The 121,199-nt window shown below is 39.3% G+C and overlaps 2 protein-coding genes across 3 annotated transcripts; one reads left to right on the top strand and one right to left on the bottom strand.

Moving 5' to 3' along the window:
• Positions 1-24,256: 24,256 nt before the first annotated feature.
• DROSHA (drosha ribonuclease III) lies at positions 24,257-93,526 on the bottom strand. Its single transcript, XM_082479094.1, has 31 exons — positions 92,670-93,526; positions 89,380-89,472; positions 88,187-88,418; positions 87,161-87,302; positions 83,938-84,092; positions 81,064-81,144; positions 78,885-78,971; positions 78,695-78,781; positions 76,142-76,213; positions 74,483-74,564; positions 73,107-73,181; positions 69,524-69,693; positions 64,831-64,955; positions 60,957-61,056; positions 57,855-57,962; positions 53,687-53,794; positions 51,174-51,312; positions 50,437-50,497; positions 48,708-48,767; positions 46,633-46,732; positions 43,745-43,847; positions 41,159-41,229; positions 40,016-40,060; positions 36,833-36,990; positions 35,890-35,995; positions 32,053-32,194; positions 30,994-31,076; positions 30,777-30,880; positions 28,661-28,753; positions 27,811-27,857; positions 24,257-24,850 (listed from the first exon to the last, which is right to left on the bottom strand). The coding sequence occupies exons 1-31, from the start codon at positions 93,521-93,523 to the stop codon at positions 24,720-24,722; spliced, it is 4,014 nt and encodes a 1,337-aa protein (XP_082335220.1). The 5' UTR covers positions 93,524-93,526; the 3' UTR covers positions 24,257-24,719.
• Positions 93,527-96,173: 2,647 nt separating this feature from the next.
• Positions 96,174-112,306, top strand: LOC309686887 (UPF0489 protein C5orf22 homolog). 2 transcript variants are annotated; one of them, XM_082499682.1, is made up of 9 exons: positions 96,174-96,326; positions 98,961-99,106; positions 100,296-100,445; positions 102,739-103,195; positions 105,664-105,726; positions 107,915-108,036; positions 108,985-109,051; positions 109,486-109,625; positions 111,008-112,306. In XM_082499682.1, exons 1-9 carry the CDS (start codon positions 96,228-96,230, stop codon positions 111,138-111,140), a joined length of 1,377 nt encoding a protein of 458 aa, XP_082355808.1. In that variant the 5' UTR covers positions 96,174-96,227; the 3' UTR covers positions 111,141-112,306. The 2 variants fall into 2 exon arrangements, with proteins under 2 accessions (XP_082355808.1, XP_082355809.1); XM_082499683.1 differs by lacking the exon at positions 96,174-96,326 and having other exon boundaries at positions 99,058-99,106; positions 100,252-100,445.
• The last annotated feature ends 8,893 nt before the right edge of the window (positions 112,307-121,199 follow it).

Raw genomic sequence — 121,199 nt, 5'->3', positions numbered from 1 at the left:
AAAAAAAAAAAAAAAAAAAAAAAAGGAGCTGCTAACTTCAAATTTCTCCTTCCACAAAGTTGATTTGACATATAAGGCATAAGGCCAGCATATAGAGAAATCCTTTCCACTCCCATGGGCTTTTGACCTTTCCTATGAGACTGCACTATTTATGTAAATATACCTGGAGACACTTTCTATAAGCTTTTAGTTTTCTACAATCTATTACTTTAGTGTTTATTAAAGAAACAAATGTATAGAATTATTAAGCATTCAGGTGAACACAACACAGAAACAACACTGCAAACACAAAATTGTTCTGGATTTTGACACATAAAAAACTCTTCAGAATCACTGTACTGTTTTAATTCTGTGATTACTTTCATTGCTTTGAAAAATTAAACTTAAAAGAAAGGCCTTATAATAAATGCTATGTGCATCTTAACTGTGTTACTGAGCGAAATCAATCTGGCAAACTCCTATTGCGATTTGTGATTTTTAAACCCTTAAAATAAATGCTTTTCAGTATTGATTTTATTTAATTAAAAATACTTCCAAGCATAAATCGAAACTGATGCCACCACCTGGGAAGATTTACTTGCTGGCATGCTCCAGCCACACAGTCTCTCGCAATGCCATCCCCTGGTTGTGCCGAGGGACCCTCAGCATCGGATGGATTTGGTCACTGCTCAGCAGAGAGGGACATTTGCGGGTGATAAGATTTTTGTCACCCAAGCTATTTATACCTAGAAGCTTCCCTGTGTTGCAAAAGGGCCCATGCTGGAATGATTCTCTCTTCTGCAGTGTGCATGGGCAATTTGTTATGGTCAGATGGCAAGCGTGCACTCCGTCCCTTATATTTCCTGTTCACTGTACTGGCTTCTCTTTTGGGGGTGGGGGGCAGGGGGAAATGAAATTTAAGGATTTAATGAGAAAGCAATTTGAACAACAATTTCTCACAGACAGAGTGAATTTGCCTTTTTGCAAATTGATTTTTGTAACAAGTTATTTATATGATACTACTTAATAAATTGTTTTTTCTAACCTGTTTTTTTTTTTTCTAATTCTCTCAATCTACAGTTTGTATTTACAAAGCTATCATAAAGATAAGCCTTCAAAAAGATTCTGCAATCACTTTCAGACACTAGTTTTCAGTTTTTCAAATGCCATTTTTAAATGTCTGGCTTGCAACGTGCTGTAAGAGCAGTAGGATCACCATGCTGTGGTCAGTGAGGCCTCCCAAAAGTGTGACATAATTTCAGAAGGCATCATTTAGTGATGCTTACTATGAGGAGAATATTAGTCTATGATCACAAATTTTGACTAGCCAAGCTGCTAGCAAGAAAGCCAACCCCATTCCAGCCAAAACCATGGCATTGTCCATCCCTTATTCCATACCATTTACATCATGCCCAGGTCCCACACCATCCAATACATCTTCATTAACCCCCCTTCCCATCCTTTAATATAGTACACAGATATCATTCCTTTAATCTATGGTCACCCTTGAGAAATATATGTAAAGTGTCCATAAATGTCCTCAAAATGTCAATCGAGTTCTTTTAGTCCATGACTTTGGACTCCATCTGTCGTAACAGTCTTTCAGGGCAGGAGAGATGGTGTGTGGTGTTGTGTGGAGTTACTGGGCACCAAAGCCAGCTCAGATTGGGTCACTGCTGCACTTGCACTGCTTCTTGTAAGGCTTGTCCTCCATTGGTTCAGGTAATTCCTGCTATAGGAATTCCTATAACATGCAACTCAAATCACAGGTTAGAACAATTTAAAGGTATATCCATTACAGTCTCCACCCCTGGTCTCTTTGGGCCAGGTTATAGGGTTTAACATTGTGAAGAACGCCTCCCTTTGCTCCTAGCCTGGCAAGGGTTTCCTGCCTTTGCATAGTAACTTTGTATAGTTACTACTATAGTAATTCCCATAACATGCAGCTCAAATCCCGGGTTTAACTTACAATTTCTCTACCTCCCAACCCCAGGGGGACGGAGAATGGGGGTTGCAGTCAGTTCATCACACATTGCTGCCACTCCTTCCTCCTTAGGGGGAGGAGTCCTCACACTCTGTCCCTGTTCCAGCGTGGGATCCCACCCATGGGCTGCAGTCCTCCACAAACTGCCCCAGTGTGGGACCCTTCCTTCAAGCATCCACCTGCTCCGGCGTTAACCTCCATGGGCTGCAGGGGACAGACTGCCTCACCGTGGTCTTCACCACTGGCTGCAGGGGAATCTCTGCTGTGGCGCCTAAAGCACCTCCTCCCCCTCCTTCTTCACTGACCTTAGTGTCTTCAGAGTTGTTTCAAGTTCACACTGGAGTTCCAACCTGTCCAGTACAACAGCACAGAAAACAGCAATGCCCTGGCCATCTGCCAGCCCAGGCACATCGCCACTGCTAAGGAGAGGAGGGCGATGGATCACCTCTCCTATGAAGAAAGGCTGAGAGAGTTGGGGTTGTTCAGCCTGGAAAGGAGACCTTATTGCAGCTTTTCAGTACTTAAAGGGGGCCTATAGGAAAAACGGGGACAAACTGTTTAGCGGGGCCTGTTGAGAAAGAACAAGGGATAATGGCTTTAAACTAAAAGAGGGAAGATTTAGACTAGATAGAAGGAAGAAATTTTTTACGATGGGGACGGTGAAACACTGGCACAGGTTGCCCAGAGAGGTGGTAGATGCCCCATCCCTGGAAACATTCAAGGTCAGGTTGGACGGGGCTCTGAGCAACCTGATCTGGTCAAAGATGTCCCTGCTCATTGCAGGGGACCTGGAACAGATGACCTTTAAAGGTCCCTTCCAACCCAAACTATTCTATCGTCAAAATGTTCTCAGGCATAGCAGAGTAAGGTGGTAAGCTGTACAGCAAGCACTGAAAGCAAAAAAGCTGTACAGCAAGCACTGAAAGCAAAAAGCAACCACTAACAAGCCCTAAACTCTAATATACAGTAAGGCAAGCAAGCCCCATGGCAAGCACAGGAGCCTGCCAATTAACAGCTAAACAGCAATAACAGCTATAAATTCAATCTAGCATGTCCCAACCAAATCTGTCATTATCTCGAACGCTTCAAGCCCCATGTTGGGTGCCAAAAAGGACTGTCGTGGTTTAAACCTAGCTGGTAACTAGGACCACACTCGCTCACTCCCCCCAGTTGGGATGGGAGAGAGAATCAGAGGAGTAAAAATGGATTGAGATAAAGACAGTTTAATGCGTAAAGCAAAAGCCACGCACACAAGCAAAGCAAAATAAGGAATTCATTCACTGCTTCCCATGGGAAGGCAGGTGTTCTGCCATCTCCAGGAAAGCAGGGCTCCATCACACGTAATGGTTACTTGGGAAGACAAACGCCATCACTCCAAAAGTCCCCCATCCTTCCATCTTCTTCTTCCCCCCTAGTTTATATGCTGAGCATGACTTCACATGGTATGGAATATCCCTTTGGTCAGCTGGGGTCAACTGTCCCAGCTGTGTCTCCTCCCAGATTTTTGTGCACTCACAGCCTGCTCGCTGGAGGGGTGGTATGAGGAGAAGAAAAGATCTTGAATGCTTAGCAACAACCAAAACCACTAGTGCACTACCAACACTATTGTCATCACAAATCCAAAACATAGCACTATACCAGCTGCTAGCAAGAAAGTCAACCCCATCCCAGCTGAAACCACAGCAACATCTTTCCCTGTTTTAAGTACAGCCAGCTGTCTAGCCAATACCCACCCTTTAAATATTCTTTTGTCCAAACTGACCACACAAACTAACAGGTTCTCAGCAACTGTCTGTCCCCACATCAGATCCCCAAGCATCTGTGACCCTCCAAGCAGAAAAGCTGATTCCATTTTCCTTATTCCCCACAAATTAGAAAGCAAACATCAGCATTGTCAGAATCCTCAGTCAATATTTCAGAATCACTCCAGTACTCATTATGCATTTTTTAACCTTGGCAAGCCACAGAGTGCATGAACCCACGTATGTTTTCACTAACTGTGGAGGTACTCATGGTCTGATAGGACCTCATCATGTATCTTACTTTATTCAAGTGAAAAAGAAGATACTTACTAGGACCAGGAGAACACAGTCAGGAAGACTGTATGCAAGGGGACATAATGACCTGCATCTTACAAAGAAACATTGGGGTAGTTCCTCCTTTATTTAAAAAAACAAACAAACAAAAAAAAACCCACCCCCAAACAAACAAACAAAAAAACGAATAAGAATCACCCATATACAGCTTTCTTTGTAGCCCCTGCTAGAACTTCGCCTTTCTTAACTCAGAGATTTGCTGGCTGTCTGCTCATGCATGCATCTTAATTAATAAACAAATGAATAAATCCCCTCCTGATTGCTTTTACATGTTTTTCTAAACATCTGCTTCTACCTACATCGTTAGACAAAGCTGCTCTCTCCTACAACTCAGCTGGGGAACTTATTTCTCTCTCTCTCTCAGGATGCAATTGGGTATTTCACGTCAATTATCTTAATTGGAAGCAAGCTTAACCCATTTCCCAATTACAGCTCCAGCTTATTAGAACAAACAAATTCTCAAACCTCCTTTTATAAAATAAAATAAAATAAAACCAAAAACACCCCCCAAAGAAAAACACTAAACTTTAGCAATGAGAAATTGAAAAGAGGGCTAAACAAAAGAGCTCTGGTAAGTGAAAGGCTGAGGATGCCGGTGTAGGGACGGAAGGAGAAAGCGGGGGTCTAACCGCCTGGCTTAGCCGCTCACACAGCGTTCCTATAAGTCTGCTTACTGTCGGCTTGCAGAGGGTGCACTCCACCCTGCTACCCGGTTCATCTACTTTCCCTCCGACGTATCAAGGTGTCCCTGTCAGAACTAAAAAACAGAGCTAGATACACCTTTGTTTTGCCACTGTTGGGCATTTTGATGGCCAAACTTTTTTACAGTTAGAATACAGAGCCAGGTTCTCTCTCTGCCTCCTTCTCACACCGGTCCCAGCCTTTGTCGCTCATGTTCAGAGGGACATGAACTTAATAACTATTATCAAAGGCAGAAAGACTAAAGGGATAAAAGGAATCCAGCGACAAGAGGGCCACGCCAGCTGTTAATGCTCCAAATAACAGCTGGGTTAACCGTGCCTCTTCTCATGGCCTTTGTTCTTTTGCTTATCCCTTTTTTGTCACAGTGTCAAATGCATCAAATCTGCAGTTTCCTGTATCAGACACACACCTTATTCAACATCTATGAAGACAACAGATTTCAACCTTTCTATTTGGCTTCCCACGGATGCCACCAGCTTTTTGAGATGCACCCACCTTTTACACACTCATTGGATGCTACGTCTAAGAAACTATCTGTAGAAATTATTAGACGTGTTCTACTGTCTATTTGCGCAGACCACAGGATAAACAGGCAAAATATTTAGCTCACAAAGTTATGATATTCTGCCCACCTACAGCATCTGCCAGGTACCGATCCAATGACGAGTGTTTTCCCCTTGCCAAGTTCATGCGTTCAGAAATAGTAACTATGATGCTATTTTGATTTTGTTGTTTTCTGGTATTGTCAACATTTCTCTAAATGATTTTTACAGTTGTTTTTTGAGTAACAAAGAAAAGTCAAAACTATACTTTGAGATTCACCGTTCTAATATCTTGGTATTTAATCAACCTGTAATATAATATTGATTACAAATGCCCTGGAGACAAGAGATTGGTACTTTTCTTTAGAGCTAATACTTCATATAGCTCTTTATTGCAGAAAGATCCTTTCAAATGTTTTGATACCAAATATCTTTCTGGCCCATGGGCTTGCTCACTTGCGCAGCCAGAATTTTATCATTGATTCTGGTGGGGGGTGAAATGGGACTACTGAAAGACAATACAGGTTAACTGTTTGATAACCAGAACAAAGTGCATCAGAGGACAAAGGAACTCAGATTATAGATGTTGCTTCTGAGGACCATGAAATAAAAGAACTAAGTGCAAACAAAGATCTCTGGCAGGAAGATCGTCGTATATAAAACATTGTGCCAAGACTTCAGCATTACATTTTATTGCCCGTTAACAACTCCCTTGCAAAAACCAAAACAACTCCCCGCTGTATGTCAGCTGAGACATCATCAAATCCTGTCAGCTGCCTCCCTTCCCTTCTCTCTCTCAATTTCTCTCCGCTGGAAGGTCATATCCCTGCTGCAGGCAGTACTTGCTTTGTGCCAGCTCTGGCCGCCCCTCCTGCACGCTCAGTCTCTAGACCAGCTGGACCAAAGCTGAACTGCACATTTGTATTTCATTCAGCTCTTGTTCTTGCATCTCCTTTCTTTTATGCTCTGGATAGCATACATACATTCGTAAGCACTTACACTATATACTAACTATGTATACATAAAGCTGTTACACTAATGATTATTCAGTCTTGTCATCTTACTCCATCTTGTCTTTTAAAGCCCTGCGGGGTACTTATCCCACGCTCTGGTTCACTCCTATAGGTGTGAATGGATAATTCGCACTTCGCTGATGCACACAGTTCTGGGCACTCACTAGGTACCTTTTAACCATCGGTAAGGTTCAGAAGACCTCTTCTGTACATGCAGTAATGCCAGCACACAAGTTATTCCTGTCACCCCTGGAGCTGGTATTGTGGTGAAGTGAGAAAATCCAAACTCCAGATGATATGTTGATTACTAAAGGGAAAACGCTTTCCACTGAGACTGCCTTCCCACGGCTTATTCTCTTTGGGACAGCAGGGAGATAGAGGCCACCAGAACTCTTTCTAGGCTCCTTAGCAAATAAGGCACATGTTTTATTTGGAGGGGGGGGGGGTTGAGTACAGGAAAGGGACACACAAGTATTATTTTTCCAACACTGAAAGGAAAGCCCAGAAAGTAGCTTTAGAAAGCTCTTTTTCCTATGAAAACAGTAGCCAGCTAGTGCTCTCTTCCTACCCATCCATCTCCTTAGTACCAGCCGTGGAAAAGGGAGACAAGAGTCTGTCTGTGTTTGCCTCACCTAAAGCAAAAGGGGTTGACAGTAAAGGAGTGCTGAGGGTCAGCTGGAGAAATGCTGTTCCTGACAGAAATATAACTTGGACTGTCATAAAGTGTTAGTGGACACGTTTACATTTCCCCCATAAACCTGAACCATTAATATTGCAGACACACAAGAGCTGAGCAAGGGGAACTCGGAAATCCAAAGACTGCTTCAAAAAACATTGAGTTGGTTTCTAGAACTTGATGAGGGCTCAGAAACTGACTTTGAATTTTTCCATATTTTATGTTTATTCAGTCTGTCAGTTCACTGAAACTAAGGCACTAGTCCTGGTGCATAAAATGAAAAATATGCATAAGTCTGGGCAAGATTTTCAGCTCTGGGACAAGGATTCAAACTCTCAGCAGTCTAAACTGTTATTTGAAAAAACCCTTCCACACTTGTGAAGACCAGAATAATCTTTTTAAAGAATGTGTTGTCTGTATTTTCCATCATCTCTTTGAGTCATTCTTTGTGCCTTTCTCTCTGAAACTTATGATAAAGTTGCACACAGCAAATATCTGGAACTAGGTACATACCAAAATCCCGTGTTGATATGCTGCAGGTATGAGAGCTTATACTCACGATAAAATTATCACATATACTGTTAGGCATTGTCCGTTCCAGTCCTCAAAAACCCTGCTGGTTTACTGCATTAGATTTCTCATCCGTTTGTTGTAACAACTTCAAGTCATTTACCATAAAGTCAGAATAAGAATACTCAGACGAAGAAGCTTTGGAGAGTAAATTCACAAACATGTGAACGTGTTCTAGGCCAGGAGTCAGTAACACAACTAATGCCACATCCACAAACTCGCCCCATTTGGGGGGGCTGCTACAGAGCTCACTTGCTCACTTCTTTGAAATTGGGTCTATACAAAGGTACTGGTGTATCCCTCTGCAATAAATGACAAAACAATGGCCTGATTAATTTCCTATTATGTCCTGGATTAACTCAAAACCCTCCTTTGTTGCCAATGGTTCTGCACCTGTAGGAGGATGTTTGTCTAATCATGTTGCTTGACCTGTCCTGGTTTTATGGAGTTAGCTTTGCTTGCTGTGCAGTAATTATATTTAAGTTGCACTGGGTTGCACAGTTAAAATGAGTAGATGACATAAGTAAATGACACTTTGGTATATATTGGTTGTAAAAGGTCTTGGCGTTGGATTGTTTAGAAGAAAAAAAGAGGAGAAAGAAATGAGGTCCCCAGTCTCCTATTGCAATGTGTGGACAGACAGCTGCATCTGTGCAGAGCAACAGAGCAAGCCAAGGAATAATTTACCAGGCTATTAAAGAGGAAAAAATAATAATGTTACCAACCATTTAGTGTTACTGAAACATTTATAGCCCCACCGTACCAGCTGTCCTGTACCTGAGCTACCTAAAACTAACACACGTGTATGTGTTTACACAAACAGGTTCTTTCTGTGTTACAGAAAAATCACACTTAATCATTAATTTTTTCCACAAAGTATTTTTGTCAGGGAAACAAAAAAGGTCAAACTTCTTGTGTTTTCTCGTATTTACTTCTATATATGCAAGAAGAAATGAGTCTGCCAGGCATAAAGACACTGTTTATGACTCAGACTTGTTGATAATTCTATGGATAATTAGTATGAATTTGTATTTTGTGCTTCCTTAGCTCTGGCTGAGTAGAAAAACTTGATTCTCAATTTAAAATATTTATTTATTTTCAAAATTATTTTAGTTACTCTAAAAGAAAAATTTCATCAGGGAAGCACTATCAGTTTTTTTTTTTAACTAGAGTGGCACAAATAGTATCTTTATAATGTGCTGCCTATTGTACTTAAGGCTTGAGCTACAATAAGTACAATGCTCCTTCAAATTGCCCCATTTAAGAGAAAGGTGATTTTCTTTATTCAAGCCTCTCGAACTAAGAAAGAAAGGGAGACGAGATAGATACAGCTCTTTGTAGTACTGCGTAGATGTGAAGGTTAATCATAAAGTGCAGCGCTGTTTTTAAATTTTTCAAAATGTAAAACAGATATGCAGTCAGACCTGCCTCATAAATGAACCATTCTAGTTGAAACTTCTCTGCTTCTTTTTACTGAGAAAGAAAACACAGTGGCCTTCTGGGGCAAGATCTTTAAAGATTTTCGATGAGATTTATGTGGCAGAAAGAGCTCTCAGAGACAAATCAATATAACTAAGTACAGAGCTCTCATACAATCACGCTGATCAGGAAAACTGGCTGCATCATCAGAGGGCTGTCATTTTCTCACTTGCATTGTGTGAGATTGCCCGAAGTTTCTCACAACATTGAAACCAAACCCTCTGGTTGACAGCAGCCAGTGACAACAGGGGGTTCAAGGTGACGGAGCTGCATCTTCTTGAGCTCGTGGGTTGCTAGACACATTTCATTTCTTGACAGACTCGAGATTTCCATTCCCTGGCATCGTATCGCCAGCGCAGGCACATTCTCAGATGGCAGCTGTCCCTCTACTAGATAATCTTTAGAAACAAATATGAGGCCAGAGACTGCAAAGGAAAGTACGTTCCTGCACTTTTAATACATCCAACCTATTTCTTTATTCGGCGTTATTTTTAATCAGTCTATTTGCAAAGAACGGAAAGACGATGCCTCATCCTGGATCGCTAAGGAAGATGTTTCTGCTCGTCAGTTATTCACTCTCTCGTTATCAGATGAGCTGATTGCATGGTGTCTTTTAGCTTGGCTCCTTTTACTTAATTAATTCCCACTGCGTGGCCCTTTGGCATCACTCTGGTTTTGTTTTGCTGCTGTTAGGCATTTTCAGGTTGGTACTGCTGAGGAACTGGTAAGGGCAGGGCTCCCCTGTTCTCAGCACTGCATGGAGAAAATGGCAGTTCCCACCCCAGCAAACTCCCCAGGAACAGGCAGCAGATGTCCGAATGAGTTCAGGTGTAAACCGCTAAAATCGAGAAATTAAGAATGAGGAACTCAACCTGCCTAACCACTTCTGAAAATGCTGTTAGACACCTACATGCAGGACAATGGGCTTAAATGCAGCTGTAAGCCTGCCCTGCTCTTTCCTAAATTGAAAAGCATCCAAAGCAGGGCATGGACACTGAATGCCATTCTTGCGTTTTAATTGCGGAGCGCAGACTCCGCCTGCTTGTTGAAATGCACGCGCCAGACTCAACGTATGTACCACAAGGTATGCAGAACCTATGTAATTCTGGGCAGCTTGCTAATAAAATTTGCACCAGTGAGAAATTAAAGCAACGGGAATATAAAGTTCCAACTTGAAAAAAAAGCAAGCTATAGGTTTGGGTTTGTTCAGGGTTTTTTTTGAGTAACCACAGCAGCTGATTTACCAATACAAGAAGTTTGCTGCTGATGGATATTAAAAGCACAAAACAGTGTGATAAAAGAGAGCGTTTTTGTGGAAATGTCCCTCACAGCATTTTAAGGCCAGCTCTGCTACTAAACTATTAGCCTTAAACATATGAGAAAAAGATCACGTGTAAAATTAGTCAAAATGCTTAGCTGTACTGGTGATAAAAAAAGATGAGGAGCATACAAATTAGGGAAAAAGAAAAAAGAAAGGAACTGAAAAGAGCAACACAGGGGAAAAGATAAACCTCAGGAGGAAAATGTACATAGCCTGTAAATATCTTCAAGGTAACAATGTAAATGAAGGAAAGAAATTACACCAAGGCTCAGAAGAAAATAGAAAAAGAAGTAATGGCCATAAGCAAAGGAAAGAAAAGTTTATGCTAAACATGAGCAAAAATCTAAGAGTAATTAATCTAGTGGAAAATTCAAAGGTAGCTGATGTGCAATTACTGCACATACTTAAGAACAGTGGACCAAGAATAAAATGATGAAGACAGCAGAACTGTAAAATTTAAGTTTTGAGAGGAAACAAAGAAGAAAGTTTTCCCTGGCACCCTGTCTATGATTTTCCTCCACAACGGTGTCATCAACTTCAGATGGGCACAGTGTTCAAATTCTGTTACTTGCAACATACCTATTTTCTCATTACACCTGCTTGTTCGTAATTTTTTTTCTCTTGTGACAGCTGACATCGGTGCTATTCTTTTTTTTTAATCTTATTTGACTTCTCATCAGTTATACTTCAGTTACCGCATCTCCTCAGCTCATCATTTTGTTCCCTCTCCATACAGCTCCTTCAATCAGTATATAGACACAGACGCTTCTTTTGCAGTGAGCACTGATTTGACTGTATGTTCCTTTGGTTGCATTTGCCTCAAGCATTTTGAATTCTGTCATGTTCCAAGAGACCCTGTAGCGGTTCAGGTGTAAGCGGCGACTGTTAAAAGCTGTGCAAATGGATGACCCCTGTTCAGCATGGGCCTGGTTTTCAATAGGTCTTTTCTTTCAAAGGGGATATTTGTGTTTCGCTAAGTACATTATGATTTAGTACACAGCATAGATGTTGTTTCATCAGCAGTATCTCCTTGATATTTTGACAAACTGTAAATTCATGCTTTTAAAGTCTCAGTTACTCACATGCCAAGGTTTCATTTCAAGGTTCAACTTTAAGCTCAATATAGATGCTTATTAAAGTCAAGGGAAGGACCCTATCAATTCAGATGAGTTTAGAATGAGACTTCATATTTCTATTCAAGCTTAAGTAACCCAGAACATAAATTTGCCATTTGGATCTTTTACCATTCAGTCAGTACAATAGCTTCCACTTCTGCTACCACAGACAGCAGCCTAATTCAATGGTCTGTCTTAAGTCCTCACACAACTCTGCATACCTTTGTATGCAAGTGCTCAAAAGCCCGTAACAGACTTACACTTCCAATACTGTAAGGTTAAGAAGTGCTATTTTCTGCTTTTGCAGATGGGCAATTGGTTCTCGGTTAAAAAGAAGTCAGGCACCTACATAACCTTGATGACCTATGCCAAAAGGACTTCTGTGGTGGTCCGGTAGCCCTTCAGCTTTTCCTGGGAAAAGCACTTGAATGCGAATTTCCAAGCGTGTGGCCGTAATGCAGGGAGAGCTGGATGGAGCCCCAGCACTGCTGTGGGTGCAAGGGCAGGTTGGTGTAGCAGTGAGGAGCTCACGCCAGCCCAGGGACACTGACGGGAGGCACAGGAGAGAGAAAGGGAAGACAAAGTTCATAGTCCCTTAACAATTTTCTCCTCATTTTGCCATTCTGAAGTTGCCCTTGCTGAGGTTAATTAACAGCCATGCATGCCAGTGCTAGAGGAACAAAGCAGACTGCAGTTTTTACCCCTCTCCCACGTTTTCCATAGCAGTGACCAGACCTCGGGATGTAACCTCTGTGAAGGGTCCCTCATTAACTTCCTACTAATTAGTCTCATTTCTGTTACGATGTATATTATCTGGGGAATTTGTATGGTTTAACACATTAAAAAATGAAGCTTCTTGACATTTGAAAATACTCTCACTTTGGGGAAACTGTCGCTCCTCCTCACATCCGCACATAAGGGGGTCGTTGTGTGAGTCACCTGGGGATAAAGAAGCGTTCTCCTCACAGCAACGGCTGTGCCGAGTGTTAAGGAGGCAATGCCATGCTGGCTCAATTTGAGCGCTTCTGCCTTATTACAGCTACACGCCACAAGTGTTTAAAGCCCAGACTCAACTCATCAGACTACTGGCATTGGACTAACCAGAAAGATAAAAGAGCTGTCACCCTTCGGTTCTCAGACAAGAATGGGTGATTCATCCTGCCCACGCCATGAGCCAGTCTCTGGAGGTGTCACTTTCTATCTCCACTTATCACAGCAGGGGCCTGGGGGGGTGGGCACAGCTGTGACTTCAGTGCCTACTATTTGGTAGGATGCATTTCAACCTTGAATTTTAGTACTGTAGATGGACTTGCTAGGAGTTCCTGAGTTTGGGCCATTTTCTTCTTCTCCAGATGCAACTCGCTGCAAGTCCTAACTTCAGACATGGTCCTCAAAAGCCTGTTGTGTCAGCCTATGCTTCCCTCCACCGCTCTGTGGGCTTATGTGCATGCAAGCTGAAGACAACTGCTACTGAAAATTCATCCTAGAGCAGCAGAAGCCAAATCAGCACACTTCTGTCACTATGTTGGCTAAGGTACTTAAAGTAACAGAGGCTATTCTACAGACCCAGGTATGTTCACAGGTCGTTGGTATTTATTTACCTTGAGCAAAATAACAGCCTCAGTCTTTTCTCCACTACCCGTTTCTTGGAGATGTGAGAGGGATCAATGAGGGTTAAAATTCTGAAAGCGCCACACCAGAAGTCAAAAGAGGAGCTTCCTATCTCTGTTGACTGGAACCTCTTCTGATGGGGTGTCTCCTCCAGATTTGCCTTCTCTATGTATGCCTCCTTGTACGGAAAAATTGCTGAACAAAAGAAACTGAGTTAAGGTGAACATCTTGAGTTGTATTACAAGTTTTAAGACAGAAGGATGTGATCTATTCTGAAAGTCCCTGATGATTTATTTAGTGGGCATATTTTTACATTGTTTCCTTTAACATCAGAGAAAAGGTGCCTTTGGAGAGGCACGGCTTTTATCTCATCTCCTTTAAAATCACACCGCAGATCTCAAAAGAAAGGCTATGCCATGTCAGAATTTAAAGCATTCACCTTATGGCTGTCACCCAAAGTAGACGAAATATGTGCCACCAAGTTTTAAATGATTGCTTATGCTGCCAATCATAGTCAGATTCTCAACCAAATGATGTAAATTCCCACCATTTCACTGAAAGTGATGAAGCTGAGTCGTCTTATACCAGAAAAGGATCTGGCCCTTAAGTTTCAGCGTTTTCTGAATCCAAAGTAGTTTTATCTAGTTGAATAATTTATTACTATAACCTGTTTTTCATTAATTTGACTCTGCTCTCGTTCCTCTCAGGCTCAGTACTTACAGTGTAGCTCTACTGCGAAAAACAACAATGTGAAATTAGCACTTTCTTACTCAGCAGATCCCTTTCCTGTGTGAAGTCAGGAAGAGTGCTGCTTAACTTATCATAAAAAGTACTAAAATTTCTTTTTTACCCCACCCCCGGCTTTCCACCCAGCAGAACCAGTACAGCTGAGGGGAGGCGAACAGGACAGGATTTTTGGACGGTAGTATTTCCAGGGCCGTTGACGGAACTGTCGGGCCGCTTGGGCAGCCCCCGGGGTCTCGGGGCTGTGACCGTCGTTACGCTCCCGCTGCGGACAGCGGAGGGCTGTGCGTAGGAGCAGAGCTTGCAGAGCCATTGCCACCGATGACACGCAAGGCAAAACATCGTGAGTTCCCAATCCCAGCTGGCGCGCTCAGATTAACAGGGGTGGACAGTCGTGTGCTTAAAATTAATCTTAGGCATAGGCATTGCAGGATCAGGGCCACTACAAATCTAGGGATTAAAAGCCAAACGAGGCTATTTGTCGATGTGCTGCAAAACATCGCAGGTGTGAACTCTTCTGTGCCAATCCTGAGGCATTCGCTCAGTTAAAAAAGGTTGTGGATTCAGATTGAGAGTCTCAAAAATCAAATAAGATTTGGGGACAATTTCTTACATTGTCAGAGAGAAACTGGTTGCTCTTTCAGAGACAGATAAAGTAACATCGGCGTAAGATCTATTGTGGAAGACTATACAGTTTGAGGCAATACACCCTCCAATGTATCTAAATTATTATTTTTTTCTACTTTTCAAGATATGTCCTTTCTAAAACTAGTAGTACAAATTCAGGATTAGCTTCCCCCAAGAAAGTACATGCAATACATAAGAAAAATAGGAATTTTCAAAACCACTTTCAATTTGTCCTTGCCATAAGACATCATTTATTACCAGAATGTTCTTCAAATTTAAACAGTCTCTAACATATGACTAAATCTGAAGTCACTTTGTCTGTCAAAAGGTAAAGGGCAAATGAGTTATAAGGGCAGCTCGGTCATCAGAAGTCGTTCTCTTTGGACCCGACGTAGTAAAAAATATCCTCGGTCTTCCAAGCAGCTAAAGTCCCAAAAGGCCACAAATCCTAGCTTTGCAACAGGCCAACCTATTCAACACAAAGGTCAGTATCATTAAACAGAATAAACAAACCAATCCTATAGCCAGAAATGACAGATCTGCCTGGGAGGCGGAGGAGTCATGCAGCTGTCTCTCTGGGCCTCCTTCACTCCCGCACTTGCACGGTCCCAAACTTCTTTATACACACACACACACACACACACACAGACACACTCTTGTCTGTTTAACTCCATACATGTGTACGCATACATATGTCTGTAGAACGCATGCATATGTGAGACCTGGCAAAAATCTCCCCAAAAAGTGGGAAGCTGTGAGATAAGTCATTACTAAACAGTATGGAAGCAACCGTTGGTCAAACAGCCCTTCTCCACGTGTACTATCCTCTGGACCCCTAGTCTTCCTCCTCACTGCCTCGCAGGAAATACTACTTCAGTCAGAGATTAATCCCATCTTGTAAAGAGAGAGATCCTGCTTCTACCTTCAGCTTTTATTCCCTTCTCACCAATTTCTGTCGGTCGAGGCTGGGCTAAACCCCATGCCTGGTCCTCCACCTGCCTTCTTACCAGCTGAAAATGCACTGGATGCGTTCCCTCTAGCCCACCTCTGCACTGGTGCCCGATGCTCCCAGCCCAGGGACGATGCTCAAGCACGTGGCGAGTGGTCTTGCCCCAACCTCCACCTCCCCTCACTGCTACGGATGGGGGTTGATGACCAGTAGTCCTCCTGCAAGAGCAAGTACGCATGGCAGCACAAGACTGAGAGAGGACGCTCTTCTCTTTTAATGATGTCGACCCACGGCCCTGCCTGTGGCCATTACTGGAAGGCAAACAGTTCTCAAACAATTTCTTTTCAAGGAAATGAGGAAATGGCTTAAGCACTTCGAAATCAAAAGTGCTTTGCAAAAAAGAGAGCACAGCTGTTTGCATGCTTATTTTCTGTTAAACACATACTTCCAGCATGGTTACAAGTTGCATGCTCTTAGTACTTGGGCTTAGAGCCATCCAAACCTCTAATGGGATTGGTGGGGATACGACCCGGCTTAAAAAAATAACAACTGTAACTCCTGGCCGTGAATCCAGACGAGAGACCTGCCTTGTCCTGCTTGCGCGCAACGGAGCCCGCGCGGGCTCTGCGGCAGCACAGCGACACTGCTCGTTACTACCCGAGCGACGCTTGTCACACGCCCCATCACAACAGGGACCTCGGAGGTAGGAGCCGGAGCTGCCACAGCGGGAGCTCAACAGCGCAGGCAGGGAAACGCCAACCTGCCGGCTGCGGAGAGAGACTCCTGCCAGGCCATGCCAGCCACTGGAATTTTCTCGCACTTTTTAAAATTGCTTTTATAAACTTTCAGTACAAAAGAGATTACGTAAAACTGCATTCTGGTCTGCTGTACCTGAAATTTAAAATGCCCACATTCCTGCAGAAATAAAACAACTACTATATCTAAAGCTAAATGCTGTAAATAAATAGCTATGCGGTATGAAAAGCGGACGACTCTCAGTTGGGACTTGGCAGACTCAGGTTTTGTTCTCGTTTCTACCCTTGACCTGTTTGGTGACTTTGAGTACGTCGCTGCTTTCTTTCCATTTCTTTCTGGGTCAAGGACTACCTGTCATTTTGTGTTCATACAGTGGCTGGCATGAAAAGCCCCAGTGCTAGTGAAGATCTCTGGATACTGCTGCAATACAAACAATATTTAAATAGCTGTTAAACAAACAATGAACAGAGAGGAGACTTTTTTCCTCAGTAAAAAAGTAAGTTGCAATGAATGAAAAATTCAGAAGTTTCGTAAATAAATAAATATATAAATCTATATCAGCATTTACCCCAAACACACATTCAAATATGTTCCTAATTAAACTCCAGATACCTATTACAGCTTTGCTAGATTATTTACCACCTCTGTATCTTAAGATATTAAAGTTTTATCACCTCACTTCTACTTCTAATAAAAGGTATTGATTTGCTGTATCTTATCTTTAAGATTTATACTCTGGCTTCGCATAAAACTCAACTCAATGTATTTTTTTAAAGCCATCATTATCCCAAGCACATGGCACAGAATTGTATTTACGTTATAATGAAACCCCGTATTTTTCAGTATGTATTTGAAAGTGGTTAACATATTTTTCTATCCAAATCAATCTGCTTCTCAGCAGTCAGTGTTGAAATAGGTATTTTTCTGGTGTTTTAGGTAACAGTTCTGCCTTTTCCTACCCTTTTCTCCCTGTTTTCCTGTATAAATGTCCATTTATAAGCTGTCAGCTGAGTAGACGTCAAATTTAATCCAATTGCATAAATTCGCAACATAAGCTGCAAAAAGTACATCACTACATGCCTTACAACTTCACAATCTCTCTTAAAATGCCCAGCAGAATCCCTCCAAAAATATGCCTATTATGCCAATATTATTACCTATATGTCAATTATGCCAATATTATTACCTATAAAGGTTCAGTATTTTATTTTCACGGGTGCGCAGTGAGGCTTTTGTTCTTGCTGTTGGCACTCGATTTCTGATATAAATGTTGAGGTATGACTTGCAAGGGCAAAGAGTTCAATTTCAGTTATTTTCTTTTCTCATGGTGGGCAAAGAATTGATGCTGTATCTGCTAACCAAAAGTAAGGATGAGGGAACTTTGAAAGAGGAGACAGTAGTTCTATGGACCACAATGAAAACCAAATAAACAATCAAAACACTGAAAAGTGAAAAAAAAACATTGATAGCAACGGGAGCAAAAGGAATGCGAAGTCTTGAAAACCAGTTGCTGGGTAAAGCCATTGGGTTCACTGAAAGTTTTGAAGGCTTACAAGGTTGGCAGTGTCCCACCATTTTAGATGTCTGGTCAAGCCCTGACTCAAAACCAGTAAGCAGTAACACCCAGATTGCTTTTGATTTTTAGCGTACAGACGCCTACTGAGCCAGGGTGGTGGTTGTAAAATCTGACACATTCTGGCAGGTGGAAAATGTATTTAAAATATTTGGCTTGGTTTTTGGAAGAAGGAAGAAGATGACAGTTTGAATGACAAATATCAAAGATTAAACATGTTTTTTTCTTATTTTTTCCTTTGGACGGCATGATATTTATTTTTTCTTAAAGATGACAAAGCTAAAAGATTCTCATGTATTTGGTAATGCTTATCATCACAAGGACAGAAGGTAAGAGCAGCAATTTTGGATGACTTGTCCAATGATGCCATTAAAAATTCTTATCTTAGAGAATTTTAATTGGATTTTTTCTTTTTTTTTTTTTTTTAAAAAAAAAGACTTTATAAATGGATATTGAAAAACATTAGCATTTTCAAGTGCTGCTGGATTGGGAGATGGCTGCTTTTTGTTTGCCAGTTCAGGCATCCCTCTGGAAACAAAGCTGCAACATTTGAATTGTAATTCTAGTTGGCAGCAAAAACTGGTCACCGTGTCAGAACTGTTCTGACACAATAAATGGCTGAAGTAATGACAGGAGGAAATCTGCAGGGAAGTAATTATTTTTTTTTTTTTTTATAGAAATGTTGACTTAGCTTGAATCAGTGGGGTCCCATGGGTTCCCCTGACCACCATCCCCATCTTTAAATAAAGTCACAAGCTACCTCAGTGACAAACACTCACCCATCACTGCTGCATCACTTCTGGACCACCGACGTATGAGCTGCTTCTGCCACCAGTAAAAGTTCACGATTTGTCAGCTCAAGAGTCTGTCCTTTGCTAATGGATTGCTTTTGAAATGTCTGCTCTAAATGGAAGTTTTTTATTTATTTATTTACTTTTTCTTAAAACGTGCAGAAACGCCACACTGTTTTGGCTCTGGCTTCGTGTAGTAGAGTCTCTAATTTTAGAGTCTCTACTCTTGTAGTAGAGTCTCTAATTTTTCCCCAAGAGTCTGCAGGAAAAAGGGATGAGGGCAACAGTGCCCAGCCTGCATGGCCAAGTTCTCTTTTTCTCCCTCAAAGATGCTCTCAGGCACATGAAGAGAAATGTAGCATGCTTTCAGAGAAAAGAAGATACTTAATCCACAGACTGGGGCATCCAGTGGGTGAGGTGTCATTGCCCTACCACACACCTCCTGAGGCCTGGACCCAAGTGGCAATTTTATCCTTGTTTTCATGTCTCAGCAACAGAATAAGTAGCCCCTTATTCCATCCGCACAGGAGGTGTGAAGAGCAACAGAATCACGGGCTTGAGGCATTCTGGTATGATTGTATCGTAAGTCACAGGTATATCGTTCACACCCTTATTCATTTTGGAATTCTTTTGAGGAATGCAGTGAGGATTTAGACAAAGGGAAATATACCTGGTTAGCAAGCCTTTGAGTGTAATTTGGTGCTTCCTTTGTTACCTGTAGCAAGGAGGTGAAGAAAAGGGCCTCTGAGGTAAACCTGGTCCCTGATGGACAGGGAAATCTGCGTGGCTGGAGCACATAACCTATTTCACCTTAGGACCCCAGAAGGAATCTATGAAATTTGAGGGTACCTGAAAAAACAGGCACGCAGACAAAAAAATCCAGGAAATTTGGTGAAGATAGTCAGTCTTTTCCTTGCCTTTGGGCAGTCCTTGTCTTTTGACTTTTCCAAAGCAGGGGAAATACTTCCTTTCATTTTTCTTCACAGACTCAGCCTACCTGTTCTGGCCGATGGACTCGGCTGGAGCTGTGGGCTCACAGACTCTCTGATGGCACGTCTTCCAGCGTGCTGATACCAGCCCAGGCACACCAGTCAGCAACACTCCCTTCCCTCGTCTTGTGACCTCCCAGGTCAAGAATGTGCCTACGAGCAGAAAGCACGGGCCCAAGAGCCTAGGATGGTCTTCTCTTCTGCGAGCTTTGGAGAGTTGCTGTAGCCAAGCACCTCACTGCAACAGCAATAAGGAAGGCTACCACGAAGAGAAGGAAATAAGGAAAACAAAACAAGACCAGTGCAAAGGCGTTGACCCTTATTTCCTTCTACAGGCAGGTAACTGCTTTAAAAGAGGATTCCAGAGATACACTAAGGAAATGAGACGGTTTCACCTAGCGTTTCATTGCTAGGTAGACATAGCATGTCCATAAACATGAACGATTTGCTAAGAAACACACCATCTGTAACTCAAGCTGGGAACAAAAAGTACATCAGAATATGAGGGAAGAAGTAGTCATGAAATATTTTAAGGCAGCCATTCTCACTAAAATAAAACTCTCCACCTTGTCCATAATTTGAAGTGACAAGTACACCTCCAGATTTGCAATTCCTTTTAATCAGTGTGTTCATACAAAGAGAAATTATGTCCTCAATACAATATTTTTCAGTGTTAGATGGTCTAATGAGCAGCTCTACAATAATAAATGGTATTGAGATGTGTCTCGGGGGACACATCTTCAGGCGATTGGAGCATCTCCCTTATGAGGAAAGGCTGAGAGAGCTGGGACTCTTTAGTCTGGAGAAGAGAAGGCTGAGGGGAGACCTTATTATGGCATACAAGTATCTAAAGGGTGGGTTGAAGGAGGATGGAGCCAGGCTCTTTTCAGTGGTTCCCAGTGACAGGATGAGGGGCAATGGGCATAAGTTGGAACACAGGAAGTTCCGTTCAAATACACGGAAAAACTTCTTTACAGTTCGGGTGACAGAGCACTGGCACAGGCTGCCCAGGGAGGTTGTGGAGTCCCCTTCCCTGGAGATTTTCAAGCCCCGCCTGGATGCAGTCCTGAGTAATGTGCTCTGGGCAATCCTGCTTTAGCAGGGGAGTGGGACTAGATGATCTCTAGAGGTTCCTTCCAACTCTGAAAATCCCATGGTTCCGTGAGTCTGTGTCCATGACAGACGAGAGATCCAATTCCCTGCTTCACCTACCATATTGTTATGGCAATTGTTTTTTGTTGTTGTTAGAATAATAAGTAAATGTAAGTTCATCATACAGATACCCATTTATTTTGCAGCTGCTTTCCAGGTTATTCACCGTATTTGCTTAACTGTGAATGAAAGAACAGACAGCAGAATCCAGAACACCTGTCCCTGGACACCATGGCGTGCTGGCCAAGAACAATTACCAGTAACCAATGATGGGACACGTCAAATTTCTGAGCCTATTCACAGTAAGATGAGAGTCATTCCAGGAGCTAAACATTTAGGGTTGCAGGCAACAGGATAGAGCAGAGCACTCCTCAACTGTAAATTTTCACTATGCTTCAAGGGAAAAAACCAGGAACATCTTTCTGGTTATTATATCCCCTTTAGGCAAAACTATTTCAAATGCTCAATGACAAACACACAACCTGTGGGGGGGAGAGGGGAGAAGTAGGGTGGGATGTACGGGTCACAGAAATGTCTATCACAATACCATCCCCACCACAGACAATGCACAGTGGTGCAATGTAGACGACCAACTCCTTAAGGTCTTACAGGGCTTTACAAACTTCCACCAGACAAACTTTTTACAAGTGAACCGCTTACTTCATTTAAATACGTAGCCTGTATAATCAGAGTCTTTGAAGTAGGGAGACAGATGATCAGGATTTGCCTTTTGATCTTTCCAAATTGTTTTAGCAAGTAACAACTGTGCCTGAAGTCTTTTCTGGAAAATTTTATTAGCAACAATGTTTACAACAGTCTTAAGACCAAGGTTCTCTTAGTACCGCTGTTAAATAATCTTACAAAGCAAACTCAGGCTCTGCAAATAACAATGATGAATTTTATGTAAATTCAATCAAAATTCCTAATTAAATAAGCCACAATTCCATTCAATGCTCTGTACATATGCATATTTTTAAAAAAAAAAAAGAAAAAGTGAGTGCTTTCACAGGATCTGCTGGGTCCACATAGATCTCAGTCTTGTTCTTCGTTCATCTACTTGTAACCAAATCATGTCAACGATCTTGCATGAGAACCTCTAGACCAGAACACATCAGGCTCTGAAGCAATCAGAAAAGGACCTTACTTTATCAATAAGCCAGAGACACCTTCACACGTCCAAAAAAGCAGCCAAAGTTGCCTAGTTATAGACTACAGTTGTTCCTCTGATTAACAGGAGCACAGTAATAATTTTTCCCAAATTTAAGGCAACTTAAGAAACAACTTTCTCTCCTTAGTGTGTGTTATAAAGGACTGTGCTCACGTTACACATTCTATGCATCTCCTTAAATGATCAGAAACATTCACAGCCACTGTTTTTACACAGTGCATACATAAAAAGACACCGTGTTTTTGACATAGATAAAGGAATCATGGATTTCTTTACCTTTTGTTTTCTGCCCTCAAGACAAGGGAAAAAATTTCTTCAGGCAACCTTCCTACCCCATGCTTATACAGTGAAAAGAGGGAAAATAGCCCACTTGTGAAAAAATGGTTATCATCTACATTTTATTGAGAAAGACCTAAAATTCGTTAACTGTAGTAATGGAATGCAGAAATCTTTTTAAGTTTGTTTTCAAAAAATTTCTGGGTCAAAGCAGAAAAGAGAACAGTTCTGGGTTCCTCCCCCCAAACAGCATATCTAAAATTCAATCTATTTTTATGCAAATTTTTATGAATAAGCTCACAGTCTTCTTACAGCTGAAAAGTGAAATGATGTATAGGAAGAATGAAAGTAACGTTAAACGATGAGCTAACAATTCCACTGGGGTACACTGGTGATATCCGATATGATGAGAGAAATTTGCAAAGCAACCATACACCTGAAATTGAAGTCACTGCACATTCTACTTGTTAAAAACATGAATCTGGTCACAGTTAAGAGGGAAAAATAAAATAATGGTGTACACAATTACCCTTAACCCTCTGCCAGTGCACTATTTCAACTTACTGCTAGAAGCAGATGGGTAATTCTACAAGACAATTTGAAATACAAAAGACTTGAGGGCAGGGGAGTTGTCGTTGCTTGCTTTTCAAGCCTGCTGCTGTTTAGAGGCATTTCAGCTTTTTATTTACAGACTGAAGCTGTAAGTAGTTACAATCACTTCTCAAAAGTCAAAGAACGGCAGCATCCAGCAGAGAGCAGCTCCTTGCCTTTATCTTGCTGGTTTTATCCCCTGCTTTATGTTTTAATGGTTTGTTATCAATCTCTAAATTACAGAATGTGTTTAGATTGGTTTTTTTTTTTTTTTTTTTTCTTCTCTCATCCCCTGAAATGGATTTAAAGCATCAATCCATTAAGAAAAGGCAATCATAGAAGCTGGAAGAAGTGAGGTAGTGCTGTGGGGTCAAGTTTTAAAAAAAAACACCACATTTAAGTGCATCTCACATTGCATGTGTACAAAAATGTGCTTATGAAAATACACACATTGATTAGCTTAGAAGTGAAACTTTGGGAAGACATTTGGGTAGTCTGAACTTTTCAGCTACACTTGTGTCTACTTTGGCACCTGCAATAAAGTGCTTTCATAGACGCCCCCCGCACACCTACAGAAAAGCGCTTCAGACAGCCACCGAATTAGTTGCTCACTATAGTGTTGCCAATGGGCAAAAGTTTTCTTTCAGGAGTCTGTATGAATTCTTTGGGCCAGACTCGCGCATCCACGCTCACAAAGCTGCTTGGTATCTTATCACATACCTCCGTGTTACTTACATCAGAAAAGATGCATAAATAACTCACCAAAAAGGATCTGAAGCAGGAAGAAAATGCGCAGTTAAGGAAAATACGAGTTGTATCTGTTTCACTTAACAGAAAAGAAAGATAGAGAAATGACTACGCAGTAAGTGCTGAGGGACTGTTTTAGCTCAGAAACCAGCATAACGAAAATGAATGGCAAATTAAAAGTACAAACAATGCACCAACATCTACAATGAAGTTGGTAGTCAGTGGAAAAAAAAAAACAACAGACACAGTGGATGTTCCACTTTTGGTACCCTCAGAGCTTTTATAGAAGAAACATCTGTCTGTCTAATAAAAGCCACAGACACCAAAAATTAAGGAAACTGGGTGACTTAGAAGTGTATGCCACCTTTAAACTACACTTTGGGGACAAATTCTACCCTCCTTTGGATACAACCAGTTTTTAATGAACCTATTTGGAACAGCACCTGTATGGAATTTCTAATACATCATTTGAGTATTATGGTCACACTGGTATCTTCCAGACAAAGAAATCCATCAACGTAGACATCAGTTTGACAGAGCAAGAAGTTCAGAATGAAACTAACCTTGTAAGTGTGAACTCAGTACATTTTCTATGAAAAATGTTGTCATTCTCTTGCTTCATAATTCCCTTTTTTTTTTTTCCTCCTTAAGAGTTTTATAATATTGATTTAAAGACAACCCTCCCCCCAGCTTTCCACACACACCTGTGTCACATTCCAGATGTCCTTTGCTTAAATTACTGTACTAGTTTCTGTAAAAGGACCTGAAGTTTACGTTTCTGTTTTAGCAGAGTGAAGACGTACATATTGCTGCAAAACTTAAGTTTAGTACATGCTTAAGTACTCTGCTGAACGCTTTCCTCCTCCACAGTGGAGTTCATACAATAACTTTGCTGGTCACTGACAAAACAGCATTTGGACGTAGAAGACAATTGTTAAACAGCTTTTCCTCCTACAGGCTTTTGGAATTCATATTTTATTACTTCATACAAGACAGTAAAAATAATAAAAATAATCCCACAACTTTTCATAAAAATTAAAAGGATTTAAAAACAAATCTTATTAAAAAGCCAAACAAAATTCACACTTAAAACCAAGCTAAAGAAATACTATATATACACACACTTTTTAAAGATGAGATTATGATTTTCTAGTTGATATCAACAGGCACTCTTCATTCATCATCTGCAAGAAACTAGGTTAGGTCTCCATAGGCCACAGTCAGAGTTATTAAGTAAGTAAATATGCCACTGCTTCTGTGCCCTCCTTTTATTTCCTTGCTTCTTCAGTCTCATCTGGCTCTCTCTCTTGATGCTCTCTTTCCCACCTCATTTCTTTCAACTCTTGTCTGTACTTCCGTTCAATGAACCGTTTCTGATGGGCCATCTGGGGAAAGTTATCTGACACAAGGAGAAATATTTTACATTAATAAACAAACTGGTAACACAGAAAGCCTCAGCTCTTACACTTTTAAGAAAAAACAAACAACAAAACTTTGATGAGATTAGGGGTAGGAGGGAAAAATGTCACAATTTTTACTCATTTATTTCTAATAATCCAGGGCTGTGTCATAAGACTTCGGTTTCTTTACGATTTCCACATCTGTTTCTCCTGCTACAAAGCACCGCCAAATCTAATACACTCACAAAAACAAAATATAAAAACCTGGTAGAGCAACACAGCCAGGTATTACCTGGATTTTACATTCTGTTCCCTTAGCAACAGGTGGTCAATACTGAAAAATGAATGTGAGACTACTGTCAATGTTGTCAGGGTTTTTTGTCTTGTTCTCACTCCAAAAAGCATGAATCACTGGTTCCAAGCATTGTACAGATGTTTCCATTATTATTATTTTAGACCGTGCAGAATCTACTAGATGCCCCACATTATGGCAGGGTTCCTAATGGGAAAGTAATAGTGTAGCAAAATGGAATGCAGTAAAATATGTTCCTGAAAAAGTTAATGCTTGGCTATGTACGAGAATACAGCCTTAGCATAGTCTTAAGAGCACGGATGAGTGAAGACTGGCTAAAACAGACTAGACAAGGCTGAGGCGATGGAGAAATAGCTAAGGGGGATAGATGCTTCTGATTACAGATATTTTTCCCTTGGTTGATACACTAGTAAGAACTGAGGCTGTAAAACCAGCTTATATAATTGATCAGAATTGCTCTCAATTTAGTGCACAGCTGAAGGAATATGATGTTTTCTGCATGACCAGGGTGCTGACATTCATCTGTGTCTCTGTGCTGCAGAGACCTGCATCCTCCAGCTGGTCAGAAAACGAAGAGGTGGTAGAGTCCGTGGCAGACTGCAGTTGGCGTTAAACCCTGCTGGGATCACACAGAGCTCTGGGATCTGCACTGGGTACCTATCTGCGTCTGAGATGAAGGCCAAAGGTTACTACACTGACCGCTAAAGACAAAAACAAAGCTGGGAGACGTCTCGGAAAAGGACTGCTCTCTCTCTAGTTGGCTACCAAGAGAAAATTTCAGCTGAGGCTCCTCATGGAGGAGCCCCTCGACACCAAGGGTCTTCCTCCTCTTTCTGGGTCCCAGGCAGCACAGATTCGTTCAGCTAGAGAACGTGGTGCAGAAGCCACATAATCTGCAGGAGTTTTTCAGAGAGCAGAATAACTTTCTGCTGCTTTGTTTTACTGGCTGGTGAAATTTGTGCCTTCTATTATATACTACAGGAATAAAAGGTTTATTCATCAGTTATTTACAACTCAGACATAGGAAGGCATATTTATTTAAACCAGGAAGTAATCTAAACAAAAGCAAATTGTTTTTAAATTGCTGCTGTTTTTAAAAACGCTAGTGCTTTGTTTAATAGAGTTCTGGGATATTTTGTTGCTCACGTGCACCATAAAATGAAAATCGGATTTTCAGCACTGTGCCTATAACGTGATTCTTTAAGAACTCTGAATAACTCACAGCTTGGTAGCAATCTGTTTGTTTATAATCCATTTAACATGTTAAGAAGGAAATTCATGTAATAAACTCATCATGGCTATCATTATATATAAACAGGTACATGAAAATTACTTTTACTTGAAGCTAACTACTTATGCATTAAAAAAAAAAACAACCAAACAAAAAAACACAAACAAAAAAGTCTGCTCCACAAATATATACATACTAGAACAGGTGCCCATAGGGGCTGTGGAGTCTCCATCCCTAAGATAGTCAAAACTTCACTGGCAAGGCACTGAGAAACATGATCTAACTTGAAAGTTGGCTCTGTTTTGAGGGGTGGTTGGAGTAGAGACCTCTAGAGGTCTATGATATTCAAACAAATACATATGTCAGAAGAGAGTTGAGAAGTCCTTGGACTGACAGATGAAGCTCACAGTTCTGAGTGGTGATACTGTCACAAGAAAAAACACTCAAAGAAAACTTCAGTAACATTTTGCAGATATTCAGTGGAGAAGGGAAGTTATCTTTTTCCACTTGTCAAATTTACTGGTGGTGAGAAGTATATGCCCAGCAGATGGATATAAAAAAATTTCTGAATTACAGGGACTCATTGTCTTCTGAAATTTTTAAGCCCTGGGATTTCCAGATGCAGGGGTAACAGATTAAAATCCTTTAGCATCTGAGGAACTGCATGTCTTTCCTTTGAAGCAAATAAAAAAATGTATCTCCTCATGTTTTTCTGAATAGAGAACTTGTGCTTCACAAAATGCTTGTAATCTATTTGCTTACAATAGATCCACACCTGGCACTTTAACTCAATTGACCGAAGTTCTTTCATATAAGATGTCTGCATACGCTCATATTTTCATATCCGAGATTCCAGTGGAATGAAGGACTGCTCCCACGCTGGCTATCCTGTGTATAATTTTGAGATGCACACACAGATCACTGGATCCTCAGCTGATATAAGCTGTTTCTAACCAACAAATATTGACTTACCTTGGCCTGCTATGTTTTAACCTAGTCTACTGCATAATCTGAGATCAAATTTTATTTTCTAAATTGGCAACTGAAAAGTACTTTTCCTCCCCTAAATTAGAGGATGAGACAACCACACCATCAGAGACTAAGCAGTCTTATCCCACTGCATATTTAAGCATGGAAAATCTCAATGAGACTTCACTGCACCGGGTACCCCATAAGTTGGAACCTCTGTCACTGATCAACTCCCTTTAAAAAAATACTTGTTGATATCATATTAACTTCACCTGTTACAAAATTGTATTGAAAGTACTAAAAGGAAAACCTGCTGCTGAGAAGCCGACAGCATTCAGCATACACATTCTGTTCAAATCTTATCCCCCACAAAACCTGCACCTCACCTCACTAAAGACTAAGGATGTAAATTATAAATTATTTTCTTTGTTGCCCAAATATCTTACATTTTTCAAGTGCGTCCATAGCAGCTCCCATTTCTGCTTGCTGAATACTGTGAAAGCCAAACAAAAACAGGTTACATGAGATTTAAGTTGTACAGAATAAACTAAAGTTTCTGACAAAGTGGAACACTAGCTACGCTTTTGTAATAAAACTCTTTAGATAACCAGTAGCTAGTAATTCCCAGAGCGTATGATATATCAGCCTTTCCATAAATATGTGAGCAATAGCACTACAGCTCTGGTAGAATATTTTTAAACTCAGATCAATAACACTAAGAGAATATTCTAGTCCATTCTTCACTAAAACATTTGCTTTTACTTGAGAGAAAAAAAAAAAAGGAACTGAATCAGAGGTGCGAACGCTCTAAAACCAATGATATTTCTATAACCATCACCAGATTTGGTGGCAGAAAATAAGATGAGATCTTTGGGGTTCGTGGTTGAAGACTTTGCAACTTTAGAAACCATTCTAAAATGCATAGAAGTAATAATACCAGAAACCCTGAGAGCCTTGCACCCTTACCTTGCCATCTTAATTTGGACAGTAATCCAGTAGCAAAGCCAAAGATAAAGTCACTATTTCCTGGAAGCTGTTCTGCAATTTCTAGTCTAAGAACCACAAATCAGCTAGCATTGCCAGCCACCTTGTAGGCAAGTTAACCAAAAAAGCTTATGACCCAGAACTATACAGATATTGAACCCTTCAGGTAATCCTCAGGCAGAAACTCAGAACAGCTTTAAGAAGGCCCTACAGCTTTCCTTTTCTAATGCCGACCACACATTGTCTATCTCCATGGCTAGTCACACTGCCGCGCTCAGACTTTAACACCATGTGATTAATTTCTCACTATACCTTGGGCCTTTCCCGCATCCTATTCTTTCCCCTTTGAAGTAAACAGCTACTGTGTATGTCCTGGCATGAGATGGTCCCACTGTCTGCAAAGTCCTGAAATAAGAAAGATATGATTTATTCAAGCAGGAAGTATTAAAAAACAGAATCCGTTTGTGGCACATACATCACCAAGCTTTCAGTCTGGTCAATACATATAGAGGAATTAGTGCAAAGTGTGGAGCAAGTTGAAAGATGCCTGCGTAAATCACATTAACCCAGAGATTACCAGTATAGTGCACAATAAAAAGGAGACATTTATGTAAGATGCACCTTGTTTATATTGGTTATATTTACTCCCAGTTCACTCAGAGGCACCATATGAAAATTAAAACTTTAACCCATAAGCAAAAATTCTAACTGTAACACAAACCGTTCAAACGCTGCAAAAACACTTGTAATAAACTCATATAAATTGTGTGTAACTGTGCAATTGCAAATAATCACACCAATATGATTATTGTGTGCATTAAAATTTTAGTCCCCGAGACTTGTGCAGTTAGCAAGGTTTTAAAATGACTTTATATTGGACATGGTAGCTCTCTATTGTGAATTTTCACGGTACAAAGAAATTGTCCATCAGCTTTGAAACAAAAAAGTTTGTTACAAAACAAACTTTCCATTTTAGCTAAAGTCTAGGATATGCATCAACAGGGGAAAAAAGATAATTCCCTAGACATGCAATGGATTGCTTCTTTTGCTGTTTCTTCCTGCTGTCCCAAATCTCTGCCCACTGTCAGCTCGAGTTCTGTCCACTACCTTGTTTCTTTTTGGAAGAAGCACCAATTTCACATCAATTTTTAAAGCATCTAACTATAGTACTCTGTCTCTGTGTGCTGTGACAAGAGTAAATAAAACCCACCCCAAATTTAAAAGCAATAGTACTGACTGCAGTGAAACAGATAACCCCAAGAAAAGGAATTTAACAAGATAATTGGAAGATAACAGCATATTACTTGCTCTAAGCTGTACTATAAAAATCAATTTATCATCACAGCAAAACAAAACAAAAATTTGGTACTTGATACTCAGTGGGTTTTCAAGAATCAGGAATTGTTTCTTTTGTATTCATCTCCCTCACTCAAGACAAAGCTGTGAGCCCTCATACAGAGACACTGTGGAGTCTGATTTGCAGAGCATCAGTTGCAGTGTTAAAGCCATCACATTTCTGAAGTGCACTGTTTGTCACTCTGACTGAACTGCTACATTTCATTGAAAACTTTACTTCAGTACATGTGACAAATGCACTTAGACTTTCATTCTTCATACCTTTTTGATATAATAATCCCAACAACACGTGCCTTGAACTTTCACAGCCTTTATCTCTTCTTTTGGGGGCTAACATTGCGCCCATTCCTACTTTATCGAATGGATATGGATGCCATACACAACCTTAATTTTATTATTGCCTCTTTGAAGCAGCTATTATGCTATTTTACAACTGAAAGAGAGAAGGGAGATACAACCCATCCAGCTTCAGGTATCTAACTGAGGTGTACAAGTTAAGAGGTTCATTACCCTGAACCTTTTCTATCACTATACAGGAGGACATACGTGGGCTGAATTGCACAGCGAAACTGTCCAAAACTTGTGTTGCCCTTCAGTGCCTGACTCTGTGGATTAGAAACACAGCCTACAATCAGGATGTGTAACATAAGGCATTTATTATGTTTGCATAATAATGTAGAGTGTAGAGAAACTTCATACTATTACTGAAAATAGAATGGAGGTATCCTGACTTAAAACCCGAACAGCCATTGTTCCATTCATTTCATTTAAAATACTGCCATTCCTTACATTAAAAGAAGAACAAATACAGAATTATGCCAATGAAATACTCAATTCGAACGTAAAAATTGTATTTTCCCTTGCAACTGTACAAGGTAAAATGCTTACTAATTTTTCCTTGTAATGGCTTAAAAACACCGGCTCAACATTTTTCATCTTCAGACAAAGAGAGACTGGATGGCTTGGATAACTAAAATAAAACCGAACTATTGGAAGAACCTAGGGTGACTGATCACATCTTCTGCCATATGCAAGAAAGACTGATAATTTGCCATAAGATGTCAGTTCTTACTTGTAAAGAGGAATGTCTGGCTCTTTTCCTTCTGTCCTGAGAGTCAAGCAGCATTGTTGAAGCTGAGATTTTGGATCATTCCAATCTTGGTTTAAAATAAACTCCTGCAAGAAGTTCACAAAGATGCTTTTACGATTGAGAGATTGTGGTAAAAGTCCCAAATGCAATAATGTGCTAAAATATAGTGGCAGAAAAGAAGGAACCTGACTGATCTTACCTTTAGCCGTGGAAAAAAGCATACATTCATGAAAGTGTGCACATATTCCAAATCTTTATCAATGTACAGGGCAGCAATAAAGGCTGGGGGGAAGGAAAAAAAAAAAAAAAAGGTAGTTACTCATCCAAGGAGAAAGTTAATGGCTTGCACTTTTAGAAACAAGTTTCTGAGTACTCTAAAGCCATATTCAATTAGATTTCACAGCAGTGGTCTGATGAGGGTATTATTATCCTGCATACACAGGAAAAAAGAAAGTTGACCAAGAGATTAAGTGACTTACCCAAATCCACACAGTCATTTAAAGAGCTAGAAAGAACACTCAGCTCCTAATCTCACATTTTAACCAGGAGACCATGGATACTTACAAATAAATCACTACTGGGTACCATAAAAAAGTTTTAAATATAAATCACTCCTGTTTGTGTGCTATTTTCATTTGCTTAGAGGATTTGGCAAAAGCCAAGGGGTCTGAATGGCTCACAAAATAGATGAAAATATATAAGGTACGGATTAACTTTCTTTGCAGAATATTTATCACTGTTTCCCCTTTCTTTGGAAAGAAGGTAGCACAAACTTCCACAAATGGACTAAAAATAATTTAATTTCCATGAAGCTTTCCCTCTTGCGGAATGCCCATTTTGAAACCTCCTAAAATGCAGTCAAATGAACACAGAAATATTCACCTGCTGAAGGTACTTTATCTTATACGTGACAAGAACGTATTAACAAAACATTGAAACTGCTGTTAAATAGCTCAACTCAGATCACAAGCTTCAACTTTCTACCCATGCTTTTGACCCGGTCATCATGACCCTCAATTTCTAAGCCTACAACTCTAAGCCATCTGCAATTACACCTCCTTCATGCTTTCACACAGACTTCAAAAATCTAGGCTAGTGTTCAAAAATCTGGCTTTCAGAAGTATAGGCTTAATTCATCTGAAAACCTGAACATACATTTTTAATACAGGATTGGGGGATTTCTAATGGCTTTATTAAACAAACCCCAAGGAAAAAGAAGTTGCGTCAGTACTAAGATGTTATAACCTAATTAACTCACATTCCAAGAGATCAGCCAAAGTCTTCGTTCGAAGTGCTACAGGTCTTTTGGTCTTGTCATTAGTGATGGCAAATTCTTGCATACCCAGCTCTTCTGCCACCTTGGCCTGTGTCCTGTTGTTCACCAAAGAACTTCTCAACAGCTGCAATAGAAAGAAGTTCCACTCAATGGTAACAATTAGAGACGCCAAACTGTAAAAGGCAGGGAGAGCTGGGGAAAAAAAAAGTTACTTTTATCCTCGTAGCCTCTTACTTCTCTCAGTTTATTGACATTTTGTTTCAGCACAACTCAAATGATTTACATACACACACGCACACTCATTACTTCTACTGCTGATTTTTCCTTCTGTTTCAATTCTTCTCACCAAATTTTATTTATTCTATGGACACATTACTTCTGTAGATGTCTTGCATTTAAATGCCTGTTTGTGAGCTTCTTTGCAATCATATACCATCTGTTCATCAGTCCTGTATTTTTTCAGCTAATCTGCATTTTTCTAGTTTAAGTAATACATAGTTACATACATTTTTCCACATAAAGTATAAACATACAATATTCTGGAGTCTATAGAGCAGGCCCCAGTGTTCACCAAATAAGAAATAAATTGGCAGTAATTAAAACAAATGCACATTAATGCAAGACAGTCTAATGTTTCAGAACAAGCAGATGAGGAAGCTGCTCCATTCGTTTGGCCAGACAAGAAAATGCATAGCTGGACAGCCTGTACGTAATGTTTGCTCTACCAAAGGCTGCTTAGCTGTGCCGATTAATCCCTGACAAAGACCTGGCTCCAACATTTTCAATGTATGACAATGTCCAGGACAGAGTTCCCTGAAGTGCTTAACCCTGGCTCCACGCAGATTGTTTAAATAAACAGAGGTCTGCCAAAGATACAACCCCATAAAGCTCAAAGGAGTATTTTGGAATTTCAGGGTTTCATATAATTTTCTGAACCCCTGGTTAAGGTGAACTTTTTTCCTGTTTGTTTGCTTTTTTGTTTTAAACGAAACAACATTAAATGAAAGTTCAAGATATTATTGCAGGTGGAGGTGGGAGGGAAAGAATGTCTCTCTTTTGCACTGTTCATATGTAATCTACAGTTGCGAAGTTGCACACACATTTTTTCTCGCTTTGTCTTCCATGTCACATTTGCTCAGCTTATTAGATCCAAGTTATATGCTACCTGGCTCCAGCACTTCAACTGAGCTTATGAAAATCAAGATTTATTTGCTGCACTTGATACTTCATCTCTGACAACAGATAAATAAAGAACAGTATGTTCATAATTTGTTTGGCAATGATGTATGAAGTAGATACTCACAACTTGATCTTCATAAACTAGGCAGACTGCAGATAGGATTATTACCTACCTCCCTAACCTCTGCTTAAACTCATCTTCTACTTGTTTCTTTCCAAAATTCTTCCCTTTTATGTCCTTAAGATAAACAAACAACACTTTCCCCAACAAAATCCTAAGTACGATATGCAACCTACGTGACAGAAGTGCAGCATCACGTGACAAAAATCTGTTTCTTGTAATGGGAGAAGAAGGATCTCTGTTGTTGTGCTTGTCAAGTATTTATTTTAACGGGAACCATAACCATGATTAGTAGTATCATAAAACAAAGAGCAATATACACACTACATAGTGAATTAGAGATGGAAAAAAAAACCCAAACAGTTATCCTTCTAGCACCGCGGTTATCAACTTGCTTGATATTAGAATTTGCCTCTTCTACTAGTGTGATCTAGCAAAGAAACTCAATGCTCCTTAAGGATACAGGGAAGACACGGTACTTGTGCCTTCCCAGCAACTTTTTTAGAGCTAGTCTCCACTCTGACTACACACAGCCTGCATCATTGCAGATACTGTAACGTGTGCTGGATGCTCAACTGGAACTTATATCTAATTACAAAGCGATTTTTTTTTTTTTTCTTCCATCTTCACACAGCATACTACTACCCATGAATGTAGCATAAGCCAGTACTGGAGAAGCTGTATCTTCAACAGCCAACAAAATTTCATCCTCTTTTTTGGCAGATCATTTGGCTATCTTGAGATACGTAGACAAGACTATGTTCTCCTTTCTTTTTCTTAAATATAGTTAATTTACAGATATCTCTCCACAAGTAATCACTACACACTGGGAAGCCAGTGTATTGCCAGTTAAGCAGAATCTTCCAATCCTTGCCCAAAATTGTCCTCAGCACTACAGACACCATTCAGGTGATGCTCCATTATTACTTCGAAGGTAAGTATGTTCCCAGATAATAGGAGAAAGAGCTCAGTGTTTGCTGTTTCTCGTTAGATCCCACATCATCAGTCTCCTTTCTCACACATCTGATTACATTTGTCCTCAAATTGAAAAACATTCTAAGACAATTTTCTTTTTCACTGCATGCACATCTCCAGAGTTGAAATTTTATTCCAGGCATTGCCTACTTCTCCATATCTTAATGTGTTTTCAGCATCCATTCCACTCTAACTTTGTACTTTCCCCTAAAAACTTGGACTCTGCAATTTGTTCTACTTGCCAACTCACTAATCATTAAATTAAGCAACATGGAGATGTCCTGATCACTGTTGTGAGTATTTACACCCATTAACAGCAACACTTCATATCCTGCCTGCCAAATAGTTCTTGAAAGATTTATCTTACTATAACAACACTGATGCCTACATTCTTAAAAGTCACCTACAAAGCAAAAAAAAAAACAAACCACCAATCTTGGATTTCTGCCTTATGTTATATTTTCTGTGAAGAATTAATACGACAAGGCTCTTCCCCTTTCAACTTTTACGTCAAAAGTTCAGGCTTTATATAGTCTGTCTCCTGAATGGTGCAGAAGAATCCATACAAATGTAAATGAAACTTAAGAACTGGTGAATAAAAATTAAAATTACTTTTAGTCAGAGCATGTACTTTTTTTCTTGTAAAAAAGCTGCAGACCCAAGAAGCATATTCTTGAAAACACATTGCCTGCTAGAAACTTAGCATTGCCACCCCTTTACTGATTTGAGAAAACCACTTTGAGTAGCTAAGAAACCTACAGTGCTACTTCCTAGCTTTAACTAGAAAGCTCGACTCATATTTCTAATACATGTATCGCTTTTGTTTTCTAGTCAAGACTTTAAAATTAAGAAAAATTTAGTAAACCTAAGAAAATTTCTTCCTCACAAATAAAGCCACAGCTGTTTAGCTGCAGTACTAAATGAAACAATCAGGGAAAAAACTACCTGTACTACTACGCTGTGTTCAAAGTATTGTAAATTGCTGAAAGGTCCCCAAACTGGGTTGTTCAGAGCCCAGGTAAGAGAGGCTGAAAGGCCACAGTAATCAACAACAGATGACTATAACAATAGTAAAATTAAATTGAAAAGCTACTACAGGAGCTCCAGAATGAAGACAACAGGAAAACAAGACTAAAATAAATGGTAAAACCTTCTCATCAGGAAACAACCCTTCCTGGTTGCAGGTTCAAGACTAGAAGTCATGAATAAAAAAAGTCATGCGATGTGCCTATTTAAATAAATGGTTTAAGATACCCATCTTTAAACAAGAACTAGTCTCGTCTCCCAATTTCATCACTGACATCCTTAAAATTATTGATCCATTTCACAGACAGAACAAAAATTATTGCACTGAGCTCATATATCACCATTTTCTATTCATTGCCAGGGCTCATGACTTAAAATTAACAAAGCCTTATTAAGAACATTGGTTGCTGAGGCTTCTTTTATTAATCAAATGCAGAATAATTCACTAGCTGCTCCCATAATTTCAGTCTCCATCCCACTCTTGCTCTCCCAGACAGCATGATTGATGGCAGCCTCACCGTTAAGTGCCCTTCATGATGATCGGGGAAATGTATGAATAAATACTCTGTGGCTACCAACTGCATTATGGAGTCACCCAGGAATTCCATCCTCTGGTTGTGGCCTCTGAAAAATGAGACATCAATGCAGCAAAATCAATAAGCACTCAGGGAGGAAAAAACAAAACCAGCATGCACACACAAATTAAAATAAAGAGTGATCTGAAAGTGAGCCTTTCCGAACACATTTAAGACAATTTTCCAGTATTAACCAGGTGAGATGAAAACACGGTTCATTACTGTTGTAATACCAACTTTTCAGGGAGAAAGCAAATCAGGGTAGGTACACATAAACACAATTAGTAGACCACATATCTGGGACTAAAGGAAGAAGAGCAGTTTGCTGTAAGTTTTAACGGGATAAGGTCTTTATTTGCAAATTCTTATAAGGAAGTGAACTAATGAATGCAACGACTTCAATAGAGAAAAAGTTCTGTCCGTTCACAAGAAATAAAAGGATCAGGGTTTAAACCCATGTGAGATCCTGGACTGGGAACCACTGGCATGGCTTTACTGTTTGCTTTAAAATGGGGCCTGGCAGCTCTACACACCACAGAACACAAGGGCTGCACTTGGACCAAAGAGCATGGTTTTACGTCTTTCCTCTGCCCAAATGTACCTCCAAGTATGTTTTGCCTCTGTCTCAGGAATGATGTGCAAATATCAGTGATGCAGGAAGTTCAGAATAAACTCTGGGATGGCTCTCTTAACATCTTCTATAGTCTTTCCCAAGGTATCCACCACTCATTACTGTCAGAGATGGGATACTGAGCCAGGCGGGCTGTGAAAGTAACTGCTCTATTCTCTTCTGGAGAAGAGATATAACATCCAGAGTTTGTTTACAAACAAAGCAACCTGGGACACTAACAGAATGACCAACAGAGGACTCTTGCTGTGTACTCACAGAGTCAGGTGGTTAAAGCCTACTGTCCTCAGAGTGAACGCACGTGCCAGAAGCCGAACATGAGTAAAGATGACTCCGATTGCCTCCTCAAACTCTGTAAGCTTTTGAAGAACTGGAGAGGTCTCAATGAGTTGCCTGTCAGTATTGGACTCCTGCAGCTGTAAATAAAATGAAGTGTAAATAAAGAGAAACTGACACTGTTTCAGAACTTCTCAGAGAAAAGGAAGCCTCCTGTAAACCGAGGGCAAAGAATACAGTAAAGTTGTTCTGTGGACGGCTGAACTGAGAAAACCAGTTTCCTCTGTTTTTTTTTTTCTTGGATAATTACCACTCAAAGAAGATGTGAGGTCCGATGTATGCTTTTTTAACAGTTGAGGCACTTATACCACATTGTTTATATGGTCCTGTCTGTACATGTGGATAGCATGGACTACTTATTTTCACAAAACATGTACAATTGTACGTGTCTGAGCTTTCTAATATTATCACATTGTTTGCAACTGAGCAACAGATTAAAAAATTATTAGAAAAGGACTGGTAGACTGACAGCATGTCATGATGAGACAAAATCCAAATCTGTTTCTCCCACTTTCCTTCAGTATCAAAAATCAAGAATAAATACTTAGTATATGAAATTCAAAAGGGCACAATAACACAAGAAAATTAAAATTATCACTTTGGGTCAGTATCTTTTCTTATCAGCTTGTTGTCAGATGTCCTTGATGTGGTGACACTCTTAAACAGCCTTCTGGAGCTCGGAAATGGCTTAAGCATTTCCTCCAGCCACTCTGGGCATCTCTTTTGTATAGCAATACCTTAGAGGAGGAATCATCCAAATGAGGATGACTAAAGAAAAAGTTAAGAATAGCTACAGTTTTTTTAAAGTCACCTAAAGATCTTGTTTTGTTTGTTGCCTGACCCTTTTCTATTAATTGATTACATTCAATTTGTCTTTTTCCTTAAACGCTATTGAGCTTTCAGCTGACATTTTCATAGAATTACATATCCTGGGCACCAAAATCCCACGCTTGGGTGATAATGGTCACTTTGCAGTTCAGTTGCATGTGGAGCTGAGACTGCTTTTTGCTTCCTCACACACAGTCCTTTATATTTACCTACACAGAATTTCATGTGCTTTTTTACTCCATAGTTAGTCACTCTTGCATTCTTGCAAGAGTGCAGTTCTTCAGCTTGCTGTTGCCCCTGCTACCCGAATAATTTGGTATTGTCAATAAACTGCCACCTCACTGCTCATCCTCTTCCCTGAGCTCTCAATGCGAACAGCCTGTACTTCAGCAAAGATCCCTAGGGAAATCTGCCAGTGATCTCCATCCCCTGTAAGATGGGTTATTTCACTCCTGTTTTCCATTTCCTCTGTTTCAGCCATTCCTTTAAATCTTATAAGGACTGACGGGATTCACGAGGGTTGCTTTTTTTGCCCTTTTTTTTTTTTCCCCTTCTTTTCTTTGTTTTTTAAAACACATTTTAAAAATCCTTTTGTGACTGCCTTTCCAACAGCCTCTTAGGAAACCCAGATGACATTATCAACTGCATCATCATATGCTCTTTTGTCTTCTCTAAAACCTCCTATTTGTGAGACCACATTTATCCAGGTTACCACTAATTATTTTTTTCATCACTATTTCTACTGACTTGACTACTGCCAAGTAACAGGGTTAGGAGCCTTCAGTTCTGTATAGCTTACCCAGAGCTTTTGTTTTGGTGTTTTTTTGTTTGTTTGGTTGGTTGGTTTTTTTTCTCTTAATTGGCATCTCATTTGACATGTTGTTATGGTGACTTTTAATAATTTTTAAAACACCACTTTTCAGACTAGCTATGCCCGAAGGCCAACCTGAGCAGTCTGTGTTTCCCCTACTGGCAAGTAGAGAGCTAGGACAGCTTCCGGGACATGGAAGAAAATAAATTTTCATCGCAGAAGTTTAGGTAGTAGCAAGAAATGATAAGCTGCATACACTGACCATCTCCAATCTCTAAGCAGAGTCTAAGTCTTCTTTGCGAAAGCAAAGATAAAAAGGTTAAAACAAAATAAAGTAAGAAAAATAGAAAGAAAACCACAGCAAGAAAAATTTTCTTGGGAACTTGTGCCACCATGCAAGATACCTGGTGCTGAATCTCAAAAGTTTATCTTCCCATTGAGACTTCTCTATTTACACTCACAGACAGTTGGTCGTAAAAACACTTCACGCACACTGATATTTTGCTGAAGATTTTGTCTATGTACCCATTGCAAAAGCCGTACAAATACACAAGATGTTTCAGATGGAGGTCTCAAAGTGACCTTCTGCTGGAAAGGTAGGCTCATAAAAAGTTTCAAAGGAATCAAACTGACCACACAAAACATCAGATTTGGTTGGACAAAATAAACCTCTCAGATTTTCGTGTGACCCTGAAAACCTTACTGACTGGATGACAATTTGTATACAGCTATTCTTGCAGCACCCCTGCACACTTGGAAAACGCTACCGTGTTTGCTGTGAAGACAAGGAGGAGCCGCAGTGCAGAGAGGCTCTGTGAGTTTCTCTAGGTCTCCTCCATAATTCAGCCAGGGAACAAGGACTGGGAAACCGTTCTCCCAACTTCCAGCACTTTAAGCTAACAACTTGTGAACTTTTATCCTCCAATACACGAAGGATAAATTAGCCTTCAGACATCTTCATAATTTCAGTGTCTACTTGGTATTAAAGGTACTGGAATCACCAAAACAACCATGTTATCATTGAGCGCACACACACACAAAAAAAATCAGAATCACACTCTTATTCAACTAATGTGCCTTCCTACTATTAAGGTTTCAGTCAATTTCAGGTTAACAAAATATGTACATAGATTGTTTTTGTACCCTTTTGCCCCAACTTCGAGAAGATGAACAAGAAGCTGCCAAAATGTTACCTCTCGCTAGATTTATTGTATAAGCACAGTTATATATCAAACACAAGGCAAGGAAAGGTGAATGATTAATCCTCAGAGAGGCAGACGCTCATTATTTATTAAAAAAAACCAAACCAAAACAAAACAGAAACAAACCCAAAGGCAAATATATATACTCCTTTGGCTACTTTTTAGCACAATTTTTGAGATATCATTACAATGGAAACCTATGGAAAAGTATCCCTGAAAATAAAAGAGAGCTATGAAATTTATTACAGAAAGGGATACACTTACTTGGAGTGGGTGTAGTGGATAATTAAGCCATACATCCCGCAGGTCCTGCAAACATTGAGAGATGCCTTTAATGCTCAAGGGAGTCATTTAACAAATTCCACAGTACTAAATAAAATGTCATTACTTGAAATACTGAACTATTTCAGATGCTGAGTCTGCTTATTGCAAATTCAATAGTGCTAGCAAACTAATTTTTAAAATCGTGTATTTGCTGTTCAAACTGCCTGTAGTTCTCCCAATTAGCTTGTGTCAAAGAGGTGGAAAAATCCTTGAACCAAATAAAAAGTGGTTAAAGGAAGAAAAAGATTTGTTTAAGCCTCAGGACTAACTTTATTTGCAAGTACTCCTCAGTAGCAAGTTTGACTTCACCAAAGGCAAGGACTAAAAAAGAAAAAACAACACATTTATTTTCTTCTATTTCATATAGGCTTCCTTCACTACAGGCACCGAGCAGCAAATAAACACTGAGTTACAATAAGCTTCAAAACACTTTTATTTCTAATAAGCTTTGTCATTTCACAGACTCAGAGACTTTCAAGAAGGAAAACGCTCTATAATTCATCCCCTCACCACTGTCACATGTATTGTCCCAGCAGTATGTACTGGTTATTTTCCTTAGCCATTATATGGCATAAATTCCAGCTAACAGTGATCTAAGACACACTATGCAAGAATAGATCAGATTTTAATTATATGCAATTGGGTAACCGTTGGATGAAATCCCCTGTTTTTTTTTCAAAGATATCTTTAAAACTTTTGGGGGTGGGAGGATTTAACTGATGTAGCAGGAAGAGTCACTCTACATGTGCATCATGTCCCCAAAGCGTGCCGCCTGCATCCACAGCACCCATCTCTGGAGTTAGAGCTGCACTTTGCAGGGAAGTCTGCAGGTTTCCCATGCCACCTGCCCTTCCCTACCTAAGCCAACCAACAAACAGCACACCTGAGGAAACACCCTAATTTTTTTGCCTCAACCAGTGCAGGTTGCTGTCCTAAACATGCTACGCAACATTCAGTTTCCAGGAACTAAGTACAACAGGTGTATTCCTGTTCATTTGTGATTCTCAAGTAAAACAATGGACAAGAAAGTATGTCTTCAGTTATTTTTAAAATGGAAATCAAATCATATGAATACATAAATACCTTGTCATTGAAGAGTAAACGTCCAAACAATTGTTTTGCTTCTTCTAGGCTCCCCTCTAGATAAACAGCTCCTGCATGAGGGGACCAAATAGTTAAAGGTCAATAATGCATTAGTACTTAGAAAATTACTAAGCACAGGAAAGCCAAAGATCTTGCCTTCTTCACCTCTAATACATTTATTTTTTAAAAGCATGCTTTCTGTAGTAATACCTAAGTTTTGAGAAATTTAAAGCATGTTAAACACCAACATAAATCAACGGTCAAAACACGCACAGAAAAACCTGAAATAGCTAAATCAGTGATAGAAAATGATACAATGAGAGAGCAAAGTTTAAACAAATTAGACTAGAGCAAACTATTTCTAAAAGTAGTTCCCTGGAATCACTTAACTATACCTTATATGCAGACAGGGAAAGCCACGAAATACACTTCAATATCTAGTAAATAATTTTCATTTATTTTGTACTTTCAACAACATTACCTTCTGCATATAAACGATGTGTCAGGACTATTCCAAACCTCAATGTCTCCCCAATATCACAAAAATACATTGTCTGAACTGGAAACTGCACCTCTGCATTTCTCAATTCCTGGAGATTATGGTAGTTTTTTTTTTTTTTTTTTAAACTGCATATACATCCTTCACTAGCCCTCCACATGCCCCTTAGTAACAAGCTCTGCAAAACTTGTGCTAGCATATTGTATTTTTTGCGTGTACCATATACACTCTGTATCTGCACAGGCACTTTATACGTTCAGTATCAACATTTTTGTCTTTTGATACTCTTTACAGGAGGGCTTCTGAAAACCTCAAACTAGTTCTTGTAAGCACATCTGTATAAAAGCAAAGGGAATACACAGCTACATGAAGAACACAGAGAAAGAGAGTGAACGTTCTCACATACAGGGAGAACATCGTTTGCTTTGCTGTGTCTTTCCCCTCCTCTTTCCTTTTAACTCCTCACTAGGTCAACTACTTTCTTTGGACTCTTTGGAGAACAGTTTGGGGGTTTATAAGACTATCTAGCCAGAGGCATATTATGAGAGCGCAGAATTTCAAACAGGTCCTAGGCAGCCTGCTTATTGTTTTCATCAACGAGGCACCCTGGTTATTATTTTCATCACAGGGGAGAAGCACCAGACTTTTACAAACGTTCTCAAGAAGGAGCTCCAGACCCCACATATACTTTTATAGTCCCTTAACAAGCTCCCAGATTTCAGCTATGGCCCTGACAAAATCCTATTGCTCAATTAACTTTGTGAACAACTTTGTATTGGAGGTTAAACAGCAAGCCTGCTCTCTTAGCAAATCCCAATGCTTTCCAAATAGTCATCACTACATCCTAGACAAGCTGAAATACACGAACAAAGCCACACATACATATCTAATGTTCCTTTTCTGTTTGTTTTTTTATCTTTAAATTAAAGATCAAAGCACTCATGAAAAACAAAATAGAGTTAAAGACAAATCTTATTTCTTGATAAGATGAAATGCAATTTGGCCCAAGGCAGAACGCACAGAACTGCTAACATCTAAGCCAACTATGATCTATTTTTCAAAGCAGGACAAAATGCTTTAGGAGCTTGTGTAGTACGTAAAGACCTGGATGAGGGCTAAACCATTCCCATAGCTAATATCATGTACAGTACATTTGAATGGATATGAAGCCAAATCAGTGAGATTTAGCTTGCTTTGTGTATTCAAACAAGTGAAGCCTTATAAAACTACGCTATTTAAAATAGGGCTTGTATGGATATAACAGACCAGATTTCCGCCTTACTGCTTGATATTTGGTAACTGTGGTCAGGCAGTCCTGATTTCTTCTCCAATATAAGTTTATCGACTAACGCAGCCAGTCACTCACTGATCAGCATCTTGGTGCCCAACAGCAAATCTGACACAACTCCCCTTCATCCTCAGTATTTGGTAGCTTTATTACACCAGCAGGGCATATTGCCATGCTTTTTATTTGTAAGGAAAATACAAAGACCAAACAATATTTACTTGGCAAACGTCATGTTTTATTCACAGGAGGAGGTTAGCAGGACACAGAGGAAGCAGGCTGGTGACCTGGTTGGGAGTGCCCAGTGCATTCAGATAGCAAGCTGCAGAGTTTAAAATTCAGGGCTGAAGTGGGACTCTGCATTTTGCAGGTCTGTGCAAGTACTACTGGAAGCAGTGAGCCGGCACTTTTCCTGCCAGGACACGGTGACTGAACTACATTGCCCAGACGGCTGCAGGGGGCAGGCGATGGTGGTGAGTGAGAGGTGGAGTTCTGCAGTGATGGACAGAAGTGCTGCACCACAGTGGTGCAAAATAGGTGCATCTTCAGTGCATGGGAGGCAGGATACAGAAGATGAGATCTGCACTGTAATACTGCACGGTCGTCATGTTATACACGCGGCATATGTGCAGGAGATGGGAAGAGATGAAGATTTAAGAAGCTTTACCATTGCATACCCTTACTAACATTAGTCAACACAGACCTACGTCTCCTCCATCACAGTCAACGTGGCATGTAGACATATTAAAACAATATACACACACAAATACACATGCTGCACACACAAATAACCATGCTTTACCTATTAGGGCTTCAAAGCAGTTGGCCATTGCATGGCGGAGATCCGATTCCCTGCAAAGGTCTGGACCATGAGCATAAAGCATAAATCGATCTAGTTCCAGCTTCTGCAAAATACGTGGAAAGAGTTAGAACCATGGCTTTAGAAGTACAAGTGTACCAGTTCTAGTCACTAAAGTTCAATCACGCTATTATTATGCAGCAACTGGGTTTGAGGAAACTTTAAAGCTTTTCTGAATAGTTTCAGTTCAAACATAGGCTAAAATTAGAAGACTTCATATTTGTTTATCAGAGGCAAGCAACTGGAGTGTGATAGCGTGAGAAAGCTAAGAATTATCAAACCAAATTGTCAAGGGAAGCCAGATCAAAACATGTTACTAGTGAGATTTAGGAACGAGTTCAAAAGGAGGGCTGAGGGTGTGACAGAAAAGTAGCCCAGTATCAGCTGGATGATGCAACGTGCTGTGTTTCGTGCTGATAGTTTGCCCTCATGTCACTTGCCTTCAGAAATGCCAAAGGGACATTCAAAGTGAGGGGAGTTAACACTGAGGGAAAAGGTTTTGCCGACAAGAAGAAGATAAAGTAGAACAGTGCGGAACGGGAGCTCTAGTAGACACAATCCAGTGAACATTTGGCTTTTTTCTTTAAGAGTGTCAACAGGTGACAGTGACAAAGCCTCTGGGCACTGCAAGCAGAAGACTGATATTTTAATCCGCAGTGCCACCTAGCTTTCTCTTTTCTTTGAAATGCACATCATTAATATTAATCTCTTGCCTGAACCACAGTTCTGCTTGCCAGTCAGAATCTCTGGTAGTGAGTCAGATATCCTATATAATATATGATAATTCTACTATAGAAATGCAGACAAGAGCTACTGGGTTCTGTTTACATATTCATCTTTTTGACAGAAAGCCATTATTGAGATTTTTAAAGAAGAGATTTGTGCATCTTGAAAAGTTTGTATGAGAATAGGTTCTTCCCAACTGCCTGTAAGCTGCTTCTGACTAATTTCTCATTAACTTTCAACTTCATCCTCCTGGAGTATATTTAAGAGGTAAAAGTGGAGACTAAGTTTTTTGAGGTGTATGGTTTAGACACATTTCAATTGGAAAAAAGGAGTCTTCCTTTTCAATGAATTTCAATGAATAAGAGCCTATTCACTGCTCCAGAACACAGGGAATTACCACTTACGATGTTCCACCACACTTTATAAAGTGCAGGGAGCACTCATTACAGTCAACATAAAACTAGAACATTAATTGTTTTATATCGAATTTAAACTTCTTACAGATTACTGTCATTGGTTCATGTTAACAGCTGTTGTTTGGGTGTTGGTGTGTCTCCCCCACCTCCAATGACTTATCTCCATTTTCGGAGCTCGCATTCAGATTTTTTTTGCACATGTTCTGCTTCTCATTTTTTGATCACAACACATTTGAGATTACTTCCAAAATTTCTGCTACAATGTCCCTTAGAAGCTACAGAAGTTTATTGTTTGATCCTCAATTAAAACAGCATTACATGTGCACAAGAGCAGTTGAGGAGCTGAGAATTCTATTAAGTAAACTGAACGCAACATGACACTGCAGAGAATAATTACAGGGGATGAAACCAGGAACAGCATATAAGATATATGAGAGGAAAAAAAAGGTAAGTTGGGAAACAGGAATGTACAGATATCCAATATTTACAGTTGTATCTGATGTAAATAAATACAGTTTAAAAAATGTTGCAATAAAAATTCTCAAAAATTGTCCATGTACAAAGTCTGTTAACAGAGCTTTAAGAATACATGAGCTTTCTTGATGCGGGTTTTAAAATAGTAAAATGAATTCAAATGTCAGGCAGTGCAATACCGTATTTGTAAACAAAACCCTGATTTGAAACGTTTCAAGCGATTCATGCTTATCTAAATCATTAAAGAAAGCTTTGAAGGAAAAAGATTGTGTTCACTCCCTACCCTATGCCTCGCTGGACAACTGCGCAAAAAGATGACATATTAGAAATCATGCTGTTTCTGTTGAAATCTCAGGATTGGACATGCTTCTTTAAATTACTGCATGAATGTGAACTGAGAAGATAAAAGAGCACTTGAAAACTATCAGCACTACACAGTGGATGGATATGTGTGTGCACATATGTGTGTGTACAGCTTAATACATAACATCAATAAGTCCCAGACTGTTTTTTAAAAAACAGGCTAACAAAATCAAGTACGAATAAGAGAATACCAAGTTATCTACGAATACAGACTTAATCCACTTTTTACATCGTATTCCCGCCCACCAGTATCACGTAGAAATGTAAAAGATCTGTCATTCACAGAATTAGATGAAATACAATTCAGAGGCATCTCACTATTTCCCATGAGACAATACAGCTTTTCACCAAAAGCCTTTCTAACATATTTCTCTTCCATAGTTCACAGTGAATCTGAAAATGACTGCGTAGGTTAGGGAGCAGACCAAATGATTTTTTTCCCCCACTTTCTCTACCACCTGCTGCCATGTTCTCCCTACACATTCTATCAGGAAACCCTTTTATAAACAACTGGTTTGTTTCTTTTTCTTCACTAAATTTCTACTAACAGCTTCATTACCTGTTTAAGGTAAATATAGACACACCTTCAAGGTAAGCATCCTAAAAACTTATCCTTCTGCCTGCAAAAATTACTCTTCCTAAAAAATAAAAACACTAAATAAAAAACGCTAAGTCCTACTTCATCTTTAAAATCTATTTTCAAACTGAAGAGAGTTCCCGTATCCCAAATCTTGTATACAAAACATGGTAAAGAGACTGATATTCAAAGCAGGCTGACCCCTCAAGAAGCTGCCCATGCACTAATAGTATCCTATCTATGGGTGTCAAATACAGAGACATGGAAAACTGTACCTTAGCCAACATGGCCAGGTGTTGGTTCTGTACGATGGCAGTGCGGTATGTAGCTAATCCTCCTTCCTCCAGAGTGGGAAACAGGTAGTACAAGTGGACACTGGCAAAACAAAAATCAAATCAGATGCTGCCAGCATTTGGTTAAAGATGAACCACATGTGCCTCTAGGGAACAGTGCCTTTCCCTCAGATCCTAGCTGGTAACACAGATCCCTTCCCAAGGTGGCAAAAGTAAAGTCGTGAAGTAAAGAAACATACATTAAAAAAGTGCTCAGCAATATTTGACTAGATAGCATTGGAAGCAAGGGAGGAAGAGGGCTGTTTCTCTACTGGGCAGCGCCTAATTTCTAAATCCCCGCAACGACATGCATTTCCCTCATCTGAAGGTTTCTATCTATCAGCAGCAGTGGGTCCAGCAAGGTTGACACCTAGGAGGTGCTGAGGAATAAAGCACAAGGGAACTGTCAGCCTTAAGAAATGCGGTGCTGCAGGTACGCAGTGCTTTAAGATGATACTGCTGATTCAGGCTGGACCACCACTCAGGATATTTGTTTTACAAGTTTCTTACAGTACTTTAACAGATGTTAATGGAGCCAAAGAACAGAACTCCACAGTTTGTATTTATCAAATGTGCAAATTCATTAATACCACAGAAGAAAAAAGAGTAAAAGTCTGAGTCTTTCAACTGCCTTTAATGATATTTGTCATCATGCAAGTAAGATACTTCATAAAACAGAAACAAACAAAAAAAATATTCAGTGATCCAACCAAGATCGGAGTAAGGGACAAAAGATTCTGAGTATCTTTATATATGACTATCTAACCCACGTCATAAAGAAGTTAATACAGAGAGGGTTTGCAACATCGCACAAATAAGGCCACGGATTGCACTAATTATTAAAATATTTTATTAACCCTGTACACAGGGAGAAAAGTGCAGATGGATGCAAGATTGTTTAAGGGCAAAAATTGCTATAAAACTTAGAGGCAATCAATCACGGGTCATAATTCTCAAAAGCAGAGACTTGAAGTCAAGAGAGTTAGAAAAAAATTCAGACTTAAATAGGTGCTTACATGCTCTATTGAACAGAAATGTAGCTCAGTTTTTTTCTGAATTGAGACAAAAGTGAGCTCAGAAAGTCAACTGATGGTTGATGAACAATGACAATGAAAAATACAAGACATTTTAATCAGCAAGTCTTCCATCTTATCAGCCTGTACTGTTGTATGAGAGAAAAGGCCATGGGTTTTAAGGGCAGTAGAGACCTTTATAGACTAATCGCTTTGAATACTGAGTAGCTAATGGCTAGTAGAGGCTAGTAGAGAATGGAGATGTAAGGGCAGTTTTGTTACTCACCTAACAAACTTGCTTAAAGAGAAGCTTTACAGTAAACAAGACTACTCCCCTATTAAAATCAGTAAAACAAAGCGCTGAAAATGGATTATATTTGTGCAAACTGCCTGACTCTAGTATTCAGGTACGAGAGGCCAACGGAGGTAACTGATAATATCCTTGCATTGCTCACTGATATCAGAATACTCAAAGCAGACCAAAAAATTGCAGCAATTTTTGATGACCCACATTTTTATTTTGTTATTACTTCTAAATAAATTAATTTGTGCTCAACTATTTTATTTACATACAGACAGCTACAGCCCTAATAACTGGAAATATAAGAACTGTAACATATTCAATATTACCAATACATGTTTTTCATTTGCAACTAGAGAAAAAGAACCCATGGAAACAAAATGGCATGTTAAGAAGAGTATCTTTCCTTTAAAAAAAAGGGTACAAAGTTCAACTTGCCTGTAGCTGAATAATCTCTAACCCAAATCACCTTAAAATTGCACTCCATGAAACAGAAACTCTAGCTTTTCATTTTGTAATCGTCCTTGTTGTGTCATCAGCACTGAAGGAATTTTCAAGAGAGCTGTGCGCAGATGTGCAGCTCTAAATATCAGGCAGGACTGCAAACACACACAGTCATAAAATAGACGCTGCGAAGCTTAATAAGCCCAATGGTACGACAATAACACGCAAAGGTGAGAACTGTTGAAGAATTCCCCATTTACCTCGTTAAGAACTCCACCACAGCATCTCCCAGAAATTCTAAACGCTCGTTGTGGTTAATCCTGAAAAAGGCATTTTAAGGTTTGCTATCAGCTAAGTAACACATGCTGGTTATTTACACAATACAATTAAAATAGAACAAATCGGTGTTGATTGCTAATCAGCCATGATAGACATTCTTGCAGCCTCCCCCACCCTCTCTGGGTTACAATCCTTTCCAAACCAGAACAACAACTACATGAATCTTGAAACTCAGGACCTCCCTCCGCCACCTTGGCAATTTTCGTACATTTCATTCTGAGCCACTCTCAGAGCTTAATAAATGGAGAAAGGAGACTTGTTGACTGGCACTGTGCAACGGCCTACTGAGGCTGGGGTTTTTTGTCCGTCAGAGGGCACCGGGTGATTGAAACAAACTGCCCGTCTTCTGTCTTGTGCATGCAACTAGGGAAGTGTAGGTAATTAACATCAACACCCACAGGGTGTGACGACTCTACAACAGCTTCGGTAGTATGACGGAGCTGCAGGGGAGTAAGCAATTTTTCATAGCACCTTTAAATGCCCTGTTTTCTGTAACCTCCTTTGAGCTCAAAAGAAAAAAATGGCTGTACAAGAAGAGGCATTCAAAGATGCCATTAAGTTAGTGGAACCTTATATTCCCTGTCTTTTCCTTTTCTTCTGTCACCGCTCCTGATTTTCCTTTGGTTTGCAGGAAGTTTTGTTTCCTCCAATATCAGTTTTTATTGTAATGTGCGCTCCCCTGACAATTATATAGTTCTTCTAATTTCCGAAATAGCAGGCCTTTGTTATGGATGGAAAGAATCTCAGTACCTCTGCTGTGTAAAACAATAAAGAGTGAGCAAGACTACAGCTCTCCTCTGTTTACCAACACAGTGGAAAACACGGGCCGCTCAGAAGTGGGATTTTATATTTGTGTGTTATTTTGTGAGAATTAATACAATTTAGCCTTATCTCATGTTATCTTAAGAAGGCTGAAATAAGCTTGAGGCTGACTGTCAAAGAAAAGGACGCGATCTAGCTGAAACAGCATTTGAGGAACACTGCAACAGTAATTTATTCAGAATTCAACTTCTCCCATTCACTTCACATACAACTGTTTCTTGCATTAGCCCTATGAACTTTGTTAATTTACTTTGGCTAAATACTGTGCCTGTTGCTATAAACCGCATCTTAAACATTATTTATTTGCACAGAATTCTTAGTGGTCATTTACAGACTATTACACTACAACACTAATAGTTCAGCTTTTTGTCCTCAGCTGTTTTTGCATATGTCTTTAAATTGGACCAGTAAATCAGCAAAGCTCACGTTCAGTATCACGCATGTTAACAAGGTGCCATCCTACGACTCCTGTGAGGAAATGTGATGGAGAATCCAATTTATAGCAATGATAACAATAACAAAAAATCTTATTTTTCATTCTCCAGAAGCAAAAAGGTAGCGTTTTAGTCCTCCTCGTTGCAAGGATAAACAAAAATGTTAGAATTATCCGTTAATGCCTTCCGCAGGAGTTTTCTGTAGGCATGACCAAACATTTACTATGTCACTGCTAATGGAGGTTCAGCACATCTGCACAATGTAATAGTCAATTCAAAAAGACTTTTCATTTCAACTATTTGCCAAAGCTGCTGCTGAGGGTAAGTTGGCTGTTTCTATTAAACATCTCCCCCTGCAACAGCTTCCCTACTTGCAAACAATTATTTTTATTACCTGGAAGGAGCTGGATCATCCTGTCCCAAACGGGACATAATATTTATCAGGGTGTTTATCCCTAGAAATACAAAAAATGCAGTGTTAAATAAACAACAACTAATTCAATTTGAAAAGGATTAGAAAACAGTTACTCAAAATGTTACTTTTTAATTGCTATACACAAGATCATCCTGTTATTTACAGGGTATACTTACAGCAACTATAATCCTTACAGATGGTCTCTGCGTAACTGACTGCAGTCCCATTACAATACTACTGTATTTTAGTGTTCAGACAGCCAAAAAAAATACCACCTTTGCATGAAAAAAACATTCCAAACATTACATAAACAATAAAAAAATTACTTCCTTACTGTTGAATATACTTTAAAGGGGTAAGGAATATTCTGCAGCCAAGAGTCCACATTTTCACATTAATAAGACATTTTTACAAAATACTGTCCAGTTTGCTCACCATGTTGAGCAGCAAATTAAGAAAACGATACTTGCCAAAAATCAAAGAAAATACATCCTCTCATTTATTATCCTTGCTTTCTCAGCTCTTTACCTGTTGACTAATTTTCAAAATCAAGTCTTTTAGAAAGATCTCACTGATGTCTGTGTATAACCATTGAAATTTTCCAGTGAAGGGATCTCTCAGAAGAACAATGGCCAACGAAATAATAATGGATGAAATGTTTTTTTTACCGATTAAGTGTGAGGTGAGAGAAAAATTGTAGTGGTGTAACAGCATACCTTTTTTTCTCATGTGCATATGGTGAACTTTTCTATCTCCATACTTTGGCTGTCGAATCCCACAGTTGGATAAGGAATTTCTGGCGTGATCCGGGTTCATTCCAAAGTTTAAGTGATGGCTTGGATGAGTCATGGCAAGCTATAATGTAGCACATACAGGAAAAAAAAGTCTTAGTTGTATATTTGCAAATGTAAGAAAAAAAAAAGATATCTTAGACTGGTAGCTAATAATTGTTATTTTTTAGTTTGAAGAAAGGCTACAAAGTGATGTCGTCAATTAGTAGCTTGGTTCCAGCAATTTAAATGTAGGATGTACTATTTCAGATGTCAGAAAGAAGCAACATTTATGCTCAATCATCAGTTTAACTAATTAACTTTCAACAGTTTTTCTTTCTTTAAAGAAAAATTAGTTTAGAAGAGAAAAAGCATGAACTGTCAATTTGCCCTAAGAGTTTTGCTTACCAGCTTTGCTGACCCGATTTCAATACATTTGCTTAAACATATTCACTCTCCCACTGCAGCATAAGTATTCATATGAAAAATATGAACAACTAGAAGAGCTTCTCAGCCATTCACATATTTGATTTATGTTATTTAAATATCTATAAAACTTTCCTACCAAAAAGCCCCAAACAATAAAACCCAAGTATGTTATCTCTGGTACGGTTACAGAAGAGCCCTTTCTCTCACAACTACTCAGGGCCACTCCAGCTGGAAATGAACAGCAATGGCAGGACTGGTCTTCTGTTTTACATTTGTACCAATCAGCGTTATCAAAAGCCTATTCTCTGCTGCCGACACCATGACTACAGAAGTGGCAGCAGAAAAATATAACTGCAGCTAGCTTTTATGACTTCATCCTGCAAACTCACGCATTTTCTTATTCTTTATACATACACACCTGAAATATATGGCACGTATAAGTGTATGTGAACACACACCTTATCTATAAGACAAGGGATACATCGGCAAAATCAAGCTGCAGAAAGTTACTTCTCTAACACTTGCAGGCCCGGTGCTGCCGGCTGTGAGCTAAGACATTACAGTAGTTCATTGAAACATCGGCTGTGGCTTTCCAAATACAAGACTCAGAGAAGTTTATTTTAGTTATTTTAGAGAGTACAATTATACTTAATCAACAATAAGGACTTTCTCCAAGTCCTTTTTAATTCCTCACTAATATTAAGTTTGTCATAATTGCTCACTCTCAGCTTCTGCTCCATCTGAACTTGATGGTACATTACAACTTCTCTGAATAGTTACATGAGCATAATCTTTCTTGCCCAGTCCATGCTTGAAAAAGAATACATCATGATGAAACAGGTAAAAATCAACGTGAAATTATACATCTAAAATTGCCTATGCCTAAGTGATTGGTGCTATATACATTTTTAAAAGCTCCTTCTCTTCTGGAACAAGTTTGTACGTTTTAAACAAACATGCAAAGGGATCGGCATTGAAAAGTACTTTTGTTATAACTAAACATTAATTTGAAGATTTCCATCACGGCTTTAATATGAAAGATAAAAATACAAAGGCAGCCTGTGAACAGCCAAATCCTATAAGATGCTCAATGTTTACTGTAATTTTCAGTAGGACCAGCCCTGGAAACCAACTTCTAGAAAATTAAGAAGCTATGAGAAAAGATTTCTCTGTAAGCCTATCCTTAAAGTAGTTTGGGAGCACAGTCTGCACACGTATACAGAAACTAAATTTTTTGAACTTAGAGAAAATTCATCTTTCTCAGTTCCAGTCAGTGGAGAGAGGGGCTGCTTACTTCAGGGGGAGATCCTGAACAGAAGTCTCAAATTCCCTTTAATAACTTCAGAAGAAACATAAGGAGAAAGGGGGCACCATACCAAAAGTCAGACTTCTGGAGCTGATCAAGTCCAAATATGCACTTACATAAATGACTGCTCATGCAATACACATGTATTTAAAACAAATAAGAAATTCTCCTCTCCAGTTCCTGCCCTTGTTTTTAAATTCAGAAGTTTCATCATGTACTCATAGAAATCAAGAGCTGAACAGAAGCCTGGAAATTCCTTTGTACTAGCTATAAATGCAAAATAAAAAGACAACACTGAAGTTGTTTTTGTGTTTTTTTTGAACAACAGGCTCCAAAAGGAAGAATCAAGGCATGTACGCTCATCTGCAGAATAACATCATGTACTTCACGAATAACTAAAAAAAGCACTCGTAAGGAAATAATGAGTAATGTACCTGACAGTCTTTTCAGTAAGCATATTTTCGTCTTTCTACACATTACAAGCAAATCCAGACCCACCACTGGAGCAAAGGTAGGTGTATGCCTACATGCACAATAGGTGTCTCTGTTTAGAAATCTCTTGGGATAACTGAAACTTTTGAAAGATCAGCAGTGCAAGTGATCAAGCACTTCCAAGCTGTGGCAATGCAGTGCATTTCTCAAGTTTGTAGAGCAGGCAGGATTATGGATAAACTCAATATTAGGAAGACAAACCAGCAAGTAGTTTATTTTTTGCCCATCTTACCTGCAGCAAGCACCTATCTCGAAAAGTGTAGCCTATCAGTTTGTCCAAATGCATCAGGCACTGATGGTAGCGGACGTGGTGGGTGAGCACAGGAAGCATCATTGCGTGCTAAAAAACAATTGCAATAAGGAAAAGCATTCAGCTTCAGTGTACAGAGTACTCAGTTGACTAAGCTACAAATACAAACACCTTCCATTTGTCACAACGCTGAGTTTTACTGGTTTGGTTTAAATGAGGCAAAAATTAAATAAATAATGGTTTCCCAACGCTCACCAGCAGAGCACTTAAATCAGATTTGTCCATCTGCATAATCACAGTGGGGACACAGCCTTACCCAGAATAAATAAATAAATACATAAAATCAGTCTTCTACTGAAGTATTTTGAACAAGGTAAAAAAAAAGTCAGTAACATCAAGTTTCAATAAGCTACAACTGAATACGATGCTATATGTTTGTACCTTGTCCTTTAACACCCTGCAGTTTTAGGTTGGTACCAAACACGAAGAAAGACCATTTCCCTCTGCCTCATAACATTAGGGAAGAAGCACTTTATACCACATTAACCAGCTTTCACCAAACAACAGTAGCTACTTGATTTTCAAGCACAGTTATTAGTGCTTTGCTTCATTTCCTTCTGAGGAAGAATTAAAAGCTTTTTGAAATGCCGTAATCTGGCATTTCCTGGCTTAATGTGCTAAAGAAATATCAGCAAGGTTGCTGTTTGATCCTCTAGGAAACACACGATGTTTTCCTGTTGGGGAAAACTTAAAAAAAAATAATTAACTAACTGTATGTTGCGACAACAAAAGTCTCCCTGTTTCAGTGTTTTAAAGCAGGAATTCTACACTAGTATTACTGACTTTGGATGGATCTGGCTTGAAATAAGGAAGTAGTACAGTTTATCAGTATGGTAGTACAGCAAGTATGATGATATCAACATCAAAAATCTTGCCTAAGAGTGAAAAGTAAGAGAGCTACAGGAAAAATGTCTATTTAAAGAATTGAATGCATATGACCATTTTGGTGACACTGATACCAAATTTCACTTCTTTTAATCATTCCTGTTACTGACATGACATGAATATACTCAAAAGAATGATGTTTTTTAAGGGAATCAAATTCTGAGGGCTATCTCTATTTCAGAAAGAGGAATGTGTATGATTACAGAAGATGAGTGTATAGTGTGGAAAGATGCAAGAAAAAAACAAGTATACAAAGCAGATGATGTATAATTTACGGAATAAATGATGTTACAGATTACTGCATGTCATTAAAGAAAGAACAGCAGAAAATACAAACTGGTGAATGTTACAAGATCAAGAAGTTATGATTCTATGAAGTTAAGAATAACCAATGGCAATACTTTCTTTAAGTTAAAGACTGAAATTCTTGAAAGCTGAATGCAGAGCTGGAACGTAATGAGGGAAGTAATTCGTTAACAGCAAGAAAAAGACTCTCTGGATCTATGAATTGCAGAAAAATACAAAACCACTCCAAGCACACTAAGTAAGTATAAGTTAAATTTTATTTTGTTCGCACATCACTCATTTAGAATTTTCTTAGGGTAATTTACAAGCTAGGGGAACACTTCTCTTAGCTCCACATAAACTGTACAGCTGTGCTTCCTATGTCTTCCTTCATGGAAGGAATTAATTACAAAAAAAAAAAACAAACCAAACTTGCTTCATGGGCCAACTCTGCTTCCCTGCCTCATGTTCCACTGCACAGGCCACTAGGCAGAAAGAGTCCCTCCAGCAAGACTTAGTATTCTTTATACTTAGGAACCAATACATGTGGCCCAAAGTTTGAGGACTAATATATAAACTTTTAGATTTTTATCAGCTGTGGTGCAGTGAACAAGAAATTGACGTCTCCCTGGGAGTACACAAAAATTCTTTTATTTGACTCTTGCAGTTATATTGACAAAGTGCTGCTTTCGTGGCACTAAACACTTGATTGATTCAAATTAATGTGCATCATATTGGATTATAGCTATTTGATGTTTCTGATGTTTATTTATTTTTTATATAAAATATCTGCTTTAAAAACTGCATTAGGCTAAAGAATGACTAGTGATTAAAAAAAAGTCTCCTGAAACAATCCGGCCACAGGAGTTATCCCATAACCTTGGTACTTGCATCTGGTTATAAACGTATGAGTAACTTCTTTTAAATAAAAATCAAATATATGATTTCAACTATACTGCATGTTCTTTTCCTGCTGCAGCTGATGTGGCAAGGCAGGGAGTCTCTCAGGTGCCCTCAGCTAGTGTCACCATCCCCCAGGCTGGCAGATGCTCCTGACCTGAAGCTACTAAGAAGAACCTGGTGAGCTGAAATATTTTTAAATGCATCATTTCTCTCCTCACCCGGAATGTTTAACACAGCTGCTGAGGACACACCAGCACCAATACAGGCAATGATGGGGGTGTGTGCGGTTGGTATCTTCTCAGCACAGCCCCATCCTAGTACACTGCAGAGCAAGTGCTGCCCAGCTTAGTGGTAGTTACCTACCGGAAAATTTCAAGTGAGCTGGGCAGAACACAGCCATTTTGCATTTTTGGAACATTTCACTCACACTATTTCCTCCCCTTCCAAGCAGTTAATTTCTGACACTGCAAAGACCAGTGTCATTACTGCTACACGGAACTTAGAGCAACTGTAAGCTATCAAAGTGACTTAAAAGAGTTTCAATCTTCTAAACGGCAATGCTTTTAAAAGCATTAATTTTAAATCACTGCACTTTAGCTCTGCTCACAGAGTTGATTTATGTGTATTTAGTTTTAGTCTTCTTTAATCTGGGAAAAAGCATGTAGCAACAGCAGTAATCTTTCATTTTACAGACATAGTTTGCCTACTCTTGGCCTCTCAAAGAAATCAAATCAAAGGACCTTCATACCAGAACTGGCTGATTTAGATGTAACAACTGCAGATGGGCACAAAAACATGAAATAGCTTTGCTTTTATCATTCTTTGGTGTTTTGCTGTCCTTCAACAACAAAACGAAACAGGAATATCCAAGAAGACATTAAGAGATGAATCACAGAAGATATTATGAATAACACAGAACTGTTTCAAAGCTTCTAAATTAGAAATTTACACTGTTTACTTAATCTGTAAAAATAGATACAGTTCACAGCAAAAAATTAGAAAAGGGCTGTAATTTTCCTGAGCTATGTGAGAAGATACTATTCCACTATTCTCTCTCTTTGACTTCAGAAGCAATAGTAGAATCACAAGGAAGGTTTCCAACAGAAGAAAAGCGGTTTTAGTTATTAACATTTCTCTCCCATTAGAATTTCCCCTTTGGCCTTACCAGATTTCTAAAATAACAACAGGATTTCTACCTTTACCTTTGCCTAGCAACCCCCAAAGTTTATACTTCGTACTGCTAAGTTAATATTAAATTGTGCTAAGTTAATATTAAATTGTAAGCATTTAATTCTTAAATAAGATCTCCAAAACAACAGCTAAAAAAATAATGCAAGTATACCTCTAGTATATTTATCTGGCTGTTATAACTACTTGAATTTTACTAATACAGCATTATACAAAACCTGCACTTTCTAATCATGTCACAAAGCTGGTGGATGTCAACTGCTTCAAAATAGGATTTGGCAGAGATCTGTACCATGGAGATGTTATACGTATGAAATGGAGTACCTGAAAGATATCTTCCTACTGAGCATCACCTGTTTTAACGCAAAAGTTAGTTGTGGTAGGTTTTTTTCTTTCTTTTCTTTCAAGTAAAAAGACATTTCCTCATGCTTCACTGTAAAATTGTTTTTTAAAAAAATATCTAAATAGAAAAATATATTAAAATAAAAATATCTATAACCAACCCCACTGATAGATGAAGAAGACCTTGGAGTTCCCCGCTTGACTCAACATTAGACTAACCTCCGGCCTCAAGCTGGCCATTCCTACCCCTCCTCCCTTGTGCTAATCAACCAGTGGCAAGAAAACTAAAAACTTAAAATAATGGTTTTTGTGTGCGGAGGTTGTGGACAGGACACTAGAATAGTTCCCCAAATCAACAGATCTTATTATGGCAAAGGTATTCATTTCCATTTGGTTCTTCAGCCCCGAATCACACCAAACCCTTGCAAGAGGTAAGTGGCAGCTATCAAGAAAGAAAATACATCAGAGATCCCTGCAGTTTAGTCACCTGGCAGACGTCAGAGCGTATCCCTGTTTTCCAGAATCCCTGGCTACTCAACTCGACGGTCACTTCACGTCTCATTGTGTTCTTCTGACGAATTTTCTGCAGTGCTTCCTAGACAAGGAGACAGCAGAACCCCTGTGAAGAACTTTGTACAACAAAGCAGTACCAATGCACACATAAGTGCATTCATAATACCCATTTAAGGTTAGCTTTTGGGGAGCAGTTTCTCAGACTAGTCCAAATCTTCTAACTGCCAGCTGCAGACTGTGGTGGACATGCTGGAGTAGAGCGTAGACAGAGGATTTTGGTAGACCAAGAAGACAACAGAGGTGACAAGATTTTTTACTGCAAATCACAGAGCAAACCAGTCCAACTGATGCATCCAAGGTGACATGTAAGTAAACAAGGCCCTTATAATGAAAGCACCTGCTTTACCCCTGCGTGCAAAACAGCCTCTTGATTGAAGTACTCGCCATGAGCACTCCTGGTTTGAAGCAGTTAGTAGGAGTAAAACAGACTAAGTAAAAGAAAAGCTACTTCATAATAGTTCCTCTTCAACATTTTCAGTAGTCCTAGTCTGGGAAAGGGGTCAGCATTCACTAGTCCTGGAATCGATTATGATAAAATCTACCAGTATTACTTCAATTAAAAAATTGGAAAAAAAATATCTGATTTGCCTTGGCCACTGGCTGTTTGATGTTGTGCAAATAGTTTGTCTCTAGAAACTATGAAAGAGACAGAATCATTAAAAGATTCCAACAGAATCATTAAAAGAAAATATTTTCTGTAAAAATGGAATGACAGAAAACCAGCTAAAATAAATCATCCCTGGATCAGGATCTCCTGGTTCCGATACTACAGAGCCTCTGGGGTATGCAAGTTGCCCTAACAGCATGCACTAATGGTAGACTCCCTCAGTGCTCTTCCTTCTTCAAAACATGAAACTTTTCAACTCTGCAACCCATCCTCCCTCTCCTCCTTTTCACTACAGGTTACTTGCCCAAAGCTGTCTCTTCCCAGCTTCCAGTCTGAAGCCTGTGAGTGTCTCTGGGCAGGAGCAGGCTCTGTCGTCTGTTCTGCAGAGGCTCAGAGAGTGGTTCCAAGGGGCACATCTATCCAGATGTACATTCATCAAACCTCAGACACCTCAATACTGAGGCACCTAGGGTAGGAGCCTAGTTAGCCCTGGCTCCTTTTATATTCAGTGAAGGGGGATAAATGGCTTCAAAAAAATGCATTTCTCTCTCCACTGACTTCAAAGTGAGCCTTCAGGTCCCAATTTATGCACCTGCTGTAAGCACTCAAAGTTAGATTAGAGGAATAAAGCCCCCAGGCATGACCTTGTCACAAATAATAACATCATACAATCTCATAGTAGTGAATGACCGATGGCAGAGGGAACAGAGATGCCTACAGCACTGCATCCCTTGTGCATTGTCTAAAATTTGCATTTCAAGGCTGTGTCATTGGGGGTTTTCTGAGATGGGTGCTAGAGTGTTTGCTAGACCTAGCTGTACTTTCAGGCTGACTGGCTCAGGAGCATTCCAGTGTTACTCATAATATATGATTCATAATCTTTAAAAGCCCATGTACCGGTCAGGTGCAGCCCTACAGCTCCTAAGTTACTGACACCTCCACTGTCAAAATGCATAGGTTATCCTCACATAAAGCTTCATATGCCTCTCTGATGGCAGACAACTACTTGAGAAACACCTTATCCCAGATAATACAGTCTAGAAACAAAAATCAGTACACTGCACAGGAAGTGATAAACACCAAAGTAGCATTTTATCTTTTGAAGCAAAACATAATCACCCCCCTACATCCAATCCACTACAATTTTACAAATAAGTTGTCCATTAGCCCCTAATGAAAAGATGCCATAAAACAATGGTCTCCCTTTCTAGTTGCTCTGAGTGTAGAAAGCTGTAGCAAACAAAATGTCCTATAAGGACAAATTTCTTTTTCCTTACAACTGTGGCACAGTTAAGTCACAACATTGTTTTTTTGTTTGGTTTTGGTTTTTTTTTTTTTTTTTTTTTCCCATTTACAAGTAAGGAAGTTAAGGGCTTATTTAATATCAGCATAAATAAAATGTCAACTAAGGCTCTTGCTCGTGCAACAGCATACTGTGCTTCACAGTAATAATGAAAATCAGGTGCAATGTCAAATGTATCAAATATTTACTGCAACCAAAGGTACACAGTAAGTAAACTGGGGAAGATGCAGGAATTCGACTCAATGATCTTCACGGGTCCTTTCCAACTCACAACATTCTACAGTTCTATGAATCATTAGGGTTTCTAATCAATAAATAAAAATACAACACCACTTTAATTAAATTTCATCAGGTACCAAAGAAGTTAATTTCTCCTCTACGTATTCTTTAAATAAGTTGTCCAATTGAAAGTGTCTGGTAGACATGCACCAGACAAATTCAAAGCTTCAGTCCAAGATCTTAAAAAAATAGATACCTGAGAGCTGGCTGCTTTAGTCTATATGTAGGTGACTTTATTTTTCTGATTTTAATTCCCTATTGGTTGAGCATCTGCACTTAGGGAATGCTTATTGCTCATCACTTCGCCAGAAAAAAGAGAGAAAAGACAAAAATTCAGCAAATATCTTTAATGACAAATAAGGTTACTGAAAATAACAACCACCAGATGATTTTGAGTCAAAGATCTTAAGGAATGTCACTAAGACTGCCTAATAAATTACAGTTTAAAACCAGGCACAAGTGTGGCAGTTTTTATTTCAGAAGAGAAATGTTTAAAATTATGAGCCAGCTAAAAGTGCACTCTGAAATAAAAGTCCTTCTCTATGCTAATTCTTGAAACCATTAATGGCAATGGCTATAAAGAAGTTGTGGTTCTGTAATGATCATTTCCATAATTGGGAATAAACTTGCAGTAGTTTGACAACTGAAAAAAGGAAAACAAACCATTCACTAACAAGCAAAGATAAAAATAAAATCAGTGTTAACAGCCTGAAAAGAAAAACCTTTGTGAAGGATTTCTACTGTATTCATAAACAGGGTGGTCATACGGCTTTATTCAATCCTGAATTACCGTGCTCAATTATCAGTTATAGGAAGGCCCAGCATACCTCTCTTTGTGATAATTTCTGTTTATCAGCCTGTTTGACTTTGGGACTATTAGCCAGCAGGTGACGCAGCTTCACATAACTCTTCCACAGCTTTTGGTATCTAAAGGACAAAACCAGAAAACAAATATTTTGGTCGATACATGTCACGGTTTCAGTTGGGAGAGAGTTAAATTTTTTATTAGCAGCAGGTATAGTGCTATGTTTTGGATTTGGGATGAGAAATACTTTTGATGGCGCACTGGTGGTTTTAGTTGTTCCTATGCAGTCAAGGATTTTTCTGATCCTCATATTGCCCCACCAGTGAGTGGGCGGGGGGGGTGGGGGGGGGGAGGGCACAAGACGTTGGGAGGGGACACAGCTGGGACAGCTAATCCCAACTGACCAAAGGGATATTCCATACCAAACGATGTCATGCTCAGTTTATAAACCTGAGGGAAGAAGGAGGAAGGTTGGGGACATTCAGAGCTATGGCGTTTGCCTTCCCAAGTAACCATTACGCCTGACAGAGCCCTGCTTTCCTGGAGATGGCTGAACACCTGCCTGCTCATGGGAAGCAGTGAATTAATTCCTTATTTTGCTTTGCTTGTGTACGTGGCTTTTGCTTTATTTAATAAACTGTCTCAACCCATGAATTCTCTGACTTGTACTCTTCTGATTCTCTCCCCCATCCCAACTGGGGAGAGTGAGCGAGCAGCTGCATGGTCCTAGTTGTCAGCTGGGGTTAAACCATGACAATACAACCAAAGGCTCTCACCGTTCATCCTTATGAACACACCAGCTGCTAAAAACGCACCCATATACACACAGATTGTTGACAAGCATCTTTTTGCTCCACAAAAAAAATAATCTCAAAGCATTTTCCAAGAGAGGTGACAGTGTCTCTGCAGTCATTCCAACAGGGTGGACACAGCAGCAGAGAGGAGGCATTAGTGTGAAGTGTGGGCTGGACAGCAAAGCTCAGGGCAGAACCCAGGTCTCCCTGATACCCACTTGTCCCCTCCAAAGGGCCACCTCCACACGCTGAAAGGACTTGCCCGCAGCATGACATCTCAGTTCAGGCAGGTGAAAATTCCCTCTTCTCCACAGAGTTTACCTATCACTCACTGAAATGCAGTAGTAACCTTTCCCAAGAAGTGTCTGTCCTTACGCTGGTTGAAACATTTCAGTGAAGCACATGAGGAAAAGCTCTACAAGTCATGAGCAACACAAAGTCATTCTGTAAACAGTGAAATACAAGTTTCATTCCCTATGGGTTTGTGCTGAACGGAAACTGCAAGTCAAGTTTTCTCTGTGGTTACTGTATACATAAGGTTTCTGGATTTCTCCAACCATCTAGCCTTTTCATATTTTGGGGGTGTCTAATTACACATGAACTTCAATAACAGAAATTTTTCCTCAGTGGGAGTCCCTCTGTGATCTAGCATGGATTTTCGCAAAACTTGTAAGAACTTACTCTATTTGTAGACAATATTCCACCGTTATATTCTGCTGCAATTGATCAACAGGTTCAAAAGTTACCATGGGAGGAGTGACCAAGAGAATCATGGCATGGACCTTGTGTCCTTAGGAAACAATGCCATCTTCAAAACACTATCACCTCTGTAGAGTTTTTTCAAGAAAAATCGATAAACTGAGACTTCTAATAGGAAGCAGGGAATTGGATGACAGAAGTTTACATAAGTAATTTATTTTCTTTTATGTTTACATTATAAAAGAAGATCCTCCTCAGCACCATCTTAGAGCAGTGATTTTACTAGGAAGTTACATTAGTGGCAAAGCAGTAAACGAAGCAGCAGCTCTTTTACTATTTCATAATCTTCCCAGTATCCAACACATTGACAGGCACACAAACAGATCTTTTCTTATTGGCATTTTTTTCCATAGCTATTTCCCTGCATCATTCTTGAATGTATACTCTCTGCCTCTGGAGATGCTGATATTTTTTGAGTCTATAAACACATCTGAAATGGTCAATCCATAGATTTTTCTTATGCTCTGTTATCCGCATTTCTGCAGTCTGCAGAACAGCACATCTATTTCTGACAAATCCCCATCCAAAGAAGAAAAATGAGTTAATGAACAAATCAACCAACCAGGAAACAAACAAATACCATGAGGAAGTTTTAACCCCAAAACAAGAACCTGAAACTATGATCTACAATATATGTTTTAATACTAGTATATGGACGGAACAAGGTCTGTTCCCGCAGTTAAGTTTGAGAATTAATAACCAGATGACAATAATAAAAATTCTGTATTAGAGCCTCAAAAAGAAAAGACACACTGAAGGAAAAATCTTTTCTGGGCATTACTTATTTCACACATACACCAGAGTTAAACCTGAGATTTATGATGGCACCACAGAAGTCTTACACAAAAATTGCTTTGTAACCCTGATAAAAAGCAACACACCTAAATTCTGTAAGCAGCTCTGGGGAAATAAAAAAAAAAAAAAAGAACAAATGGAAATTTTAAAGGAAGTTAAAATAAAAAACTGTGGGAAGAATAATTTTTGTATCTCTTTACTGTTTTCAATGCAAGGTACTAGAACTTTACAAATACTAAGAAACTCCGCAGCAAAATATAGGTGGTTCTTATATTCTTTGGTCTAATTATTTTCTTTTTATGGATAAGAAAACTAAAAGACAAGGAGGATTAAAAGTCATGCTCAAAGCCAAAAGAAAATATGTTATTATCTGGATAAGCATTCACTCTTCGCACCATATTAAATCTAAAATTGTCTGCAAGGAGTTGTAGAAGAGTATGTCTGTTGTACATGCACATATGAGTGACTGGGCCTCAAAACTGCAGGGGAAATTCAATGTCCTTAAAAGACACTGGAGGAAAATGCCTGAGGAAAAAGACAACCTTAACTATACATGCAAAAGAGATGGGCTCTATACTGTCTGCCGTCATTCAGAAAACAGTTCTCCAAATCATTGGAGGGGTACCCTGAAATTGCCAGAAATTAAGCATAGAATTGTGAACAAAATCCAGCAATCACTTTTATGCTACTAAACAAAATCCACAGTGAAACAGTATTTCTTGCTTTGCCTAAAGTTCTGACTCCCTCTCCCCACTACATTCCTCCCAATCTCTACAAGGATATAAAAGGTACGGAGAAAATTAGCATGGACACAAGAGCTTCCAAGCTAGGAAACTGTACGTAGACTTGATCCCTCAAGTCACAGAAAGAGACAACTAAGTAGGATATGGCAGGGTGCACACAAAGCAAGCAAACAGAAAAAGGCTATATTCTTCATTATTAGATACAAGACCTGAAGAGCATCTAGTTAAATGATCAAGTGGCAGCTCTGAAACAAGTCAGTCCTCCTTCATATGATGCACAATAGAACTGGGGAAGTGATTACCTGGGATCTTCTGCCTGTCATTAGCATAAAAAGATTCAAGCAGTGGTTTGAGAAAATTACAGATGGAAGGTCTACTCGGGGCTGTTAGACAAAATGATCTAAATAAATCCTCTAACTCAGAAGTCCGCATGCTACAGACTTTTTGGAAGCCTAGGTAAGTATTTCTTCCCCCCTGCCTTCCTATTACACCATTCCCTCTCTTAAATCTCACGACCGGCCTCTCAAAGAAATAACATGGAGCTTGGGGAACCTTTGGTCTGACTGAGAAGAATGGTTCTCAGGTTGAGAAATTTCATATTGCGCACGCTGCACTTCAGATCCTGAATTATGCCAGAAAAAGAAGTTACACATTATATTCTCTAATTTACAAGAGCTAGTGTCCAACGCCACAAGCAGTAAGCTTTATATTGGACTCAATTAAGCACATAAACAAGCCCTATTTAAGCCACAAATGATAACAGTAATAAGTTTCTGAACAAAAGATGGAAGGAAAAGCATCTTACTGAGGATCTCCAGCATAACTGAGTTGAGCAGGTCGTATCCCGAAATGGACAATAATGGGGAAAGTAATTACATCAGGATTGAACTGTTCACGGTCCAGTTGATCAATACGAACTGAGCTGGGTTTCTAGGAGAAAAACAAAATATACTTAATTGACAACAATTTATTGCCTCTAGCCAACACTATCCAGAAACCACAAAGTAGCAATATTCAAAGCTTACTAAAATACACATAAAACTAATCATTAATATTATAATCAATATTTGGCGCTTTCAGTGAAAAAAGGAAGTCTTTTTATTTGAATTTTACAAGTCAGGAAATTTACAGTATGATTATTTCTGAGAACTTAAAGAAATTTTCTTTGGTCGAACATCACACTGGAAATAAAAGCAGGATTAGCATTCCAGCACCCAAGCTCCCACATGCCTGAGTAGTTCACTAAGATTAGGTCACCCCTCTAATTTTAGTTCTGTTCCTGATTTCCCAACGCAAGTGAAGCCATGGTTAGATCCATTCAGTCACACTGACTAAATAGCATTAAAAAACCTGTCATACTACTCTTAGAAAGGGCTGCTAGGCTGATGTGTACAATGAGAAATAGTCTCATACAATGAGGAGACTTTTGTCCTCTTTACACTTCAAAACAGAAGTTCTTTTTATAGTTAAAAAGGACAGTGTAGAAGGAGGCAACTTGCTTCACCTCTAAAAAGGCAGAAAACGAGTAATTGCACATCACTGTAGAAGACATGCTGCTTACATAGCTCTCGATCGCTTATCTAACATATTTAAGAACTCAGTTGAAAGTGCACAGTTTGCCTCCAAGTAAACGTTTTCTCCATTACCTGGCAAGCTGCTTTGTTATGTGCCTGCTTACTCCCCATTTTGCAATCAGCTGGACGAGGCCAATATTTTCTGCTTGTCTAAGATTTCAGAAAAAGGGCATTACTTCTAGTTACCTGCATCTCAAAACTTCTAATTTAGCGCTGTGAATTTCTCAAAGATGAGTTTCAGAGTTCAGAGTTACAGAAACAGCTCCCACCATTCTCTTCAAAAAACAATAAAAAACTGTGTCGAGAACAAAGCTTTCACCCTTCAAACCACCTTGGTAGAACAGTTCACAGGAATCATTTTCTGCATGGATAAGCAGAGCCAATTCTAGAAATAAAAGTAAGCCTCATCAGGTGGCCACGCTTCCAATCTATTCTACAAAAACAGAAACTTACTTAAAACTTTGACATTCAGACAGAGAAACATTTTTCCAAGGGAAAAATGCTTATCAGCTTCCCTTTGGACATGATGACTGAACATAAAGTTATCTCCCTTGCCAAAAAAAAAAAAAGAGAAAAAAAAAAAATACATTCGTTAGCTCATGCTGCCAGGTTTTTAAAAAAAAAAAAAAAAAAAAAAAAAGAGAAAAGGTTTCCTCCCCAGCACTTCCAATAAAAAGGGATTAGGACAACAAAATCTAACAAAAAAACATGGGGAGGATTTAAAGCATTCAGAATGTTGTTCTCTAAACCAGAAATTTAAGTTTATCTGTTTTTGTGGGGTTTGCACAAAGACAATTTGAAAATTATTTATCTTCACAAAAGTTATTCATTGGTTCTTCCCTCTCTTAACATTAAAAATGAGGAACTTCTCCCCAAAAAGCAGCCTCAAAAAAGCAGCCTTTCTACACAACAGCTCCTCTGAGAACCAAGGTGGCAAAATATGATTAAAACAATAATTATACTCAATTCACCAATTATCATCAATAAATTTTAAAAAATACAGATAATATCTTCCTACTTGAATGTTTCACATTTTAGACACTTAAATAGAAGTAATCTGATCCTCAAAAGTGTGAAAGGGAGAAGATCTTTCAATATGCCTATAGCAGTGTCTGTGCGAAATGTGCGGCCTCAGGATCACTCAAAACCAGACTCTTTCTCGTTATTTATATGCCACTGCCTTTGAGTTTTGTCCCTCAGTTACACAGCTGCTCACAGATACCTGCTAACAACCAGCACAAAAGAACTCCTTGTTTAAAACTTAATCGCAACTGCTCCTTCGCCGAGGGTTCCGAGAGAGGAGTAGCTAGGCTACGCTTTTTTCCTTCAGCATGACGAACACCAGCTCTTCCTCTCTGGTGCCGTTTCCGAAGGTTAAATGAACAAACAGCACCATACAGAAACATACGGTATAAATTCTGCAGACAGAATGCAAGCAAATTAGATGTTATTCTTCCAGATTTTTATCTCTGTGTTCTCTGAAAAGTGCTGTGAGAGACCAGCTAACAATCACATCTTTGCTTTTAAAATCTCATCAAAACCAAAGAAATGCTAACAGAACAGAGGCCCATTATCTTTGTTTCCTACTCCAAATCTCACCAATCAAGGCTTTGCTGATACTAGAAGATATAATGAGATTGCGTACAGGTGTAGCACAAAAGTATGTTAAATACATATGTATTTGTACTAGTGAGAAAAGCAGCAATATTTTAGAAAGAAAGAGTCAAGTACTAAAGGATTAAAATTTGTGAACCTTTAAATCTCTTCCAGCAAAAAGTTTCACTGAACTAATGAAAGACCATGAATAAATTAAATGGTTTTAAATAAATCTGAACTATTGTTAGTTGTGTAAGTAAATGGGATTTATATGCCTATCAAAAATTTTTCCCTTCTCCATCACACATATATACATCTCACTTTAAAAAAACCCAAACATACATATAACCTAGATCCGCTCACAGGAGTTATTATTTCTGAAGTGATGTTGTGGAGGAAGGCAGCAAAATAAGATTTAGTGGGTTTACTTTGTTGTGTCAAGTGGATAAAATTGAATTGAAGAGCTGTCATTTTCTAAAGTAGTTTCACATTGTCTCTATAACAGAACTGTTTTACCTTCCAATGCTGTAAAATGTGCAGAAAATACTTTCATATTCTATTTTTCACTTACGTCATACTCAATAGAATGTGTTGCAATGGACAGAAAAAAAATCCAGAAACTAAGAAGAAAGTCATTGCAACCTTCTTGAGACAAAAAACATGTCCTAATGATAGCATTATAACATGACAACGTTTCAAAGTGCTGCAGATTTCTTTTATGCTTACATATTTTCACGTCCACACGTATCTCTAAAGTCATTGTTTTGTAGAATGCAAAGTCTGTCAGTAAAAATCACACAAAATCTCAAAATTAACACTACCGCTCACAAACTGCACTGCCTTGTGCATATAGACATTTACCATTCAGTGACACAGTGAAGGAGCATATATGCATCCCTTCATGCTAAACAAAAAAGCAAGTTTTCAGCTAACCAAAATCAGCACATCTTCAGCAAAACTACTGAAGTTATGTCAGCATACATCATTCAGATGCTGACGACTCGTGCACTAGCACACACCCTGTATCACAGAAACCACAGGCAACATTAAGTTAAACAGTTAAAGCTAACAATTTCTATTATGAGATTCTGGTTTAACACTCAGTTTTAACCAACTCAGAACTTTCCATCGTGAGAAAAAATGTAAAATGTATTCTGTATTTCTTGTTCCCAAAGATAATCTTATTTTCCTTTTGGTCTGGAAAATTTTAGCCGGAACAAAAACACTTAGAATGAAATCAAGGAAAAAATAAATTGTCTTATCCAAGTTATGACTGGCTTATAAAGCAGTTTACTAAATGTAATGCTGCCATACTTAAAAATACGAACTTGAAAAATATATTTAGGAAGTCACCTTGGCTGCAGTTTGGGGACAGGCTTTTCAGTTAGCAAACTAAATTTCCCCTTAGGCATGATACCAAGTCACACTTTTTCTGGAGAACCTAATAAGTTGAGCTATGAGCAAAGGAGGAAAACGAAGTCAGAGAAAGAAAGGTATTACAACTGAGAAAGCTGAGTAGCAGTCTAAAATATTAGGTCCAAAACATGCCTCTACTACTGAGATACCACATTGCGATACTGACCAAAGAAAGTAAACAGAACCCTGCAGCTTTTAGTACACATCATCTATTCTTGTGACCCACATTTCTTAAGTGTGAAAGTCAGAAAAATGGGCTAAATTCACATAAATACTGGAGTTGAAAGGAGCTGTGTTCAGAGAACATAGTGTTTTAAACCACTAATTGTTCCAAAAATAATAAGGCCATAGGGGTTTCAAGACTGGCACTGAAAATTAATGGATGCATTCATTAATGTACACAAAATTCCTCAGTGTGAGCAAAAGCAACATAGAAACAGTGTGGAAAAAAACACACGGGCAGAAAACACCTTTTCCATATTAAGGGCAAAACCTGGACAGGGCAGTTTAAACAGAGCTAGGGAGTCAAAAGAGAAAGATGAAAGAAAATAGCAAATAGTTACTAATTCTCTGGTCCTGTGTCAGGGAAAAGAGAAAGATATCATGCACATAAAGACTGTCTGAGAAAATAAGAAAGACCAGGAGGAAACTACAGTTTCAGAGACATAAAATATAGCCATTGCTTTTAATGTGCACATTGAAAGAGTGCTCATCTGGAAATCTGCCCTTCATTAGAGCAGCAGAGGGTGCAATTCTTTCCAGGGTTGGAACAGGTAAATGAACTGTTCCTACAGCAATCTGCAACTGTCACTGGTCATCTTTTCCCTTTCCAATTCAGCCTGTAGCAGGCTCTCTGAAACAAGACATGTATGTGTCGTTGGGCTGTTCATATATCAGAATTATTTGCCCTACCATGCCAGGGCTGGTAACAATCATCCCTTTGCATTCCTCTGCATATTTCTGCCATTCCAGTTCTTCCCATTGAAGCATGTTGGCAATCTCCTCTTCAGGCACCAGAGCTTTATTGCATCGTAATAAGTAGAGAAGAATCTGATGCATCGAGAGTACTTCTTTTCCTCCATCTTAAAAACACAAATGAATAAATAAAACCCATTTCAGATATTCAGTCCTAAAGCATAAGCAAAAGAAGATATGGAGAACACATATAACATTTGGATGCGCAAAATAAAATGCAAAATGCTTAAATGCCTTGACAAATACAAAGCCAAATGTTTTATTGATGAATACTGCACATGCATAAACACTTTGCTAAACTGGAAGCAATAACAGTAACGGTAGCAAGAATAACAGTTTTCTCATACTGTAAAGCTGATGTTTCTAACTTGCCTGAAAAAACTTTAAAACAAATAGGCAGAACAGTCAGTTACATTGTCCATTTATATCTTCCTTTTCATACTTTTATCATTCTTTTTACAATTGTAGTTAAAAAGCCTTTAGGCATTTATGCAGCTTTTTTTAAGAACACTCAAAATTTTACAGGATACTTCTGGATGAATGTAGCAAGTTATCCTTGCATTCGAAATTCATCTGTAGTGCTTACATGCTGTACCTGCAATAATGAAGACTAAAGAGCCTCATGCTGTTTTCTGTCACTAAATGAATCAAGGGCGCACGAAAACTGCTAAATACTTCTGAGACTTCAGGAAACACGCACAGCAAAGGCTGCTTGTAACAAAGGAAGACAGTATAATAAACATCTGACTGTCTTCAGGTAGCCAATTACAGACGTGAAGATGCAAACAGGAAAGACGAGTGAGTTGACGGTCCTGACGGACCACCACTCAGAAGACACCGACTATTCAAATTCAGTATGTCCGCTCATGTGAGTAAAAAGATAGATATGTTACTACAGTGCTTTAATTTTGACGCACGTCCCTCTGACCCCCTCCTTCAACAACAGGGTGTTAATTTGTAGGTATGAAGGCATCTTCAGGTTACATCCCCACAGAGCACAAATGTTGATTTCCCTTCCCCAGGGAGCAGGAGCAATCTGCTCCTGCAACCAAGTACATTCTCTCTAACACTACATGCACAAAAAAAAAGGAAAGGAGAAAACACAAAAGTAAAGTCTTCGAGCAATATGGGGGATGATGCCACCGCACGAGGAACGTCATCCCAGGCACACAGGAAAAGCCTTGCAGAACTGCTGCCTAACAGCAGTGTTGTGTAAGATGACGTACTCTACAAGACACACGAGGGAACAAGTGCTTATCTTACTTCAGCTGGGATCACAGTGCTATGGTACAGAAAAGAAGAAAGGGAACGGTGTAACTTGGCCTCTTAGAACAATTAACCTCATTCAAACTGCAAAAGGGAATCTTAAATGGGGAAAATACACCCCAAACCTCAATGGAAACAGAAAATACTTCTAAATAGCTACAGGGGTAGGTTTTTAAAGGTGCAAAGTTTGCCTTCAAATTAAAGGGAGACTCAGTTTACAAGACTTTTGTCTTCGTCAGCAACTAGATTATACTGTTATGCAAGAGGCAGCCTATGTCCAACAACCACTTAAAAAAAAAAAAAAAGCACAGCCTTACTCACTGAAGCTCGTGTACTGGAAGGGTACAGGTTGCTACAGATAGCTGTGCTAAACACTAGTTAGAGACCTGACCTTTCCCGAGTCAGAACATGCAGTACTTGGGACCTCAAATGTTTTTTCTAGTCTTTTACTCTCTTAATATATTTATCATCATAAAAATCTATGACAATAAACACAATACAGCAACTATCCCGCATGCTACACATCTCTGGCACTCAGTAAACCTGGTACGATTAGCTCAAAGCTTAGAGCGACCCCAAGGCTGGTCTCTAAGTAATCCACATAGCAAATCTGATATCCCAAACCTCATGTTTTTAGACCATGTTAGAAAAATAAGAAAGAAAGAAAAGTAGAGGAGATGGGAAATCAGCAATTCATTTCTATCTTTAAAGAGACAGTTGATGGATGTGTGGAGATCTGTTGCACCAATATATCTTCTTTGATTAAACACAGATAAATAATGTTGTGCAAACATACCTGAAGAAAATAGACTCCCACTCTCTGGAAATTAAAAATCTCAAGATATCTCAAAAAATAATCAATACAAAATGCAAACTTGATTAAAAAGTATCTGTCATAAAGATGCTAAGAGGCACCTATATATGCAGAAATATCAGGAAAAAGACATTTTTATCAAGAGTTAGGAGGCAGGGAACCTTAAAGAGGAAGCACACATACATATTATAGAGATTTATCTCTCCCTATCAGTAAACAATCCAACAGTGCAGAAAGAGCTGACTTCCAAACTAAAATAAAACAAATCAGAATATAAAACACCCAAACTAACAGGAAAACTCCCTCAAGCTACACAAACCAGGCAGGTCAAACTTGTTCTCATTTTGTGATGAGGTCAAGTTAATCAGCCACATGTGGCTTGATTGCTTATTTTGTAAATTGCTTCAGCAGAACCAAATCAATGTTTGCTAGCAAGCCTCAGAGCTCCGCTTCTGATTGAACAGGGTTGTGTATCCAGGAAGGAACAACAATTAGAAATATAGTCATCTAGCCATCAGTACTCTCCACAGTAACGAGCCAAACCTCATTTAGCTACAGCTATAATTCATATCCCAACTAAGTTTCAAAGCCCAGAGCAGACAGCACCTCCAGGCCACTGGCCTCTTGATGAAGATTGTTCCATGTCTCATCTGCACCCTCAGTCCAGCAGCTGAAATGCATCCTCCTGTCCACACAACCCTTCTGGAGCAATCACCGGCAGGACCTCAGCAGGACACATTTTCAATGGAGCCATGACATTTATATCAACTTAAAGTCTGTCCTAGTATCTTAGGATGTGTTAAATGCCTGTGTAAGCTGTTCACTCAAAACGAGCGTAACGCTCCAGACTGAAGCTTGTCCTTGGCTGGCAGGCTAGGGTTGAATTGCATTGGGATGCTGGTTTTGTGTCTTTCAGCATTTGCTGCAAAGTCTAAGCTTGCATTAAAATAAAGAAAGAAACAATCAGAACAACATGGACTCAGGGGTGCCAATCACACTGACCCTCAAAACTGTACATCAAGAATTTTAGTAAAATGACACGGTATCCTGAAGAACAGAGGGGACATTAAATTCAGTTTTATATGTGGCATTAGATAATAGCACTCCTCAAACGCCACAGCTCCATTGCAGGGCAAGACAAGGATGACCCAGCACTGCCTAAAATCATGACAACAGAGACAAAAGCTGGAAGACTTGGCCTGCCCATCTGAATCCCAGTTCTGAGTAAATCATTCATACTGCCAGCAAGCCCTGCCAGCTTCAGATGATAGCGCCAGATCTCTACACTGACTGAACCTTTTGACTTGCAAGAAGGTTTTTTTGTAGGAGTTTTTTTTGAGTTTGTTGGTTTTGTCATTTTTTTTTTAGATCTAATGGACTAGATGATTTTCAAGGTCCTTTCCAACCTAAACCATTCTATGATTCTAATACAAATATTACCTGGAAGAAATCTCACAAATCGCGGCATGAAGTGAAATCTGGGGCAGCAAACAGAATCATTTTCAAGCGAAGGACCTTAAATTTGAAAAAACACAAAAAATATATGAACAGCAATGCATTTGCAAAAGAAGAAAAAAAGAAGTCAACTGTGCTGCAGATGAACAGTGATTACATTTGATAGGGCCTACGCACAGCAGAAAGGAACAGAGTAACAACTTCTACTGAAGGCTTTCACATGGACAATTTCAAAGAAAGCTACAATAACTTAAAAATAAAAAGAATGTAACAGAAACACAATAGTTTTATTTAAAATGGTAATACAGAAAATAAGTATAATTAATTCACTTAAGCCTTACAGACACAAGTACTAGTTTATTAGTCTTCTCTTAATTAGTGGGGTGTTTTTTGTTTACAATACAATACAAATTTACAAACAATAACAAAGATAGCATGGAAATTTCCATGATGTTATTTCGTGGTTGTTTTTTTTTTTTTTTTTAATTTCCTACTTCATCATCCAAAGCTTTGCATGAAAATGAAAACAAAACCAGTAAATACCTGGTGTTAAAAAAAGAAAGAACACCAAGAACCAGTGATACAAAAGACAACACTAATATCAGAATACAATTAGTATCAAACCAAAGAAAGCTAAACAAAATGTACGAAACTTGTATGCTCTTCTGTTTAACTGCAGTAAGCACAGAGTGCATCTCTATAGACAAAGTCAAGACACCAAAGTACACCTACAATTCTGAAACTAAATTCTTTTCATATTCTTGGTTTTCTTTTAGACCAAGGGAAGGATCATCCCTGAAATTCTCCTTTGTCGCAGTCTTCACCGAAATATATATTTTCATCTTGTCAAGTCAAAAACATTCAGCTATAATGATATGTTATCCCTCTATGGCTGTCTGTATGACACTGCTTTGTAAGTTGACTGTAGAGAAACAGTGTACGAGTAACTTGTTTGTTAGCTTGTAAAACCAGAGAGAATATATTACCTGACACCTTGACTTTCAAAATACAATGCACACAATACTGTGCAATATTAAGCATACAAAAAAAATTACTGCTCGATTAAAAATGAGTTTTGGATTAGGAAGAAATTTAGTTTATCTGCAAGAACACAGTGCCAAGTTTGTGCATTTCAATTGCTATAGCCCACATTAATGAACTCTAATATATATCATCTTCTTGAAGAACAAAGTGGAAGCTTGTCCCTCTCACATAAACCAGCATTTGACTTTGGTCTTTTCAGGCCCCTCGCAACTTTTGTCTTTTTAAACCAAAGAACATAACAAAATAGAGTCCTATTTACAGAAGCTGCAACTAATTGAGGTTTTGTATGTTGGGTTTTTTCCCTAATCAAAAGTTACCTTTAAGATTCCAGTCATAGAGCTCCAAAATATCTTTGAATAGATATGAAGAGAATAGCTCAAGACCTCTCACACAAAAATTCTGGGGAAAGAAAAAGTAAACTGGAATTATAATTATATAACAGAGTAATACAAACAATGCCAGTCACATTTATTTAAATAAAACAATGAAAAAACCCAGTGCCTTCATATTTGCTAACTGCTAGACATTGGGCTTTGGAAACAGTATCGATGTATCTGCAATCATCTACTGTAACATAACACAATGATCTCTTCACAAAGCATTGTCACAAAAGCATTGTAACAAAGACTCTTTCATCAATGACCGTAGCAACACTATAGGCAGAAATTATGAATCTGCAACAATTTGCCATGCGGTAAAACCCTTTCACCTGAAGAAACTAAGCAGATGACATATTCCTGAGAAGGATCTTTTTCATAATTCACTTTTCCTACATGTTCATATTAAAAGTTCATAAATCACCTTCTGTGATATCATGATCATTTCCATAGCAACGTATCAGTACAACGCAAATTGAAGATTTTGACCTCAAAAGCCAACAGGAAAGGAGAAAAAACGGAAAAAATAAAGAATGAGATTCTTCTCCTCAAGAGGGGAAGCAGCTCCTCCAAAGCACAGAGCTTTCATTTAGAAATGAAGGAACTTAAAAAGCCTTCCTTAACAAACAACATCAGGGCAGGCTGATATGAATTGTATTTGTATGACACTGGCCATAAAGTCCAAACCCAACAAGACAATTTCTTTCACAAGAATGCATTAGTAAAGATGGTCTGCAAACAGTGCTGTAGTCGATTGACCAGAAGTCCAAAAAAATCGCCAAATTCCCTATTTTGCTTGGTGGCCATTTGTTGTTTTAGAACAAGATTTGGAGACAACACAGCAGATTCAGTAACAAGAAATGAATTGCTTTGATCACATTAATCTTGCTGAGGAATTTCAGGGCTCTTGCATATATTTAGATGCTGTTGAGCAACAAAAAGAGAGATAACTAGAAAGAAAAATGTAAATATATGTGATTAAATTAAGCATTGATCCTATCTTTGTAGTTAATATGCAGGGGTGTTTCTGTACCTACACATGCTGTTCCACTGCAGCGATTTACTTCACAAACTGGCTTCACCAGGGATTAATTTGTAATAAAAAAAAAAAAAAAAAAAGATTATGAACTGAATGTGCTTTGTTTGTATCCACCGGAAATTTGTTTTGGCAACAGCTTATATTAAGTACTGATAAGCAATCTTCAGAGCTTCAAACTCATGATTAAGTTTCAGCTCTGCCATAGACTTATGCGGTCCTGGCAAACCAGCACCGCCACATGCCTTATTTTTGTCATCCGTAAAAGGGGGATAATGCCTAACTCGTCTTACAGATAAGAGTACCTGACGTACATTGTATATAACTTAAAATGAAAAGAAGCTATGGATGTAAGCACTTCTTACTATTTGATTTTAATATATGATAGCCTAGGTAGATGGATTTATGCTAGCACCTGTGAGTGCAAGTTCCTTTTCAGCCATTTGTTCAGAACACAGCCTGTCTCTTAGAGACTTCACGAGATGGGATTCTAAAGAGTTTAATCCATTAAGCGTATCAACAACATATAACCCACTGACTTTTTGACTAATTATCCTTCTTACCTCGGGCATCATCTCCTCAATAAAATGAATTGTATAGTCAATGTTAAATCTGATTACTTTACATAGAGGAATCTGGAAGGAAAATAGAAATTCAGCATGAAAAACTACACAGCATCAAATGTATAGTTAATACAATTTTGTATGCAAAGGTATTACTGTCTGCTTGAAAAGGGCACTTGATAAAGCAGCTGTTCTGGGGGATCATGCAAAGACAAGAACACGAGCATGTGAAAGAAAAGTAACAGTTCTAAACTCCACCTCTGTAATAAAACAGGGCTGACAGGAGGGATGGCAAAGGAAGATTAAATAATGCCATCTACTGGAGATGAAGTTTCGTTTAGAAGAAAAAGCAAAGTTCAGTAAACCTGTATCTTCTCTCACCTGTACATTTGGAAGTGAATTTATTGTTTGTGAAACAACATGTCAGATTGATACAGTGGCCTGAAGACACGATGTTTTTAGCACACTGCCAATTCTGTTAGCTATACTGTCTTAAAATATGGCTTTAAGTCATAGCAACACAATAGAAGAACTTCAGGATAAATTTATAGGTTTATACTAATTTCATCCAGTCAATATTCTCAGAAATTTACTCAACTAACTAATAAGACAAACACCCAATTCCTTTTTTTCACTTTTGAAAAAAGGTTCCTCTGTTTGCAAAGTCCATGGATTGCTGAAGGTGTTTGTTTGTCCGTTTTTTTAAGTGGGATTTTTTAAAGTATAAATACTGAATTGCTAAAAGACTACGGAAATGTCTAATTCTACCCTACACATCTACAGCTCTTAGTAAGTTTTACTATTCACGGGCCCTGCAAGCATTAAAGTATCTTAGAACAATTCAATGCTCTGTGAAAGTGAGGCAACCCAAGGTTATTTTGCATTGATAAACATTCAAATAAATATCTGAATGATTCTGGGGCTGCACCGAAATCAATGGACTTAACAGAGGTGCAGTATTCTGCTTCCATCTTCTTGCAGCTCACTGTCAAACATTTGATAGTTTTGTCTACAAAAATCTGTTGATACCTGCATGATAAACTAAGGAGCTACACCAAAGAGAAAACTGTATTTCCTACAATTGGATACAATATTAAATGTGAATACAAAAATAAAAAACGTTGGAAGTCAAATGCCCCATTTAGCATTTGAGGAGAGGAAAAACTGTCACATTTAAATCAGCAGCATTTAAAAAAAAAGTAAAAATAAAAATACAGGGAGTGTTTGCTTACTTTCTAACATATAAGTTCAACCAGGACAGAATATTCCAATTCAGAAACTCAGCAGCCTGGGATATTTTTCTTTGTATTGAATAGAAAATTAATGCTTTAGAGAAGTGACCACGACCAAAACCTCTGTGAATTAGAGTTCCACATAAACAAGCAAATACATAGCAAAGGAACATGTGGTTCATACTATAAAATTGTTTTGTAGTCATATTAAGAAAATTATAATTTCTCTTATGACTGTACTAACCATTTTCCCTAATATCTGATTGGCTTAATTATTACTGAGTAACAGTAATAACAGTAGTAAGACTTCTAACAGTGTGCAAAGCTAAGACGTCAAATTACAGAAATTCAGTTCATTCAAAGATGTTGGTGTTCAGTTCTCTATGTTTGCTACCCTTTTCCACCTCCCTTTTATCAAATATGCTCCAAAATGTCTCTCAAACAGCAGTTGCTGTGTTGCCAAAAATCATCTCAAGACATCAATACTCCTTCTAAAAGGCTTTATACCTGTTAGTAACATGAACTGACAATACAGTGCTGCTTTATATTCAACTCTGTAAAAAAGTAATCATTTGCTGCTGATCACTTCCTCTATTTGGAATGAGAAAAAACACACATGCACTTTATGGTAAGAGTAAGTTCAATGTCTTCACTAACTATTCATGTCAGACAAGAAGAGTTTTCCTTGTTCTCTGTACATTAAAGATTTCCATAACTCTCTGCCTTCCTGTCATGCAGTAGACACAAAAATTATAAAGATAAAGGTGGCCTTTTTACCCTTGTAATGGGAGTAAAACAAAACTGTTCCTTTTCACTTGTTTGCAAAGTGAAAATGCAAAGCCTCAGGACAAATCTGCCTTGAACCCTAAGCCTGAGTTAATGCTACCTGCCAGGATTGCTTCACACTGCAACCCCACAGGCTGAACTCTACCTTCTTACTGTCTTCTCATCAACATTGCAGCCCCTCGCCCTGCTCACCAAAAGTAATGTGATGTCATATACATTATGCAAGCAAACTGTCATGAAAAAAAAAATGGTTTCTTCTCAGTGCCTCTCAGCTCCAGTATTCTTACATCCCAGTCCTGTACTGACAACCATTCTTATACTGGGCTTTGGCACTGGTGGTGTAGCTTGTAATAGGTATAAAACCAAGGTAACAAACCAAGCCGATGACATTTGAAAAAAAAGTTCTTGAAATATCAAGATAACAAAAAAAATATCTTCAAGTGTACAGAAATGAAGTATTCGCACATTTTTCATTCAGATACAGCTAACAGCTTATGCTGGAAAAACAGGGCATTCAGGTACCAATCATACTTACATTTGTTAGTGGGGCGTGTGCAAACATCGAGAACCCCTCAAAGATATATTCATGGTCATCATACTCAATAACAGTAGGTCTGTCTGTCTGAAAAAAGCAAATAAAACCACCACGAAGTAAGAAGCAGTACTACTTCCATCACCAGAAAAAAAAAAAAAGTCCTAGTTAGAATTATTTATAAAGTACTTACTAAGAAGTTTGTGGGAGGCGACACAGTAATTCGGTAGTGGTATAGTCTTCCAGCATTGTTGGTCATGGGGCGGCATGGTTTAATGGGCTTAAAGAAAGAGATAAGTAGAATTATGTGTAGAGTCAAGGCAAATTTAGATTAAAAGAGAGAATAAAGCATTTCTAATAGCCATGAAATATGCACTAGGAAAAATTAAATAAAAGCAGGTAGTCATAATTAAGCATTCTGGGAAGAGGGAAAGTGGGGCCTTATCTACATTTTCACTTTCAGAGATATTTTTAAAGCTATTCGAAAGCAAAAAAAGGTGAAAAACATTGCTGTAATTTTGTAATTTTCCATTCACTCTCCATCTTTCTTACACACAGCAGTTACTTGTTTACATACCAAACTAATTTCATCTTCTACATACATTTGTTTCAGGAAACTGATTTTAAAAGCTTACAAAAAGGAACCCGGACCTCATATGGGAAGATCTCAAAGTCTGTTATCAAGATAGACAGATATCAGCTCATCTGCTTGGGGCAAATCTGGGGTCTGAAGAGAAGGGATTAGTCTATCACCAAGAGGCAGCTCTAGTAACCCTGCTCTATCTGCCAGGTTGTGATGCCTGCCTGCAAGGTCCAAAGCCAGCCAGCCCTCTGTGCACTCTGATGCAACACCAAATGCCTGGGATTCATGTTTTTTTTCCAGCCTGTTCTGAAGCAGTCCAGTTTAAAGACCTAAAAATCCTCAGCAGTCAGATAAAACCAGTTTCTCGCATTCCCTACATCCAATTTGCTGCAGTTCAGAGGCTGCCACCAGCCCGTCCAGAATACATCTGTCTGCATAGTGAAACGGGAGGGGAAATCACTGCAGTGAGCAGGGTACTACTCTAAACAGCATTACAAAAGTTGGCCTGATGGTGATGGCAAGAGAGCTACACCACCACGCAGCTCTGTGCACTTTGCAAGACCCATCCAATAAGTAGGGTTATTACTCTTGCTGTTTAGCCCCAAATTAAGCTTCTCACTGGCGTGACAAGACTGTTCCAAACCAGCCAGTTTAAAGCTAGGCAGTTGTATATACAGGACACTGTGAAAATTAGTATATCCCAGGAGACTTTCTGAAACCACAAATTCCCAGCTAGCCTTGTTCCAGGGAGCAGCTTCCTTCATGCAGCAAGTTTTATATACCAGTTTTCTTCTGCTAAAATTTTCTCCCTCCTTCTGTCCCAGAAAAACTCTACAGACAATGTGGGGAGGAACTGATCCTGAACTGGAACCATTTATAGGAAGACCAAAGCCATTTTTCTGAAATGGAATAACACATCGAAACATTCGCAAATCCTTAAATGCAGAGAAATAATAGAATGTTTCAGTAAATACATGTAAAAAGTCATATTGAAAAACAAAATTCTTCAAGAAAGATTACAAAGGTAAATTGTAAAACCTGCATATTAATGTTCTCTAATTCTTTCACAAGAACTTTTTTTTAGAATAAAAAAGCTTGAGGTGGTCCAAGCACTGTTTTTCTTTACAGAAACAATACTGATCACCAAGAATTCTGTGTAAAAATTAGTATTTCAAAGGAAAAATACCCAAACACTATTTAAACCATGTTTTTCAAAAGAAGGGCACTACCATTATAAAATGTGTTTCAGCAAGCTGATGGAGTCTTTTTTTCTAATCAAGTATTCATAAAGAACTTAAACTGTTTGACAGTGTGCAGACAGTACTGTGCACAGTGCAGACATGCTCTAGTGCTAAGGCAAGAATACACCCTGACAAGCTTCCTGCTCCTGTCAGCAGCATAATTATTATTTTATTTACTTTTAAAGCAATCCCTTCACAAAGAGGGCGCTCATAACATACTCATCCACTTGAAGATGGTAGATCTTTAATAAAAAAGAACTTGTGGTCAATGTTATTGTGCTTCAGAAACTTTAAAAAACAAACAAACAAACAAAAAACCAAAAAACTTAGAACTAAAGAAATACAAGCAAAAGTTTTCCATAGTTTTCAGTTGGATTTCATTATAGGTATTGCATTTTAAATATGAGGTTACACAAGTAAGTGATTTAAAGTTGCACAGGAGTTTTTAATAAGCCTGTAAATCATGGGAAAAAAAAATCAAATCAACCCAAGTATGTGTTTACAGCATGAGGTTTGTATTCATAATTGCAATTCTTAGAATTAGTTACCTCTTCGCCAGGATAAATGCCATGTCTTATTCCCGTTCGTCGTGCTTTAGCACTGCACTTGCACAAAGGTCCATCATTCATCTGTCAAAAACAAAATAGGATTCTGTTTTTATTGGAAAACAGTTTTGGAAAAGTATGTTGGTTTTAGTGCCTGGAGTGATGATGCTTCTAAAAGCCTGTCATGCTTAGATTAAGTGGATGTTCTTAAGCCAATAAAACTGAAAACAGTATAAACCAATGTAAGAAAACTGTACGATAGCATTAGAATTTCATCACTGTTTCAGAAGCACAAGATGGAAAAATGCTCTCAGCAGAAGCATACCACTCTACTATCATATACATCTTTTCCATTTCTTATACATACAAACAGAACACCATCTGCCTAAAATGAGATTCAGGTCCCAAACATGCACGTGCAAATATTTACATGCTCTCCATGTTCAAACAGTTCCACACAGTTCACTGACTGAAATCTCATCCCTGGTTAACCCCTCTGCAATGTGGCAAGGCTATCACCAACAGTATGCAAAGCAGACCATTTGAAGATTTTACTTGTTACTTTAAAGAAGTAATGGGAACACTTCAATTGCATCCTGCAAACAGATCAGTAAAAAAGATGAAGGGGGAAAAAAAAAACAAAACACACTTCAGTATTCTGTATGGTTGCATCAAGTAGGTATATCAAAAAGGGCCACTGCACACAGTATAAAACTAGTGTCTTTCTTTTCACTTTTATGACCAAGTTTAATGCAGACTATCAATGACTGCAGTACCCTAAAGCTTTCTGCTCTTAACATCATGCCTATTGCAGAAATCCAACAAAAAAAACAAACAAACAAACAAACAACCACCACCCAGAATCAAACCAGAGAAACAAATGAAGTTCCCAACACCAGGCTTTCATGGAGTTTTTCAAAGTATGAATGCAAGAACTGAAACATTGCTTTTAGACTTAGAAAAAACCCAATAACCTTGCAATAAAAAAAAAAAAAAGAAACCAAAAAAAAACCACATCAGAACTTTCCATGCCATTATAAGCAGTCTGAAAATGGAAACAGCATCCAAGGTAGAGCTAAAGAGTATCACCAGCAAACACCTACAATGTGAAGATACCTCAGGAAGCAAAACCCACCAAACTGCTGTTAATGTAGTCTTCAGGCAGTTAGGAGAGGGACGCAACTTTTTAATTTTGATGTTAATTCTCTGAATGTTAATCTCAGTTTAATCACTTCAGACTGGCACGGTGCATACATGCAAAGGAATGTAAGCAGGACACCTTTCTAGTCCTTTGGGAACTGAGTGATGCAATCTTAACAACAGAGTGACATGACAACTTTTTGTTCACGCGTTTTTTTCCACACTCAGAGACCTTTGAGGAAAGTACAGGTTCAATGAAATTGAATCATGCCTATAGGTAAAGGCATACTTCCCCACTGGCTTATGCAGCCAGAAAACAGAAGAGAGTTAAAGATCATAATTTTACATAAACTAAGGCAATGGCTTTTAACTTTCTCTGACCAACAGGGCAACACAAACAAGCAAATAAAACTTGCCACTGTGGTAGCATTGGCTTTAACAACTTATTTTCTGGCAACAGCCAGCACTGCTGGAGATTATCCAAAGTAACAAACACACTGCTCAGACTGAAGGGTTGGAAAGATCTATCCTAAAAATCTAGTTCCATGTCAGAGAGTGTACTTGCATGTGCTAGTGTGCACAGCAATCATTCCTGGTTTATGTAGTGATAGTTAGAAAGCATTCTGGCACACCAGTTAAATACCTAGGAAAACTTCAAACGTTTTCAAATAAAATCTACTCAGAAGTAGTACAGCGCTGACAAGCTCACCATGATCTGATTTCAGCCCCTTCAAGGAAGATGAAGAGCCAGTCTCAAGAAAGTCTTTGGAAAAGAAAGTTTTTCAGCAGGAAAGTCATAAACCACACATTCCTGAATCTATTCATCCAACAGTTATTCCACTTCTTTTTATTTAGCTAATACTCTGGCCTGGAACATTACTTTGAAGTGTGCCCAAGAGCTACACAATTTTTTCAGTTAAATATCTAAATAGTTTGCTAATTTTGTTTTCCATACAAATAAAAACAGCTAGCTTTGCTCAGTCAAATTATTATTTTTTTTAACTGGAAGCATAAATATGAGTCTGTAGTAGAATATTCAGCAGACCTTTGAATTACCACTGTGGCAATAAGCATTGCAGTATCTCTTGGCATTATGATTTGTTGCATGCTAAACTCATGCATCACACAAAGTGCCAGGAAAATAAATTTACTGAGGTGCCATTTGACAATGAGTTAGAATAGACTGTAAAATATTTAAGTAAGAAAGATGAAGATGGCAAATGTGCAAACAAAAACTAGTCTTCTGTGCAATGTATACATTCAAAACAACACTTCATGAGCTCAGCAATTATGTTTAATGAGAACTATAATCTCCATGCAATTACAAAAAAAACATTAGACAAGAAATTAGAAGCATTAACTGCATATTTAAAACATTATTTATCATTATGAACTGAGAGCTTTTAGGTGAAAAATTTGTAAAGGAGGTAAATATGCTGCCTTTTCTCCATCCCAGAATTTATCTGTGTACCTTTATCTCAGGGCTAAGAGGACATTAGTACAGTTACCAATTCAGGTTTTATTAACACTGTCAGACATGATTCCAGCTGAATAAACCCCAGGATTCATGAAATCAAAAGTGAAGTGCTTAGAAGAAGATGAAAGAGGAAAAGGAAAGGGGTGCTAAAAACTGCATCTTGAAATAGATGTCACCCAGCATGTTTGACAACAACGCAGAATTTTAGGTCTACAGGGCAGAATGACTTCCAGACAGAGAACTTTTTCCTCTCACTGTACCTGTCCTGGATCATTGTACCACAGTTCTTCATGGAGACGATCAGGGTGTGCTTTTTTACGCTTAATTTCTGCAATGACGTCAAAAACTTCTGAATCCGAACTGCTAGAGCAGCTGCTGTCATCTTCAGAGTCACAGTCCGAGTCACTGGAGCTCTCTGATTCACAGAGGGAAAATAAAGTCAGCTGAAAATCACTTCCACATGCTCTCTTCTCCAATAGCAATGCATCCTCTAACATGACAGCTAACTGTGGCACACTGAAAGTTATTAAAGTTGTACATGACATTCGCACCAGTGAAAAGAGGGACAGCAACCACACTTTTAATAAAAAATGACAGCAAATGCTATGGATATTAAATGCTTACAACTGCATCTGTTTGCATGCATGAGAGATTGCTGTTTGGCTGTCCAGGAGCACCAGTGCTCAGTTGTAGAAGAACCATTTCAGTTAGTTAACATTAAAGATTATAGAGCTATAACCAACACAAGTATTTCGGGAAAGTCAAAAAAAAAAAAAAAAGAAAAGAGAGAGAAAAGAGAAAGAATACACATACGGTCACCAGCATGAGCTAAACAGAACCTGTTGTTTAAAAGTTAATTCTGCTTGCTATGAGCAAAGTGCATATGTCTAGTTTCATTTTACCTAAAAAATGCTCCTGTCTGTAGCAAGGTATTGTCTATTTAAGAGTTTCAAAAAGACATATATGTATAGAATTATTGTAGAACATGTAGTGTTAGACTAATTTTTCAATATCAATTATTTCTAATAAATCCATTATCACATATTAGAAACCACAGACAAGAAGAAAACCTGAAACTACTTGCTGAGTGAATCCAGTCATAAGTTTTTTAGAAGCCCTGTTCTGTGAGTTGTCCTCCTTACTTTCTTTTTTTTAAAAAGACATTTTTCTTTGTATTAACTGAAATATTTTTTCTGATGTACCAGAGGGGAGAACAATGCTAAAGGGAAAAAAAAAAAAAAGAGAAGATGGTCTTAGACTTGCTAAAATGTCTCCTTTGTTGTGTTGTCAAAATAATGCTTATAAGTGTCTGGACTTAAAACAACAAAAAAAAAAAACCCAAACAAAAAACACCAACACACAAAAAACCCAGAGCCTGATATCACATTTCTCTAACCTCCTGTGGTACTTACAAGTGACTCCCTTTCTTATGCATGTAATGTCACTCATTTCCACAGATCTCCTCAGCTCCAATTTAAATAAATGCCTTCATAGCCAAGATATATACCATGATGCAAGTAAGGTTTATTATTCTTGGAAGCAGGGATGCAACATTTCTTCCATTTCTAAGTTTTGACTTAAGAGAAAACATATTACTATGCTGTCAGTGCTTTGAAATGCTGTGCAACTATGGTTTCAAAAACGTGTATTTACTGAATACAAGACTCTCCTTAATTAAAAGAAAAAGAGGGAGAGAGAGAAAATGAGAGAATATTACTAGTAAAATATGCTTCTTTTTTTTTTAAATCAAGTTGTATTTTCATACAGTCCACAACTCAGCATAATGTGTTATTAAAATACATCCTTGGGATATACAGTTAACATTGGTCACATATGCTTAACTGAAATCAAGTTTTGTCTAAATGTGCGTACACCTATGTTCCTACAAATATTCACAAACACTTGAGTTTTAAAAAGTTCTCTGACAAACATTAACCAGTTGTATAAGTCTAATTTTAGGTGTGAAATGAGTGTGGGATCTGCAAGAGTAAGCTGGAGTTCCAAAAGACCAATGCAAAACTTTTGGTTACACGTATTGAAATCAGCCTTTTGTGATCTAAAATTGCTCTTAAAGTGCATTGCTGTCTCACTGCAATACACAATTATTGCTAACGGAAGGCAGAACAGAGACAGCATTTACTTATGTACAAAATAAGACAAACTATCAGACGCTACAGATGCATGGCTGTAGGAGAAGCTGTCACAGACAGCGAGTCAGCCCAGGGGACCAGTGCAGATGCAAAGCCTTCAGGTCCTCCAGAAAGATTAGAAAAAGAAACAGAGAAGTTGCTCTTGGCCCTATCATATTTTAGCCTGGAGCAGCAAAGAAACTCTTTCTGCAGAGATCTGAGGAAGTGAAGGCTTTACACAGGTATGTTTTAATGTAGCAGTTTTGTCCTCACTTCATCCACATGAAAATATATGTCCTGAAAAACCCAACAGTTAATTTTGCTAATGATTCTTGAGTGAGTTAAATATGTGCAAATCTGCTGTTCAAAAAGACATTATGAAGGTGTTTCCTTTACACTTGTGAATTCACTGTGAATTCATTTAATCTGTGGTTTTTTTTTTCTTTTATCTTTACTGTATCTTTTTATACTGCCAGCATGTAACTGACCATGTCATTATATACCTATATTTCAACTTCAGAATCTTTTACATATGATTTTTAAAGAGTTACTAAGCTCAGATACGAGAGTCTGAAGCAGCTCAACAGGCAAACATGAAACATCAGTTAAAAAGCAAACCCAACAGGGTACCTAAATTAATGTGATATGCCTAAGAATTTCTTGAACTAATGGAATGGACTGAAAAACATACTATGAAACACTCTAATGATGGAATTATAGAAAGAACAGCTAACAGTTCTCACAAGACAAGAAAAATAGCTTTCTCTGACTTCTGAGTAGACAAATTGCTATCAAAAAGTATGCCCTGCTAATTCAACCAGTATTCCCCAATAACTGATACAGCTAGCAAACATTTCACTGCAAGAAGATCCACATGGGGGGGTGCGTGACAATGTAGATAAACTATGTTTCGAAAACTGATACTTCTGCATAACATTTTAGTAAGCAGAGTTGCAAAACACAATCCAGAAGAAAGATGAACTCAGTGCCATAACAAGCATCCATATGATTTTAACACCACTACTCTTGCTTCCTTTTTAGAAATACAAGACCAGGAGCTCCTCAAAGGCTCTTGTGTGCCATGCTTTGGCCTATCTGACCATGCTTTCATGCCATGGAAGAGACTTTAGCACAAGGCAGTGCTGGATACTCTCCATTTTCCCTTAGGCTTTCTGGGTAAAGAATCTAGCTCTACTTCAGTCAAAGACAACAGTAAAACTCCCATGGTTATGCAATAGAAAGAAAGGAGTTAAACACAGATTAACGTACCAACCTTATTAAATAAACACAGCTGCCAAAACCAGGTTAACTACAAATTATTCCATTTCAGAGCTCTGTCATCATTTCTGCCTACCTAAATCTTCATCCAGCTTGGTCTTTGGTGGCTCCCACGGTGGCCTGGCTGCTTTGGCCTTTGCTTGTCGCTTTCCTAACTCGTCATCAAACTTTTCATACAGGTCTCGGAGCTTGCTTGTTCCTACCACAGTAGAGTCGCCCTGTTAATTACAAAAAAAAAAAAAAAAGACAGTGTTGAAATAGCACATGAACAAAACATGTGCCAGCGTTTCACAATGAAATGCAAGAGGGGGAAAAGACAGTGTAGTTCAATGAAACATGGAAATACTTGATAAGGCTTTAGCGTATCATTACATTGCTCCACCAGGTGAATCGGCAGAGAAATTACTTAATTTGCTGACACTTTTTCATCAAACCTTTGGCCTAACGAAGCAGGACTACAGCTAAGTATACTTGTACAGCTCAGCCCTGATTTTCAACAGGTTTAGAAGAAACAGGAGACCTGTGAAAGTATTTTGCAATTAAAAATAACTTTATCACACACAGGAAACAAAACTCAGCTCATTTTGTTGCCTGCTTTGAAATACCATGAATTCACTCTCCACGTCATTCTCAAAAAAACACCCACAACCAACCACAAACACAAAAAAAAACTAAACCAGAAACCTCCCTCTCTCTATCACTGCTCCACCAGCAGGTGTTATTGTCAAGTACAAAGAATCCTGACTTCCTGCTTCTGTACAAAATTTCTCCAAGGTCGTGGGAACATATGGTGCTTGAGCCATCTTTGCTCAAATACAGGTATAATAGAAAAAAAACCACCCTTCCCTCCTGAAGACAAAAAAGTACCCCTCTTCCACGTACCACTAATCTGAAAGAAAACAAAGAGAAGAAACTGATGAAAACAGAGAAGAATACCAACAAATAAAGTCCTTAACAGAGCTAAAAGACTGAGGTGGTTAGGAGGAGAGAAGGATTAAATGACACAAAACATGATCCCGCTGAAGGGTTCATATTAATCAAGTAATCAAATAATCAATAAAGGACTGTTTACAGTAATTTTAGAGTTCTCTCACAAACATACCACTTGATCCATAGGGTCATTGGAATAATAGCTTTCAGAATGGGTACAGCGAACCCAGACTGGCTTAAGTAATTCCTCATCTTCATCTTCATTTTTTTCAGATGCATTCTCCTCTGATTCTTTGTCTTTGATAGCAGTGTAGTTTTTATCTTTGCTGGAGCTCTGGTTCTCAGACCACCTTTCTCTGTCCTCCTCCCATCGGGGTCTTTTTCTCTCTCTACTTGGAGATCGGCTTAGTGGGAGAAAGTAAACAAAAGTAATTTTCTTTATTATTTTAACAATGACAGATTTATAATGAAAAACAAATAGTTTGCTACAGATAAGTACATCGTTCTATCATATAAATTACAGCAAAATCCAATTGCTTCATCCTGCTTTTAACTTGCAACATAAAGAGCAGAGCACTTTGTAGTTCTGACCTACTATAAAAAATTTAAAATTGAAAGTGCTTTTGTATTTTAAACCTTATTCAAGAATTCAAACGAAAAAATATATGCTATTTTACATTAAAATTTCTACTTGCATTCTAGATTACTTTCTTTTAATTTTGTTCCAAAGTTGGAAACTCGTCACGAAAAACTAAGTGTCACATCACTCACAACTAGAAGTTACAATATAAAGAAGTTTTAATACATAGCCCACAAACTATTTGCATGACCAAAGAATTAGGATTTTATTAGAAAGATTACACAGAAGTCACACTGCTTGTGTTACTCTAACTCTTGCACTCCTTTGAAAAACACAACTCATGATATTCCTTATGTATTGCAAGAGCAATGCTTTCAAAAGCTGAATGCAGGAAAACTATTTGGTTTTGCCTACAAAGCCAATACTGTTGCACTGATTTCAACCACCCAAGATTCAGAAGGAAATGAGCATGAATATAAAATGTTCCTAATAGATAATCTAAATATAGAATGACTTTAAATAATCTTTGTACTTTACAGACTGGAAGCAGATATAAGAGGAAGTCTTTAGGACACAGCAGTGAAGCCCTCTCCAGAGATTAATCCTTTTTCTAACTCTACAAGGTCTTGAGAAAACTAACATTTGCATGTATAAGCAGATGGTTATAAATTTAAGTAACTCATGTTTTCTGAGTTTAAACCAGGCACATATACACACACGAAAACTCACATGCATGGACACAGAGAGCCTCAAATACACAAGAGACCGAACATAACCTTCCTTACCTTCCTGCTCTCTTGTAATCTTTTTTGTAGGATCTCTCTGATGATGGTGATCTTCTGCTGTCACGATGTCTATGCCTCTCCCTCTCCCGCTCCCTTGGGGAGTTCAAAACACAAGTTAAATGAGAAATCTGGCATTTCATACATTCCACACCTGAAAGGAGCACAGAAGCAGGCTGAGATCCTGTTATACAAAATAACACACATGTGCTGACTGCTAAAAACCAGACATTCTTAGCAGCGACCTTCAAAAACTTGTAAAAGACAGTCAACTATCTCCTCTGCCTTTGTCATACAGCCATCCGTCTCAATATGACAGTTAATTCATACTGTACAGATGTAACTTCTACAAATTCACCACAGGACCTGTTGCCATTCCTAACGCCTCAAGGAAGGGGAAGAAAACCTATTCTGTGCACAATAGCTTTGTATGCACAGCAGTCATTCAAGTGTTTCACGCGAGCCCTCTCTTCTTCACAGCCACCTCAAGCACACCCAAAAAGCAGACAGACACAGAAAATCTGCATCATGCTGAAACTATGAATCTCATCTACAAGACTCAATTTGCACATACACATAAAGAACTTGATCACCCAAACATACTTCTGGGGCAAAAGAGCTTTAAATTAACTGAAGGCTTGCGGAAGAGTGGCTGGAAAGCTGCCTGGAGGAAAAGGACATGGAGCTGTTGGTCAACAGCCAGCTGAATACGTGCCAGCAGTGTGCCCAGGCAGCCAATAAGGCCAACAGCATCCTGGCTTGTATCAGGAATAGCGTGGCCAGCATGATTAGGGAAGAGATTGTCCCCCTGTACTCAGCACTGGTGAGGCCGCACCTGAAATACCATGTTCAGTTTTGGGCCTCTCACTACAAGAAAGACATTGAGGAGTGTGTCCAGGGAAGGGCAACAAAGCTGGTGAAGGGTCTAGAGAACAAGTCCTGTGAGAAGAAGCTGAGGGAACCAGGTTTGTTCAGCCTGGAGAAAAGGAGGCTGAGGGGAGACCTTATCGCTCTCTACAACTACCTGAAAGGAGGTTGTAGAGAGGTGGGGGTCAGTATCTTCTTCCAGGTAACAAGCCATAGGACAAGAGGAAATGGCCTCAAGTTGTGCCAAGGGAGGTTTAGGATGGATATTAGGAAAAATTTCTTCACCAAAAGGGTTATCAGGCATTGGAATAGGCTGCCGAGGGAAGTGGTTGAGTCACCATCCCTGGAGGTATTTAAGAGACGTAGATGTGGTGCTCGGGGACATGGTTTAGTGGTGCAGTGTTAGGTTGACAGTTGGACTCAATCTTGAGGGTCTTTTCCAACCTAAATGATTCTACGAATCTGTGAAATTACTGTGTACCTGAGGCAGCAAATATCACACAGGCAGTTGTCATACTCCGCTAACAGCTCACAACTTGTTAGCTCACAGTCATTTGTACATCTGTCAATCTCCCAGTAAATGACTATGCTCATACACAAGGAATTATTTATAAATTTGTGCATCAGGTGGTTTGGTGGGCTAACAGAATTAGTCAAGTTCATTTATGAACATACATATTTATGTTTCCATATGCATAACATGAAATAGAATGCACACTTACAGAGCACAAAGTTCATATAAATTATCTATTGTTCTTCCCCACACCCATTCATCCTTTTCTGCCTGTGCCTTGTTCAAGCATGGATTTCAGTCTTCAGAGAGAGCATATTCTATGCCATCTGATTTGCTTGAGATGGATACTGTGCAAAAAAACCACACTAAGGCTGGCAAACAGTTCTCATTAAAATAAACAGACACATTGTCAAGCAGACCTGGAAGGTGTTGGCCTCAAGCAGTAATCCACAAGTGTTTGAGAAAGAAGCTGCTAAAAATACGCATTTTTGAAACTTAAAACTGAACTTTAAAATCTAAACAATAAATTGTGAAATTATATGGCAAATATTTGAGTCACTTACAGAGGGCAGAAAATTCCACAAGCTTGTCATACAGAAAAGGCCAGTGCCTAAATACCAGCTGCATTCAGTTTTAGGAAAATCCTCTTTTGGAAATAAAAGTAAACTTACTGAATGTAACATTTGGGTGAGGGTTTTTTGGAACATGGCTGTCTAATGTTCTGCAATTAAATATCTGCATATCTAAATTAAAGTGGCTTTGTTTCCACAGGCACTATGTGTAAATTAATGTTTCACATGTGATATGAGAAAGCTCAGAGCTTCTAAAATTAGAGCATGTGATCCAAGTGCCCTGATAAATATTTAGATACTTAACTTTCCAGTACCTTTCTTTGAATATTTTGACCTATATGATTAGACACAAAAAGAGCCACCAACAGAGCAAATCTAAAACATCTGAAAGATTTAACTGACAATGGTTTGCTCTAAAACACCATGGAGCAAATTGCATCAGGTCAGCTCATAATTTGCAAGCTGTTTGTGTCTATGAAGCACAGGGACAAAAGCTTCGTGACACATCCCAAAAGAAGCACTCCACACTCATCCATCTGAATCTTAAGATGTCAATGTAGCCTACAACTTGGCTATTTCTTTTAACTGGTGTATGCTAGTTATCACCTCAGTCCTCTCTTGAGATGACAGGCTGGCTTGCCAAAGTCTTCATCCTGAAGAGAATCACATGGGCTAGTCTAAGCACCCATTAGGAGGTCCTGTGAAGCCTCCAAACATCTGTACTGGTCTCCTATGAGGATGAGGACAGCATAGGATGAAGAACACTGTGCAACGTGCTTTCCACTAAAACACCTCACTGCAGGGATTAGATATGTGCACCTATCAGACTGTAAACCCCCTCCAAGTGCTGGTTCTCTACAAATACAGTGCTTACTCAAAGAAAGACCAAATTCAAGTAACACATGGAACCCTAACTGTGGTACCTAAATCTTAAAATTTGAAGAGCTGGGACTTAAATGTTCACAAGGCTCAACTTTGAACGCAGTTTTCTGCGCAAAGTTGTGCCCTACTCTACTTTCATGCCACATGTGCACAAATGGTAAATACCCACGAGAGTAGAGCACTACTGAGCAACCTGCTCAGTCTTCAAACAAGAACTTCTTTGCTTCCAGCTATCTCCATGGACAAGGGCAACAAATCTGTCAAGCTTGCAAAGGTAAGGCAGAAGCAGTGTACCCAAAAGGTGTAAAAACAGTAGCTCTTTCCATCAGACCTGAGTACTGACTACCTCCCAAGCCAGAGGAAAAAAACAAGGGTAAGGGAAAAACATTGATGCAAACAAATACTACAGGACAATAATCACAGCTTTCCCTCTGCAGGCAGAAGATACCTCAAGTTACCTGCTGCGCTCATAACTCCTGTGATGAGGCGATATCCTTCCTCTGTCATACTCTGTCCGGTGCCGACTGCTTTCCTGCCTCCTCCTATCCGGACTCCGGCCTCGATCCCGACGATCCCCATGGTTAGTGGACCGATGCCTATCACCATGGATGTGACCATGTTCACGATGTCGGTGCTCGTCATAGTGCTTGCTCCTCTCTGGAGACCGCCGTTCACTTTGCAATTTCTCTCCCTGATACTGACCCGTGTGCCGAAAATGGCTGCCGCCGCCACCACTGGTGTTAGTAGCGCTGCTCTGAAAGGAGCCAGAGTTGTGCTGATAGCTATTGAAGTTAGGTGGTGGGAATGATTGCTGCGAATACCCTGTGGAGTACACAGGCTGGTAGTTGACTTGCTGTGGTATGACCGGTGGGGGTGGGGGATGCGGTACTGTGGGAGGAGGCATCATGTAAGGAAAGGTGCTTTGCCCAGCAGGAGTTCCTGACACAGGAGCGTTGCTAGGATTTGGCACAGGCGGAGGAGCGGGAGGGAAGCACGGAGGGACTGGGAAGCTCTGCCTCATCTGGTGGTTTGGAAATGGTGGCCTCATGGGACACTGGCTGATGGGATTTTGTGTGGAAGGCGGCACTGGAGGAGGATAGGGCACAAAGTCTGGCCTGGGGGGCATGTAACTGGTGGTTGGAGGGTTTGAATAGGTTGTTGGAGGGGCGGTTTGCTGGTCATACTGGTACTGTACAGAGGGCTGTTGTGGGTGAAGCTGCCGTAGGTTCTGAGGGCGGTACGTCTGTGTTGAAGTTCTTGTTCCTGGTCCCCCCTGACCACGGGGACATCCTCGCCCGGAATGGAAAGACATGGCTCACCTTTAAATGAGGAAAATAAAAGTCCAATGTCACACAATTTTTGTAGCATGTCCTTAATGGATTTGCAGGAAGTACTCCCGAAGCACTGAAATTACAGTTTCTGCAATTTCCTTTAACAGAAGCAGTGAATGATGTCCACTGTCTTTCACTGGGAGCTTTGTGCTCCTCGGACCTCTGGTACAGGTCATTTATGCCCCTTTGATTCATTTAAGCCTCTAATCCACACAAGCACTCTACTGTCTTTAATCCTGAACTCAAACTGGACCACGCTCTCTGACTTAGGGCAATGTTAATTTCAACAAACGACTGATATGACAACTGGCCAAGTCCCATAACGAGGAGTCCTTTCTAGAACACGATTCTAAACTTCAGGCAGAACGACTTGACTAACATCTCATTGTAAGTTACCTGGTCCAACAAACCACGTAAGTTTTAAATGAGATAGTAGCAATTTACATTCACAATTGAGACCCAAATTGTGTAAAGGACTGAATTCAATAGATATTTCAAAGTATTTTAAGGTAGGTAGGTGTATTTTTGTGGAATGAGAATCTTGCAGGTTACCAAAAAAAAAAAAAAAAAAATGTTACGTAGACTGTGCTGTTACTCCAATTTCATCAAAATAAATGGCACCCAAAAAATCCCTCAGCTGCCTGCTTGGCCCTGTTACCCTTCCAGCAATTGCCACTGCTGCATGTAGGCTTAAGTCTTGCTCAAAACTATGCATATATTTAATTCATTGTATTAAGGTTTGTAAATGAAAACAACTATGCTTCATTAAAGTTAAAATTCATTCTTTAATTACAATGTTAAGTTCCAAAAACTGGAAAAAAAGGAAAAAACTTTTAAAATAAAATTTTAAAAAGTCATTCATGGTGTCTTGGCTGGAATGGAGGGAGAGGAAAAAAATTAATTAAGCAGTTGCAGAAATCAAATCCTGTTTTCCATAAGGGGCAGACAGAGAAGGAAAGGAGACACACATAATTGGAAAGATCATCAAATAATGAAAACAAAGCCTCCCTTTTACTGAGGCTTTGCTGATGCTGAAGTACACACAGAATATTCTCCTACCTGCTACCATGCAACATGGCCAACCTAGACTACTCGGAGCACTGCTTTCAGCTGCATTCCAGTGCCAGTGCTGCTGAGAAAGAGCAGACAACTTTTGGTCAACCAGAAGGAGAAAGGAAAAGAAATGAAGAGGGAAAGGATGGACATCAAGGAGGAGGAACCAAGAGGACATTAAGTCTCTCCTTACAGATGCAGGGCTTAGAGGAAGCCACTGGAATTGGTGGTGGTGGTGTTCATTCCCTCTCCAGAGAAACCAAACAAAGGCCAAAGTAAGTGAGATTTCTAGGAGGAAGCAGTCATGATGGTAAAGGCACTTGTTCCTTTGAGTCAGCCTGTACCTGCACAGTACCCTCCCACCTTGTAAAGGGTCTCAAAAAGAAATGGGGGGGGGGGGGAGTCCATTTCCATATTGTCTGGTAATAGTGCAAGCTTTTGTCATTATTAATTCTAATCCATTAGATGCTAAATCAGTTTTGCTTTAGTTCTTCAGTCATGACCTTACACAGCTCAGGCTTGTAACAAAAAAAAGCTGTTCTATACTTTGCTGACATTTAAATGCACATTTTATTTAAACAGGCTGAGCTAAACACTTATGACCTTAAACAAATTAAAGCAGAGGCCACTGTACCATAGTGCCTTGCCTTAAAGCACAGGTTTTTTTAACATGTCATAGGATCCAAAAATAAAAAGGTCTGTTTATCAACTTTCTCTAAACAGAGCTCTTCCCCAACATCAGAGAACGGCTCTGGTTCTATCACCTTAATTTCACTGCTTCAGAACGCACAGAATCACAGCTGCAAAGAAACACAAAACAAGATACATGAAATGATTTCAAACACCCGAATAATTTTAAAGCTCCCTCTACTACAAACTTTGGTCACATTCAATTTTCATTTAAATTTAAATAAGTTCAAAACCACTGTAAAGGGCAAACTCTCCTTTTCCTGTCATCTAGAAGAGGAATTTTATTGTGCTGGTGGAGGCCACCACGCACAAAAGTACCGTTAAAAACACCAAAAAAAACCCTCGTCTCCCTGCAGACACACAGCTGAGAGGAACAGGGCACTGACACCAGGCCACATCCAACCACCGCCTCCCAACGGTCTGTAACGGCCGCCAACCGGCCACCGCAGGCTCGGCGGAGACAAACCCGGCGACGAGACCGACACCCGGCCGGGCGGGCGGGCTCCACCGCGCCGCCTTCCCGCCGCACGGCCCCGCTCCCCCCCACGGAGAGGCCTCCTCAGCCCGGCCGGCTGCCGCGGGAGGCGCTGCCGGCAGGGGCCGCCTGGGCCCCGCCACCCCCAGCCCGGCGTCCCGGGGACCCTGCCCCCGCCGCGGCCCCAGGCACCCCCCCGCGCCGCGCAGGGAACCGCGGACACCGCCAGCGGAGTGGCCTAAGGGAAGTCCCCCCAGCCCGCCCCGCAGCCCCCCAGCAGGCAGCCGGGCCCTCCCAGCCCACCTGGCGCCCCGTCGCCGAGGCCGGCCCGGCCCGCAGCGCGCCGGCTCCGGAAGAGGAAAGCGGTGGGAGGGCGCTACGGGCGGAAGCACCGCACGCCGGCAGGGAGGGAGGGAGGCAGAGCCGTGTTGCCGGGCTTCCCCGTCCCAGCCTTTGGCCGCCGCAGCATGAGCGGCCCGGCGGCCGGCAGCGGGGAGCTGTCCCGCGGGGGCTGCCTGCGGGCCTACCCGGCGCTGCCGGTGTGGGTGGTGGAGGACCACCAGGACGTGAGTGCCCGGCGCTGGGCAGCGGGGCCGGGCCGGGCCGGGCGGTGGGATGGGGAGTCCCCCGGGTCGTGCATGGGGAGTAGCTTCGTTTGTTTCTGTCCCCGCCGTGGGAAGGCTTAGTCCGGTAGGTGGGAGAGAAGGGAGGTGCGCGGTGGATGCGCTGTGTGGTCGTTGGCGGCATGCCGGGGGGATGCGCCTGCCCGCCGTGTCACCGGCGTGTCCCCGCTCCGGTGGGGAGCAGTCCCAGTCCCCGTCCCCACGGCCACGTACAGACCCTGCACCTGCGTTCCCTTTCACTAAGGAATCATAAATGAAGTTCAGTGCTCAGGTGACCTGACTTTCATTCCTGATTCAGTGATTCAAGTTAATTAAGTCGGATTTTGGCATCCTTTTAACCAATTACTGCTGATTTTTTTTTTCTTTTTTCCTTCCTTGGGTCGTAGTTGCTATAGTTAAAAGGAAATAATACCTGTGATACACTGCTTTTAGAATTACCCAGGCATCAGTGCAGTACTTGGAAGCTCAACCCTACAGTGTATGACATGCCAGCAGTAAACTGGTAAATATTAATCACATCCTAACAAGTAGAATAACTTCTACTGGATGAGAAATGTTAGATTTGGAAATTGCCGGGTTTAGTTAAGTAATTAAACGAGGGGGTGAAGAAGGAGTTGCTTTGGAACTGCTTTTTCTGGTTTCCCATATGGTTTGTCTATAGTAGCGTAAACTGAGGCTTTAGTCTGAAGTAAGCAGATTGTTCACCCAGTGGTGCAGAAGCCCACTGATTTCAATGAGGATTGCTGGGGGCGTGAAGACCTTGTGGAGATAAAATTATTAATGCCATCAGTGTCTTGCAAACAGAAAATTTTAGTGTAATAAAGTTTATTAAAGAAAATAATGTTCTGAACTTGTCAGTAAATAATACAGGTAATTTTTGGTAAGACTCACTGAAATATATGATGCTGCGATAGCTGGTTTTCTGTGGTAACCAAGGACTAGGAGTGTCACTGTGATAGGGGTGCTGAGATAATGACTATTAATGATTCATCTTTGTTTCACTCTTTGTACTTCTGTTTTCAGTTAACAAAGTCTATTCATACTAAATATATACACTGTGTTTTCAGTATATTTGTGTGTATGCATTGGTCTGTCTTGCATAAAGCATATATGGCCTTTCATCCCAAAGTGTAAGGACTTTATAGAAATTTATATAGTCCTTTGCTGACACTTATGCTCCTCTAGGGCAAGGTGTCACGAGGTGCATCATACTTTGATTAATAATAACAGCTAGTGTAAAGGAAATTTTGTTCTTAATCCAAAGCAGGAGAACTTGCAAGGTTCAAGATCCTAGTTGCTCATGTCTTCCTTCTCCTTCCTCTCCTAGTCTCACAACTTGTAGTAACGCTTACCTAAGATAAAACTTTAATTGCAAAGATTGTGGGTTGGTAGGTAAGCGAGATTACTTCCTTTTTCCAAAGAAGTAGAAGTCATGGCTCAGGGAACCCTTGTTATTTTTAACCTTGTTTTATCTGCTATTACAGTAGCATACGTATAACTGCATATGTAGTGGGTAAACTGAGGAATTTATTACTAGACAAATGAAATGCTGTCCAAATTTCAGCTGTCAGTCATGTTTTATGGTTATGCCCATGCAGTACACAGGATTTGTCATCTTAATCGGTTTTATGCCAAAAAATTAGCTCAGTTTCTGTTGTAATCTAGAGATCATGTGCATTTTTTGTTGCCCAGTCCTTTTACAGTCTTCGCATTCCCTGTGTAATAGGACTGTGATTCACAGTCCTTGCGGGATTTGTTCTGGTAGCTAAGGCAGTTACTGTCCCATAACTTGGAGGGACTCCATGTACTGCAGTTCACTGTAAGAGATATCGTGAATCAGCTGTCAGTTTTCTCATTTTACCACCCTACGTTATGGCACTTCGGGGGTTTACTATGCTATAAATTGATGAGTTGCCTCATCTCCTGTTCTTCCCACCTTTGAGTGAAGACCTTCAGCAGGGGATAAAGGTGGGCAGTTGAGAAACATAGTCTCTTTATTGCAACCACTAAATCATGTGGGGATTAGGAATTAAGCCCTTTCTTGAAGGAGGTTTGGTTAAAAGATCAGATACAGTTTAAATGATGGTGTGGTCAGTTTTCACTCTCTCTCCATTCACTTAGAAAACACAGGTAATGAGATGTTTTTGTCTCCACAGCACTTACGCATGGTGAGGAAGCTTTATAGCATGGAGAAGGCAATGCAGGGGCAATGTTCCACAGAAGAGGAAAGGCATTCCTGGGGTTCAATTGTAAATGAAAAAAACTAGGACTTGAGTTGAGTGATTAGGGAGAAGAGCTTCTGCAAACAAGATTTCCTGTAAAGAAGGAAAGAGGGAGTAGAGCTGTGATTCTTCAGCAGCTCCTCCTGTGTGGAACTCTTGGATTTAATTTAATAATGATTACATTTCTTGAGCTGTCTTGCCACTGGAGTTGTTTCTCCTTTGTATTGTTTTCCATCACCTCCTCCCTCTAACCCAAATTCTAAAGGAATAAGAGTGGGACTAGTGTTTTTGCTGTTAAAGCCGTTGAATTTTTCAGCTCACTGGTTACAATGGAAATATTTTTGTCTTGTTTTAGGTGCTGCCTTTCATCTATCGTGCCATTGGTTCAAAGCATCTTCCTGTCAGTAACATCAGCTTTGTTCATCTTGATTCCCATCCAGATCTTCTTATTCCTGTGAATATGCCTGCAGACACTGTATTTGACAAAGAAACTCTTTTTAGGTAAGTCAGAATACTCTTAAGTCTACTTCCTGCTGCCTTTGATTTACAGTGAATATTGGTATGACTGCGTAGGATGTATGAACAAAAGAGGTGTAAGTCAGCCTCAAGTTGTATCTTCCGTCTTTTCACTTTCGCTGAAAACTTTATTTTTTCTGGATGAAAAAATTTGTTTGCGTTTTTGAATGTAGGCAAATATTTAAGTTGCATATCAAGCCATCTAAGACTTACAACTTTACTTTGTTTAGTTGTTCAATAGTATATTTTGTTATTAGGCCAATTAGTAGTTCCTCTGAGTAACATGACAGCACCCTGATTGTATGCTTTGTGTCTGAAGAGCTGTGATTTTAAAACAGCTTTTCTGTCTTCATACCAAAAGATTGACTTTGAGATTGAAATAACTTCTGCTATGTTGACATGGTGAATATGTGAAGTTGAACAAGATTTTTTTATTAAGATTATTAAGACCAATATTTTCCCACAACTTCTTAGGTAGGTAACAAGCCATAGAATGGTCTTTGCTATTGTCTTTTTTTTCCTGTTCTAAAAAAAAGTATTGATTGATTGCTTCAGTGTATCAGTGATTTACAGCAATGACAAGATAATGTAACTGTAATGTAAATGTAAGTAATTGTTATCATGCTATTCATAGTCAATATTTTATTTTCTGTGTTGGATGAATAAGAAGTTTTGTGGGCTGTATCATATACCTGAAAAATGGGGTGTTGATAATCAGGAAAGCTGCTATTCTGTAGGTACTCTTTAATTACTGAGATTATATTTTAAATCTACTTTGAGCAGTTTACAGTGAAATACTCCCTTAAGGTCTGTTTGAAGTTATTTACAACAGTGTTGATGATGCTCCGTGTACTTTCCTCTGTGTGATGTATCAAGAGAAAAAGGACAACAAATCCATGTAGTTTATAATCAGAGTGCCATGCTAAGCGTGAACCTGATTGCCCTGTATAAATCTAACTTTTTAAATTCGAGCGTAGACATTTTTGGTCTGTTTTATGAATAAAGATTTCCCTCTTTTGGTTTCTTTGATGATGTGAACCTTACACAGAGTACTAATTTGAGATTATTTGTGTAGGGGTTTTCAAGATGTAAAAGATTTTGTTGTGTTCTTTGCCATGTTTTATTCACAGGGAAAGTAACAGCATTATCTCCAGTATTTCTCTGTTCATTACAGTGAATTAAGTATTGAGAACTGGATTATGCCTGCTGTTTATGCTGGCCATATTTCTAAAGTAGTGTGGCTTCACCCACCCTGGGCTCAGCAGATCTCAGAAGGAAAACACCATTTTTTAATTGGGAAAGACATATCAACAACTACAATCAGGTAAATTGTCTGTTGTCATATGCTAATAATATAAAGGCTATCTTTATAGCTTTTCATGGGCGTTGTTTTTGTGTTCTTGGATAAAGATGAAAGTTTAATTTGTATTTGTGAGTTCTGTAGGACCTAATGCGACTATTTGTGTGAGTGGATGCAGTTAAAATTGTGCCTTAAATTCTTTTTTTAATAGGTAATTCTGGCTATTCATATTTCATTTCAGCTACCCAAGTTTTAAGTAAGTTCTCTTCACTGAAGTCAAAATCTTAGCAAGCAGTAATTTTTAACAGAGGATTTGGGTAACGAAGAACAGCAATTAGATCCTCCTCAGCCCTCCCTTATCAGAACAAAAAAAACCCAGTTCCCTCAGCTTCCCAGTCATGTGCTCCAGCTCTTTAATCACCTTAGCAGCCCTTCTGCAGTTTGCCCAAAGTTTGGCAGAGTATGTCAAACGTGACCTCATTGGTGCTGAATAAGAGGAGAAATTTCCTCACTTCCCTTGATGATTCTGTTTTTTATGGTGTGTATTTTTTTGTTTGTTTTTTTTTGTTTTGTTTTGGTTTGGGTTTTTTTGGGGGGTGTTAAGTTAATCTACTAGTTAAGTGCTGAAACAGATACCTAGGCAGACAGAGAATTCTCCATTATTGATAAAGTCAGAACTCAACTGGATGAGGCCCTAGGCATCCTCATCTAGCTTTGAAGTTAGTTCTCCTTCAGTCAGATGATTGACAAGAGACTTCCAGATGTCCCTTCCAATCTTAATCATTCTGTGATTCAAGTTCCCGTGACAGCCCCTCATAATTCTGTGGGATGCAGTCAATGACAATTTCATATTCACCCTATTCCCTGCATTGTGATTTTGTACAGCTTGAATGAAAGTTTACAAATCAAGTCTGTTGTCAGCATATCAGAATAAATCTTTTGAAGCAAGTATAACAGAAGGCAACAGAGCTTTGTTTTACCACCTGAGAACACAGAAACTTTACAATTCTGAATCTGAGGCCTAAAGTAAACATAAATAATAAGACAAAAGCTAGTGCTTTCAGTTACAGTTGACCATGAGAACTAGCAAACATCTAGAAAAAATTCATGATGGCTGAATAGCTCTCCCGCAGATCCTCTGGTTGCTTTAGCAACCTTGAAAACAACAATTCAAGCTGCCTTTTGAAGATGATTGTGTATCTTTTCTTCAGGTTCTAGGCTTACAAAAATTATGAAGGAAGAAAGGGAAAGAGTCCTCAGAAACTTCCTAGAAGTTTTGCTGACTACAGGTGGCTGGATAGGCAACAGATACCTTAGTTAGCGTCCCTCTAAGAAAAAGGCTGTAGCATGAGCTATTGTTGAACCCTGGAGAATTTCTGAGAAGAGGCCCTGTGAATGCCCATCAAGAAGATGAAGTTGTGATCCAGGCTCTCACCTTAGCAGGCTTAGGATGATCCAGCCACAAGACATGGGGGAACTAAGGTTCAAATTTCTGCTGCTCATTAAATTATTTGTCTTTGTGGTTGATTGATGATGATACCCTGCAATCAAATAAGGCATTAACACAAGTGAGCAGAAGTTCTCACTTCTTAAGCTTGTTTTTTAATCTGAATTTATGATGCTCAAGGTTTAATGTACTGAAATACGGCTTCAAAATAATATACTTTAAAATTTCCCGATAAGCAGAGTTTTTAGCATTGGTTTTAGTTTGTTTGTTTGTTTTTAATTAAGTGGATGCCATTGATGTGTAGGTATTCATCCTCAAGCTACCTGCACTCCCCCACTTAGAACAGGGAATCTGTATCGGTGGTAAAGTTAAATGCTACCTATTAATTCATAATATTTTACTTTTACTAAATCCATATCCATGGGTTTCAGGGGAATTCTCAAACACAGCTTACAGAATTTTCCTTAAAAAAAAGGAAATCCAAGACAAAATATCCATAGCTTTGCAGTCTTATATGCCATAATATTGACAATATCTTGTTAAATTCTGAATGTTGTCTTTAAAATGCAATTCAATGACAAATTAATCTTAGTAGCACATAGTGTACAATCTTGTTCTTATCCATTAAAAACCTTGTAGGGCTATCATAAAAAAATAAAGAGTGAATTTTAATATATTGATTCAGCAATAAAGAAGTATAAAAAAGTTCAATTTAAAACCTGCAGATTAAAATAAATAATTTTGTGTGCACAGTTTTATTGCTTTTGTTACACATCAATCACCTATTCATTTTTCTTAGAATCCCTTAAGTGTACGTTCTTTTTCCTAAGCTCTTTGCAAAGATTAATTGTGAGTTATTGTCAATTTTAGGGTTACCGGTACGGATCATTACTTTTTAAGTGATGGTCTTTATGTCCCTGCTGATCAGCTAGAAAACCAGAAGCCTTTAAATTTACATGTCATTCTCATCAATCCTACTGAAGCGTCAAACAGCCAGGAAGAAAATGGTGAAGTAGCATCTGCTAAGAGACTGAAGCTAAATACAGATGACACAGCAAGCACTGCTTTCGCCTCTTCATCAGTGGCTCCTGGTGACCTTGATCACAGCACCCCAAGTCTGAAGAAAGAGGAAGAACAAAATGCAAGTGCCCCAAACAAGGCAGAAACATTGTCAGAGTGCTCAGCTTCAAGCTCTCTCAGTGAATACTCAATAAGGGAAGTTGTTAAAGATGTCTGCCAAGTACTGCAGAAAGGGGATGCATATGTTTTAGACATTGACTTAGATTTTTTTTCAGTTAAAAATCCGTTCAAAGAAATGTACACACAGGTAAGCGTGACAATGGAGAGGCCTCGTACCATTCTGTCCTGGTTTCAGCTCAAGGGTGTATGGCTCACTTCTGCTTGTTGCGTGCGTCATAAAAGCTGTGCATGGGTTTCTAACGGTAACATTCCAAATACCCATAGCAAGATTCATCAGGGACAGATGACAGATTGTATCATTTTTTACCCCCTGTTATGGTTTGAGAGACCCATAACAATTTGTTGTCATTTAGACAATCATTCTATCACCCGATGACCCCTCCCCACCTGGGAAAGGGAAATCGGGAAAAACAAGAAAACCTGAGAGCTGAAGTATAAACAGATTTAATAAAATAAGGTTAGATAATTAACATTAACAGCACTAAAGAACTGATATTGATCCCGACACCAATACGGAATATGCAAAGATTATACTCAGCCAGTTATATCAGTAGGAAGCTGTGCACTCCCAGCAGTGGACAGCAAATGTGGGACACTGCGAGCGCTACGGCTTCAGGAGGAAGGGAAGGCCTCAGGGCTCCGGCACCAGGGCACGAAGTTCTCAGGATGGCAGCCATCAAGGGAGAGAGAGCGACTTCGCAGCAAACTTTCTAATTTATAATGAGTGTGACGTTGATGGTATGAAATAATCCTGTTGGCCAGCTTGGGTCAAGTGCCCGGGTCTCGCTCCTCCTCATCCCTGCACCTGGCTAGCTCAAAAACACTGAGACCTTGAGACCCACACACCATAGCTGGCTGTAAAGTAAATATTTTCACAAATTCAGACACTGGAGTCTTCTGAAAGTGCAGTTTTCCCAAGCATTAGAAGAGAAATTAGTCCTGTGTCTCTCAAACCAGGACACCCCCGAAGAGTGGTAGCTTGTCCTAATGAGAGGCTGTTACTTTCATTTTCTTTGTTTGGACTGCTGAGTATAAGGGTGAGCAAGCAGCTCGTCTCTGATGCCGTAGATCTGAGCTTAAGACTCTGCCTTGTATTCCATTTATAACTCGCCTGCACAGCAAAGTTGGCTTGCCTGTACAGAGTCATAAATATGTAGATTCTCAAAGGTGCAAAGCAGTTAGCAGCTTTTCTTGACGTGAACATGATTTTTAGGAACCAACTAATCTGCCCTGAAAATTGGGCGTGGCATTTAGGTTTACAAATTCTTCTGCAATATGTTGACTGGTTTTAGCGTTTAAATCTCTCTTTAACACTGTTTTAACCTCAGCTTATGCTGGAGAACATCTGACATCTTTGAGTTTCAGCTAGGCTATTGCTTCCTTGTACACCATAAAGAAGCAAATATAGCGTCCCTGACGTCTGTGAGCTTCTGACGTTCAGTATTTAGGATCAGAGAGTATCTTCAGACAGTGTGCATTGCCAGTTGCTCTGAGTCACAGAGAGAAGCATACAACAAAGGGAAAGCACCGCAGGGGGTCTTGCCATATAAGAATAAAATTCAATACCTCTCTTAGGTAAAATACACTCTGAATAAAATAATGGAGGAGGTTTGGGGTTTTTTTATTTGGTTGGTTTTTTTGGGGGTGTGGTGGTGTGGGTTTTTTGTTTCTTGTGCTTTTTTTTGGTTTTGTGCTGTTCTCAGTTCTAGGAACAGCTTTAGGAAGTGGACTTGTGCAGAGCATCCAGTGCACCTTTTTTGATATAATGATTTCATTTGCAGCTAATATTTCTTAACTAGGTTACCTTTATTGTAAATTACAATAATTCCATTCAAAAATTTTCAAAAGTTAACACTTGAAATGTAAGAATACAAGGAAAAGCTAAAAAGCAAATATGGTTCACCAATAGGGAAGAGTATTGTCTTCCCACCAAAAAAGTCTAAAATCGAAAACGTTGCCCTAAAGATGCTTTGTATTTCTGTAGAAATTGACTAGTCTACCCTTTCCTTCACCCTCTGCTCCTGAAAAATTCATAAGCATTCACCTTTTGAATACTGTCAAATAAATAATAAGATCTGTTTATCCTTAATTAATTAAACCTGAATATTATCAAGGAGTAGGGCTGACAAGCCCCCCTGTAATAGTTTACTTGCGAACTTGGCCAACCAGCCTGAAGACTTTACCTGTCCGGTTTTCATTTACGAGCATACTCTCCTGTTGGTTTTGTCTGCCGAAATCTGCTATCTCAGTTTTACTCAGCACCTTGTTGGGACCATAGTTCAGCAAAATGTGTATTTAATTTCGGAGACTCTTTTAACTAACAGACTGTAAATGTTTAGTTTTTAAAGCTGTGTTCTTGAAGTCAGGTTTAAAGTTAAGCAATTACAAAATGTTCGGCTTGAGGTTGTGAAGTATTACTTTCTCAAACCTCTGAGCCTCTTCCTTGCCTGCATTTATAGAAAGTTGTCTGCAGTACTAGAGTAGAGGAGTGATCTTAGTAACCAAACTCTTTTTTGAAGAAGGAAGACTTTGAGGATTTTGTTTCTCATTTCAAGAGCCTAATTTTTTGTCTCTTTTTTTTTTTCTTTTTCAAAGACAGAGTATGAGCTTTTGCAAGAGTTGTACAATTTCAAGAAGCCTCATAGAAATGCAACAGAGGTATGGTATTTCCTTGTGGGATGCATGAGGGAAGGATTCTTTTGATTTACCCAATAAAAATGAGTTACAACAAGGAAGGAACCCGTGAAAGTTGCTTAATGAAGTGGTCTCCAATTAAGCTATGCAGCATGCTGAATGCTAATTAGCAGCATCTTAGGAGTTCTTTTCTATTAAATGTTTTGGTTAAACATGTGAACTGCATAAATATTTAGCATGAGAGTGAAAATGAATTTCTGTAAACAAGTAATTGACAAGGAAGAAATGAAAACATAGTAAGTCATCTACAATCTTGTTCTTTGTATTGCTCAGCAGGGCTTTGATTTGAATTTTTTTTTTTGTTTTGCTTTGGGGTTTTTTCTTGGTGAGGTTTTTTTATTTCTTTACTCCAGGCTCTCCCCTTCCTTGTTGTAGTTGTTCTTCCTTAAAAGTCAGAGCTCAAAGCCTAACTGGTATTTCACCTATTTATTTAGATGTGGAAAGGCCGGTATAACACCACTGTAATATACTTTTCATTGTATGCATTGTGTGCTTCCGAATTATGGAAGTGTAAGCCTGCTGTAGCTGCCAAAATAGGCATTCAGCCCTAAGCCCAAACCATGGAGACAGCCATGTTAATGGTCATTACACCAAGTAATTTCTAAATAAGATCTTGTCTTTGCTTTCATAATCTCATCTGAACACTAGTACAGAGAGATTCAACAAATACAATTATCACAGATTAATGAATCCTAATTAATATGCGTGTATAAGGAAATGGAGATGTGTAGAAGATTGTCCAATTGATTTTCATGTTTCCTAGTCAATCAGCAATAAAAACTGTTACCTATTTAAAAGGCAGTTAAATGTGAAAAGGGGTAAACGCTTCTGATTTAAGTTCCCAATGTGATTTCAGGGCATAAGTTATTTATAAAAGCCAACAAGTTTATAGGAGGCAACTGAAATGGTAAGCAGAAAGAAGGTAATGGATAAGTGTAGAACTGAACAAGACAAGACCAGATTCATGGATTGGTTTATAGTGAGACTGTCAATTTAAGGGATTTGAAGGTAGAAACCTAGTGAACTTTGTGTTTTTTTGAAGTTGCAGGAAATATCCTAGAAGTCTAGTCTCTTAAAATCTGTTTTTGTAGTTCCAGAGTACGGTTAGACGTACATTTCTATCATACTACAAGATAATAGCATGTGGTTTGGGGGTTTTTTGTTTGGTTTTGTTTTTTAAGTTGTATAGAGGGGGATCGGACGCGTCTTTAAGGTTAGTTACTGGTGCTGCTTGGAAAGGTATCTTACTCATCTCCAGGATAAGAACATAAAGCTGTATTTCATGACTGGTGGATATCCTCAGCTCCTCTTAAAAATTAGCCCAAACTTGGCATCGTTTGCCAGAAGAAGCAGCATCTGTTATATGATACAGCCAGCAGAATCCTAAGGAATTGATACATTCTTAGTTGTTACCCATCTATTCCAGTGTGTCTTTCAATAACTTTCCTTCACACACCACTGCTCAGAGCATTTTTAATACCAAGTATGCCAAGCATAAGCATTGCTTTTTATTTTATATGTTATGTAGGATCTCTCTCTGCAAATGTTTGCTTGTACAACTGTATTCATGTATGTAGCATCACTCCAAGAAGATTGCCTCTTTAGGTGTTCTGAAATTTTTAAAGGCATAAACCTATGCAGGATCAGAGCAATAACTGACATTTTAAATTAATTCCATGGCATGCAGGGTTGAAACAGCTTCAAAGCATCAAATAGCCCATTTTGGTTTGTTTTTCTGAAAATTCATTTGATTTAATAATATCATTTTTATAAAACCTTACAAAATTAAATTCTTTGTTTATTATAAAAAGGTAAAGTGTGTACTCATCTGAGCGTTTCAGTGCTATAGAAAGTAATCCAACGACTAGTCACATACAGTTTCTTTGCTCTCCCTAGTGTATTCTACCAGCATGTAGATGTGGCTTTTTTGTAGGAAAGACAGAGCAGAGAGGTGATTTTTTTCTGAAGGTGTAACAGCTTCTGCAGACATGCATTCTGATCCTCTTGAAAAGATGTTCTGTCATAATGAATCAGTTGTTTCTGATTCCCCAACTCCAGTAGAACAGTCATTTCAGAATTTAAATCATAGAGTAAGCCGTGACATTCTTTTCTCTTTTTTTCCTAACATACTTTTATATGTGCTTATTTAAAGGAGTGCTTGCTGGATTGTGTTGAAAACCGTGTTCATCAGCTGGAAGATCTGGAAGCAGCGTTTGCAGATTTGTGTGACAATGATGATGAAGAGACCCTACAGAAGTGGGCTTCGTATCCTGGGTAGGAGATTTCTAAATGGCTTAAAATGCAAAGAGTAGGTTGGGAACTGATTAGCCCAGCACTTTGCTGACAGAACATGAAAGAAGCTGCATAGGATCTATGCAAGGCTACCATTTTTCCTTTAGTTCTAGAGGGGAAAGAATCAGACAAAACAAAAGAAAAGGCAGTCTGCTGCCTTCAGTGCCATGGTAAGCCTTCCCAGATCAGCCTTGTATGGCTTCATGCAGATTGTGTTGCCTGTGCAGCGAGGCAGATTTGGTCACTAAAAAATTAGTGATCTGTGTGAAGCAGAGCTCTCAAAAAAGGAAAAAACTGCAGAGGATATGGAGAAGAACTTATTTGGTGGTCCCGAAGGCTCTGCTTTCTGTGGAAAAATGGAAGTAAATGGAAGTGAATGAAAGACTATACCTGAGCGACAGTGTCCAGAAAACATCTCAGCAGCATCCACTATGCTTTTAAACTAAATGTTTTCAGCTGTAAAGGAACAGCAAAAGTCTGAGCTTTCCCTTGATAGGAAAATCACTCATTTTCCCCATCAGATGTAGCAGTTGCTGTCAGACCTGTGTAACAGTCTGTGTAACAGTGACCGCAAGCGTTTCCTATCAAGTTCATACAACTTTGAGCTACAACAGTTCCTCTCCAGATCTGCTCTAAAAGAAGTGCTAAGATGTCTTGCCAGAGAAAGGTGCGACTATAGGGGCTTGCTAAGAAAGACCTGGTGAAACAGTACAACGGTACTGATAATTTTCGTTTTTCTCAGGTGTGAGATGACACAGAGGGGCAAATTTAATTTTCAAATCCTAGGCCATGATAACTTCTACTTTATTTTTTCTCTCTCTTGGTTGTTTTTTCTTTTTTGGGGTTGGTTGGTTTTTTTTCACCACTTAAGCAATTGGAAACACATGTATTTACCTTATGTAAAAAGTTTTGGTTTTGTTTTAACTCCAGAATGAAGCCACTTGTTCGACTAGTTCACAGTTTGAAAACCAGGATGGAAAGCCCAGACTACGAAATGGTAAGTGACTAGGTAAAAAAGCAGAAAGTAGATTTCAAAAGCATGGCTTCAACAAGAAGGAAAAAAAACACGCTTGATTTCAGACTTTCATCTTGATTCAGGACTTTTGAGATTTTGGTATTTTTCCCTTTTTTATTATCTCTTATTACTTAGGCCAGCTTTTCTTTTTAAAGCTTCTAAAATTCTACTCTATTTGTCTATATTTAGGCAACATTAGCCTGATCTTTCACCTGGAGATAATGAAACAATCCATACAACCTCCAGAATTTTATTATTTTTGTTTAAAAAACAAGTTGCGAAAACCTACTCTTGTTGCCTGAAGAGGTTTAAGTTACATACTGGGCTAGAGATAATATCTTAGAGACTTTTCACACAGATAAGCTATATCAATAACTCATCAATAGAACTTAAATCTCCGTTTAATTTACATGTAGGTCCATCAGGCTGGTCTGACCTGTGATTATGTGGAGCTTCCCCACCATGTTAGCACTGAAGAGGAGATTGAAGGCCTCATACAATCCATTAAAGTTCTACTAAAAGATATGCCTAAACCCACACTTGTGACGGTTGCTCGGTAAGACTATGTAGATACTTTTACTTTAAAACACTCAGACTGCTTATTACAAAGCTAAATTATTCAATCAATATAGACTGGTGGGTGCATCTTAAGTTCTGTCTTAAAGTGGAAGCCTTACAGCGTAGTGAAAATTGACATTTGAAAATGTTGTTTATAAGCCAGTGGACAATATCTAAGGGAATGTTCTGTGCTGATGGCTGGTTTTACTGGGCTTTAGAGTAGCTAGTGCGGGTTTCAAAAGCAGTGAAAACATTATGATTTAATGAACTTCAGCACAGGCTATATAAAACCTGTGATGAGGTCTGGTGTGTATTGAGATTGATAGCTGTCCCTGAGTTTCATATGTCTCCGCTACTTTTATTACTTGTGCTAGTTAGAGCAGAGCTAGCTTGGACAAGCCTGTATGGGCTGAAATTACAACTTCCTTACTCTCTTGTTCTAGGGTTCATCATACCACAGATAGGATGGTCTGTTTTCAGTGGAACTTCTGATGAAAGGGGTTTTCATCTCATAGGCTGAAAGGGATTTATATTTTAGAAAGCTCTATTAAAGCTTTGTATGGGATAAAAGTTACGCTTCCAGGACTGTAAGGGTCTTATTTGGGAGAACAGGGTGGAGTTTGAGGCCAGGGAGACTTGGGAGTACCGGGATTCTGTCCTGGGAAAAATTAATTTGAAGACCACAGTGTATCTGGTGACAAATTGTTGTAATATAATCACTTGAAAAATACCAGGTGTGCCCTTAAAGGGCCAGCAACAATAGCAGAAGATAACATGAAATTGTTTTTGTCAAAAAGAAATAGTATGGCTAATCCCTACAATAAAAAAAGCTATATTTCCTGTGCCAGCTGCAGAGTTATCATCCCCGTTGCAGAGAAAATACAGAATCATTTTTGTAGATCTTGACAGATGTGAAATCCAAGTGTCAGCTCTGCTTTTTTACTGTATCTGCAGTTCATTAATAGATACTATAAATAATGTTATATCCCAGGGATTTTGAAGATTTCTTTTTCAACTTTTCCTACCTACTTAACTAGTAGCATTTGTATTTTTCAGTCGTAACTTTCTACTAGTCCTCTTGCTTGAACTTTGACTGCCAACATGTTCTGTATCAGAGTCGGGAAGAGAGTAGAATAGGAAGGATGAATAGGTCACATTCCTAATCTGCTCCAGACTTTCTATTCAACTTGAGGCAAACTGTTACTGTTTTAATTAGTGAGGAGCAGCACAGTGCTACACTTTGAAGGGATCCTAGGATGCAGAACTCGTCACAGTTTGAAAGTAGCTTCAGCCTAGACACAAAGCATTACAAGAATACAAAATGTGGTGATGGTGGTGATATCTGTACTTTCTCATGCTTTTTTCAATTCCTTGTTACAGATCAAGTTTGGATGACTATTGCCCTTCAGAGCAGGTTGACACCATTCAAGAGAAGGTTCTTAATTTACTACGTTCGGTGTATGGCACTCTGGATGTGCACTTAGATTACTCAAGCACCACATCTTCTTTGTGACCTTTCTTCATGTATTGCCCTCTAATGCAGTGGATTAATTTAAATTGCATATTAGCTGTGGTTGCAAAGGGGAAAAATACTGTTATTTCAGCAGGTGGCACTAGAACCCAAGCTGATCAAGAGCTAGTTTTGAGTTGCATTGCTTCTCTAAGTCTGCTGCATCTGAACAAATGTTTGGCTTTGTTCAGATTAGTTCTGTGATTATTATTTTTACTGTCTTGCTTCTTAAAATTTTTGTCCATAAAATGTATTTTTTCACCTAATGTCTGTAAAAAAAAAAATAATATATATATATAACTTCTTAAAATAAATGGATTTCTTTTATGTAATTAAACTGTTTTTGATGGAGTTTGTTGAGTAACATACATCTTCCTGAGTTGCATTGTACCTTTTAAAAAATTATCTCAATAATGCCATTAGGACATTAGGTTTACATAGTGATCTTTCTTAACTGGTGCGTTCAGATGACCAGGCATCCCTCTATCACTTCTCTAGAGCATCTTATGGCTTCTGCCCCATCCACAGAATATAATTTATATTTATACTCCATTGCATTAATATTGTCTTATTTTGCCTTAGAGTATTTCATTGGTGGCTGAGATAATATCTCTAATGTACAGACATTGGCCTGCTGTTTTAATTTTTATGTGTTTTTGAGGATAAAAAGTATGTCTGCATGTGCATGCTTTTATCTGTTGAATCCTGTAAGGAGTTGCATTGATGTTTTCTTCAGATACAAAGATTTAACTTCACTGAAGTCGGCAGCAAAACCTTTTGTACCCGGTTTTCGCTTATTTCAGTATTGCTATTCGGAAAAAAAAACAGATTTAGAACCATTTAATTTAGAAAGCAATCTGGTTCTAGAGAAAACTGCCACTTCCAGAGGAAAAAAAAAAACACAGGACTTATTTGGGAATGAAACTGAAATGGGAAAGAGAAGATACCACCTAGAATAGTGTCTTTTATTATGAATAAATTTTGCTTGTAATTTCTTCTGAAATATTTAAGTTCATTTGTTAACATTTGTATTTGCTCTCCAGAGACTTTGTGCACTTTTACATTTTCTTAGTACTTCTGCTGTTGATATAAATGACTATATTATAGATTGCAAATATGTAATTATTTTTAAATATTTCTTCCAGTAGAATAAATTCCATGAGCATGGACCCATTTTCTTCTTGCTTATGCCTTCTGTCACAAAGACATGGCTAGCCTTGGATCCGAGATCCTTAATAAATCATAATAGCCATATATTGTGTACAGAAGTTAAGTGGAGTTAGATCACATACTATTTGTGTAAAGATATTTTTTTTTAGGTAAGAGATGTTCTTTGCTGGGCTTTGAATAAAGTTGTAAAAAAAACAAACAACAACAAAAAAAAAACCAACACCACTTTGGGTCAAAGGTGCCAGGGGTACTCCTGTGCTGTGGAGAGTTATGTTAGTCCCAGAGAGAGAACTGCACAAGGCCATGCCATGGCCAAAATGGGCATGGCTTTGTTTAAAAGCCTTGAAGTTGGCAAAAATCACACATGTGGAGGCAGGGGGCACTGAGGGCCACTCTTGGCAGTTGGATGGCACCTGCCTCCATGGGCTCCTTCTCTGGGGATAGCAAGGGAGAGGGATGAAGACATGGCCGGGCTCACCACAGGCTGCGGGTAGGCTCTCCACCATGTGCTGGATGTACCTTCTGGCAGTCTAGGCCCGTTGTTTCCTGAAGCAAGATCTGGCGCTTCACCTCTGTATTAGTGTTAATTCCTAGGACACACAGACATTTCCTGGAGGTTCTTTTTCCCTTTCTTCTTCTGCATTTTTACATGTCAGTTGCTGAGGCGAGCAGCTCCAGTGCCGGCACAATCCACAGCAGACCGCTCTAGTGTGGTGCACAGTGGGGTTTCCTGAACCAGAGAAACCTCAGGGGAGCAGAGAGACCCACCAGGAGCCTGCAGCTCCTGTGACAACGACTGAGGAGACCTGGATGGGGCCAGGAGCAATGGCAGCCAAGATCCCACACACCTATAAAGGAAACCCCAGGGAGCACTAGCGGCCAGGGCATAGCATGGCAGTTCGTGCTGGACAGCCACTGTGACTGCCGGGTGGATGAGGGAGCAATGGTATCCAGCCAGCAGAAGGCCACATCCTCTGTAAAGTCACCACAACTGACACAGCTTCACAGAGCTCTAATGGGAACATGCTGCCTCCCAGGTGCCAGGCTGCAGGTTGTGCCCTGCTCTTAGGCCAGAACCGGATAGCAGCAGTGAGCACACCTGTGGGAGATGTGCCCACCTAGAGGAACTCCTCTGCTTAGTGACAGAGCTCTGGGAGGGGGTGAGTAGACTGAGGAGTACCAGGGAGTCTGAGAGAGAGATCAACTATTGGAACTGCACCCAACCTTCCCTGGGACAGGCCTGTGGGGCAGACAGAACACATGTCATGGAGGATTCCCTTCACTCCCTCCACCCAGCAGAATGCATTGACTTAAGGGACAGGGGGGAATGGTGACAGGTTCCTGCCTGGTGCAGCAGACAAATCTCCATGATTACCCCACCTTCCCAGGTGCCCTTGCACAACAGGTACGAGGCTCTGCAAGTGGGACCAAATGATGAGGACGATGGTTCGTCTAGGTTGGAGGTGTCACGAGGGTTAAGTTGGCCTATGCCCCACATCAAAACCACTTCCATGAAGAAAAAAGATGGGTCATTATCATAGGAGACGCTCTTCTGAGGGGAACAGAAGGCCCAAAGTGCTGACCTGACCCACTTCTCAGGGAAGTCTGCTGCCTCCCTGGGGCCCGGGTTAAAGATGTGACGAGAAAACTTCCTACCCTGGTACAGCCCTTGGATTATTATCCATTACTGATTTTTCATGTAGGCAGTGATGAAGTTGCAATAAGAAGTCCAAGGGTGATCAAAAGAGCCTTCACGGCCTTGGGACAACTGGTCAAGGGATCAAGAGCACAAGTAATGTTTTCTTCTATCCTTCCAGTTGCAGGCAATGATGAGGGAAGAAACAGGCAGACCCAGCTGATCCATACCTGGCTCTGTGACTGGTGTCATTGTCTGAATTTTGGGTTTTTGGTCACAGGTCAGTTTACATGACAACAGGCCCATGGGCAACAGACAGGGTACACCTGTCTTAAAGGGGGAAAAGTATCTTCGTGCAAAAGTTATCAGGGCTCATTGAAAGAGCTTTCAACTAGATTTGAAGGGGGAAAGGGATAAAACCAGGCTCACTAGTGATAAGCCACAGGGTGGCATGCCAGTGTTTGGTGTTTGAAGGCCAGTGTGCTAGTGAGATCCTCCAGTTTGCTCCACAGTGTGCTGAGTACACTGGAGCGTATTTGAAATGTCTTTATACTAATGTACACATCATTAGGAATAAACAAGAGGAGCTAAAAGTTTTGGCCCAGTCCCAGAGCTACGGCATCATGGACATAAGCGAAAGCTGGTGCGATGAGTTGTGTGACTGGTGTGCCGTGATGGACAGTTATAGGCTCTTCAGGAGGGATAGGCAGGGCTGGCGAGGCACAGGGGTGGCACTGCCTGTAAGGGAAGGGCTGGATTGTATGGTGCTTGTAGTTGATGACAACACAGTTGAGAATCTCTGGGTAGGGATCAAGGGGAAAGCAAATAAAGCAGATGTTGTGGGAGTCTACTGTAGACCACCTGGCCAATATGACAACAATGATGAATTATTCTATAAGGAATTAAGGGGTATCTCTAGATCAGCTGCCCTTGTCATTGTGGGTAATTCTAACTTCTCAGATATTGACTGGGAATATTATACAGCAGACACAGATAGGTCCAGGAAATTCCTGAAGCACATTGAAGATAACTTCTTATTATAGGTACTAAGGGAGCTGACTAGAAAAGGTGCCCTCCTAGATTTCGTTTGTAAATAGAGAGGGACTTATGGGTGAAGTGTTGATTGGTGGCTGTCTTGGTCACATCACAGTGACAATGAAATAGTTGAGTTTGAAATAGTTGGTGACACGAGGAAAGCTGCTAACAAAATTTTGACCCTGGATAGGGGGAGAGCAGACTTCAGGCTGCTGAAGGAGCTAGTCAGTAAGGTCCCCTGGGAATCTCTTTTTGAAGGTATCGGAGTCCATGAATGCTGGTCACTTCTTAAGAGCCATGTCTTAAGAGTGCAGGAGTAGGCACTTCCAAAGTGTCTTAAATCAAGCAAGTGGTGCAGAAGGCTGGCTCGGCTGAACTGGGCTCTTCTTCTGGAACTTAGGCAGGAAAGTATATGGACATTGGAAGAAGGACAGGTGACACGGAAGGGCTACAGAGATGCTGTTCGCCACTGTAGGGAGAAAATTAACACAGCCAAATCTCGATTAGAATTCAAGCTGGCCAGCACTGTGAAGGACAACAAAAAGGGCTTTTAAATATAAGTTAACAGCAAAAGGAGGGTCAGAGATAACATTGTCCTGTTACTTGATGAGGTTGGTCACCTCCAAAATAGAGATTTAGACAAAGCAGAGATGTTTAATGCCTTCTTTGCCTCTGTCTTTGACACCACTGATGGGCCTTGGGACCCCAGAGCCCTGTGTTGGAAAACTGTAATGGAGGGGATGATAAACTCCCAGCCAACTCTGAACTTGTTCAAGACTTGCTGCTCCACTTGGATGCACACAAGTTTATGGGGCCCAATGGGCTTCATCCCAGGGTACTGAAGGAGCTGGCCAGTGTCATCGCGGGACTTCTGTCCATTATTTTTCAATGGTCTTGGAAGCCTGGAGAGGTCCCAGTTGACTGGAAGCTGGCAAATGTTGTTCCAATTTTCAAGAAGGATAAGATGGAAGACCCTGGTAATTACAGGCCTGTCAGTCTCAATTCGGTGCCTGGTAAAGTTATGGAGAAGGTTATTCTGGGAGTTACTGAAAAACACCTGAGAGTCAATGCAATCATTGGTCTTAGCCAGCACAGGTTCATGAGGGGAAAGTCCTTCTTAACTAACTTAATTTCCTTTTATGAGAAGGTCACTAATCTGGTTGACCAACGGAAGCCAAGTGTGGTTTATTTCGGATTTGCACAAAGCTTTTGATACTGTCTCTCACAGTATCCTTCTGGACAAAATGTCCAGCACACAGCTAGACAAATCCATAATACCTTGGATGACCAACTGGCTGACAGATTGGGCTCAAAGAATTATAGTAAATGAGGTTACCTCAGGCTGGCGGCCAGTCACCAGTGGGGTTCCCCAGGGATCAATTTTAGGGTCATCTACTGGGTAGACAGAGGGAAGAATTTAAATCTCTGAAACTGTTTCCTATTCTTCATGTGGAAAGATGGGCCATTTGAATGTCAGAAATAAATCACTGCATAATAGCAAGCTGAGTAGCAAGAACATTTGCCTCTTTGGAGCAGTTTTTACCAACCACTGGCACTTCAGTGCGATGGGAAGGAGTGAGAGAAGTGCCCTTGAAGTAGTGTTAGACATCCAAATTCAATTATACATGTTCAGAAAGGCTAACAAAATTCACAAATCTGCCTGCTATTGCCACCAGCATTCTTGTGATTTTGTCACAACCGTCACCTTTATCAATGGCACCTTTACAGAAGATTACACCAATGTTATGTGTTTTGTCTTTCACACTTGTATTGCATTGCACATTAACATTAGCTAGTCAACTTTTACTTCAGGACCACAGACTGTAGTGTCATCTCCTCAGTTCAGCCTAAAGGCACACACATTACTAAAAACACTTGAAAGGACAGGAAATCTATAGCTGAGGTCTGGAAGGAGCCCAAGAAAGGGCAAAGCAAGTGATTTTGAATTATTCTGTTACAGAGTTTTTAAACAATGTAGAAACTCAAGACATTCTTAATAGCCCCCTGAGAGTTAAAAAAAGTTTTCCAAATGAAGCTATTAGAAGTTAAAATTACTTCCTGATGGAAAAAGACCTTCAATTTCAATCTTTCATAAAGTTACCCAAAAGAAGAGCTTTTGGCTAGTCTCCAGCTTGTTGAGACGCACTGGATCAGGCTGGGCCTTCTCAGAAGATCTGGCAGGAGGAATCTGCCCTCCTCCAGAAAGGTTCTGCAACAGCTGGTACCTTCTGTGATGGTATTAGAGTCCAGGGCAGAGCACCAAAGTACACTTCTGGGGTATTTTTAAGCATACTTAGTGCAGTCTGTAGCCCTCCCTTCTGCTGTCTTCAGTTCAGAAGCATTAAGGAAGGCCAAGAAGGCAAAATTAACACTGTTTGTATGTGCCTTTCTTGTCTGAAATTGTCTGCTAAGTGAATTTGGCTCTACCAAAAAATTCTGGTTGAAATTTCTGCCATTTGTGTCCTTCCTCCTACATAGCCACTAAAAAGATGAAAGTTCATTGCTGATATGTTATAAAAAAAAAAAATAATGCAGTTAGACTTGCCTTTTTAGGGATCAAATATTTTCCTTGCTGGAGAAACAGCTTCCTGCTTGAACGGAGTATATTCTTTTCTCTCTGCAATCAGCGCTGCACTAATTTCCACTCTCTGAAGCACCTGTCAGTAAGACAAGATAATTCTTATATGTATGAAAATTGCACTTCTCTAATAAAGTATGAGTGCAAAGTTTCTAAGTACCCTGAAATTCATATTAGAAAATGGTGTACAAAGGAATTAATTTGGAGATGCTGTGATAAATTAATAGACAGGCTGCTTACCTGGGAGAAAGGATTAACTCTTCATTTTTTCCCAAAGAGGACAGAGGGAAGGGAAACTCAGAACTCATGTCCAGTCTGGAAGCAGGCTTCCAGGAAGGCAAACATTCAGAAAGAGGACAGAACCGGTGAGAAGTGGGTGCTGCTGAGCACCTTGCTGCCTGTGGTTCTGGCTGAAAAGACTTACTGTGATTCACCTGGAAAGGCCTGAATTTATAAACCAGCATACACTCCTCTTGACAGATGATCTATGCCAAATGAAAGTCTAGCACAAACTCCAGTTCAGGTTCATAGTTGCCTGTGTTAGTGGGTTACACTTGGTTTGTTTATACCACAGTTCCCCACAAATATGATATAATTTAATGTTTCCTTCACCTCCTATGTGGCTATTTGTTTTTTATGTGAGCTGCAACCAGCCACCTTCAGATGGGGTTGATTTTTGCTGATATGATTATGCAATAACCAACTTTCAGGGCTTTAGAAGAAAGATCGGAAAGCAAACAAAAGCTTTCCCAGGAACCTGTCTGTCTATAGCATTGATGAAAAACTGCCTGTTTTATCAACTATTGAATTTAGGCTAAGGTGGGTAAAACTGAATTTGAGTCTGAGGGCTTGAGTTCTATTATCTTGTTATATTTATTGTGCTGTTAGTGACTTTTAAAGACCCTTTGCTGAGCCTGGCTCAATTTGCTTGTCATGTAATATCTGACAACTACAAAGCAAACGGGTTTTACAACATATAATTTACTTGTCAAAAGTAAGTTTCTTTTAGAAAAAAAAAAACATTCCTAGCCAAAATTTATTCTATCAGACAATGGGAACTCTACCTTCATTGAGTTTTTTTGCCTGGCACAATGCAACATTTTCAACTTACTTTCACTTACCGGCTACTTGCAGACGGTCATACCTGTAGTTTAGAATATATATTTTAAAGTCCCACTCCACCTTTCTCTGCAAGTCCCTCCAGATGACCAACAATTAATTTTTTTGCCTAACTTCTGTAGCTTGTTTTGCCACAAGTTGACACTTGAAGTATACATATAGGTGAGAAATTCCTCTGACCCACTTTACTGTGAATGTATTAATGCAAACACTTCACCAGTCAGGATCTTTGTCTGAACAAATGTAACGAGTACTCAAAGTAACAGTTTTCTTTTTGAGGAATGTTTTCAGTGACCAAGACCCAGCTGTGGGTTTTTTATCTTTTTTGCAAGAGGATGTCGGTGCAATACAAGTTTTTACTTATCCCAATACCAATGGACACTTTTGCATTTAACATTTCACTTATTTTATTCAGAAAAGAAAAGAAAAAAAAAAAAGGTACGTTGTAGAGAACTTCCTCAGGATAAATGAAAATATTGTAATTAAATGAGCTTGAAGTATGCATTACTTACTTAAGTAATATACTTAAGTAATACAGTTAAAGCATGTTATGTCCTTGTTTTTGGAAAAATAACATTATTAGAAACAAGCTTAAGCCATTTACTGTTTTGTACATACATGTTATTAAAGAAATTTTATCAGAATAGTGCTTTTAAATACCACCATGAAGGCATCAGGATTATCATTAACTCAGTTTAAATAAAGAATATATTAACGGGGTTTTTTTTGCAAGGAATGAACAGATGCCAATTTTAAGAGAAGGTAACAGCAGAATGACTAATATAGGTATTCACTACTCCATCAACCTCTGAAATTTAAGAGCCTGTGCAAACACTGGGCAGCATACAGAGCAACTCCAGAAATCTCCTGCCTTTACTGCAGAAGAAGCAGAAATAACTAAATTATTGGGGAAAAAAAAATGCCATTGTCTGCTCTGTATAAAGCCCCTTAACTGAGGTGTAGGATAACAGGGCAATGACTGGCCACTCTGACACAGTCACCAATGTGTAGACTGCAGCTCTCTTGAAATGACCTGGGAGATGTGCTGAGCACCCTTGGTGCCCCAGCACATTCAAAGTCACAGGGGGAAAAGCACAACAACCCTGGTCTTATGCCAGGGCTGGGGCACCCCTGTCGATTGACATCATCCCAGTTGATATGTACCACCATGGACTCAGGTCCTCCCTGCCTCAGCTACCCCTCAGGCCCCTGGATACATCAGCTACACTGGATTTTAGAAGTATCAAGATTCGGATCTTGCCAGGGATATTCAGCTTTTTGTCAGGGTAGATTTCCAGCTTCAGAAGCAAAAAAGTCAAGATTAACTCCTTGGTGGTCTACACCTCCCATGGAGGGGCAAATATTAAAGATGTAGGGACTGTAAGTTGTGTTCACTGGCAGAAACTCATCTAAGAGGGGAATAAAGGAGAGGAAACTGTCCTCTGCAGCTTGAGTAATGAGATTTTTAATTTAACCTTTGCTTTGCCGCCATGTTTTGTGGAGGGTCTTTGCAGACTGAATGGACTAGCCCACCCCCAATTTTATTATCACTGCAAAAACAGATTTCTGCACCTTCATTTGCTTTTGCTTTTTGAAATTTTACCGTTACTTTTTTTCAGTTACTTGACATTTACCAAGACATTGCCAGGATGACTATGGGAGCAGAACTGAAAGCATCCATGAAGTTTTAATATCTAGTTCTCCAGATGTCTGCACGTCAAGATGGTTGTCTCCCTGGAAACGTTAATCTTAGACCAAGTATTTGCTCTCAGACTTTCATACTAGTTATACATGATCTTTTGAACACTCAATGATATTCTTTCTTTATTGTGATTAGATAACTGACTTGGATTAATTAGCCTGGAACAGCAGCAGCATATTACAATGAAGTGCAAGATTGAGAATGTTGTGGGGTTTCTCTTACAATTAAAATTTAAATTATTGTTTAAAATGACACTTCATTTCCATTTTTATTCTTAAATCCATCAGCATTGATTTTCTTCTATGTCAAGAAATGGAATAAAACTGACATTTTTCAGCACTGCAGTAAAGGATGCTTTATTCGCTTTTCTGAGACACTGACACAGGAGTCACTTAAGATTAGCCTGTTTGCAATACAAGCCTTTTTTTTTTTTTTTTCAAGTTGTAGGAAGGAAAGCCTTTTAAAACTGCATTTATCCACTACTGCTTTGAAACACAGAATAGCTAACCTTGCTTGAATATGATCTTTGTGATTTAAAATGCAGTATTTGGTGCAGCCTTATGAACAGGAGATAGGCAATGATTATGTTTGCACCTATGCACAGAGGGAGGATTGGGTAACTCAGATGGAAAGCCACAGAGCCGTCCAGAAATGGGCAATAATTTCTCAGACACACAGACTTTGTAACAAGTCTTGAAAAGGCAGAGCTTTGGCTTCCTCTTTGACAGAGAAGTTCAGAAGCAGAAGGTAACACCTGTGATTTCTTTTGCTTTGTGTGGGTACAAAAGGCAAGAATTTAGCTATTTCCTTCTGGCACAAATA

Source organism: Vanellus vanellus, assembly GCF_965231255.1.
Source record: "Vanellus vanellus genome assembly, chromosome: 2".
Lineage (NCBI taxonomy): Eukaryota > Metazoa > Chordata > Aves > Charadriiformes > Charadriidae > Vanellus > Vanellus vanellus.
This window is presented reverse-complemented; position numbering and strand designations above follow the sequence as displayed.

Coding starts and splice junctions, on each gene's coding strand:
- DROSHA (XM_082479094.1), bottom strand. CDS start 93,523: ATGTCTTTCCATTCCGGGCGAGGATGTCCCCGTGGTCAGGGGGGACCA. Junction 87,303..88,186: donor ATGACCCTATGGATCAAGTG/GTATGTTTGTGA, acceptor TGTAATTAACAG/GGCGACTCTACTGTGGTAGG. Junction 57,963..60,956: donor AGAAATTATCACAAAGAGAG/GTATGCTGGGCC, acceptor CTCCTTGTCTAG/GAAGCACTGCAGAAAATTCG.
- LOC309686887 (XM_082499682.1), top strand. CDS start 96,228: ATGAGCGGCCCGGCGGCCGGCAGCGGGGAGCTGTCCCGCGGGGGCTGC. Junction 99,107..100,295: donor GACAAAGAAACTCTTTTTAG/GTAAGTCAGAAT, acceptor TGTTCATTACAG/TGAATTAAGTATTGAGAACT. Junction 109,626..111,007: donor ACACTTGTGACGGTTGCTCG/GTAAGACTATGT, acceptor TCCTTGTTACAG/ATCAAGTTTGGATGACTATT.